Source organism: Onychomys torridus, chromosome 1 (genome assembly GCF_903995425.1).
Source record: "Onychomys torridus chromosome 1, mOncTor1.1, whole genome shotgun sequence".
Classification (NCBI taxonomy): Eukaryota; Metazoa; Chordata; class Mammalia; order Rodentia; family Cricetidae; genus Onychomys; species Onychomys torridus.
In genome coordinates this window covers 104,462,323-104,578,821 of record NC_050443.1, presented here as the reverse complement: position 1 = coordinate 104,578,821, position 116,499 = coordinate 104,462,323, and the positions used below count along the sequence as shown (strand labels likewise).

At 45.5% G+C, this 116,499-nt stretch overlaps 3 protein-coding genes across 4 annotated transcripts; 2 read left to right on the top strand and 1 right to left on the bottom strand.

Annotated features, from left to right (window-relative positions):
* Nucleotides 1-28,856: 28,856 nt before the first annotated feature.
* LOC118570863 (sulfotransferase 1A1) lies at nt 28,857-32,639 on the top strand. Its single transcript, XM_036169549.1, has 9 exons — nt 28,857-29,018; nt 29,737-29,888; nt 30,178-30,303; nt 30,378-30,475; nt 31,162-31,288; nt 31,381-31,475; nt 31,953-32,133; nt 32,263-32,370; nt 32,468-32,639. Coding segments are annotated over exons 2-9 (885 nt in total). The 5' UTR covers nt 28,857-29,018; nt 29,737-29,740; the 3' UTR covers nt 32,470-32,639.
* Sgf29 (SAGA complex associated factor 29) lies at nt 32,587-63,585 on the bottom strand. 2 transcript variants are annotated; one of them, XM_036169559.1, is made up of 10 exons: nt 63,407-63,585; nt 44,972-45,068; nt 42,473-42,548; nt 41,322-41,394; nt 34,826-34,890; nt 33,872-34,001; nt 33,659-33,805; nt 33,440-33,475; nt 33,196-33,358; nt 32,587-32,938 (listed from the first exon to the last, which is right to left on the bottom strand). In XM_036169559.1, exons 2-10 carry the CDS (start codon nt 45,044-45,046, stop codon nt 32,822-32,824), a joined length of 882 nt encoding a protein of 293 aa, XP_036025452.1. In that variant the 5' UTR covers nt 45,047-45,068; nt 63,407-63,585; the 3' UTR covers nt 32,587-32,821. The 2 variants fall into 2 exon arrangements, with proteins under 2 accessions (XP_036025452.1, XP_036025463.1); XM_036169570.1 differs by lacking the exon at nt 32,587-32,938 and adding an exon at nt 32,951-33,085.
* A 28,220-nt stretch (nt 63,586-91,805) lies between these two features.
* Nupr1 (nuclear protein 1, transcriptional regulator) lies at nt 91,806-93,953 on the top strand. The gene is made up of 3 exons (XM_036176797.1): nt 91,806-92,043; nt 92,383-92,529; nt 93,669-93,953. Exons 1-2 carry the CDS (start codon nt 91,929-91,931, stop codon nt 92,514-92,516), a joined length of 249 nt encoding a protein of 82 aa, XP_036032690.1. The 5' UTR covers nt 91,806-91,928; the 3' UTR covers nt 92,517-92,529; nt 93,669-93,953.
* Nucleotides 93,954-116,499: the final 22,546 nt, after the last annotated feature.

Below are 116,499 nucleotides of genomic sequence, written 5' to 3'. Positions count from 1 at the left end.
TAATGCTCTGACCCTTTACTATAGTTTCTCATGCTGCGGTGACTCCCCAACCATGAAATTAATTTTTGTTGCTACTTCATAACTGTAATTTTGTGACTGATTATGAATCATAAGGTAAATATCTGATACACAGAATATTTGATATATGGCCCCCGTGTAAGGTCATTCGACCCCCAGCACAGTCATGACCCACAGGTTGAGAACTGCTGCTTTAGACAAATCTAAAAAATGGAAGGAGAGCCAAGTGGTGGTAGCACACACCTTTTTTTTTTTTTTTTTTTTAAGATAGGGTTTTATTGCGTGGCTTTGGAGCCCATATGCAGACATTTACACTTACACATAATTTAAAATAATGAAAATAATTATTTGCTGGGCAGTGGTGGTACACGCTAAATCCCAGCACTTGGGAGGCAGAGGCAGGTGGATCTCTGTGAGCTTGAGGCCAGCCTGGTCTACAAAGTGAGATCTAGGAAAGGCACAAAGCTACACAGAGAAACACTGTCTCAAAAAAAAAAAAAAAAAAAAAACTCAAAAATTTTAAATAAAAGGACTCTGTAGCTCAGGCTGGCCTTGAACTCACAGAGATCTGCCTGCCTCTGCCTCCGAGTGCTGGGATTACAGGTATGCGCCACCACCGTTCAGTGGTAGCACACTTTAATTCCAGCACTCGGGAGGCAGAGGCAGGTGAATCTCTGAGCTATCCTGGTCTACAGAGTCGGTTCTAGGACTGCTTGGGCTGTTACACAGAGAAGCCCTGTCTCAAAAAGACAAACGAACAAACACAATTTGATTTGTGAAAAATCAAAATGGAGGGAGAGGAATCACCAGATAGTAAACTATAAACCCAAATTGTTGGGAACCAAAAGTTGGATAGCTGTGCCTTGACTTTTCTTGCTTGGATGATCTGGCATAACTGCAACCATTGAATTGCAAAAACAATCATTCCCGGAAAAACCACAAAGTGTACTTTTAGATTAAACTTCCTGGAGTATGTTTGATTGATCAGTTGTTCAAAGCATCGGACCAAAGAGACCTCTCCCTAACCCTTTCCTAATTGATTGATCTGTTGCTTGAGCACTGGACCAAAGAGACCTCGTCCTGAACCCTTTTCTAACAATTTTTTCATCTCCCTCCCTTCCCCTCATATCCACCAGTATATAAGCTTGCTTCCCTTTGCAATAAATGAGACCTTGATATGGCTCAGACTGACTCTGTCTTTCTTTATGCGCCTGCTCTCCTTCTTTCTCGCCCCCATTGGTCTTTCAGGTGGTGCCTCCTCGGGTCCGACCTAATACCTGGCCTGCAGGATGGGTCACCAAATAAATCCCAGGCCCCACAGGCTGGAGAAAAGGTTTAGCAATTAAGAGCACTTGCTGCTCTAGTACAGGACTTGATTTCTGTTCAGTATCCATAATGGGCCACAGTTCAGTATCCTCACAAAGCCTGTGACACTAGGTCCAGGGACAGATGCTTCTGCCCTTCACGGCCACCTGCACTCACAGGCACAAACATCATGAACACACACACATAGTTAAAATTAACAGGGTTGGGGATTTAGTTCAGTGGCAGAGCACTTGACTGGCAAGCACAAGGCCCTGGGTTCGATCCTCAGCTTAAAAAAAAATTAATAAAAATCTTAGTGGGGTTAAGAGCACTAGCTGCTCTTCCAGAGGTCCTGAGTTCAATTTCCAGCAACCACATGGTGGCTCACAACTATCTATAATGAGTTATGATGCCCTCTTCTGTCATGCAGGCATACATGCAAATAGAACACTCAAATATATATGTAAATAAAACTCTTTAAAAATAATAAAATAATAATAAAAAATACAATTCTTTAAAAGAAAGGGCTAGAGAGATGATTCAATGGTTAAGAGCACTTGCTGCTCTTCTATGGGATTTCAGTTCAGGTCCTAGCACTCACATCAGGTAGCTCACAACTGTCTGTGAGTCCAGCTCCAGGGATCAGATGCATGTGGCCTTTACAGCCACCTCTACTCATGTGTAATGCCATATGCAGACATTACACTTACACATGTAGTGGATAGCCATCCCAGCATTGGCCCGGCTAGCTCAGTCGGTAGAGCATGAGACTCTTAATCTCAGGGTCGTGGGTTTGAGCCCCATGTTGGGTGCCAGATATTGGTGAAATTTAAGGCCACTCCACGTAGTTAAAAGGGAGGTTTATTTTGTGGGGTAACTTACAAATGAAGGGGTAGGTTGCAGGGTCTGGCAAAGGTATAGCGCAGTCCGGCGGTGTTCTCTGGAGAACTCTGCTTGGTCTCCCTCCAGCGTCCAGGGTCCCGGAACCAAGAGAGAGACCTCCTCCCATCCTTAGTCTTCCACTTCCTCCTCCGCCCTGCCTTGTGGGCGTGACCATTACCGAAGCCTCAATGGGGGTTGGAACTTCCAGGCCAATACTGGGATGGCTATCCACTACATCCACATAATTTAAAATAATAAAAATAATCACTTAAATAAAAGGAAAAGTAGCTGGTTGGTGGTATTGAATGCCTTTAATTCCAGCACTCGGGAGGCAGAGGCAGGAGCCCAGCCTGGTCTACAGAACAAGTTCCAGGACAGCCAGGGCTACACAGAGAAACCCTGTCTCAAAAACAAAAACAACCAAAGATAAGGAAAAGCCAGGTTGGGATTAACTGGGGAAGGAAGGGAACAGGTTGTGGGGGAGTCACAGGAGGGGAATATGAGAGAGAACCATGGGAGAAAAAAAAGTTTAATGACATCACCAGGACAAGACAAGAAAAAAATGTATGACTGTATACCAGCCCGGAAGGAGGATACACATTCAAAGCCATCCTCAACTACGGAGCAACACTGAATCCAGTCTGGGCTAAACAAAATGTGTCTTGAAATCCCCTTCTGATAGGAAGGACTGAAACTTGTAAGACTCAGAACGTTCATGAAGCTTAACAGGGGGTCAGGACGCTCAAACCCTACATGTTTCCAGCAGCTAGAGACAACTGTCCTGCCTTGTCCCCTAAGCTCCTGTAAGTCACCCCTTTTCCCCCCAAGGTAGCTCCTTAGCTCAGTAAGCTGGAACTTGTGGGAGGCCACAACTGACTCAGTTTCCCAGTTTGAATCTGAAGGTACATTGAGATAGAAAATGGAACTGCCTGCTCCTTGACACAAGGCAGGATAGACAGTGGTTGAGTGTCTGTGCTGTGCATTGTTACCTCCGTCCTTCAAGACTGTGTACAATCTGGCTGTGAAATAAACTCGGGGCTGTCCGGCATTGACCGGCAGACCTCTCGACTCTTCTCTGTCTTCTTCACTGTCTCTTCAATCCGCATGCCTCCACCCGGCTACCCAGCTGACTGATCAGTAAGCTCCAACAGAACCGGTGGACTTGTTTGTTTACTCTGTCCTTGGCACCCTTTTGGGGCTGAACAGTTGTTGGGCAATATCTTCCCTGGAGAAGACACCCAAATGTTCACATCCCCTGTGACTGAGCAGCCCATGGCCTACGAAGGGGCAAGTGAGGTCGCCATCCAAACCTAAGGATATGGAGATCTGAACTCCACTGGGCTGGCTTCCATGGGCCAGCAAACAGCATTCCAGGTGAGGAGCAAGACCGAACACTGCTTCCTGGGAGGCCTCTAGATCCTGCCAGAAGTCTATGTCTTGTCTGAAACTGGGGTATTGGAGAAGGGGGAGAGGCGTGTTACAACTGCTTGGGAACTGAAACCCTGAGCACTATCACCTTGTCAGAGGGCTGGCAGTGGGCCACCCTGCGGTCTAGGGGCTATGTGGGTGGCGGCAGCACGCGCCAAGCACAGACTGAGAAGGCTTGCAAGCTGTCTTTAGCAGGGGACTTTAGGACAGAACATCCTTTCTTTCTTTCCTTTTTTTTTAAGTTGGGACCCAAAAGACCTAGGTGGGGAGAGAAATCCATCCAAGTGTACTAACACCAGTGGCTGGAGGGGAGGCAGGAAAAGCCAAGGTCCCTTAGTTACCTCGGAGCCCCTCCACATGAAAGGGGCTGATACAGCTGGTCCCGATTTACAACTTAATGGCTGTTCAGGCCTGGGTCCCTCACGTCTGCCACTCTCGGGGTCCACTGCTCTGGGGTCAGGTTTTTCTGCTCAAGAGCATATGGATGTGCGGGAGCTCTTCAGCTAAGCATTCATTCACCAGCCTGGGAGAGAGATGGGATTGGGAAATGATCGACCTCAGCTGGGATGGTAGGTTCCGAAGCAAGCGTGACCAGGGAGATTGGAGATGTCTCCAGGAAGTGGGGATTCGGAGGAGAGGACAGAAATCCAACCACAAAGGCAGGGGCACTCTTGGGTTATGGGCCACATCTTGGGGCTTTAGGGAGTGAGTCCCCACCAGGGTGTCCAGAGACAGGAGCTGCAGTCTGGGAAAACTCAGGTTAATGTCTGGTGCCTGTAGAGGCCAGAAGAAAAATCCCCTGGAAACTACAGTCCTAGATAGCTTGTGAGTCCCCAAGAGGCTTCCAGTGCTCTTATCCACTCTCTCCAGCCTCCAAGCTCCCTCTCCCTCCATCACTCCCCCCACCCTTTTAAAGCAAGTTTCACTATGTAGCCCAGGCTGACCTTAACTCAGGTTATCAGTATGCATGGCAAAGTGCCTTTACCCACCTAACCATTCTCACTGACCCCTTATTTTATTAATGAACTTCAACAGATTGATAAGGTGAAAATTGGCTACAGAGAAAACATATTTTTCTAAAGACATCTCAAACAAGGATGTGAGAAACAAAATGGCCCATGTTTACATAGGGCTAGGGTGTTTGTAACCCTGAGGTTTAACCACATCAATACTCCTCATCCTGAGTCTAACCACTATACCTCAGGAAACCACCTTACAACTTTCTAGACAGGGTTTCTTTGTGCAGCCTTGGCTATCCTGGAACTCATTCTTGTAGACCAGGCAGGCCTGAATTCAAGAGATCTGCCTGCCTCTGCTTCCAGAGTTTGGGGATCAAAGGTGTGTGCCACCACTGCCTGGCCACCTTACAACTTTTTACAAAGGGAAATATTTAAGAAGGATAAGTAGATTGAGCAGCAGTAGGCAAGGTGGATCTCTGTGAGTTCGAGGCCAGCCTTGGTCTACAAAGCAAGTTCCGGGACAGCCAGAGCTGTTACACAAAGAAACCTCTTTCATGACAAAACAAAACAAACAAAAACCAAAAAATAAACCACTTATACATTTTTTAAAAAGGCTTTTTCTTTTCTTTTCTTTTTTTTTTTTTTTAATGAGTACTCCATCTGCATGTATGCATGCATGCCAGAAGAGGGCATCAGCTCTTCATTATGGAATGGTTGGTGAGCCATCATGTGGTTGCTGGGGAACTGAACTCCGAAGGAACTCTGGAAGAGGCAAGCTAGTATTATTGACTGCTGAGCCATCTCTCCAGTACCAGGAAGATAATCTTGTTGTTTGTTTTGTTTGTTGTTTTGAGATGAGTTTCTCTGTGTAGCCCTGGCACTTGCTCTGTAGACCAGGCTGGCCTCGAACTCACAGAGATCTCCCTGCCTCTGCCTTCTGAGTGCTGGGATTAAAGGCATGTGCCACCACACCCAGCACAATCTCTATTTTTTTCCCAAGATTAATGTGTATGCTGTTTTGCCTGTAGGTGTGGTTTGTACTTCACCTGGTGCCTATGGGAGGTCAGAATAGGACATGAGGTCCGTTGGAACTGGATCTGATTGTGAGCCCTCATGTGGGTGCTGGGACCTGAAATTGAGTCCTCTGAAGAGCAGCCAGTGCTCTTAACTACTGAGTTCTCATTTCAGCCCATTTGCTTAATCTTTAAATCTTGTTACAATTGCACCTTGTAGGAAAAATGTGAAGTTTGAGTGTGTTAGATTTCACAGGAGGCAGAATGAGACCAGAGTCTGAGCTCAGACAAGACTGTGTTTATTAGCACACACAGAGAGGGGCAGCCTCTTCTTGGGGAAATGGAGGGATGTGCGAGGGAGAAAAGCTAGCTGGGACCCTTTACAGAGCCTTGGGAAAGATGCATCTATGGGGCTGTGTTGGAGCTTGGAGTCTCTCTTCCCTGGAGTTGTTTGTGCAAGACAAGACAGGTTATCTTGGAACACAGGCTCTCTTTGGCAAACATTCCTATCTAGGCTGAGTAAAGTTGAAGCAGGGTCAGTTGCAATCCCCTAAGGAGCCTGTTTTTTACAAAGCAAGAGGCACTCTACCATAGTGAGCGTGTTGTTTACCTGGGCAAAGCTAAATCAAGGAACCATCGGCAAGGGCAATGCCTTCTTCCCCAGGGTGAACTTCAGAGGGATGGGCAAAAGCCTTTCTCCTGCATGCCAATGTTGACAGGTGTTGCAGAAAATGTCCACTCTCCATATGTTTACAGGCCTGCAGACTGATGCCGTACAGAGCCGCTCCTACCATGGTTAGCTAAACCTGCCTCCTTGTTTATCTGATGGAATAACCCCACCTCCTTGTTCAACTGTAATAAACCAAATTTGAGTGCTGCCAGCTAATCCAATCCCAGCTTTTCTGTACCTGTTTCCATGTGTCATTTATTTGTTCATCAAAAATACTCAGGGACTGAGGCTGGGCAGGATGAGGCAGCATCCTTTGAGGAATGTAACTTGGAAAATGAGAGGACCATATAGCCAGTGTAAAGAAATCTAAGCATGACTAACTACTCTCTAAGTAGCTCACACCTAGGTCCTGGGATGTACATTGTCCTTTTCCTTGTGACGTAGTCTCAATACTTAATAAACTCACTAGCTGCTTCTCTCTGACTCTTCTAAAATCAAGGAATCTGATCTTACCTAGTGGCTGTCCCCAGGGTCAAAAGGAGCACCTCAGGAAGCTGGTCCTGTGTTGGGATATCCTCTAGCACTACTGACAATCTTTCATTCAACTTGACACTTCTCTGTTTCTTTTGGCTTGTGTGACAAAGATTTGTCAATCTTGTCTTTTCAGAACCAACCAATGGGCAGTTTCATTGACCCTTTGTGTTTTCCAGCTCCATGTCTTTAATTCCTGTCCTGTTCTTCCCATTTACTTATTGTGGGTGGACTTTCTTCTAAGGCTTGAGATGCATGAATTTACAGCCTCATGAATGCTCGGCAAGAACTCTACCAATTAGTTATATCCCCAGTCCCAATTCTTAGGATTTTTTTGTTTGTTTTTTGAGACAGGGTTTCTCTGTGTAGCTTTGTAAAATGTGTAGCCCAGGCTGACCTTGAACTCATGATCCTTCTGCCTCTGCCTCCTTCAGCAAATCCTACCAGCGTGCGCCACCACAACTGGCTAGGAATTTTTATTTTTATTTTATTTTATTATTATTATTTTTTGGGGGGTGGTGGTGGTTTCAAGACAGGGTTTCTCTGTGTAGCTTTGCGCCTTTCCTAGAACTCGCTTTGTAGACCAGGCTATTCTCATACTCACAGAGATCCTCCTGGCTCGGCCTCCTGAGTGCTGGGATTAAAGGCATGCACCACCACTGCCCGGCCAGGATTTTTTTTTTTTTTAAGATTTATTTATTTATTATGTATAACAGTATTCTGCTGCATGTATCCCTGTCAACCAGAAGAGGGCACCAGATCTTATTTCAGGTGGCTGTCAAGCCACCATGTGGTTGCTGGGAATTGAACTCAGGACCTTTGGAAGAGCAGGCGGTACTCTTAACCGCTGAGCCATCTCTCCAGGATTTTTTAAGTTGCCTTCTTTAGTTTAAATCTCCAGCTCACTCCTGCATGATCTGGAAAGCCCCATTCCTGTCTCTCTCCAAACCCTGCCCCCCTCAGAGAGCCTCTGAAGAAAAGGCGCCAAAAAGCCCCAGTTCCCCACATTCTAGGCAACTACAGCAGCTCCTCCCCTTTAGTTGCAGCTGCCCATATGCCTGCCTAAAGTGCTCAGCTTTTGACCAGACTTGGGCACAACCCAGCTTGTGGTGGACACGTCATCACCTCTTGCCTAGCCTATAAAGTCTGCCTGCTTTCCTTTGTGGGTGTGGCTTCTCCAGCCTCGCTCTCTGGGACTGGAAAACACGCCTGGGAGTTGCTTTGCTCAATAACCTGTTGTTACACTTTTTCAGTTTGTCTTGATCCCAACTATTGTGTCAGCAGAGAAACCCATCAGTCCTCTCTGGTTTCCTCAATGAACTTAGGTTGTTACAAAATCTGTTGTTCATCTCCATGTATCTGTATACTATCTGTACAGTTCCTTTGTTTTGAGATAGGGTCTCCCTAAGGCAGTACTGAAACTTGATATGTAGCTCCGACTGGCCTTGAACTCAGGCCTACCTACATGTGCCTCCCATGTTCTAGGATAAAAGGCATGCACCACCTCACCTGGCCTTTATAGTTTCTGTCATCTCTTGTCATGTATCTTGTTTTATTTCACTTTGGAATCTTATAAAATGCAAAAAACAAAAACCCCACCAAACCAACCAAACCAACCAACAACCAACCATGTCACTGAGATGGCTTAGTGGATGAAGGCACTTGTCCCCAAGCCAGACAACCTGATCTCAACCCCATGACCCACAGGTGGAAGAGAATTGACTCCCGCTAGATGTCCTGACCTCTTGTACTGTGGCGTGTGCTCCTGCGCTGGCCTGCATGTACGTGCACACAATATAGTAAGATTTGAGAGATATGAAAATTTATTCTAATTATTTTGTTGTTTGTTAAGGCTAGCTTTCCAGATTAAGATGTGACCTATTTTAGAGAAGATTCCATGGGTGGCTGAGAACATGTATTCTATAGCTTTGGGCTGGAATTTTGTGTAGATATCATTTAAATGTAACTCTGATTTTTCTTGTTCATTTTTGGTCTGAGATGCCATAGCTACTGGCATGATTGCGGTACTGAGGCATCTACTATTATTGTGTCTGGACCCATCTGTCCTTTTATACCCATTAGCATTTATGAAGCTGGAAGGCCCCAACACTTGGGCACATATATTACAATTGTTTTGTTTTCTTTTATTAACACACACTGGCTTCTTGACTTTCACCCTGTCACATTCAGTCTCTGTATGTGTTTTCTTAGAAAACCAAAGTGAGTTTAATTTCTTTTAAGAGACACAGGCCTCAGTCAAGTATAGGGGCACACAGCTTTAATAACAGCATTTAGGAGGCAGAGGAAGGCAGATCTCTGAGTTTGGGGGCAGCCTGGCCTACATACTGAGTTTCCAAAGCTACTAGACCTTGTCTCCTCCCTGCCCCCAAAGAAGACCAAGAGTCTCACTATGTCACCCTACCTGCTTCTCCGTCCTGAAGTGCTGGGACTAAACACATGCCCCCTGCCTGACTCTAGTTTCGGAGCAACTGCACTGCTATTTTAGAGAAGCTTGTCCTGATATATCTGTAATCTAGAAATAAAGCTTGCCAGAGATCAGAGGACAGAGCCCAGCCCACAGAGTTAGGAAACAGAGCCAGGCAGCAGTGGCACACTCCTTTAACTCCAGCACTTGGGATCACACAGCCTTGGGATCACACTCCTTTAACCTCCAGCACTTGGGATCAACCACCTTAATCCGCTAGCACTAGGAAGGCTGGACTGGAAGTGATATGGCTGGGTAGAGAATGTAGGTGGAAAGTTTCTGTCCCACCAAGAACTCCCAAATACCCAGCAGCCGCTTCCAAGTGACCACTCTTATATGAATTATAACTGCTCAGCCAGTAGCTCAGGCTTATTACTGGTTAGCTCTGACACTTAAATTAGCCCATAGTTCTTATCTATGTTTAGCCACATGGCTTGGTACCTTTTCTCAGTTTGGCATGCTCATTTTGCTTCCTCTGTGGCTGGCCGGTGACTCCTGACTCGGCCCTTCCTCTTCCCAGCATTCTTCTAGTCTGCTTGTCCCACCTATACTTCCTGCCTGGCTACTGGCCAATCATCGTTTTATTAAACCAATTCAAATGACAAATCTTTACAGTGTACAAGAGCATTATCCCACATCACTTCCCCTTTTTTGTTGAATTAACAAGGAAGGTTTAACCTTAAATAGTAAAGCAAAAAATTATTAAGTAAGAATTATAGTAACAATATCCAATACATTTGCATTTGACAAAATTAGAGAAAATACTAATTATCTATCTTATCTTGGTGAGTCTAAAGTTTTGTACCTAATTCACTTTATATCCTAACTTGTGTTACCAACCAAAACTATCTTTTGATGTCTTTCAAACATATACACTTTATGCCTCTTTAGTGAGTTTCTTTTCTGAATTTGTTAACAAGGAAAACTATAACTATCTAGTCTTCAACTCCCTGAGAGACCATTAGTTAGCAATGACAAGGTAACATCAAATTGTAAGATGAAACAAAAAAGTGCTGTGGGATGTCTCCCTGCATGCTGTGAATATGTGTTGCTCTGATTGGTTGATAAATAAAGCTACACTGGCCTATGGCAGGGCAGGATAAGGTTAGGTGGTACATAGAGTCAGGGAAAATGCCAGCCTGCCATGGAAGAGCAACAAGGTGCCAGCAGACCAGTAATGCTATGCCAATGTGGTAACATAGATTAATAGAAATGAGTTAAGTTATAAGAGCTAGCTAGCAAGGAGCCTGACCCATAGGCCATATAATTTGAAATTAATATTAAGACTCTGAGCAATTATTTTATAAGTGACTGCAGGACCTCATAAAACTTTATAAGTGCTGGGCAGGACCAGAGAAACATGAGACTGTGGGGTGGGACTAGAGAAACTTCTGGCTACATTTTGACACTCAATGTGGTAGCAAGAATTTCCACCCCAAACCTGAGAAAGTTTTAAAAAAGCATTCTAAAATAGGGCTAAACATAGCACCCAGTTGTGTCTCTCAGGCAAGCCATAAATCATAGATGCCGCAGTGTGTGGCCTTGAGCTACAGTATGGTAGGTTTGTGGCATGTGGGCATGCCTACAGCATGGCAGATAACTGCTGTGGTACACAGAGGTGTCTCCAAGCTGTGTAGCACACTACATTGTGGATTTAGCTTTTGCTAGTACAGAAAAAAAAAAAAAAAGTTTTGGGCTACATGCTGATGGATGGATGCATAGACCCACTGCTTCCCAGACTCGGTGGTAAGCATGGTGGTAAACATCTCCACCACGTTGGGAAGCTGAGGTGGGCGGAGCCAGCAGTCAGGGCTGCCACTTTGGTCCTAGCCACTCTGCAGTTTAAATCAATGGTCACAAAATGATTACAGATTCACAATAAGGCAGATTCAAATGGAATAAAACCCTAACAGTTTACAGTGTGTGTAAAAATGTACGAAAGCTTGGAAGTGAGAGGAAAAGAAATACAGTTATATAAAGAAATAGTTTTAAAAAATAAAGTCTTGCTGGGCGGTGGTGGCACACACCTTTAATCCCAGCACTTGGCAGGCAGATCTCTGTGAGTTCGAGGACAGCCTGGGCTACAGAGTGAGTTCCAGGACAGGCACCAAAACTACACAGAGAAACCCTGTCTCGAAAAACCCAAAAAAAAAAAAAAAGTCTTTTTTTGTGGCTGTCTTTCTCTTGCTGTGGTAGAAGTTTTGAGATTTCTTTTATTTTTTTATTATTAAGAGCTTTTCTATTCATTTTACATACCACCCACAAATTCCCCTGTCCTCCTCCTCCTCCCCAGCATTTCCCCCACTCAATCTACACCCCCATTCCTACCTCCTCCAAGCAAGGTCTCTCATAGACAGTCAGCAGAGACTGGTACATTCAGTTGAGGCAGGTCCAAGCCCCTCCTCCCTGCACCAAGGTTGTGCAAAGTGTCTCACCATAGGCACTAGGCTCCAAAAAGCCAGCTCATACACTAGGGATGGGTCCCGATCCCACTGCCTGGGGGCCCCCTAAACAGTTCAAGCTAAACAACTGTCTTGCCTATCCAGAGAGCCTAGTAGCACCATGGGGGGTTCCTCAGCTATTGGCCCACAGTTGAGGCATTTCCACTAGTTTGGCTAGTCATCTCTGTACTTTTTCCCATTATGTTCTCATTGTCCCTTGCTCATAGAATCCCTCCTCTCTCTTATCGATTGGACTCCTGGAGCTCAGCCTGGTACCTGGCCATGGATCTCTGCATCTGCTTCCATCAGTCACTGGATGAGGGCTCTATGATGACAGTTAGGGTATTCAGCCATCTGGTCACCAGAGTAGGCCAGTTCAGGCACCCTCTTGACTATTGCCAGTAGTCTATGGTGGAGTCATCCTTGTGGATTCCTGGTAACTTCCCTAGCTCTCTGTTTCTTCCTATTCCCATGGTGTCTTCATTTACCATGGCATCTCTTTCCTTGATCTCCCACTCTGTCCCTGTTCCAGCTCAAACCTCCTATTCCCCTATGTTCTCATCCCCCATCCCTTGCCCTCCCTTGCCCCCTCACCCCCAGTTTGCTCATGTAAATTTCACCTATTCTCCTTCACTGGGCGATCCATGCATCCTTCCTAGGGTCCTCCTTACTAGCTAGCCTCCCTGGAGCTGTGGGTTGCAGTCTGGTTATCCTTTGCTTTACATCTAGTATCCACTTATGAGTGAGTACATATTGTTTGTCCTTCTGAGTCTTGGTTACCTCACTCAGGATGATATTTTCTAGTCCATCCATTTTGCTTGCAAATTTCATGATGTCATTGTTTTTATCTGCTGAGTAGTACTCCATTGTGTATATGTACCACAATTTCTTAATCCATTCTTCAGTTGAGGGGCATATAGGTTGTTTCCAGGTTCTGGTTATTGCAAATAATGCTGCTATGAACATAATTGAGCATATATCCTTGTGGTATGATTGAGCATTCCTTGGGTATATGCCCAAGAGTGGTATATGGTTTGATCAACCAAGACCCCCCCTGGAAGTTCTCTGATGACACCATGGCCCAGATGATCCAACATCCAAAACAGCTTCAAAGCAACTGACTGAGATGATCCAGCCTCACAGACTACTACAGCCTAGATTTAACTATAAGTCTTAATTTTCTCAGGATCCTCATAAGATTGTCACTGCCCCCAACCAGCAGGAAGTAGTATGTGAAGCTATGCCCAAATTCCCAAAATATTGTTTATAAATGTTTATTTTTACTTAAAGGGGGTTGATTATATATGCAATTGCTTTCTAAAGAAAAGGGGATAATATAGATATGATAGGATAAAAGGGTAGATTATTGAATCTACTTTTAAAGAGAAACAACTTGTTTGAAATGCTTTACATTGCTATGGTTTTAGTTTACTGATACAAATTTAAAGTTAAATTTGTTATACTGTATATTTCTACTCTTGTTTAAGGTATTATGTTTATGCAACTCATTTAAAATTGTAATATATAATTAAGAAACAGATTAATAATCAGTCATCTATGATAATCAAACTTATAATCATGTTAATTAAGTTTTCTAGGTATTCATAGATATATTTCAATTAGGTAGATACACTTCAAAGACCTACAGAATATGGCATTTAAAATGTTTTAAAAAACCTAGACTTTTCTGGACAATGAGACACTTTTGCTCCTGCCTGGCAGCAACAATTACTTCAAAGGGGATAATGGGCATCAAAGAAACTCCATATGGAGTTTGCTTTCTTTATTGCAAAAATAGCCATTTGGGCAAGAAACTGCTCTTGCCTGGAATGCTTAATAATATGCTGTATAAACTGGGCATGCAGGACCCATAGGAAAATGACCACCGAATTTTGCCAAAGCAAGGCAAAATGGTCCTTCAGGTTCCTGCTTCATAGACTGCCAGACATTCTATGAGACACAGGGAAAAATGACTGAGAGACTCTAGGCCTATAGATTGAAGATGGATGCTCCAATGTTGCAGAGGAACTTTGAATGACTGTCCAGGTAGCCAGCTGTCTCTGTCATTTCTAGAATTATGAAGTTTCTTGCAATGTACTTCCTGTTTACTCAGGTAATATTATATCCTTCTGGGTTCTTTGATATAGTTGAAGACTAGATAGATATAATTTTCATTGGTTATAATAAAAGATAAATTAGATATGCAACTTTAGACTCACAAATACAGTATAGAAGATAGAATATTTTCTTTAAATTTGCCAAATACAAATAGACTAGATATTGTAACTATCATTCTTGCTTGATAACTGTCTCATTATATATAATTTTACTATGTTAAAAACCTTCCTTTTTGATTGGACAGAAATAGGAAAGTGGGATATCTTTCTGTATGTTATGAATATATGTTGCTATGATTGGCTGATAAATAAGGCTGCATTGGCCTATGACAGGGCAGAATAAGGTTAGGTGCTACACGGAGTGAGGGGAAATGCCAGCCCACCATGGAAGGAGTAACATGGTGCCAGCAGATGGATAATGCCATGTCCATGTGGCAACATACAGATTAATAGAAATGGGTTAAGTGGGCTGGAGAGATGGCTCAGAGGTTAAGAGCACCAACTGCTCTTCTAGAGGACCTGAGTTCAATTCCCAGCACCCACATGGTGGCTCACAACCATCTGTAATGAGATCTGGCACCCCCTTCTGTGTACATAATAAATAAATAAATTAAAAAAAAAAGAAATGGGTTATGTTGTAAGAGCTAGCTAGCAAGCTTGCAATTAATATTAAGGCTCTGAGTGATTATTTTATAAGTGTTTGCAGGACCATGGAGCCAGGCTATATTGGAGAAACATGGGATTGTGGGGCCAGGTAGGACTGGAGAAACTTCTGGCTACAGAGAAAGGAATATAAGGCAGCAAGAGACAGGAATTCATGCTCTTGCAGAGGCTCTGTAGGGCGAGGAGTTGGTGAGGTTAAAGGTGATAGCTGAGGCTTGCTCTGTTTCTTTGACCTTTCAGCTTTCACCCCGATATCTGGCTCTGGGATTTTATTATACTACCACTTAGGATTTGTGCATCACATGGCACCCAACACGGGACATGAATTCATGAAAAAGCCTTTGCCTGTGGCTTTGCAGCCACCGGGTCAGGCCAGAGCTGCACACGGCCAAAGTCTCCACCCCATCTGGGTTAGAGTCCCTACCCTACCAGCTAAGTTTTTGTTGCTGCTCCCTCTGCAGCAAACTCCATAGGTTCTTGGGCTCCAAAAACCACAGGAGTTAGCCAGTTTTGCACATTCCTCTGTGCAGACAGCTGACTCCACAGGCACAGGTCAAAGCACAGGCACAGGCCCAACCCAGACCCAGGCACAAGCACAGGTCCAGGATCAGGCTCCAAACATGCCAAAATTAGCTGCTTTTGCATGTTCCCCTGGACAGACTGTTGGCTCTTTGGCTTCTCCATTCTCCCAGTGGATCATGGCTTTCTCTAGGCTCCCTCCTCAGGCTGCTGCCACAGCATCATCTGAATTGTCATTGTTAGCAGATTTGGTGAGTCAATTGGGATTTCTTAATGGGAGAAATTAATTAAAAGAGTTTTTTTCCCCACATTAAAAAAACAAAAACAAAAACAAAAATGGGAAACAATATTACAATGGAAGGAGTTTGGTCTCTGATAATACACTAGATGGTCTGAAAATGGAACAATTAAATGAGAGGATAATTAACTTTGATGGGATTGATCTAATGTCAATAATAAACATTAATGGTTTGATCATTCTTGTTTTATCTCTAAAAAAGTTGGTTTATATGAGTGCCAAGATACAAGTCTTAGAAAAACTTATTAAAATAGATCATAAAGATATTCAGAACCAGACAGAGGAATTTAAAGGAGAACCTATTTCAGCATTGCATTATAAGGTTATATAGGGCTCTGGCCCCTGTTTAGGTAGCTGTTGCCTTGTTTGCTGACCTTGACCTTGATATCCTCCCTATGCTGATTCCCTGAAGGTTTCTACCCTCCTGAATGCTTAAGGGAAGTTCCTTGTTTGTGTATCCTGCATATTGGGCATTAACAGCTTAGATGCAAGATTATAAACATCAGTAGCAAACTTCTGCCCTCCGGGGTTCTCCCATTGTGCTGTAAGCCTGTATTTAAGGTTTCCTCCCTCTTTCAATAAACAGCATTCCGCATTCTGCTGAGGCAAATGACTGTTGTCTCGTCTCTGTTTTTCAATCCACAGCCTCTCACTCCGACATGGTGAATGGGTGGTGGTAGCACCAGCATTATTGCTACAAGGTTACAGAGAAACAACCTAAGGCTTTCAAACAGCTAACCTTCACTTACCTAGTAACCTTACAGGAACTGCCAAATGATAGATATCCCCAAGACTGTGTAAGAGCTGAATGGACTTCTGTGCAAATGTTAGATTGTAGGAAATTCAAAGAAGCAATAGACTCATATGGCACGCACTAATCATTCATGAAGTAGATGTTAAACTCAAGGTCAACTTGTAGTAGAATTATTATTCCTCAAGACTGTAAAGATTTGGTTATAGCTGTCTTAGAAGCTGGTTCCCAATTACAAATGGGAACAATGAAGTAAGGCTAGAGATATTGAACTCTCCCAAGATCAATTTCTTGGAGAGGACAATTATGCTGATATATAAAGACATTTATGCTTTATACTGCATTGTAGCATTTAATGATTCGGACAGAACTGAGGAGGTAAGAAAGAAAATGAAATCGTTTACAAAAATTATACAGGGTCCCAAAGAAACCTTCACTGATTTCTTACAAAGATTAACTTTAGTAGTAAATAGAATGATGCCAAATTCAGAAGGTAGACAAATAATAATTGAATCTCTGGCTTTTGAAAATGCTAATGTGGGTTGGGGATTTAGCTCAGTGGTAGGCCCTGGGTTCCATCCTCAGCTCAAAAAAATTGCTAATGCACAATGCAAAAGGGTAATTAGGTCATTAAAGGTAAGATCAGCACCCTTAGAGGAATAGATATAATCAATATTGAATCTCATGACCATTATGAGCTTGGGTAGGAGAGCTGATTTCCAGAGATTTGAAGAAAAACAGTAATATCAATTGTTTCAAATGTGGTAAACAAGGTCCACTTAAAAGGGACTGTAAACAGATCATTCCTTACATTTTTTTCAAGGAATAATTCCAACAGAATGCCCCTCCCTTCTGGATTATGCAGAAGGTGTGGCAAAGGTAGACACTGGACTAACAAATGTAGATCAACAAGAGACAGATAAGGTAATCCCTTGCCTCTGCCATCAGGAAACACCTCTAGGGGCCTCTTGCAGGCCCCCATGTCAAATTTGGTTCAGTCCTTTCCTGTCATCATGGAAGAAACTCCTTCCTAGAGCAATTAAAGAACCTAGTGCCTATTGTAAAAAAACTATACTGCTCTGGATGACAGAACAGCTATAGACAATAAAACAAAAAATTCAAGAGAAACTAGAACAAGAGAGACCTCTTAATTAGGAAAGGTGATAGTTCATCAATGAGCATGACCATTCAATTTAAACTAAATTATACTGCTAACAAATACTTTTCATTTGATCTGATATAACTTGCCAAAAGGGAACCTCCCCAAAGTTAGGGTTGGGGAAGGGCTTTGTTTTTGTCTTTCAGGAGAATTATGGCTAAGGAATCTGAAGAACACTGAACAAATGAGACATGTGAAGAAAAAGAACAAATCATCCAGAAAAAAAAATGTCCCAGAGAAAAGAGTAAATTGGTCTATTGGTACATCACATATCTAACAGGATAAAATTTCATAAATCTTTCTAAATGTTTGTTTCTGCTGTTCTCTACAGATACATAATGCAAATGGTCTTTTTGTAGTCTCAGTTCAATTAAAAATTAAAGCTGGCTGGGCAGCGGTGGGTATCGTGATAGGAAGTCACAACATGCCCACATGGTTGAGCTTGTCTGGCAGACCGCCTAATTATTTCCGGTTCAAAATAGCCATTTCCGGGTCAAACATCTTGCGGGACTGGGAGTCCGTGGCTTTACATGGTTGCGTAAAGTGCGCACGGCCATGTAATCTATGCACAGGCGTGGAGTAGCCACATGCAGTCCTGTATGCATGCGCGGCCCACTCTTTAAAAAGCCAGTGCCATTTTGCACAGGTCTCTCTCCTCTCTTCTCTTCTCTCTCTCCTCTCCTCTCTCTTCTTCTCTTCCCTTGTCTCCTCACCCACGTGTGCTTCACATAGGCCTGTCACATTTCTGTCCTCTTTAATAAAAACTCTTCTGTGGTCTTGTCGTGTTCAGGATGTGTTCCTCGCAGGGTAAGAGCACCGCCTAAATAACTAACACAGCGGTGGCGCACATCTTTAATCCCAGGACTCAGGAGGCAGAGCCAGGCAGATCTGTGAGTTCAAGGCCAGCCTGGTCTACACAGCGAGCTCCAACCAAAACTACACAGAGAAACCCTGTCTCAAAAAACAAACAAACAAACAAACAAACAAATTAAAGCTGGCTTTGAAGTTAGGGTGTGGCTCTCTTCTTCTCTAAACCCAAGCATGCTTGTTAAAGGAAAATGAAAAATCATGTCAGAAGAGCTACCTGATATGGGACAGAAGAAAAACCAAAATTGAGGGACTATTCTCTTGCTACTAATCTCATGGTCCTTTGGTTTTGACTCTTTAAAACTTTTTTAAGGTATGAATTTTACATCAAAATTTAGAAGATTTTATATATATATATATATATATATATATATATATATATATATATATACACACACATACACACACATATATAACTTTTGTCATGATATTAATGGTCTTATAGAGTACTAGCTAATTCTAGAAAAGAAGCTTTATCTAGCTTCCTGTTCATGACTTCAAGTTTGAGTCTCTATCTGCAGTGAACAATGACCATGACTAACAGCAACCTTTGAAGTCTCCAAAAGGATGATGGGGCCCTACAATGACGATTCGATCAGGATGATGATAATGTCACTAAGCTTTGGACTACAAACTGCTCAGGACAATTTTGAGATGGCTAGTTGAGATGATCCAGCCTCACAGACTGCTATAGTCAGGACTTGAGACTGACATTATGCAGAGACTGGACAACAAATGATACAGCTACTTCTCTCATGATTTGACAATTAACCCAAAATTTTCTTTTCAAGATCCCTTAAAGGTGCCTTTTGCCCCAAGACAGCAGGAAGTAAATTTAAGAACATGATGCCCACATTCCCAACAGGTGGGGTGGGTAAATTTGGTTGTTCAATGTGTTACGGATCTTTGTCATTAATTTGGGTGGTTGTTATTGGTAATGGTCAGGAAAAAAGCTAAAAAAGATTAGATTCAGGGTTCTTGTTTGAAAAAAAGTAGATATAGCTATAAAAGGTAGATTATTGGATCTACTGTGAACAAAATATAGAAACAATAGCATTAAAGGATAGATTATTGTAGCGGGAATCTTAAAAGGTCTCACCACTTCCTCAGCTGGTCCTGTTTCCTCAGACTGCAAGCTTCTGAGTCCCCATCCACATGGATCTCAGCTGAACTGCTGCTCAAAGCCTAAAAGCTTAACCAGCCAAATGCTGCTAGTTTCTGGTCTCCACACCTTATATATCTTTCTGCTTTGTGCATCACTCCCTGGGATTAAAGGCGTGACTCACCATGCTAGGCTGTATCCTTGAACACACAGAGATCCAGGTAGATCTCTGCCTCTGGAATGCTAGGATTAAAGGCGTGTGCTACCACTGCCTATCCTCTATGTTTAATATGTGGCCGTCCTGTTCTTTGACCCCAGATAAGTTTATTAGCATGCACAATATTTCCGGGAACACAATACTGCCACAGATTATTGAATCTACTCTGAAAAGAAAAAAGGGAGAATATGGATATGATAATATAAAAAGATAGATAACTGAATCTACTTTTAAAAAGCAATTACTTGTTTTAAATATTTTATATTTATATAGATCTTTGTACATTAATACAAAGTTGAGATTAATTTTGTTAGAATGTACTCTACATACATTTTTAATCTTGTTCAAGGCATTGTACCTATATAGCTCATTTAACAATGAAATATAATTTTTCTAGTCCTTTAAATTTATTATTACCAACTAATTAGGATATAAAGAAATTCAGGTTAGTAGTTATTTACCTATTACAATCAAACTTGTAGTCAGGATAGGTATGTTTTCAAAGTCAGAGATATATTTTAGATAAACAAGTGGTCTTCAAATACTTCAGAGATCTATGGAATATGGCATTTAAGATGTTTTAATAACATATTCTTTTTTTTTTATGACAATGAGACCTGTCTGCTCCTGGTAGCACCAATCTACTTCAGGGAAGATGATTGGTATTGAAGAAAACTCATATGGAGTTTACATTCTCTGTGGTAAGTCAGCCATTGGGCAAGAAACTGCCCTTGCCTTGACTGTGACAGTGTGCTGTCCAATGGACAAGCAGGACACAAAAGAAAGGACTGCTGAACTTTGCCAAGACAAAGTAGGACAGCCCTTCAGAAAACCCTGCTTCACAGAAAGGTCTGTCAGATATGCTAAGCCTGTAGGCTAAAGATGGATGTCCCAACATTGCTGAGGAACCTTGGGTGACTGTCCAGGTAGCCAATTATTTCTGTCATTTCTCACAGTTTTGGAAGGTGCTTGCCTGTACTTTCTGTTTACTCAGGTAATGTTATTTCCTTCTCTGGTCTCTGAGGGAGTTGAAGACTAGATAGTTATAGTTTTCCCTGTTAACAAATTTAGAAAAGAAACTCACTAAAGAAGTGTAAAGTATGTAAATTTGAAAGACATCAAAAGATAGTTTTCGGTTGGTTATACAACTTAGGATAGAAAGTGAATTAGGTACAACACTTTGGACCCACCAAAATATGATAAACAATGGAGTATTTTTTTCTGAATTTTTCAAATGTTTATGGACTGGACATTGTTAATGTAATTCTTGAATGTATATATTGTATATAATTATATATAGTTTTTCTTATATTAGATATAACCTTCTTTTATTATTTTAGACAAAAGGGGAAAATGTGGTGATAAATTTGTAATCTAAAAAATTAGCTGGGCGGTGGTGGCACATGTCTTTAATCCCAGTACTTGGGAGGCAGAGCCAGGTAGATCTCTGTGAGTTTGAGGCCAGCCTGGTCTACAGAGCGAGATCCAGAACAGGTACCAAAACTATACAGAGAAATTCTGTCTCTAAAAGCCAAATAAATGAATGAATGAATGAATGAATGAATGAATAAATAAATAAATAAATAAAAGCTTGCCTAAAGATCAGAGGACAGAGCTAGCCATAGCGTTAGCCACAGAGGTCAGGCAGTGGTGACACACACCTTTAATCTTAGCACTCTGGGTGCGGAGGCAGAGATACATCTGGATTTCTGTGAATTAAAGGTCACACTGGGATTAATCCATTCTAAAAGAGAAACAGCCAGGCAGTGGTGGCACACACCTTTAATTCCAGCACTTGGGATCACATACCTTTAATCCCAGTACTAGGAAGGTTGAGACAGGAAGTGAGCTATCTGGGCAGAGAAAGGAATATAAGGTGGGAGGAGACAGGAATTCCAGGTCTTGCAGAGGCTCTGTCAGGCTGAGGACTTGGTGAGGTAAGAGGCTGTGGCTTGCTCTGCTTCTCTGATCTTTCAGCTTCCACTCTGATATCTGGCTCCGGGTTTTATTATAAGACCATTTAGGATTCAGGCAACAGAAGCTGTTGATTCCCTAAACCCACACAGGCCAAATACTCACACACACATAGGAAAGCTAAGCATGAGTCGGAGTGAGCAAGCCAGTAAGCAGAACGCCTTCAAGGTTTGTCCCTGCTACTGCTTGACTTCCTTCCCCAAATTCCCTTAGTGATAGGTTAAGACCCCAAAGTGGAAGCCAAATAAACACCTTCTCCCCAAGTTGCTGTTGGTCATGGTGTTTATTCTAGGAGCAGAAAGTAAACTAGGTCAGTTCTTCTCATGGATGCTCTTACAATGGACACTATCTTTCTCCTCTCGGTTTAGGATTCCTTTTAAATATCTTCTGCAGTGCTAATTTAGTATTTTTAATTAATTGCTTTAATTTGTACATCACTTAAAATGTCCACTTCTCTACTAAATATAAAGACAGCTTTGCTGGACACAGCATCTTCAGTTGGCAGTTTTTATTTTTACGACTTGAAATTTACCATTTTATTCTTTCCTGGCTTTCAGAGTCTTGAATGAGAAGTCTGATGTTATTTTGATGTGTTTGCCTTTGTGAGTTGGCATTTTTCTTTTGTATCTTTTAATAGTGCTGTTTCCTAGTTTGGGTATCTTGACTACTATGTGTCATGAAGAGGTTCTCCTCTGGCCAGTCTATTTGGAGTTTTAAATACTGCTTGTGCCTGGATGTCCACTTCTGTTCTTATATCTGGCAAATTTTCTACTAAAATTTCAGTGACTAGGTTTTCATTTTGTGAAGACTATACTCATGGTGTCCTTTATCCCCTCCACCAGTAAGATAAATTGATTCCAACCACATCTTAGAACAGTAGGGTACATTTATTTCAATTAGTATTCAATTTTCCTTAAGATTTGTTTGGCCTAAGATCACTCTATGTAGTCCAGACTCAAACAATCCTCCTGCCTCAACCTCTTGGGAATTAAAGGGATGCACCAGTACAGCATGAGGTTTGGTTTCTTGACTGTATCCCAAGTTCTTGGAAGCTGTAGTTATGCATATATATTTTTGTTCTTTATAATTATCTAACTACAGAATTCCTCTGGCCTTGCCTTCCACCCTGATAAGTCTTTCTTATCACTGGTCTATTAATTGCTGGTACTTTCTACTGCTTTTATTTGACTTGTCCATCTTTTCACTCCTGACATTTATGTTTTTCATCCAAAACGTGCCTTGCTGAGTTTTGCATCCACGTTGCTAACTTTGTTCATCCTGAATTATTTTCTGACTTCTTGTGTTCTCTTTGAAGCCATTCATTTTACAAGTAAACTTAAGTCTTTTTTAAAACATAGTATGTAGCCACCACTCCCAACTTAACTTTTAAACACACACACACACACACACACACACACACACACACACACACACTTAAAGATTAAAAACAATTATGTGTAGGTATGTGTGTGTCTGCATGTGAACGCAGGTGACCACAGCGAGCAAAAGGCTCACACCCCCTGGAGCTTTGATGTGGGCACTGGCAACTGCACTAAGAACCCCTGAAGAAAGCAAGTGCTCTTAACCACTCAGCCACTGCTCTACTCAACTCTGAATTCTTCCTCCAGTTCTTTACCAGTTCCAGTATCTTGGATCTGGCAGTGGAGGTGTTATGTTCCGTTAGAGGGACCATGCCACCTAGTTTTTCATGTTTGTTATGATCTGTGAATCTGTTGGGACAGATGTGACCCCAGTATTCCTCAGAAAAGAAACATAACAAACAGTTGAACAACCAACTAACAGCAGGAAGTCAAACCAGATGTAGAAATGCATTTTAGCTGGGCAGTGTGACCCATACCTTTAATCCCAGCACCCAGGAGGCAGAAGCTGGCAGACTCTATGAGTTTTTAGCCAGTCTGGTCTACAGAGTGAGTTCCAGGACATTTAGGGCTGCTACACAGAGAAACTCTGTCTTTGGGGAAAAAAGAAAGCACTTTAAATCTACTGAAGTCAACTATGATACCACCAATGACTACAGAAAATAAACTGCCAAAAAAGAGTGTAACTGGGCATGGCGGTATATGCTTTAATCCCAGCACTCAGGAGGTGGAGGGGGCAGATCTCAGTTTGAGACCAACCTGCACTACATATCTAGTTCCAGGACAGCCAGGAACGCAAAATAGAGAGACTGTCTCAAAAGACCATAAAAAGTCAGGGTAAAGGTTGAAACAAGAATTGAGTGAAGTAAAGGAAGGAGGCACAGAAAAAAGAAATAAATTCTATAGTTAAACAAAGAAACAAGACAAGCTTTTTAGGAAGCAGGAGAGGAGACAGCAAACCATAAAATAAAAGCACAATAAAGAAGAGGTATGTGAGCAAAATTAGAATCATAAGGAACAACAACAACAACAAAAACCCTAGGCTTTAAAAAACAAGATCAAACTGGGAGTGGTATCACATGCCTCAAATCACAACACTTGGTAGTGGCAGGAGGATCAGGAACTCAAGACCATCCTCAACCTACTGCTACATAACACCTCTCAAAAATAAAATAAACTTAGCAGGCATATAGAAAAAGGGAAAACACAAGGGCCTTGGGAAAGAAAATGCAGAAAAATGGCCTAGGTTTGGAATGGAGCCCACTAGAGAGGAGAGCAGGCCTTGGAGATTTCCTGTTTTATCCTGTGTAAACTGGTGCCGCGCCCAGAGTATTCAAAGGTCAACTGCTCAGCAGAACTAATGCTCCTTAGAGACCTCTTCTTTGTGTACTAGGAGAGACTGGAGTCTCATTCCATTCCAGACTCCCCAGTTTGTATACTTCAGGGTTGCTGCCGTCTAAGCCAAAGTGTGCTTCCCCAGTGACTGAAACTGTTATCAGAGGACCCATCTCAGTGCTTTCTACTCTAGCTGAGCATGAAACTCTCCTGCAGGAAGGAGGGACTCCATGGAGTGACCTAGAAATCTGCATGGCTGAGGCAGTCCTGGAGTTTACGACACCTGTTGCCCTCTGCCTTGGTGCTTCTGCCCTCAGATGTACCCAGCCCCCTTTCCTACAAAACTGTACATGGAAGAAAAAAAAAAAAAAAGGTGGGTGACGTCCCTGACCTCTGTCTCAGAGCTGCCAGTGTTCAGTTACCTTAATCTTAAGGAGGGTGGGGCCACCAGCTTCTCATGGAATCCGTCCAGCCTTCCCCTAAGCCACAACTCCTTACACAACCACCCTCCTCCAGGAGCTGAGGCTGGGAAAATCCAGGGATAATCCACTGTGATCATTTCCTGTTTTCTGGCCCCCAAAGTATCTTAGTCCCAAGCAATATGCCCCTTCCAAGACAGAACCTGCCAGGAAGGATGTCTCAGTTTTGCCTTGTCACACAGGAGTTCTCTCACACAAAATGCTACAGCTGGTTTAAACTTGTTCTAGGGTTAGGAGAGACTCCCTTCAAATAAAAAAATACATACACAACACACGTATGTTGTGTGTACCTGTGCATGCACATGTGCATTCATGCTGTGTGGGGGTCAGCATACATACAGCCTGTAGGAGTCAGTTCTCTCTTCTCACTGTAAGGGTCCCGGGGATTGAATTCAGATCATTAAGCTTTGGCAGCAAGTGCCTTTTTCCTGAGCCATATTCGTTAGAACTGCTGGTCACTCCCTCAGCTGCACGACCACACGTGCAGTTCAGTAGCCAAGGGGCCTTATGTCTTACGTCATCTGTGTGCTCTGTGGTCAGGCAATCTGTGCATGCATGGTGTAGTTCAGTAAGCCCACATGCGCATGTGCAAGGAAATCATTAAAAAGCGGGTTACAGACTCCCCCCGGCTCCCACATGTCTTTCACAGGCCTGGCCACTCTCTTCTGTCTCCCCGCTCCTAATGAAGCTCTGATACTGAGTTTTGTCATGCCTTGTGACCCTTCCTCACAGAGTAAAAGCGCCACATTTAAAACCCACAATATTGCTGGCCCAAGCTCTCCTCTGGGTCTTTAGTCTTCTCTTTCTTCCCGTGCACTGGCAAAAACACTTTCCAGAGGCAGGCACCTGTAAGCATAATGCTGGGGCTGCTACAGCTCTGAATCGCAGCTAGACACTGTCCCTCCATAGATGCTATGCTCTGTTCATGATCTGTTCCACAGGTGCAGAGCTCTGAAACTGGATCCTCTCTATATAGATGCCAAGTTCTATGAGTGGATCCCCCCTCTATAGGTGCCAGCTTCTGTGAGTGGATTCCCCTCTCCACAGGTGACCAGTTCTGTTAGGGGCCCACTCTCCATACGTTCCTGTTAGTGGACCTCATGCCTCTAAGGCCTGGCATTGGATCCAAATGCCCACCCATAAGAATAAAGTGACATAATAAATGGGGAAATGAATTTATAGTTTTCTTCAAAGCTGAGAAATACTCTATAGCTTGTCTAAAGGCTGGAGGAGCCAGAAGCTAGGACACATAGGATGGTGGTCTCTCCTGGGGACACTCGTCTCTACTGTGTTGTCAGGGCTCCTGCAAGGACCCATCATCATTCCAAGCACAGAACTTTCCTAATGAGACTGGGTGTGGTGGTTCACAGCTGTAATCCTTGCACTTGGGGAGTCTGGAGTCAGAGGATTGTCACAAATCCAAGGCCACCTTGGATTACATTGTGAATTACTGGTCAGCATAGGCTTGCAGTATGATATTTTGTGTTCTGCCAAATAAAGCTTGCCTGGAGATCAGATGGAAGAGCTAGCCATTAGTTAACTATAGAGGCCAGGCCATGGGGGCACACACCTTTAATCCCAGTACTTGAGAGGAGGAAGCAGGAAGATCAGGCAAGGCCACTCTGGGTTTCACAAGACTGAACCAGTCTAGAAGAGAAACAGAGCTGGGCGGTGGTGGCTCACACCTTTGATCCCAGCACTTGGGATCTAATACCTTTGAACTCAGCACATGGGATGCTCATATCTTTAATGCCAGCACAATAGGGAGTTGGTGACAGGATGGCCTCCATTCATTCTGAGGATTCTTAGAGACAGGATCTCCCCCATTCAGTCTGAGACTTTGTAGTGCTAAGAAGTCTCCAGTGGCTGCTGCCCTGCTTCTCTGATCTTTCAGCTTTCACCCTTGATATCTGACTCCAGGTTTTTATTGTTAAGACTAATTAGGATCATGCTTCATAGGCTACAGTGTGAGACCTTGTCTCTGTCAGGTCCAAATTATGTTCCAAACCCAGAATTCCTCAGGAACCTATAAAGCAGGTCCCCTCTACCAAAGGAGCCATTTCCTTATCATTGGCAGAAAGGACAAATGGCCATCTGTGGTGTCTAAAAGCTTACTACAGGAAATGCTGGCCTCCAGGCTTCCTCAGTATCCTAAGTACCTGTTACACATTTCAGAGTCCATGCTGGCATCCCAACCCTACCCTAAACTTACCCAGCTCAGAAGCTTCCCTTCCCTCGCTTCTCATTATCCTCACAACCCTGCTATTTCTGCTGTGCACATGCTCTGTCTTCCTGTGTCCTCTTCTCTCTTCATCTCTTGCTGCCCCACTCCCACCCCACCCCTCATGGCCAAGTCCGTTCTGCTGGCCATAGTCAGTCTTCTCTCTCTGGACTCTACCACATGCCTCTGCCTGTACTATCTATCCCTCATATCTACAATACAAACCTTCCCCTCAATTGTACCTGGGAGCAGACATGTCATCAGTTTGTACAGTCTCAAACAAACAAGCTTTCCCCTAGAGAAACAAATTCTTAAGTCTTTCCTGGAGGGTCCTGTCGCCTGCCATTCCATAGCTCTACTCTGAGATACCAACTCTGTAAGAGTCAGCAGATGCGCACCTATGACACAGAGTCTCTGCAGCTCCAGTGCAGCTTGACGCAGAAGACAAAGTTCTAGAGGGTGGGGTTCTTCTCCTTCCTGGGGCCCTATGACTCTCCCAGCTGCAGCCTTTCCTGTCTTTGTGGAGTTGCTTGCACGTTCAGAGGGTAAAACCCCTTCTAGGGACTGTGTGGCAATGGCTGAGGTAGCCCAGCAGCCATGAAGCAGGGGCACCTTCCAGGGCCTTTAGACTCCAGGTCTCTCCCCGGAACAGCCTTATCTACTCTGCTGCAGCTCCGGTTCGCTGACCTTGCTCCCTCTCATCGCTCTGTATTTTCCCTGAGTTCAGCAAGGGGTTCCGGGCACTGCTGTGGTTGCTCTCATCTAAACCCAGATGTCCTCAAGATTGGCTGGGAGCCAGCAGGAACATGAACAGCCTTGTCCCCATCAGGCCACGCCCCTCCCTTTGCTAGATGGTGTCAACTGTCCATTGAACTACCCTTGTTTTCTACAGGCTAAACCCATAGTTCAGGGAGTGTGTGTGTGTGTGTGTGTGTGTGTGTGTGTGTGTGTGTGTGTGTGTGTGTGTGTGTGTGTAATAACAGAGAGAGTTCTGTTGCAAGAATTCTAATTGCTATTATAAAAAAAAAAAAAAAAAAAAAAAAAGACCAGAGACAAAGGAACAAGCCACTAGAGAAACTTCTCACCACTACTGATTCCTCAAGCTGAATGGAAGGCAAGATTCTATCTCCACGAATCCTCTGACTGAAAGCCTCTGAGTCCTCAGCCGAAAGGGGTCTAGTTCCTGTCTCCTCACATCTTATTGCCTTTCTCCACCCAGCTACTTCACTTCCTTTCGTGTACTGGGGTTAAGTGGCATCTGTGATTCCAAAATTCTGTAGCAAAGGCACGAGATCTCAAGTGCTGGGATTAAAGGTGTATGATTTCCAAGTACTGGGATTAAAGGTATATGCCACCACTGCCTGGCTCTGTTTCTCTCCTAGACTGAAGCAATCTCAAGTACTCCAGGGTGGCTTTGAACTCTGAATTTCTGCCTCTTGAGTGCTAGGACTAAAGGTGTTTGCCACCATTGCCTGGCCTCTATGTTTAATCTAGTGTGGTGGTATTATGTTCCCCAAAATATTGTTCACCCTAATAAACTTATCTGGGGTCAGAGAACAGAACAGCCACTACATACAGAGGCTAGAAAATGGTGGCACTCACACCTTTAATCCTAGCATTCCAGAGACAGAAATCCCTCTGGATCTCTATGAGTTCAAGGCCTTTAATCCCAAGAAGTGAGTCTTTAATCCCAGGGAGTGATGGCAGAAAGCAGAAAGATTTCTAAGGTATGAAGACCAAAAACTAGAAGCTTTTAGCTAGTTAAGCAATCAGGCTTTCGAGAAGCAGTTCAGCTGATTCATTTGAATAAGGACTCAGAGGCTTCCAGTCTGAGGAAACAGGATCAGCTGAGGAACTAGAGAGATGAGGAAGCTCCACCACAATATTTGGCTCCAGGTTTGATTTTATTAATAAGACCATTTAAGATTCCTGCTACAATCTAGCGTCTGGCTCTGTCATCTGCTCCTCAGGCAAGCTTTCTCTGAATCACAATTATCCCCACAGAGTTCCGCCCCATCTCCACCCCCTTCCACTCCCCTTGTTTTGGAGAACAGTCAGTTCCAGTACTGATGCCACTCCCTCCCACTTGGGATCCACAAAATCTCCAGCTCAAAGTCCAATTCTGCATTCCCCACATTGCAACACTCACACAAAGATCCCCACCACAGTGCACTGGCGAGGAGAGGCTCGGAAACTCAGAATCAGGTGAGTGGCAGTGTGTGTGTGTGGGGGGGGGGCACCGCTGCCCTGCCCAGCTACAGATTCCAATGTTCTTCCTACACCTTGATTAGTCCATCTGACCCCTGCCTGGGCCTCTAGCCTCTCTGTTCTTTCCCCACACATACTCCACCTCACAAGAGCTGTCTGAGGCTCCCCCCTCCCCCTCTTTCTTGGCTGGTTGTAGAATCCTTTTAAGTAGAAAATCTCTCCCTGGCCTGCAACAAGCTTAGAACTAAACTGGTTATGCTTGTCTCAAGCAAAACAGGCCATCAGGTCTAGATGGTGTGGGGTATTTCTGAAGGTAACAGAAAGCTCAAGGAGGAAAAGTGAAGAGAGGCACCCATGCTCCAGGGGCTGACCTTCCAGCTGCACCAGGAAGTATAGAGACACAGAGCCGGTGCTCAGTCTCCTGAGTACATGCTGGAGTCCACCCTAACATGCCAAACCCTGTGTTGATTCTACCCCAGAGTGCTTTAATGCCTGGACTATGCTTGGGCACCAGGGACATGGAAAGTTCTGCAGGTGAGCAGTGATGTAGCCACAGGAGTGACCTTTGCTGGAGTTAGACTTGCCTCTGATCCCAGGTCTACCTGCCACCTCAGCGAGCTGTCAGAGCCTCAGGATCCCAACCTTAAAGCAAGAATTCAGCACAGTATTGTGAACTTGTTAGAAAAGTGAGTCTTATATTCTGTTCTCAATGCAGCAACATGGAGTTGATTGAGGATTTCTCCCGTCCACCACTGGTGCCTGTGAAGGGCATCCCACTCATCAAATATTTTGCAGAGGCTATTGGGCCATTGCAGAACATGACAGCCTGGCCTGATGACTTGCTTATCAGCACATACCCAAAGTCTGGTGAGCAGTGGTTCTCCTAATGTCCTATAGACCTAACTTTGGTAAACTGGTCCAGACTCTGGGACCTCCACACCTTCTTTTTGTTGTTTGTTTGGGTTTTTGTTATTGTTGTTGTTTTTGAGATAGGGTTTCTCTGTGTAGCCTGAGCTGTCCTGGAACTCCCTCTGTAGCCCATGTTGGCCACAAACTCAGAGATCTATCTACCTGTCTCTGCCTCCCAAGTGCTGGGATTAAAAGTGTGCACTATCACCTCCTGGATCTTCCTCACATCTTGTTCCCTTCTTTCCAGGTACTACCTGGATGAGTGAGATCCTGGACATGATCTACCAGGACGGCAAACTAGAAAAGTGTCGCCGGGCCCCCATCTATGCCCGGGTGCCCTTCCTTGAGTTCAGGTGCCCAGGAGTTCCCTCAGGTATGAGCACTAGGTTGCTAGACACAAGTGGAGAGAGGTAGAACCTCTTCACAAAGCTCTCTGCTCAACTGTAGGTCTTGAATCTTTGGAAGAGACACCAGCCCCACGGCTCATTAAGACACATCTGCCCCTGTCCTTACTCCCTCGGAGTCTGCTGGATCAGAAGATCAAGGTAAACACACAAAAAACCAAGAGACCCCAGTTATGGTGGTACCTTTCACCATTTGGGAAGTAGAGGCAGAAGGATCACAGTTAAGTTCAAGACCAGTCTGAGCTATATCTGGCCCTGTTTCAGGAAGACAGAGAAAAATAAAGGAAAGGAGGGAGGAAGGGAAAGAGAGGAGACAGGGAGGGAAGGGGGGCTCAGGGGAGAGGATCTAAGGGCTCCTGGGGTCATCCTAGCTTTGGTCTGTTCTGCTGGGAATTGTGGGACTACTCAAGCCCTGTTTCACCTTGTACGGAGGGTCTCTGGCTGTCACTCTGGCAGGACTCAGATATCGAGGAAAATGGACTTCTCCAGTGTAACCTAGAGATGCAGACTCCAGGTGCTCACAGGACATAGATGGGAGGGGCTGGTGGAACTCTGACCTACCATGTGGATGTGCTGACAATAAAGGAGTCAGATAAAATATAGTTCATGGAATAGCCAGGACTTTGGCATCAAAGGTGTAATCTTAGGTCAGTGGTACCCATCCCATGAAATCTCAACAAGTCAACGTCTAGTCCTGTGTTCTCTTGTCATCCCCAAAAGAAGTGCTGAGAGTCCCCAGTGCTAGAAAGTATGGCACCTCACTGGGTCCTGTGAAGGGTAACAGGACAGCAGAAGGAACCAGAACTAGGGATCATCTGCCCCTGCAGGTGATCTACATTGCTCGAAATCCAAAGGATGTGGTTGTCTCCTATTATAATTTCTACAACATGGCCAAGGTACACCCTGATCCAGGCACCTGGGAGAGCTTCCTGGAGAACTTCATGGAAGGGAAAGGTGAATCTGAGTCTGTAGCAAGGAGGGGGCTGGCCCTGAGGGGCAGAGCGGGAGCTAACAGGGCCTGTGTCCGTGCCCTGTCTTGCCCCCAGTGTCCTATGGGTCGTGGTTCCAGCACGTGAAGGAGTGGTGGGAACTGTCCCACACTCACCCTGTTCTCTATCTCTTCTATGAAGACATGAAGGAGGTGAGGCTGCCTGCTGCCACTTCCTCTGGGTCCCACAGGCAGGAACCTCAGGAACCTGGCCCTGTCCTGGCTCTGAGCCCCATCCCTATCCCAGCCCCACCCCAGACAGCACCTCCCATCCCACCTCCTGGCTCAGGACCTCAGCACAGCTCAGCAGAGAGCATGCTCAGCCCTCAACTTGGAGGAGGTGTCAGTCATGTGCAAGTATTGACCTGGTAGCTTGCTGCTCTTGCTTCTCCCTGCTCCAGCGGTGCCAACTCTGGGCACCAGAGATCAAAGTCTGTCCCTGTCCTCTCCAGAATGAACCCAGAGATCATGCCAAGATGGCATGGTAGGAAGCTATGTATTTAGCATCAGTTAAGAGGCTCAGAGTCAAGCATTCAGTTCTGAGAAATCCTTGGTAGAAGTGGCCAACTCCTGTGAGTGACACCCCAAACTTATCCTAGTGAGCATCCAGATATCCTCTCTATACTCCAGAACCCCAAACGGGAGATCAAGAAGGTCTTAGAGTTTTTGGGGCGCTCTCTGCCTGAGGAGACTGTGGATCTCATTGTTCATCACACATCCTTCAAGAAAATGAAGGAGAACCCCATGGCTAACTACACCACTCTCCCCTCTGAAATCATGGACCATGGTGTTTCTCCCTTCATGAGGAAAGGTAGGTAGTGGCCTGGATGGTCATTTGGAGTATTTGGGGAAGGGAGGTTGGATGCACCAACAAAATCTGCAGTCATATGGGTCCTGTGGCTGTGACTAACAGTCTCTCTCTTTGTCTCTCCTTCTTCAGGTACCATTGGGGACTGGAAAAACACCTTCACTGTAGCCCAGAATGAGCGCTTTGATGCCCATTACGCTAAGATGATGAAAGGCTGTAACCTCAAGTTCCGTTGCATCTGTAAGTGGATGTCGTTATATCGGGAATAAAGGCAAGCTGACATAATCCATTATGATCTCAAGACTAAAATATGACACATCCTGCTGTATTCCTACAGGAAATCTGAGCTAGGAGAATGAATGGGACTGAGGACATATCTGAACGAAGATGATTTTATCAACATGTGTCAGGAAAGCAATGGATCCGAGCACGGAAGAGGAACCCAAACACGCAAAAAAACAGAAGACAAACTGTATTTTACCTGAAAAAATAAATGCCCTGGTAGCTGACTGGGCCTTCTCCCTTCTGCGGCCATCAATCCCATGTGTCTGATGGAGGAGGGCAAGAGGGTCTGAAGGATTGAGGCCCAGGAGACAGGGTGAGAGGGAAGAGTGTTTATTTGATTGCAGGAACTCCTTTGTTGCCTTCTCCCATGAGGTCGGCAGTGGCAGAATCTAGCCTGCCCCCAGCTTCACTTTTTCTTGGGCTCCTTACAAGCCACCACGTACCTCTGGGCCACATTGAGAGGAGGGGAGTAGCCATCTGCATAGGAGGTGTCTTCAAACAGGACTGAGTAGTCATCCTGAGGCTGCAGGACACACACAGGAAGAAGGGCTGGTCAAGACGTTTCTCGGCCAGGGCAGCCTCTCCTTGTCCAGAGCCCCAGCTGCACCTCCCTGTCTCTCCTGCTCCCCTCTCTACTCTGCAGTCAGGGATCTGGTGCTACCAGGAAAGCCTATGTTTAGGAGATAAAGGACAAGAAGACAGCAAGAAGGAATCCTGAAGAATGATGGGGACCAATCCTTAAGGTTCTAGTGTCAAAGGCTTTCTGTGGTGGCTCCTTACCCGCTGTGGGGGGGTGTGGATCAGAGCACGGTAGAAGCAGGTGGTCTGGGGGTATAGGGCCAGCACTAGCTGCTCCTTCTGAAACAAGGCCTCAGGGTCTGTCTCAGGGTTAGCTTTCCACTGGGGCAGTGGGATGATGCGCCGCCGGCTCAGGGTGTGTCTCCTGGGGGAACAATACAGGCCATGACCAGGGGAGGCTTCTCCCAGAATCTGGTGACTCCACTGCCCCCACCTGGACACTCACTCTTTGCCTTCTTCATCAATGTCGTCTACCTCGTACCTGTGGGCCAACAAAAGGGAACCAGTGCTGGGACAAAGCTGGCATCCAGGAGTAAGGAGGAGAGAGGATGAAGAGAGGCTTGCAGCAGCTTGAGGGAGCACCACCCAGCAGCCTTCGGGGGAAGCTCTCCCCCAGGCGGCAGAAGCCGGAGCAGTGAGAAGGCAAAGTCAGGCGCACACTCACTTGTTGGTAGCATGGCTGTAACTGACTACTTCGGCTAGGATCCACTGCTCATCCCCATCCACAGCCTTCACTCTAGCAGCCACCTTGTCTCCAGGTTTGGCCACATAGTCCCCTGAGGCTGGAATGGCTCCACAGAGCGGTGGGGGCCTAGGAGAGAAAGCCTGTTAGTCTGGCCCCCGGCACCAGCCCTCTCTGGCTAGTTCCCGCCCTCACTTGTCACCAGGCTTCCCGATCCAGAGGGGCAGGGTCATGGCTGACTGCTGCAGCAGCGTCATCAGCACCCCCCTGCGCATGGTCTTCCGTGGGGGCTCCGAGTCGTTGTAGAGACCTGCGATCTTGGCCGCTGTGGGAAGCAAGTGAACCCCTGAGGCCATGTGGATGGCACCTGACCCAGTCACACCCCAGCAACTGCTCTGAGCGGGAGCACTTTATACCATGATCCCCAAACCATCCACACCCCTTCTTAACAGACATCTAAGGTTGGGAAGAGACAGGCCTGCGAGATTCGTGGAGAAGAACTAAAAAGGAGGGTTTCCAGGAAGCAGGTTACATTCTGTTTGCTGCTGGGGTGCTGGATATGTGAATGTGCTGGGTCAATGAAAATTCCTGGAAGGAGATACTTATGTTTATCTCCTTTCTACTAGTGTATGTAATTTCAGTGGAAGTTGCACAAATTATCTAGTGTGTATCACTGCCCTCATCAGCCATGGCTCATCACACTGTTCAACTGAAAACAAACAAAAACGGTACCGTGATCACGCTAAAGGGTAAAGAGTTGCATCTGGGGCAAGACAGAAGTCAGGAAGCCAAGGCAGTGGCACCTGAGGAGACCTAAAGGCAGGGAGCTAAGCCAGCTTCACATGTATGGCTGGCTTTGGGGTACAAAGAGTGGCAGATTGTCACCAAAGCATGCCACAGAGGGAGCAGTGGTAGAAAGGAGAGAGATGACCATCCCTGGATAGAATAAGCAAGGGCAGTGGGAAGGGTGGGGCAAAATGACCTGGGTCTGGGCAGAGAACTAGGCACACTCTCGGCCTCGGAGTCTGTCTCCGACAACTGTTGGGTGACTCCACCAGATCATGTCCCATGCTCCCTGCTGGGCCGTGACTGCTTCCCCCCCAGCCCCCACCATGCCTGGTCAAGAAATTCTTCATTTCTCCTACTCACCAATCCGCCTCTCTTCCAGCAGAGACTTGATCTCAGCTATCTTATCCAGCGCTTTGCGGAGGATGCTAGACAAGGAAGGGAGAAAAGAGTGTTCTGTGAAGCACTCAGCAGAGGCTTCTTGGCCACTGGGCTCCCCAGACCAAGTCTATGCTGCTCTTGTTGGATGTGCTGGCTGACACCTGCAATCTTGCCACTTAGGAGGCTGTAGCATTCCTGTAGTGAGTCTGATGCCATCTTAGCTACACAATGAGCTCCAGGTCTGCCTAGGCTAGAGTGAGACCTCGCTTCAAACAAAAAAGGAGAAGCTACAGAGACAGCCCAGTGAATTAAGTACCTGTTGCACAAGCTTGAGGATCTGAGTTAGATTACCAACACCCATCTGAGAGTCAGACATGACGGCATGTGCCTGCAGTCCCAGCACTGGGTTAAGGTGGAGACAGCTGGATCCTTGGAGCTCATTGGCCAAACAGTCTAGCCAAGTCAATCAGTTCCAGGTTCAGTGAGAGACCCTGTCTTAAAAACTAAGGTGGACAAATCAAGGAAACAACCAATATCAACCACTAGCCTACATATTCACTCTCTCCCATGTACATGTACACTCACATGCCTGGGAACCTACACAAACATATATACATACTGCATAAACATATATACCACATATATACACAAATTATTAATAAAAACAAAAAAATATGAGATCATAGACCCTAAACAGAAATAGTTATTACCTCAGATATCTCAGTCAACAAGTCTGTATATGTCACAATCCTGTGACAGTGGCCCCACAGGATTATAATGGACTTGAACAAATTTTACTGCCTCATGGCACCACTCATGGCACATAATGTCATAGTGCACATAATATATTCTCTGGACTGACAGTCACATGCAAGCATGGCCCATACAATCATATACACTAATCACACTTGATTATAGTAATGACAATGCCACTGATTTAGAAATTTACTGAGGCTGGAGAGATGGCTCAGCAGTTAACAGCACTGACTGATCTTCCAGAAGTCCCAAGTTCAATTCCCAGCACCCACATGGTGGCTCACAACCACCTATAATGGGATTCGATGCCCTCTTCTAGCATGCAGGTGTATATGCAGATAGAGCACTCACATACATAAAACAAACAAACAAATATTTAGCTGGGTAGTGATGGCGCAGGCCTTTAATCCCAGCATTTGGAAGGTAGAGGCAGGCAGATCTCTTGAGTTCTAGGCCAGCCTGGACCACAGAGAGAGTTCTAGGACAGTCAAGGTTACACAGAGAAACCCTGTCTGGAAAAACCAAAGCAAACAAAAACGAAACAAAACAAACATTTACTAAATTATACTTTTGAGAAAACACATGAGACACTGGTAGCTACATTACACATTTCATGTTCAGAGAATGTCTTTATTATGTAAGAGACCACAGCGAGTGTCAACACATCCAAGTTTGTGTCAATGCTCTGTGATGTTCACAGGAGGATTCATCAATGACAGGCCTCAGAATGTTAACTAACCAATGATTATAATTTTTTTTTTTTCAGCGCTCGGGATGGAACCAAGTACCACATGAAAGCTAGGCAACTGCTCCAACCCTGTTTTTCAACTGTAAAAGTATAAGGGCAATGCAGCAGAAAGTGGCAGGACAAGCCCTTGAGAAAGCAGGTGCATGAGGTCACTGATACTGCTTTGCCCAATTCTGTAGAGATCCTGCCAAAGCTCTGACTCTGTCCTGAGATGACAGGGAAGGAAGTTCAGATCTGAGTATGCCACGTCCCTAATAGGCTCATGTGTTTGAGCAGGTGGTCCTTAGTTGGTGGAGCCTTTTGCAGGGTTGTGGATCATTTAGGAGGTGGGGCCTTGCTAAAGGAAATGGGCTGGTGAGGAGCAGACCTAATTGAGTGTCTAGCCTGAGCTCTCTGCTTCCTCAGTATAAGGCAATGCAACCAACAGCCTTGAGCTCCTTGTGCTGTGCCTTCCCTTCCATGACAGACAACCTTCTCACCATGAAGCCAAAGGAAACCCTCTTCCCTTAAGCTGCTTTCTTGGAGGAGTTTCATTACAGTAAGGAGCACTGACAGTGAGGCTCCAGGGGCTGTGCCAGGTAGCAGAAGGAGAAGCAGAACGGGGGTGGGGGGGAGCCTAGAAAGGCCAGGCTAGCTCAGGGCAGCCCCAGGTTACAGGGACTCATTCCTCTAAGACTGAAGCCATTTGCACTCCTGGGTAGTCCCGAAGCCTGAGCCTCCAGAGGTCAGTTTACAGGGGTTCCAGGCTGGCAGGCAGGCAGGCCAGCAGTGGATGTCACTACACAGGACCTCCCAGAAGCCTCTTATCTCAGATCTTGTGACATCTTCCAGAGAAGGCTTCAACCTCAATCAGCAGCAACAACTCAATTTGGGTCATTTTTTCCTGTTTCCACAGCGAACCCTTAGCAAAGCTGTAGCGTAGAGTGCTGGGACTCAGTGAGGAACCCAGACAATGATAGTCAGGAGGCCAGAGACACTGGGAAAGGCTGATATTGCTGCTGGGCCTGTTGGAGAACAGCTTTCTGTCCTACATTCAAAGTTACAGTTGTCTACATGACATCAAAGGAACAGCAACAACAAAACCCACCAAGCTTTGGGCCAGCCCAAAGCTTCGGGACAGAATAAAGGGTCCTAATCGGTGATGTGAAATGGGGTATTCAGTCACAAGGCCTTGCTGATGACACAGTGGTAAACACACCTGGGAGATCCCCCATCAAGTAAGGAGACATAGTGTCTTGGGCCTTCTAATAGAAGGCTGCTACTGTGTTACCAAGGCCTGAGGCGTCAATCCTGAGTTCAGAAGCCAGGAAGTACTAAACACTCCCATGGGAGGGACGTGCCACAGAATAATTAACCTATAACCTTAAAAAGGTCAAGTCATAAACGGCTAAGAGAGATTGAAAAGTGATCCAGATCAAAGACTGGAGACTAGAAATTTGAGCAATGGAGATCTGCACTAGAACAGGCCTCTTTCATGATGAAATAGGAATAAGCTCTCTGGGTCACAGTTCTATATATATCAGCACTGATATCCTAATTTATATGCTATATAAGAAATGCGATGGTGTTTATTACTAATCACCCAGATGAATTCGGTAACACCAGTGGCATGGGTTTGTCTGACCTAGATGGAGGGTGACTTCATCTCTCTTGCTTGCTTTCTCTCTCTCAGCTACTGAGTTGGGAAGGTCTGGTTGGGTATTTGAAGGGTGATGAAAATCTGAATTAGCAAAAGGATTTCAGTGCAAGCCATGTTTACCAAACGGCTCCTAAGTGGTGAGTGCTGGGTAAGTTGTGCCAGAGTCATTCCATACCAAACTTGTCTGAGTCTTCACTCTGCCAGCAGTTAGGACAGAAAGGGCAGTTGACTTCTTACTCCCAAATGAAGACTTGGGGTGTAACTCAGTGGTACAGGAGTCTGCCTACTATACACAAGGTGCTGAGTCCCATCCCCAGCACTACAAAACGAAAAAACCAGAAAACCAGAAAACCAGAAAAACAAACATGCAGCCCTCTGCCTTACACAAGCTACCCCAGTCCAGATGAGTGGGAAGAGCACTCAGAAGAGCCCATTTTGTTTCTAATGCAGGAGCAGAGCCCACCCCTCTTTCTGTTCTGTGCCCCAACCTCACATGGGGAGCCACACCAGACGCTTCTATCCAAACTAGAAACTTTGCCATCTTGAACCTCCCTTCTGACAACTACTTCCCTAAACAGATCTCAAAAACTGCTCTATTGAACTGGTTTGTGCTCTCTACCCTTCTACCACGTTCCACTGACCTCCACTGCCACCATGGGCTTGGTCTCTAACTGGCTTTGAATTCTTCCCCAGCTCTTCTTTTTTTTATTACAACTTCAAGTCTTATTGGTTCCTCGAGGCCTCTAGAGTGAGGCCTGTGGCACTCAGGGCCCTTATGAACCACCTCCCCTGCTTCTGAGCCATGTAGGCTGCTCTGGTCCTTATCCCACAGCTGGCATGCTGAGGGGCCCTCAACACGCAGCTATTATTAAAAACAGCAGACTAGGACTTATTAGGAAAGCTTAAGATTACCTGCCTACAACTCGCATTAAAAAGTGAAAAGGCCGGGCGGTGGTGGCGCACGCCTTTAATCCCAGCACCCGGGAGCCAGAGCCAGGTGGATCTCTGTGAGTTCTGGGCCAGCCTGGCCTACAGACCAAGATCCAGGACAGGCACCAAAACTACACAGAGAAACCCTGTCTTGGAAAACCAAAAAGAAGGAAAAGAAAAAACACACAAACAAAAAAGTGCAGAGAATTGGCTACACATAACAACACATTAACTGCAACTTCTGTCAGAATCCTGTGAGATATGTTCATTTAAAATGCGTTGAGCTGTAGAAAGACCCTGTTCAGCAACCTAGCAGAGAACTAACTGTGGACTTCTGCCCTAGACACCAGACTTCCCCATTTACTGACTCTATGAGTTTTGGCAGATTTTATCATCCCTCTAGGGTTCAGCCTCCTTAACAGTCAATTGGTACAATACTGAAAATGACAACAAGGAATGCTTTGAGGATCAAGTGGAGCAGAGAAACATAGAAGCATTTGGGCCAGGTATGGTGGAGCACGCCCTTAACCCTAGTACAGGGAGGCAAAGGCAGGCCAATCTCTTGAGAGTTGGAGGCCAGCATGATCTACATAGTGAGTTGCAGCCAACAAGAGCTATTGTGTGACTGTGTTTGTTTCTTTTTTTTTTTTTTTAAAGCTTGATCATCTTTTTTTTCACTTTTTTTTATTAAGAAATTTTCTACATACTACATACCACCCAGAGATCCCACCTCCTCCCTCCTCCCACCCCCCACCCTACCCTCCTTCTCAAGCCACCCCACATCCCCACATCTCCCAAATCAAGGTCTCCCATGGGAAGTCAGCAGAGCCCAGCACACTGAGCCTAGGCAGGTCCAAGCCCCTCGCCAGTGCACCAAGGCTGTGTAAGGCGTCATACCACAGGCACTGGGCTCCTAAAAGCCTGCCCATGCACCAGAGACGGATCCCGATCCCCCTGCCTGGGTGCCCCCGAAACAATTCGAGCCAAACAACTGTCTTCCATATCCTCAAGACCCAGCTATACCACTCTTGGGCATATACCCAAGGAATGCTCAATCATACCACAAGGACACATACTCAACGAGGTTCATATCAGCATTATTCATAATAGCAAGAACCTGGAAACAACCTAGATGCCCCTCAACTGAAGAATGGATAAAGAAAATATGGTACATATACACAATGGAGTACTACTCAGCAGTAAAGAACAATGATATCATGAAATTTGCAGGCAAATGGATGGAACTAGAAAATATCATCTTGAGTGAGGTAACCCAGACTCAGAAGGACAAACATTGTATGTACTCACTCATAAGTGGATACTAGATGGGAGGGAAGGGATGGTCAAACTGCAACCCACAGCTCCAGAGAGGCTAGCTAACAGGGAAAGACCCTAGAAGGGGCACATGGATGATCCTTTGAAGGAGAAGTGGATGAGATCTACATGAGTGGACTGGGTGGGGGGTGGCAGAGGGCGAGGAGTGGGAAGAAGAACATAGGGAAGTGGGAGGGTCAAGCTGGAACAGGGACAGAGTGGAAGGACAGGGAGGGAGATACCATGATGAGGTATCATGGAAATAGGAAGAAGCAGGGTGTCGAGGAGGCTCTCAGGAATCCACAAGGAAGACCCCACCTTGGAGTGCTGGCAGTGGTTACTCTAGTGACTGTGTTTAAAAAAATAGAAATATTTAAAAAGTACTCGGAATGGTACCATACACTGTATGGCAGCGCCGTACAGTGGTTGTTACCATTACAGGCACAGCAGCGCCGTACAGTGGTCCTGGTTACCATTACAGGCACAAAAGCACCATACAGTGGTCCTGGTTACCATACAGGCACAGCAGTGCCATACAGTGGTCCTGGTTACCATACAGGCACAGCAGCACCATACAGTGGTCCTGGTTACCATACAGGCACAGCAGTGCCGTACAGTGGTCCTGGTTACCATTACAGGCACAAAAGCACCATACAGTGGTTGTTACCATTACAGGCACAGCAGCGCCATACAGTGGTCCTGGTTACCATACAGGCTGCAATGGTCAGCATATTCCCATGGGGGAAGAACAGTTAATAGAATCCAGCATTCTCTCCACATTACCCCACTGTCTGTTCACAATCCAGTAGGAGTTATTACCCTGATTTTAATGGCAAGGCAACAGTTTCAACTGAATTGACCGCAGGGTCACATGACTAGGAAATGGTACCCAGGGACATGACACTGCTTACTGCATCTATGGAGCAGTGAGCAAAAGGGGGAGAATGGGTAATGGAGGTAGGGCTTGGAAGAGGCAGAGCAGGAGGACCCTCTCTACAGACAGGAGGCAAGCTGGGGCATGGCCTCCAGTCACACGTGGCCCAGAACTAGAGGTCAGGGAATGGAGCAGCAGCCCCGTGGGCGGTACTCACTTGCACTCAGCCTCCGCATCGGCCTTGGCGGTCGTGTAGAGACCACGCAGCTTTGTCCGGTAATAAGGAGAGACTGTAAACACAGGATGAGGAAGCATGAGCAAGAGGAGGCGGCAGCATGTGACCCTGATCCAGGACATCAGAATCAGCTTGAAGAGGCTCAGAGGCCAGGGCCTGGATTCCACGCTTTAGTTCAAACATGCTCCCAGGAGCTCAGTAAGATGACTCAGTATGGAAAGTACTTGCCTTGGAAGTACCAGGAACCAAGCTCTATCACCAGAACCCAAGTAAAGAAAAGCCAGGCACCTCAGATGTGGTAGCAATTGCTTTAATCTCAGCACTCGCAGAGGCAGGTGGATATCAGTAAGATGAAGGCCAGCCTAGCCTACACAGTGAGTTCTAGGACAGCCAGGGATATATAGTGGACCATTTCCAAAACAACAAAAAAGTGAATGGTGCCTGAGAAATGAAACATGAGTTGGCTTCTGCACAAATACACATGTGCATACATGTGCATATACACCCCCTCACAACACACATTAAAAACGTGTTCCCTGTTCACCAGGGTCACATTTCCATATGGTAAAGACACCACCATTCTTTTTTTTTTTCCTTTTTAATAATAATTTATTCATGTTTTAGGTGCATTGTCTGTGTGAGTGTGTCAGGTCCCCAGGAATTGGAGTTGCAGAGTTGTGAGCTACCATGTGGCATATGGGTGTTGGGAATTGAACCCGGGTCCTGGAAGAGCATCCAGTGCTCTTAACCAGTGAGAGCCACCTCTCCAGCCCCCACCATTCGTAGAAAGCACTTCTGACCTGCCACCTGTCCATACCATGACAGGTACAGAGAACAGGAGAAGCTAGTACTGTCCAAAGTTATTCTGAGTTAGAAAGCACCAAGCACGGGGTGTGTGTGTGTGTGTGTGTGTGTGTGTGTGTGTGTGTGTGTGTGTGCGCGCGTGCATGCTCTGAGCGCCTCTGAGGTCCTCAGTCCCTGTCACTGTAGGTCATTCAGCCAAAGTAACGACAACCCTAACGAGCAACTTTGGACTCTGTAAGTACAAGCAAAAGTCCCCTTGGAAGACTGTAAGGCCGTGCTCCTGGTCTCAGCCCTTCCCACCTCCTTTCTCTCCCACCTCAGGTACTCACTCTTGTTCTCGGTCTGCATTCGCTCGTGCGTTTTCTGGATGTTCACCAAGTTGTGCTCGCTCCTCGAACGCTCTTCCTGTAAGGTTGAGGTCAAGAGGCCATGAGGTTGACCCTTTACCCTAACGACAGCCCACTGTTTACATGACGCCTCCCTCTGTGTTGTGCTGCCCTGTGGGTTGGACGGCCTCTTCAGTTGTATCATTACAGCATCATACACGAGAGTCCTGCCTCCCTAAACACCCTCCATGGCCCCCTAGCCTTTTATCCCACCCCAGTTCTCCCAAGGCTCTGCCATTCACATCTTTTTACTTTCTCTAGTGTGTCTTTTCTGGAATTTGTCACACAGATGGAATGAAGCATATAGTATGCAACCTACTGGGATCTTTCACTTAGCAAATACGCACCAGTATTTATGATTCTTATTTTTCAGGGTACACCAACTAAGGGTAGGTTCTGGAGAGGAATTTCTGGGAATTGCTCCCTACTGGCTCACTGGACCATGTGGTCCAGTAGAACAACTAGTGTGTGGCTATAAACATCAATAAGCCGGATATGGTGGCACATGACTTTAATACCAGTACTCGGGAGGCAGAGGCAGATAGGTCTCTGAGTTCTAGGCCTGCCTGGTTTAGAGAGCAAGTTCCACGCCAGCCAGGGATACATAGAGAGACCTTGTCTAAGAAAAAAAACAAAAACAAAAAACCACCACACACACACACACACACACACACACACACACACACACACACACAAACTTCAGTGAGCAAATGCTTGGAAAGGTAATAATGGACAAATAGAGCAATGGTATGCTCAACATGCTACAAGTATGTTACAGGCAGAAACACATACTACTCTTCATTTGTGAATGACAGAAAAGCTATTTGAATATATAGGAGGAAATGGGATGTCGAGCACTATGGGGCTGAAGAGCTGGCTCAGCAGTTAGTGCTGCTCTTCCAGAGGACCAGGTTCTAGTACTAGCGCCCATGTGGCAGCTCAACTGTCTATAACTACAGTTCCAGGGGATCTGATGACCTCTTCTGGCCTCAGGGGCACCAAAGATACATGTAGTAAACAAACACACATGCAGATACTCAGCCATAATCATAAAGTAAAAATAAGTCTGAAAACAAAAAGATTAGAGTACTAGATATCACCTGGCAGATGCAATTCATTGGTACTACACTCAGGACAAATAAATGTGCGTGTGACTGTCACCTTTTTAGTCCTAGAACGGGTACTGTACATTTTCTGGTATGAACCATGTACCCTTACTACACCTAGGTCATTAGTATACATCTGCAACATGAGTGGCAGAGTAAACACTGACCCACAGACAGAAAAGGGCTTTGGAAGAGGCAGGTGACAGCCCATGCCTTGTGGAACAAGACAAATACATGATGAATGAGGAGCTGCATTCAGAGGAAAAGTATTTGTTAATTAGGATAAGATGATCAATGTGAGTTCTCTTCTAGGAAAAAAGCCAAGAATGGAAGTCAATTTAGAAATGGAGAGGGACTCTAGAGAGTCAGGCAGGACCAGCACAGATGCCAGGCAACTCTAAGACCATCTATCGTGGGGAAAGAAGGGTTAAACACTAAACCAACAGAGCAGCTTAGGTATTTTGAACAGACAGAGGGCAGAGAAGCCATGAGACAAAGGCCTTCCACCCTCACTGCTGCAGCCTATAGGCCTCCAGTCCATGGACATCTCCAGGGTTCTTGTAACACAGTGATATACCATGACTACACAGTAACAGAGCAACCTAAGTTATGTCCTGAAGCACTACTGATACCAGTAAGAACTGTTCTACATAACCCCCGTGTCTATCTTAAAAGGAGGAGGTGGACTCTAACACACAATGCCATGGTAATCCGTCTGGACTGAGGCAAGATGACTGGCGTTGTTTTCAACTGAGCTGCAGCCCAGAAATATGTGGTCATGGGCCAGGAGTGATCTGGGCAGCAGAAGGCGAGCAGGGCTAACTCAGCAGACCTGGCTTGTCTAACCCACATTCTAAAGTGCTTTGGCCTTTGACCAGATCCTGGAAGTTAACTCTAAATCCTTCGACTCTCTTACCTGTAAGAACATCTGGGTTTACTTGGAGTTTGGGGTGAGGAAGGAGTTTGGGGTGAGGAAGGATTTTGGGGTGAGGAAGGAGTTTGGGGTGAGGAAGGATTTTGGGGTGAGGAAGAGGAGTAATGGCTAATGGTTATGGCTCTAAAACTGATCTTGGTGACAGTTATACACCTAATTTCTAAAAATCACTGAATTGTACACTTTCAATAGGAGCCGTGTGTGGTATGCCATCTGTCTTTCAAAGAGCTGTTAAACGAAAGTGAAATCTGTACTGGACAGAAAAACCAACAGGAATGGCAGTCACACACGAGTGTCCCTCCTTCCACCTCTTTTACGATATCTTAGCTCATGGAGGTCTCTCTGAACATAAGCCCCTCCTTACAGCATAAGGCCACAGTCCATGCTTCATTTCGCTCTTACCTGGGTTTGCTTGATCAGCTGATGGAGCTCTGTGAGAAGCTCTGCAATTCGGGAATCAGCAGAAACGAGGGCCATGGGACGAGCCTGTGACGGGCATCTGGTCAGGGGAACAAAGGAGAGAAAGCTGTCATTGTCTGCTGCAGGTGGAACTGTATTTCTGACTCACTAAGTCCTAATCCTTGGTGCATGTAGATGATGTATTTGAAACAGGGTCTTTGCAGATGTAAGTCAAAAGTAAGACAAGACTGTCACCTGGAGCAACTGTGTCCTTATAAGAAGAAATATTCATACACAAAGGAAAGATAATGGGGGGGGGGGCCTGGAGAGATGGTTCAGAGGTTAAGCGTACTGACTGGTCTTCCAGAGGTCCTGAGTTCAGATCCCAGCAACCACATGGTGGCTCACAACCATCTTTAACGAGATCTAGTGCCCTCTTCTGGCCTGCAGGCATATATGCAGGTAGAACACTGTACATAATAAATATATAAATCTTTTAAAAAAAAAAGATAATCAGAGGAGCAGAGACTGGAATGATGTAGCAAGCAAGCGACTGTTGGCCTTACACTTGAAAGCTTTCGCCTTTGCCTGCAGAATGGCCAGAATGATAGCCAAGCACTACCACTCTACTTCAAATAAGACTTTACATAAAGATGATTTCCAAGTCAGAGATATTATTTTCTCACTAGAGAAGAAAGAAAAATCACTAAAAACAAAACAAAACACAAAAAAACTTTTTCAAGGTAAAGTAAATGTATTATAATAAAAATAAAAATTTTTTTGCGTAACAAAAATTAGAAAAAATGACAATAAAAGGTAAAAAGAGAAATTTATGACTAGTTGAAGACAGATACATCTATAATAAAAATTTACTTGGGTTGAGGAAAATTCCTTTTGGAGGGGTGCTGGAATTTTGTATAATAGCCGCCTCTTAGAAGGGTTGTTCTGGTGCCAGGGATGATGGTAGATACCTGCAATTCCACCTACTCAGGAAGCACAGGGGAAAATTCCACATTCCAGGCCAGACTAAGTTGCATGAACACTTATTTCAAAAAAGGAAACAGGGCTGGGGATTTAGCTCAGGGGTAGAGCGCTCGCCAAGCAAGCGCAAGGCCCTGGGTTCGATCCTCAGCTCAAAAAAAAAAAAAAAAAAGAAACAAAACAAACACTGGGTGTGTAGCTCAGTGGTAGAATGTTTGCCGTGTGCATAGGCCCCAGGTTCAATGCCTAGCACTGGGACAAGGAAAAACAGGGAGAAAAGGGCTTTCATGTGACAGGATCCTGAAGGTGCACAACAGGGATCCTAAGGAGACAAGGGACACGGCTTCATGCCCACTGTTTGTATCACCTCACCTAGAGGAATATAAGCAGAACCTCAGCATTTTCTAAGAAGGGCTCAGAGAGGTAGAAGACCATGTGGGATAAAGACAAGAGACAAGGTTTACCATGAGAAATGATCTGGTACCAGAGGAGTGTGTGTGAAATGCACACAGAAGAACATCTTCCTAGGCACTGGTGGTGTAACAAAGAAACAGAGAGAGCTGGGGAACAACCCGATGCAGGTGACAAGCAGCCTCTTGAAAAACAAGATGTTGAGCTCAAAGAATAACAGAGGCATATTACTGCCTACTGGGCTCTATATAGGAAAACTTTATGCAAAAGGGGTGTGTGTGAGTGAGTGCATGCTTGCCTGCGTGTAGGGTTAAAAAAATTGAACAAAAATGTCTTGTGGGGCTGGACAGATGGCTTAGGGGTTAAGAGCATTGACTGCTCTTCTAGAGGTTCTGGGTTCAATTCCCAGCAACCAAATGGTGGCTCATAGGCCCTCTTCTGGTGTGTAGGCCAACACTCAGACATAATGCTGTATACATAATACACCTTTTATATATTATATTTTGTTATTTTTATTAGGTTGTATGTGGGAAATTTTAAACGCCCTCTCCGCGGAATCATTTCCTTGTCCAAAGACAACTGCTGCTTTGATTTGTATATTGTTTGAAATTTATGCAGGAAATAATCCTGTTGGAGCTTGAAAAGTCTCCCCAAGGGACTGACCTTTTTGGCGTTCTCATTGAAATGCCTGAATGTCTATATTTGCTCAAATCTATGGCGACTCATTGTCTGTGGAAATATAGGGGTACATATCAAAGGATCCGTTGACTAATAGTCTCCCAAGCTATGTTTTCTTGTTTGGCCCATCAGAATAATTAAGTCAAGGAATTTCTTGATGTCCTTCTGTGTAACTGGAGACCACTTTAGTGTTCTAGATGGTGTTTTGAATTTCACTACAGTTTGATCATGATAGTTGGGACAGCTCTTTGTACAACATCTCAAACAATTCAACACCAAATGAGACATTAAATTCATCACCAAAAAAGAGACTGGTCACAGAGGGTACAGAGTCGCACTGAGAAGGAAATGTAGTGACCCTGGTATGACCTTCAAATGTTTGTAAGTGTGGTGGTGTGCCAACTAAGACCAACAATGATCAGTAGCTTTGCCAGTGTAGGAATCTCTTGAAAGCACCGCTGCCTTGGGTTTCCTTCCACGTCTAATAATTTTACTGTCAGGAATCAGTAGAATTATCTCCAGAATTGTCAAAAGCAGTCATCCACATCTTCAACCCCACTAGGAATATCTGATAATTATTGTTGAATACTTCCAGAAGTAAATCAGTTTCACTGGTTTCATTGGTTTTCCTCCTTTTTCCAAGAGAGGACATTTCTAAAAGCACCAGTAACTTGAAGACAAAGACTATTCAAATGACCAAAATACAATGTAACTGCAATGCTTTATGGGTTCATGCAAGTATATAGTTTTTGTAGATTAACCTGCATGGTTTCCACCAATGAAATTGCTTCATTCAAAGTGGACAAGACAGTGTGTTGACATCTAAGGTCTATAACAGACATATGTGAAAAACGAGAAAACTCATGAGCAGTCCTTAAAAGATGGTGCACGAGACACAGAAAACCTCATGAGCCATATGAAATGTGTTAACAGATTATGGTCCTCAAACTCTTCAGAGATCTGCTGAATATGGCATTTAAAGTGTTTAATAAAAAAGCTTCCTGTAATAGATAGAAATGCCAGCTCCTAGCAACGACCCTGAGGTCTCCAATGGAGATGATGGGGCACAGATGACTCCTCACAGATTGTAGTAATGCTAATCACTGGAAAAAGGCCTGCCCATGCCTCACCCACTGCTAGGGCTTGCCCAAACTGTGAACACTGCTGGGCTGACTGTTCTACTCTGCCTTGCTGAAGTAGGTCAGTTTTTCCAAGTTCCTCCTCCACAGCAAAAACTGAGACCTTCTGGGTCTGACAGCTGAAGATTTAACACAGTCCTGTGTGACGGCTGGAACACCAACTTCTGCTCTGAGATCACCGCAGGAGCATAGACTAATCATCCAGGTAGCTGATAAATCTGTCATTTCAATTGATATTGAGGCCATTTGGATTATACTTCCTGCTCTAACTTACTTTCTCAGATGTGATGATGCTGATGACTAACTGTGGCTTTATCAGTTTAACAGATGCAAGCAAACCAGTTCCTCCTCCCAAGGCTGCAGTTTCCTGGTCAGTCCATGTGGTGGTTTGAAAGAAAATGACCCCCAAAGGGAGTAGCACTATTAGGAGGTGTGGCCTTGTTGGATTAAGTGTGGTTTTTTTGGAGGAAGGGTGTCACTGTGGAGGAGGGCTTTGAGGACTCTTGACTCATATATGCTCAAGTCATGCCCCATGAGACAGTTCACTTCCTGTTGCCTTTGGACCAAGAGATAGAATTCTCCAGCACCATGTCTGCCTGCGCGCCATCATACTCCCTGCCATGATGATAATGGACTAAACCTCTGAAACCGTAAGCCGTCACCCCAATTACATTTTTCCTTTATAAGGGTTGCCAATGCCATGGTCATGGTGTCTCTTCACAGCAACAGAAACCCTAACGAAGACAGTTCAGTTCATATGTAAAAGCCAGGCCTCCTTTTCTAGAGCTGCTAGGTCTCCTGCTAAGAAAGGCAGACAGTTTACCTTGCTGACAGGCTTCACACTAAAACAGAGAAACTCACAAAACAGGTTTCAGTGTACATTTTTATTAGTCCTTTATTTAAAGGAACTTGTTTTTACAATGCTCTCAATAATCAACCACCAGTGTTTCATGGTATTTGATTGGATGAAAAGAAAAGGTTTGAAATTTATGTAATTTGTAAGAATCTAAGAGAGTAAATGAAAGCTGTAAAGGTCTAAGGATGTTAAAATTTAAGTAAGTTCTGAGGGTATAAGAAAGTGACTTAAGCCGGGCGGTGGTGGAGCACGCCTTTAATCCCAGGACTTTCTGTGAGTTTGAGGCCAGCCTGGGCTACCAAGTGAGTTCCAGGAAAGGCACAAAGCTACACAGAGAAACCCTGTCTCGAAAACCAAAAAAAAAAAAAAAAAGTGACTTAAAGCATGTAAACGCAAGCTTATAAAGGTCTGAGGAACTGATTTAAGGTATGTGAAAATGAGAAAATGAGAAAGGTCTCAGATTTCTTTTCCTCCTTACTATTGTTATACTAAAATTTCTAAAGTTCAGAGTTTTAATGTTAATCAATGGAGTTCTGACAGGCTATTTATCTAGCCCTGGTAAAGCAATGACTGTTATCAAGTCACAAGATCAAAATTGTAAATTTCCTTGGCTGTCTTCTAAGTATAGACATAAAGTGCTTCTCATTATGCTGAAAACATCTCTGTCCAGTCTATACATGTATCCCTCTGGAGAGAGGAAAGTGTTCGCGCTTTAAACACAAAACCACAGCTTTTGCTATGACTCAGTTCTTTACAAACACTTACAATGAGGATTTCAGTACAGATTACTAACAGTAGTAATGATAATACATCAAAACCTTGTACCTCTTTTTGTAAACACTAAAAAAAGTTCATGTAAACTTCAGTGAGATATGACTTGTACCTACCTGTCATAGGTCAAACTGACTCCAGGTAAGTACTCTGTCAACCAACGGCCTAAGTCTCCCTGCCTACTGCCTATTCCTAAGGATGGCATATGTATCTCTTCCCCCTCCCCACACCCACACACCTAATGCCTGCCTTGGGACTACTTCCACATCCCCAACTACCAGGACTATGGGCCTGAAAGTTTCAAAAGTACACCCGAGATGAAAAAGTTTCCCCTAAACTTACCTTCCGCCTTACTCTGTATCTGTCCCACAGTTTTCTATCAGCTGGAGAGTACAAACTGTTCCCAGACTGCCTGCAATGCACCAGCTGTCCAAGTGTTCCTGCAGAACCTGCAGCCCAGACTGCTCCAAGGGCCTGCACTGCACTAGCCCCAGGTGGTCCCCTAGAACCTGGGCAGTGATTGAAACACATGTCCCCCAGCATGCACTTCTCTCTCCTTTCTGGGTCTTGCTCAGCACTCCAACCTCCCTGGGCCCTGACTACAACACCCCAATGCAATTCCCATCAAAATCCCAACACAATTCTTCACAGACTTGGAAAGAAAAATACTCAACTTCATATAGAAAAACAAAAGATCCAGGATAGCTAAAAGAATCCTGTATAATAAAGCAACCTCTGGAGGCATCACCATCCCTGACTTCAATGGATCAATGGAATCAAATTGAAGACCCTGACATTAATCCACGCACATATGAACACCTGATTTTTGACAAAGAAGCCAAAACTATACAGTGGAAAAAAGAAATCTTCAACGAATGGTGCTGGCATAACTGGATGTCAACATGTAAAAGATTACACATAAATCCAGATCTGTCACCAGAAACTCAGGACAAATGACCAACTGTGTTGCCTATTAGCATACTAAAGTGTCTGCTTGGACTCCAGGCTCACTCAGCACCTGTGGCTTCTCTCAGCACTTCTCACCTTGCCCCTACCTTAAACCTCTCTAGCCCAGGGACTTCTCTTCGCTTCCCCAGCTTCTCCTAGTTATATAACCACGCCATTTTGGTCACGTGCTCTCTTGGTTCTCTCTTAGTCCTCTTGGCTTCTCCCCCTACCCCTCACCCATCTCCTCTCATGGCCCAGTTCAGTGTGGATGCTTGTGGATGCCTCTGGCATAGTCTCTCTCAGATCTACAATAAAATCCTCCTCCGCAGCCCTACGTTGGAGTGCCATGTCCTTATTTCATTCACAGCTGTCTCTAGTCCTGTCATTCACAGAACACACAGCTTGTTGCAAAGGCTCAGACCAGCTCCATTCCATAGTTGCTGCTGTCCTTGGCAATCATCCTATGATCATGGCACCTCCAAATATACTACAACTGTACTGCACTTCACCAATAGCCTCTCCTGGGCTCTCTTCAGGGCCCCTGCCACACGGTGCAAGCCTCAGCCGCCCTCCAAGACCCCTTCCATCCCAGAGTTCTACTGCAACTGAGGCTGCACTTAACCAATGGCTTCTCACAATGTCAGGCCCCGGCTGCTCTCCAGGATCCCTTCAAATCCTGAAGACGCAGCCTTGGCTCTCCTGGATCACAGTTTCTGATGCTGGTCTCTTATTAGTCACTGCTTATTTCTCAACTCCAGCTAACCAGCACTGATTGTCCCAGTAAAGCTAAAGTTTCACTTTAGTGGGTTGGTCACTGATTCTTCAGCTCCAGCTGACCAGACACCATAGATTCTTACTTAATTCAAATATATTACACAAACTGTTCTGAAAGTCTTTGAAGGACTCTCAAATATTACAAGCCTGTCATAGGTCAAACTGACTCCAGATAAGTACTGATTTTTGACAAAGAAGCCAAAACACATAAAATAAATAAAAGTAAAATAATCTTCACATCTGTGGCTGATCTTCAACAAAGATGCAATGATAATTCAATAAGGAAACATGTTTTGTCAATAAGTGATGCTAGGGCCCACTGAAAATCGGAATATAGAAGAATGGATTTAGACTGCTATCTGAGTAAGATTTACCCAAAACAAAACCAAAAAAAACCCCCAAATACTGAAAAAAAAAAATCCAGAAAAGCAAATTTAAAATATCAAAAGGAGAGCCCAGTCTGTTTGTAATCCTTAGGAGCCTGAGGCAGGAATGATGTGGAATTTGAGGATAGTCTGTACACAGAGAGACCCTGTCTCAAAATAAAAAGTTTAAAAAAAGGCCATAAATGTAATTCAGTGCAAGGGATCCTTCCTAGAAAGAACTCCAGGGATCAATCTCTAGTACTGCAAAAACAAAAAGAAACTGCAATATCCCTTCCCTCATCAGGTGCACCAGAATGTATAATCTCTGAAGGAAACATCTGGTATGCTAATAGGCATCACAGACAACAATTATGCCTCCTGCCTTCTGGATCTGACAACAACCACCTTTAACTCCAGGTCTGGGGGATCTAATATCCTTTACTGGCTCTGCAGGCGCGCACACACACACACACACACACACACACACACACACACACACAGCCTCATATAGACACACATGCCATGCACATAAATAAAAAGGTTTTCTTTAAATCTTAAAGAAAAAAAAAGAGGGCTAGAGAGATGGTCCAGCAGTTAAGAGTCTAGAGCTGTTACAGAAGACATGAGTTTAAGTCCCAGGACCCACACTAGAGAAATCTGACACCTCTGGTCTCTGCAAGCACCAACACTCACATGCACATACCTCTACACAGACTCACACATAATTTAAGATAAAATAAATGTTGAAGTAATTAAATAAACCTGGGCACAACTGCCCACACCTGAAACTCTAAGACTTTGGTAATTGGAGGCAAGATCAGGAACTCAAGGAAAGCTTTAGTTACATAGTAAGTGCCAGGCCAGCCTGGCCTACATAGTGAATTCCAGGCCAACCAGAGCTACAAAATAAGGGGAAAAAAAGCAGTCACAATAGATTTATTTTATTTTTGTATTATTTTTTTGAGACATAGTCTTATCACATAGCCCAGACTAGCTTCAATCTCATGATCCTTCTGCCTTAAACTCTTTAGTGCTAAGATTACAGGCATGTATACCATGTCTGTCTATTTGTTTCCATTTATAAGAAATATCCAGAATATGCAAATCTGAGTAGGAAATGCATAGTGAGAAGAGAAAGAGACTATTAAAAGGGCACATGGCTTTTCCTGTCAGGTGAGAAATTGTGCTAAAAAGATGCATAACCTGCCAGGCGGTGGTGGTACATGCCTTTAATCCCAGCACTCGGGAGGCAGAGGCAGGCGGATCTCTGTAAGTTCTAGGCCAGCCGGGGCTATAGAGTGAGTTCCAGAAAAGGTGCCAAAGCTACACAGAGAAACTCTGTCTTGAAAAACAAACAAACAAACAAGCAAACAAAATTATAACCCTGAATATACTAACAACACTGACCTGGGTGTATAATGCCAATCACCCTAGTCCTGAGCAAACACTCATCTACTCTGTTTTCTTTTGTTTTTAAGACTTGCCTACATTACACTTAATTTCTTTGTACTGCTGAATAATATTCCATTATTTTGATATACAACATTCTATCAATTTGTCAACTGATGGATATTTGATTTGTGCTAACTTTTTGGCTACTGTAAATAATGTATGGAAATTCATGACAAAAATTACAGCTTTGCTATTGACATGGTAAAAACAGACCTTAGTGTTAAAAGGAATGTTAGGGTTAAAAGTGAGGCTAAAAGCACTGAGGAAGCCAAATTAAAAGGTTTACTACAGGGTAGGAAATAGCAAACAGACCAGCTAAGAGCAAGGGTAGAGTTGATCTACACCCAACTCTAATTCAAGCTGCCTCACACCTGGACCACAGGAAGCTGGGCTGCTTCTGTCCTGCTTCTGGTAGCAACAAAGACTGGGACAGGGCTTAACTGCATTTTCTGCTTAGGGTCAAAAGGGCCTGGATTCTCTAACACTCTAACATATAAAACTTCTTTAAATCTCCAGCACAAACCCTTTAGTCTGCTCCCTGTCTTGGAGCCCACTCCAATCTCTTTGGGGAGCTGTTTAGTTTACTAAGTTCTTCTGCTTTGCTAAATAAACTTCTGCTTAAACTGCCTTTTGATCAAATGTTCCAGGCCTCACTCAAAGTGAGCAGCTTTCTAATGGGACAAAGTATCACACCCAAGTGAGGAATATGCTGTCTCCAGACAGGCACTAAACATTGTGCTGCTTTCCTGGTGATAGGTGGTGGGACCAGATGCAATAACTTAGCCTTTACCTTAGAAGGAATATCTCTGCATGCCCCACACCACTAGACTCCTAAGAATTTCACTGAGGAAGAAGGTCCTTGAATTTTGGTTGGATTTATTTCCCATCCTCTGATGTGCATATGGGTTACCAAAGAGTTCAAAGTGGTTGCTATCTCCTGTTCCAATCAGCATAATGGCATTAATATAGTGTCATCAACGTAATAATTTGTAGAAGAGACAGATGATCAAGATCCCCTCTAAGTTATGACACAGGGCTGGAGAGTTAATGTCCTTGAGGTAAAACTGTAAAGGTACACTGCTGGCCTTGCCAACTGAAAGCACATTGCTTCTGGTGGTCCTTATGGACAGGGCTTAGAAAAAGGCATTTGCTAGATCAACAGCTGCATACCATGTGCCAAGAGATGTGTTAATTTGCTCAAGTAAGGACAGCAGACTGAATTCATTCCTTCAGGAGACAAGACTGTTGTTTTTGCTTTCTGGGGGGCCCGCCACCCAGCTCCCAGATAAATCACATACGGAGGCTTATTCTTACTTATGAATGCCTGGCCTTAGTTAGCTTGGCTTAGTTTCTAGCCAGCTTTCCTTATCTTAAATTATCCCATCTACCTTTTGCCTCAGGGCTTTTCCTGTTCTCTAACTTCTGTAAATCTTACTCTTACTCCATGGCTGCTGTGTATCTGGGTGGCTGGACCCTGGAGTCCTCCTCCTTCTCTGGTTCCTAGCTTTCCAATCCCTCTTCCCAATATATTCTCTCTGCCTGCCAGCCCTGCCTATCCTTTCTCCTGCCTAGCTATTGGCCAGTTCTTTATCAGACTGTCAGGTGGCTTAGACAGGCACAGTAACACAGCTTCACAAAGTTAAACAAATGCAACATAAACAAAAGTAACACACCTCAGAATAATATTCTACTACACAGGACCTAAGGGACCCCAAAACATCTGCTGCACTATGAAGCCAGAGTGGACTTAAACTCGCAGTTCTGCCTCAGCCTCCCAAATGCTGGGATTATAAATGTGTGACACTGCACCCAGCCTGTTTGCTAAGACAAGGTCTTCACTATATTTGTGGGCCCTTTACCCTTCTGGGCTGAAGTCATCCACCTAGCTCAGCACCCAAGGAGCCAGTATTATAGCCTGCAACACAGGACACAGCTTACACAAGCTTTTGTATTGACATGCATTTTCATTTTGCAGGTTTATTCACAGCAGTGGAATTATCGGATCCTTTGTGTCTAGCCTTTGGAAGAACGGCCAGATTATTTTTACAGTGGGTGTGCCATTTTACTACCAGCAACGAGATTCTGACTGTCTGCATCTGTGCCTACAATATTGTCCTTCTGCTGTAGTCGTCCTAGTGAGTGTGATGTGGTGTAGTGCAGAGGCTCTGGTGATGACCCAGGGCCTTGCACACACTAGGCAAGTGTCCTATCGCCTTACTGTTCCTCTGTCCCTGGAGGCTTTGAGTTGCATATCCCTGATGGCTAACCATAAGGGACGTCTATCCGTGTGATTAGTGATATTCTCTTCTTTTGGCAAACTGCCCTTTTTCCATTCTAAGTTCAGTTATTTCTTTTTTTATTACTGAACTGTGCTCTTGGAAGCACATGTTGTAAATGTTTAGGAAGTGTCCTTTCTTTTTCCTCTAAACTTGAGTTTTGAAGACATGACTTCAACAAGGTCTGCAGGATAATGTTTCCTTCCACATTTATGACACTATTTTTTGTTAGTTTGTTTTTCAAGATAGGGTTTCTCTGTGTAGCCCTGGCTATCCTAGAACATGCTCTGTAGTAGACCAGGCTAGCCTCTAACTCAGAGACCCACTTGCCTCTGCCTACTGAGTGCTGGGATTAAAGGTGTGTGCCACAATGCCCAGCACATTATTTAATATCTATTAATTTAATTTTATGTGTGTCTGAGTATGTATATCACATGTATGAAGAAGCCTAAAGAGGTCAGAAGAGATGTCAGATTCCCTAGAACTGGAATTAAAGACAGTTGTTAGCTGCCATGTGAGTGCTTGGAACAGAACTCCAGTCCTCTATAAGAACAAGTGTTTTTAACTGCTGAGCCACCTCTCCAGCCTCTAAACACTTTTTTTTTTTTTTTTTTTTTTTTTTTGGTTTTTCGAGACAGGGTTTCTCTGTGTGGCTTTGCGCCTTTCCTGGAACTCACTTTGTAGACCAGGCTAGCCTCGAACTCACAGAGATCCGCCTGGCTCTGCCTCCTGAGTGCTGGGATGAAAGGCGTGCTCTACCACCGCCCGGTTCTAAACACTACTTTTAGCACCACAGGATTATTTATTTTCATATAAAGAAGAATTATGTGCCAGAAAAAAAAAAAGCTGGGTGTAGGGGCAAATACGTCTAATCCCAGGATGTGGGAGGCAGAGGCAGGCAGATTTCTGTGAGTTCTCATACTGGTCTACATACTGTGTTACAGGACAGCCAGAGCTACATAGTGGGACCCTGTATCAAAAAAAAAAAAAAAAAAATGTATAAAGAGTCATGATGGCATGCCTATAATCCCTGGATACAGGGGCAGGAGTAACTTGAATTCAAGGTTATCTGGGGCTATTAAATAGTGAGACTCTGTCCAAATCTGATTATCCTCAAAATTGAAATGTCGAAAGTATAAAAGGTCTACTTATGGGGCTGCAGAGATGCACAGCAGTTAGGAGCATTTGCAGCTTTTGCAGAGGACCTGGGTTCAGTTCTAGTACCCACAAGATGGCTCACAACTGTAACACCAGTGCCAAGACATCAGATATCCTCTTATGGCCTCTAAGGGCACCAGACATGCACATGATGCACATACATACATGAAGGTAAAATACTTATACACATAAATAAATCTTGAGAGAGATAAAAGTCTAGTGATGCGAGGCATGGTAGCATGTTCCTTTAACTCCAGCACTCTGGAGGAAGAGGAAAGCAGGTTTCTATGTGTTTGAGGCCAGCCTGGTCTACAAAGCAAGTTCTAGGTCACTCACGAGATTGTAGGTTATGAAAATGGTTGATAAGACTCTAGTTCAAAAAAAAAATCTTGCAGTATTTAGAATAATAGGATGTAGTGAGCTTAGATTCTCAGGAGCTTAGATTAGAGATGACTGGGATAAATGTAGGAACAACCAACCTCTAGGCTGTTGCTAAAGCCTCAGGAACTAGTGGGAAAGAGGAGGCTACCTGCTGAGTGAGAAAACCAGAGAGAGGAAAAGGCCCCACTGAGCTACCAGAAAGAAGGTTCATGTGGAAGACCCAGGGAAAGCATGGTTCTCTGCTGCTGAAAGTGAGAAGTTAGGGCGATAACTCTCTCTGATTTACAGGAACACCAGTAAATCAAATTCTAGCTCTTCCTCTAAAGTCACGTTTTGTTGCAAACTTAGCATTTTCCATAGGAAAGGAAATCATGGAAGAAACATTTTGTCTCCTGTAAACTGCTGCTTGACCAGCCTGTCACTATGGTTACACAGAAGCCATCACCAGCATGCCCATGGTCAATATAGCAATTGAAAAGAACACAGGGCTGCCAGGTGGTGGCAGCAGGTGCCTTTAAACCCAGCATTTGGGAGTCAGAGGCAGGCTCTCTGTGAGCTTGAGGTCAGCCTGGTCTACAAAGTTACAGGACAGCCAGGGCTACACAGAGAACCCCTGGACACAGGGGTTCTGCTGGACAGTGAACACAGCTTAGCCTACCCAAGGCCTGGTGTTTGAGTCCCAGATAAAATATAATGGCTAATTTTATGTGTTAAGCTGACTGTCCTACAGTTACTAAGACATTGTTTCCGAGAGTTTGTGAAGATGTTTCCAGAAATGCTTACCATCCAAATTGCCGTTCTCAGGCTTTTGTGTTTAGACTGGACCTACTTTGGCTTTCTTGGGCCTGCAGCTTGTAGATGGTAGCCCATCAGATTTCGTAGCTCCATAACCCTGTGACCCAACCCATGCTAACACACTCGCTCATGTACCTCTATGCTGCATCCTACTGGTTCTGGTTCTCCAGAAAACCTAACGGAAAGAACAGCTGTTCCTTACTAAGCACTACCACATACCAACTGCTTTTGTGCAGGTCATTTTCTAATAACCCCACAAGTTCATTTAGTACTTGTGGGAAACTGATTCTACAGAAATAAATTACCAAGGCCCACAAGTAGTAAGTGGGAAAGATGAGGTTCAAATTCAGATTTTTGTGACTACAACCTAAGTTTGAACGTTCAAGCAACCCTTAGGATCATTCACATCACTCATAATGGTAAACATTCACCAAACTACCTTCTGTTTGGTTGGGACCTCCAGCTCCCTCCTGCATGATCCAGAAAGACCCATTCCTGTTTCTCCAAGCCCTGCCCACTAGAATCTCTGAACAAAGGGAAGGCACCAAAAAGCCTAGTTCTACATTCTTGGAGGCTACAGCAGCTCCTCCCCTAAAGTTGCCAGCTGCCAAGCCCCCACCTAAAGTGCTCAGTTTTTTATCACACTTGGGCACAAACCCAGCTTATGATGGACACATCATCACCCCTCTCCTACAGGTTATATAACTTTCCTGCTTCTTCTGCCTGGATCTCTGGGACTGGAGAACTCACCCTGGAGTTGCTCTGCTCAAATAAACCTGTTCTCTTTTTTTCCAATTTGGCTTGATCTGGTTTACCAAGTTAGTGTAGAAATCTATTATCCGGCTACAAAAAAAAAAAAAAAAAAACCCTATTACCTTCTACTTGATAGACTGTGGCCACAAATTTTATTGATACCAATTTGGTATTTTTCTTTTTCTTTCTTCCTTTCTTTCTTTCTTTTTTTTTTTTTTTAGCACAGATGATCCAATTTTAAAACCTTTGTAAGAATCTTACAAAGAATCTCTGTCCCCACTTCTAGCTTCAGAAAGTTGGGTACTAAAACTATAGATCCATTTGACCCCTCCTACTGACCCCACACCATCCTAGAACAACCATAGAGAATCTAGGCCCTCTGCACCAAACACACACTTCCCTCTATTCTCTCTGTCTGCCTGAAGTATCCTTCTTTCCCTCCTTTTTAGGTCACTCTAATTTATTCAACTTTAATTACAGTTGTCAAAATGAACTTTTAGTAGGGCAGTGCTGCTGAATGCCTTTAATCCTAGTGCTCAGAAGGCAGAGGCAGGTGGATCTCTGAGTTCAAGGCTGGCCTGGTCTACAGAGTAAGTTCCAAGACAACCAGGGCTACACAGAGAAATCCTGTCTTGAAAAACCAAAAACAAACAACAACCAAAAAGAACTTCTCAAAGTAGAGCTTATCAATTACTTTCACACCAAGAACATGTTTATATAAGAAAGTAGGGGAAGAACAAAACTGCTCACAGACAGTCACTGGCTCCTCCACTTACCACAACGGCATGGCCAATCAAAACTGGAAAGTTCCTAAGGCCTGCATATAAACTTTATTCTTGTTATGTTTTTATTGTTGTTGTTTTGAGACTGGGGTCTTAGTATGCAACTCTGATTGTCCAGAAACTTGCTATGTAGAGCTGGCTAGATTGGAACTCCCAGAGATTCACCTGCCTCTGCCTCCCCAGAGCTGGGATTGAAGGTGTGTGCCATCATGCCCTGTGGAGGCCCAAATTACTCAGGGTCCAAGAATCTGAGCTTGCTTTACCCAGCAGGGCTGCATAAGGAGATGATTTGGTCACCGGCGTGGTTAGGTGTTTGGGCGGTGTGCTTTGATCTAGCAAGGGGGAGGTCTTTTGCCCTGATCTTTGGCATTGTTATAAAAAGCCTTTTTGAATACATGGAAAAGGCCATTGGGTTTTGATCCAGGTCCTCCCGAAGCTATCCTGTGTTTCTGTCTTTCTCCTCTTTGCTATCTTTCTATCTAATATTTTCTTATCCCGCTCTCCTCCTCATAGGAACCCTGGGAAAGGTGGGAGCTGGCCTCCCACAATGCCCAGCTTATTTTCTTGCTTTTGAGGTAGGGTCTCACTGTAGGTTGGCACTGAACTCACATTTCTCCAGCCTCAGCCTTCAGAGTAAACTTCTGTTATTGTACTTGTCATTCATGGATACCGATGAGCTGTCTCATTGACAGCTCTCCTACCAGATCCCAAAGTCTGAATACAGGTGCTGCTCTAGTCATCTTTCTGATCTGCACAGGCCTTGGCACATAGTGCTTTCAACTCAGATTGCTGAGTCCTGAACACCCCTTAGAGCAGTCTTTCAGCTTAGAACAAAGTTCTCCAGAAAAAGCTGGTGAACACCAACATCCTCCAAGAGAGACTATCTACTTCCCACATATGCAGAAGAGGTGTTGCCCCTTCATAGTTCCACTCAGTAGTATTTGCTAATTATCTAAGACACGAAGGATATGCAGTAGTGAAAGAAAAGCAATGCAGAACGGACACTAAAGAAATATAGTCACATGCCAAACAATGCCACCACCCAACAACAGACCAGACACATGACAGTGGCCTCATAAGACTATAGTCCAGATTTTCATATTCTACTCTAGCATTATATGTCCTCTTGAATGTCTAATATTATTAATATAAATCTTACTATAATATTATAATAGTTATTATAATGGCCAGGCATGGTGGCGCACGCCTTTAATCTCAGCACTCAGGAGGCAGAGACACAGGTGGATCTCTGTGAGTTCAAGGCCAGCCTGGTCTACATGGTGAGTTCCAGGACAGCCAAGGCTGTTACACACAGAAACTCTGTTTCAAAAAAAACAAAACAAAGATTGTAATGCTCAAAAGATATTATAAGCTCAAAACTTCCATCACCTCATTAAATATTTATTTATTGCATGTAGGAGCACGTTCCACAGGTTTACTGGTTTTCTTCCTACCATGTGGGTCACACTCAGGCTGTCAGACTTAGTGACAAGTGTCTTTACTCTCTGAGCCATTTCCCTGGCCCTCACCTAGTTTGTTTTGTTTTGTTTTTGAGCTGAGGATCGAGTGGTAGGCAAGCGCTCTACCATTGAGCAGAATCCCCAACCCTGACCTAGTATTTTTATTGAACCTTTTCTGTGTAGACACACAAATATTTTTCATTTTATAAAGACTACCTATAGTATTTGTTCTAGTAATATGCTGCATATGGGTATAGCCCAAGAGTAACAGGTATATAGTAGGCTACACAATCTAGGATGTATAAGAACATTCATATGACAAAATCACCTAACAGAGCATTTCTTAGATTGCATTCCCATCATTATGTGATGCATATGTTCCATATATTTATTGTTAGGGTGAAATAAGCACTAAAGAAGATAAAGACATGTGATGATTAGTTTTAACTTGACATCTAAATCGCTTGGGAGAAGATTCTCAATGTCTAGATCAAGGACCCAGGTTCAATTCCTCACACCCACATGGTGGCTAATAACCATTTGTTCCAGTTTCAGGAAATCTGACAACCTCTATGGTCTCTGCAATGTGGTGTATAAACATCAGGCAAAATATTCATATTCACAAAATAAAAGTAAATAATCTTTAAAAAACAAAATGTTGCTGGGCATAGCAGCCCATGCCTTCAATCCCAGCACTGAGGAGACAAAGGCAGGCAGATCCCTGAGTAACAAGACAGCCCGGTCTACAGAGTGACTTCAAGGACAGGTAGAGCTACATGGGGAGACCAGTCTCAAAAAAAGAAAACTTGCTTATCGCCGTGGGACTGGTATGAAGTGGTCTTTTTATTACTATACAATGAGAAAGAGAAACAATTGAGGGTTGGAAATTTTCTTGCCCAGCTATGGATTACATAGATAATTATAATATCCTCCTTTAGAGACCCTTCCTTTAGCCCCTTTGGCAGCCATGCTGTTTGGTTCTAAGGTTGCTGTCATAAGAATAAACTCGGGGCTGGAGAGATGGCTCAGAGGTTAAGAGCACTGACTGCTCTTCCAGAGGTCCTGAGTTCAATTCCCAGCAACCACATGGTGGATCACACCCATCTGTAATGAGATCTGGTGTCCTCTTCTGGCCTGCAGAGATATGTGCAGACAGAACACTGTATACATAATAGATAAATAAATCTTAAAAAAAAAAATAAATAAACTCATTTAATCTAAATTTGAATTGAGCGTAAGTCCCAGTGGATTCAAATGCCACAACAGAGTACTGAGCTAAAAATATAAATGTGAGGGGCCAGTGAGAAAGCCCAGCAGATGTAAGTGCCTACACCAAGCCTGAAGACCTGAGTTCAATCCTAGAAGCCAACATAGCGGAAGGAGAAAACCAACTCCTGAAGCTGTCCTTTAACCTCTACACAAGTGCCATGGCATGAACATGATTGCCTTCACACACACTAACTACTTTTAAAAGGTAGGTAGAAACGAGAAAGCCAGGCAGTGGTGGCACAGGCCTGTAATTCCAGCACTCGGGAGGCAGAAGCAGGCGGATCTCTTTGAGTTCAAGGCCAGCCTGGTCTACAGAGTGAGATCCAGGCCAGCCAGGGCTGTTATGTAAAGAAACCCTATATCGAAAAACAAAAGCAAACAAAAACAAACCAAAAACAACAAAAAAGATAGAAATGAGTTAGCACCAATATAAATGTTATTTATACTCAAAGTGTTCCAGGAAGTGAACAGAAAGAAAGGCAAGATGTTTATGTATTTCAATGGTACAACCATTAAAGACATGGAGCAAGAGTGTCAGGTAATGAAAGAGGATGTTGCCAAGCCTTCATCACTTAACTTGGCAACTCAGAACTCAAGGAGGCTTTGGTAGAGCTGTTTCTCCGGAATGACTGGAGCAGGGCTTCCCTGGAGAGAGCTGACTGGAGAATGGTGGGGGAAGATGCTCATGAGTAGAAGCCGACGCCCTAGGCTGCAGGTGTGAACTGACAGGTGAGTGAGCTGGAGGGTGGATGAAGTTAGACTGCTGTGTACATGGACACCTCTCGGGAATGCGTCGCTCAAGTCCGTAGGCTCGGCACTTGGGGCTGGGGCAGGACTACAGGGAGCTCAAGGCCAGGCTGAGCCAGACCGTCTCAAAAACCAATCAGCTTTTGCACAAGCAGGAAGAAGTGCAGGTGTCTGGGGCCCAATCGCAAGCCGCGCACCTCACCAGGTGCCCGCCCCGAGGGAAGCCAGCTCCTGCGGCTTCCCACCTCGCCAGGGTCGGAGGGCGCACGCGCAGACCCAGGGAGCCGGGGCGCAGGCACCCACAGCCCCGCCCCCTTCCCCGTCCAGCGCGCTTGCGCGTCTCCTCCGTAGCCGCCTTAGCGAGCGGGGCGCCGGGCAGGAACGCTGGCCCTCCGTTCCCGCGCTGCTTGGAAGTAGCTTGCCATGGTCCCGTCCCACCTACCGAGTCTGGGGCGAAACAGCACGTCGCGCTGGTAACTGAGGTGGTGGGAACAGGAGAGACGCTGGAACGCTTCCTCACAGGGTAGTACAGCACTGGTGTTCGAAGGTTCGCGGCACGTCAAGAACCACACACGCTGTTTTCTCTTATGAGCGCGGTCGAGCGCGGAGGACTCCTTTGCGCATGCCCGATACTTCTCTGTGACGTGCTGCATTGCACCCTGGGAAACGTAGTTTTTACTTTGACACCTGTACCCTAATCTACTTTTAACCATGACTTAATACATCAGAGTGCTTGTTTGTTTTCTGTGTCTTTGCATACTCCCCCGAAAACTTCCATGTAAATCAAGCGAACCGAAAGGCATGCATGGAGCCTTGCCTAGCTTGTGGGAGGTAATAGGACCGCATCCTCGGCACCAGAAAAAAACAAGAGAACATCGGATTGTTGAGAGGCCTCCAGGAGGCATATGAGAACTCTGAACTTTAAGCTAAATTTTGTTGGGAATCTAACATTTATCCAAAAATATTTGTAAATTATCAATAAGCAGTTTTGAGCTCAGAAGTCACCTTTTTACAGAATCTTCCCAGGAAATAAAAGATGTAGACATGCAAACCTATAAACGTATTCCTTGGAAACCTACCTTGTGGCCTTAGCCTGGTCCTTGTTTCAATCCTCAGGACTTCACCCACTCCGAGTATCTGTACTAGTATTTCATACATAACCCCTAAAAGGAGGTCAAGATGTTTTGGTGGTTGGGGGCACTTGCTGCTCAATCATGCGGACCAGGAATAGAATTCCAGCACCCACTTCAGGTGGCTCACAACTGCCTGTAACTCCATTTCCAAGAATCTGATGTCCTCTTCTGGCCTCCAAGAACACACACACACACACACACACACACAGAGAGAGAGAGAGAGAGAGAGAGAGAGAGAGAGAGAGAGAGAGGAAATAAATCTGGTTTGTTGTTGTTGTTGTTTGGGGGGGGACAATGTTTCTCTTTATAGCCCTGGCTGTCCTGGAACTCACTCTGTAGACCAGGCTGCCCTCAAACTGCCCTCAAGAGATCCGCCTGCCTCTGCCTCTTAAGTGCTGGGATTAAGGGTGTGCGCCACCAGCAGCCAGTGAAAATAAGTCTTGTTTGTTTTGTTGCTTGACAAAGTTCCAGCGTTTCGACATTGCCAATCATACCTTTTCAGCACCTTCTTGCTTTCTATGACTTTTTTTTATGTTCATTGTTGTTTTGCCTGCATGTATGTCTGTGTGAGGGTGTCAGACCCCCCTGGAACTGGAGTTACAGACAGTTGTGAGCTGCCATTTGGGTGCTGGGAATCAAATCTAGATTCTCTGGAAGAGCAGCCAGTGCTGAGCGGCCAGTGCTCTTAACCACTGAGCCATCTCTCCAGCCCATTTACTTTCATGTTTAATTATTCTCACTATGTGTTAAGGGAGTCTCCCTATGCCTGTTCCTTTGGGAAATTTTGTGTGAGCTTTGGTGAAGGATAAGAATATATACAGTGTGAGGCCAGCCTGGACTACAGAGTGAGTTCTAGGAAAGGCACCAAAGCTACACAGAGAAACTTGTCTTGAAAAACCAATATATAGGGGTTGGGGATTTAGCTCAGTGGTAGAGCACTTGCCTAGCAAGCGCAAGGCCCTGGGTTGGGTCCTCAACTCTGGGGGAAAAAACAAAAACAAAACAAAACAAAACAAAAATACCAATATATATATTCTCTTTAAACAGACAAAAAAAAATCCCAGCCATATGGGACTATATAGAATGATAACTCTGCCTACTTCCCACACAAGACTCCCCATTATGCACACCCCCAATTACACCAAGAATAGAGAAGTTAAAAATTTATTAACTGAGCATATCTGGTCCCAGAGATGAAAAACACACAATCGAGAGAAACAGTGAGTGCAGATTCAGAGTCTGGGGCCATTTAGGGAAAGGGTTCAGTTAATTAGAGAATAGTGTCCGCTATTAGTGGCTCACTGCATGTATGGCAAGATCTGGTCTGCCCCACGGCAAGCAGATTCTGTTAAGGAGTTAGACGTTAGACTGGCTCAGTCCCCTCGGCCATACACAGGAGCACACCTGAATCAGAATGGTGTGGTATAATGGGAAAAGAGAAAGATGTCAGGACCTTCTCTTTGGGGGCTTACAAGGAGAACAGTTCTGTATCATAAGACAGGCACAAAGGAATACAATCAGGGAACAGTCCAGTGCTGTGCTACACTGTACAAATGCTGCATCATGCCCTTGAGGAGTGGACTGGCTCTTACCGGTTAGTTTCTCAGGACTCAGTGTCTGACCCCTCCTGACCGCAGAGACTGAGACGGTGCAGGACGAAGTGTAAGAGGGTGCCTGGCGGGGTTACTGGACCTTAGACAACAGGCATTTACATTCTTGGTTTTGCTTCTAGAAAAATCCTGGTAGGGTTACTGAACCTTAGAGGACAATAGGTGTTTAGATTCTTGCTAAACTTGTTGCTTTTTGCATCAAGAAAGTGCTGTAATGGCACTGACGACCTCTTTTACCCCAGAATCGTTGTCTGCTTTCAATGTTGACTGTGCTCAGACTATAGTGCAATTAGAGTTTATAAGGTGCAGCCTTTTTTCAGCAAATGCTCAGCCACGCTGATTGGCCCTTAGGTCCTGCCAGTCCCCTCCCTCACCAACTCAACGTCTCCTCTTTGGGACCTGAACCCCACTGGAGCTGGACTCTGGCAGTTTTGTTTTTCGAGACAGGGTTTCTCTGTGTAACAGCCCTGGCTGTCCTGGAACTAGTTCTCTAAACCAGACTGGCCTCAAACTCACAGAGAGCCTCCTGCCTCTGCCTCCCGAGTGCTGGGATTACAGGTGTGCACCACCACCACCCAGCTGAAAATAAGTCTTTTAAAAATCTATAATTACAGCCTGGCGGTGGTGGCGCACGCCTGTAATCCCAGCACTCGGGAGGCAGAGGCAGGAGGCTCTCTGTGAGTTCCAGGCCAGCCTGGGCTACAGAGCAAGATCCAGGACAGCCACCAAAACTCCACAGAGAAACCCTGTCTCAAAAAAAAAAAAAAAAAAAATCCCAGAGCCTGATATTGGGGTACCTCTTACCTCTAAGACTCCTCAGCCTGAAAAGGCTTTAGTTCCTGTCTCCTCACGTCTTATACATTTCTCTGCCCAGCCATATCACTTCCTTCTTGGTACTAGGATTAATGACCTGTGTGCTTCCCAAACAAAGGCATGAGATTTCAAGTGCTGGGATTAAAGGTGTGTGCCACCACTGCCTGGCCTCTGTTTAATCTAGTGGCTTGTTCTGTTCTCTGATCTTAGGGCAAATTTTATTAGGGTACACAATATATCATCACATATCTTTCTACCTAATATTTCTTCATTCCTCTCTCCTCCATCCAAGAACCCTTCAAAAGGTGGGAGCAGGTCGGGGCTGGACACCCACAGAGCCCCTACAGCTGGAGAGATGTCCAGCAATTAAGAACACATACTGCTTTTGCAAAGAGCCCAAGTTCAACTCCCAGTGTCCACATTGGTGACTCACAATGGCCCGTAATTCCAGCCCCAAGGGTATCTGATGCTTCTGTCCTTCTCTGGCACCTGCAGTCATGTGCACATACCCACACAGAGACATATTCTTTTTTTTTCGAGACAGGGTTTCTCTGTGTAACAGTTCTGACTGTCCTGGAACTCACTTTGTAGACCAGGCTGGCCTCCAACTCACAGAGATTCACCTGCCTCTGCCTCCCAAGTGCTGGGATTAAAGGCGTGTGCCACTACCCCCCAACCCTTTTCATTTTTTAAAGGTTTGTTATTTTATATATATGATTGCTTTGTCGGCATATATGTATGTACACTATGTGTATGCCTAGTATTTTAGGAGGCCAGAAGAAGGTATCAGATCCTCTAAAACTAGACCTACAGACAGTTGTCAGCCACCTTGTGGGTGCTGGGAACTGAACTGGGGTCCTCTGCAAGAGCAACAAGTATTCCTGACTGCTGAGCCATCTCTCCAGCTCCAACCTTGCATTTCTTAGCGTCACTCAATGAACGTCACTACCACCCATCCGGTCCCAGTTACATAGCCTTAATTTTGGAAAAATTGTATCATGAAGAATTTCACAGCCAGGTATGGTAGTGTACCCCCTAGTATTTGGGAGGTAGAAGCAGGAGAATCTCTGAGTTTGGGGCTCCTCCTATACAGAGAACTCCAGGACACACATAGGAAAACAGATATGTCTCAAATAAACAAAAGAATTCTACAATTTTTACTGCTTAGTTGTTGTTGTTGTCTTAGACAGTATTTCACTGTGTAGCCTTGATTGGCCTGGAACTTGATCTGTAGACCAGGCTGGCCTCAAGCTCAGAGATCGGCCTCCTCTGCCTCCTCCCTGTTTATTTTCAGAGGCATGTGGGGCCTGCACTCCTGACCTCACAGCAGCTGCCTCTAGGTGCTGGGATTACAGATTTACCCACCAGGCTAAATGCTACAAATTTTCCATTTTTAAAGGTCATAGAAACTATCTATCTCTTCGGAAAGTCAAATATGGACATAGTTGCTCATTATAAGACGTTTAGGTTTCACAATTGTGATCTTCATTACTTTTCCTCTTGCTATGAGTAAAAAGACCCTTAAAAAGGCAATGTAAGGAAGAGAGATAGATGTAGACAGATTTTTTTTCTTTGGACTGCCAACTCACAAAAAAATGACATGGAGACATTATTAATTATGAAAGCTTGGTCTTAACTTGGGCTTGTTTCTAAATAGTTCTTACAACTCAAATGAACCCATTTTTATTAATCTACACGCTGCCACATGGCTCGTGGCTTTCACCTCTCCTCCTGCATGTCCTGCTTCCTCCCTGTCTCCTCTGCATCTCTCCCGACTAGATTCATCTCTTCATTTCTTTCTGCCTGGAAGTCGCACCTAACCTCTTCCTGTCTAGCTCTTGGCCATTCAGCTCTTTATGAAAACCTATCAGAAGGCACCTTGGCAAAGACACATCTTCACAGTGTACAAAAAGATTTTTCCACAACAGAAAGGTTTATTTGGGTTTAGTGTTTGGTCAGGACTGATCAAGGTGATGTGAAAATAAAGAAAGAGACCTACCTCAACAGAAGGTTGTCTTTAATGAGAACAATGAAGGGCAGCTGCCTGTCTTAGAAGTGGAGACTTTTTTTTTTTTTTTTGGTTTTTCGAGACAGGGTTTCTCTGTGTAGCTTTGTGCCTTTCCTGGAACTCACTTGGTAGCCCAGGCTGGCCACAAACTCACAGAGATCCGCCTGGCTCTGCCAAGTGCTGGGATTAAAGGTGTGTGCCACCACCGCCCAGCATGAAGTGGAGACTTTTGTAGTAGAAAATTTCATATGTAGACCCCCACCCCCACGACCGCCTGCAAATTCTCAAAGTCAAACAACCTTCTCAGGAGTTTACTGGCTCCAAACTGCTTGCAGATGTTATTAGCCTGACAACTTTCCAGTCAGGGATTTCTCAACTTCCCTGAGGTTTTTAAGTCATTAATCCGTACTTACAACTCAAGATACAGTCCATCAAGTCACAGAAACAGAGTCACAGAAACCTACAGTTAAGAAGCAGAGATGCCCAAGCTGGCCTCAAACTAGTGATCCTCCTGCCTCTGCCTCCTTCAGCAAATCCCACCAGCATGCACCACCACCACCACCACCAGGACTGGAGAGATGGCTCAGCAATTAAAAGCACTAATTGCTCTCCCAGAGGACCCAAGTTCAAATTCCAGCACCCAGATGGCAGCTCAGGCAAAACACATGCCCATAAAAGAAGAAAAAGAAGGAGAAGGAGAAGGAGAAGGAGGGGGAGGAGGAGAAGAAGAAGGAGAAGAAAGAGAAGAAGGACGTAGAGATGCAGCCGGGCATTGTTGCACACACCTTTAATGCCAGCTCCTCAGGAGGCAGAGGCAGGTGGATCTCTGGTTTCCAAGCCAGCCTGGTTCACACTACATAGTGAGTTCCAGCACAGTCAGGGCTACACAGTGAAACCATGTCTAGAAAAACAAAAACAATGGAGTACTGATGCTTGCTAGTGCTCAGTCTGGGATCCCTGCCCAGGACTCACTATGGAGTCCAGGATCCTGCCCACAGTTCTGCCCAAGATCGAGGTGGGTCTTCCCATAGATGTGCCCAGAGGTCCGCCCCTTAAGTGATTCTAGACCCTATCAGGTCGACAATTAGCATTAACTATTACAGTTGTTTTTAAAATTTGCCTTCAATTCCTGATTTTCTATAAATGTTAGGTTTTTTGTTTTGCATAAGTCTTACTGTGCTGAAGGGAACAAAAGCCCCTTGGCCTGAGCACCGCCATTTTGACTTCAGACTCCATTTTACCTGCAGGGTGAAACAAAGTTCAGGTTGCCAAGCCTTAGGGGAGCTGAGAACTTTCCAATGGCTGACCAATCTCTTTCTTAAACAATAGAAATAGTCTGTTATGCCCCTTAGTTCTCTGAAACATTATGGCTGTTCCTGACAACAGAAAGAACAAATAAATCCGATTGGTTGGACTGAAAAGCTTACATTCTGTGTCGGTTGACAATGATGGAATACATAAGGAAAGTCCCTAACTTTTAACTTCTGATTAGCAGAAATTTAACTGTAACTTGGCAACAAGTGTGATTTTTGTGGGTATAAACCCCACTTCTGCCCCTGTTCAGGAATGCCAGGAAAGGCTCCCAAGTCCTTGTTTTGCAGCCCTGATTATGTGATGATTTATTAAAGACTTTGGAACCCATGAATGTTGTCTCTCTCCTTCCTCATGGCGCACAGCGGGCAAGGTATAACTGCATATGGAACTGCATATCTGCAGTCCCTGCTACTATGGAGAAGGAGGCAGGAGGATCATTTGAGCTCAGGAATTAAAGGCCAGCCTAGTAGGAGAGTCCAAAGAAGAGGGAGGAAGCAGGGTGTGTGTGTGTGTATGTGTGTGTGTGTGTGTGTGTGTGTGTGTGTGAGTGTGTGTGAAAATTCTGTCTTCCTTGTCACATCCTTGTCACAAAACAAACAAACACAAAACCAAACCTATTAGCTAGGCATGGTGGCACACACCTTTAGTCCCAGCATCTGGGAGGCAGAAGCACAAGGATCTCTGTGAGTTTGAGGCCACCCTGTCTATATAGTTAGCTCCAACACAGCCAGGACTATAGAGAGAGATCCTGTTTCAAAGCAGTTTTTGTTTCACCTGCCTCTTGATGTACTCCTCAGAACCAGAGGCTGAAGGGTGTCCTTAAGACCCCCATTTCCTTCCAGTCTTCCAAGTCAATCCGCCACTAAGTGCCTGCAAAATAAAGACACATTTGTCGGGCACCCAGCCCTGCTGGAAATGTTCTGCATGTATATTCATTTATAGACTACAATTCATGTACTTTCCCTTACCATGTCCACTCTAGTCCGAGGGCCTCCTCTGCTGAGTTATTCTATTGTTTTTAGCCTGGTGTGGTGGGTCAAGCCTCTAATTCCAACACTCGGGTTGGGGATTTAGCTCAGTGGTAGAGCGCTTGCCTAGCAAGCGCAAGGCTCTGGGTTCGATCCTCAGCACCCCCCCCCCCCGCCCCACCCCCCCACCCCCTGCCCCCCCACCCCCCAAAAAAAATTCCAACACTCAGGAGTCTGAGCCAAGTTCAAGGCCAGCCTGGTGTACAGAGCGAGTTCCAGGACAGCCAGGGCTACACAGAGAAACCTTGTCTTGAAAATAGCAACAACAAATCCCCAGCTTGAGGCTAGCCTTGATGCATAGTGAATCCCAGAGTCTTGCATCAGGTTGCAGAATACTTGCACAGCAGGAGCAAAAGCTTCCGGTTTGATTCTCAACTGCATAAACTGGGTGTGATGCTTAGGTGGGAGATGTATGAAGACCAGAAGCTTACGGTCATCTTCAGCAACAGGGAATTCCAGGACAGTCTGGGCTCCAAGAGACCCAGCCTAAAAATAAAAAAGCTTCCTATTGTTCTAATCCCAGTTACTGTTTTTTTTTTTCCTTATGCATTTTTAAGCCACGCTGTATTTTATTAGGGCCCTGTGTGGGCATGCATCAGCCACAGCCAGGCAGCTGTGCTGAGTTCACAGTACAACCTGTGGGAGCAGAACCCCACGACAATGTGGCTACCAGCGTTGAATTTAGGTCAGCAAAAAGTGCCTCTACCTTCGGCTCCATCTCACTATTCCCTTATGTGTTTTTTATTCAGTAAGGCTGGCCTTGAATTCCAGGGCTAGAGCCATCCTCCTGCTTCAGGTTCCTGAATAGCATTAGCCTGTTTGCTTGTTTGTTTGAGACATGTCTCTCTCTATGTAGTCCGGGCTATCCTGGAGTTAGATCTGTAGCCCAGGCTAGCCTCCAGTTCACAGCGTTCCACCTTCCTCTGCCTCCTGAGTGCTGGGATTAGTTTGCCACCACTTGGCCTCCCTATTTGTCTTTTCTTTTGGTTTCTTTCTAAGACCTGTGTCCTTTTGTTTACATTTCCTCATTTTTATATGTATGGCTATTTTGCCGCCTTCTTCTTCTTCTTCTTCTTCTTCTTCTTCTTCTTTTTTTTTTTTTTTTTTTTGGTTTTTCGAGACAGGGCTTCTCTGTAGCTTTGGAGGCTGTCCTGGAACTCGCTTTGTAGACCAGGCTGGCCTCAAACTCACAGAGATCCACCTGCCTCTGCCTCCTGACTGCTGGTATTACAGGCGTGCGCCACCACTGCCCGGTGTATTTTGCCTTCTTGTATGTCATGCCTGGTGCCTACAGAGGCCAGAAGAAGGGGTCATATCCTCTGGAATTGGAGTTACATATAGTAGCATGAATCTTAAAGAGTCTTATTAATAAAAAACAAACCTGGACCAGGTATTGGGATGATATGCTGGAAGATCAGAGAGACAGAACAAGCCACAGCTTCCTCACCTTGCCAATTCCTCAGCTGACCCTGTTTCCTCAGTCTGGATGGCTCTCAGCTGAACTGTGCTGCTCAAAAGCCTAAAAGCTTAACCAGCCTAGTTCTTGGTCCTCATGCCTTATATACCTTTCTGCTTTCTGCCATCACTTCGTGGGATTAAAGTCACCATGCCTGCCTGTTTCCAGTGTGGCTTTAAACTCACAGAGATCCAGATGGATCTCTGCCTCTGGAATGCTAGGATTAAGGTGTGTGTGCCACCATAGGTCTCTATGTCTGTCTAGTGGCTGTTCTGTTCTCTGACCCCAGAAAATTTTATTTATTTATTTATTTATTTATTTATTTATTTATGTAGGTTTTTCGAGGCAGGGTTTCTCTGTAGCTTTGGAGGCTGTCCTGGACTAGCTCTGTAGACCAGGCTGGCCTTGAACTCACAGAGATCCACCTGCCTCTGCCTCCCGACTGCTGGTATTACAGGCATGTGCCACCACCACCCGGCTCCCCCACATAAATTTATTAGGGTGCACAATATTTTGGGGAACACAATATCACCACAACATATGGCTGTGAGCCACCATCTGGGTACTGCACCAAAGATACCTGAAGAGCAGCCAGCACCCTTAACCACTAAGCCATCTCTTCAGCCCCCATGTCTGCTCTGTGACTTAGAACAAGTGTGCCATCAATTTTTTCTTATGTTTGAGACAGGCTGGCTTTGAATTTGCTTATTTTCTGCCTCAGCCTCCTGAATCCTGTGCCACTGAGCTTAGTTTAGACATCCAACATTTTGAAGTTGTTTAGACCCCTGATGATGGATCTCAAAAGTGCATCCAACCATTGGCAGTCACATACACTGTCATGGTGTACCACCTCATGCCTGCCCCCTTGTGGCCAGTGTGAAAATTTCTCTAGAATGTATTTTCACTAGTTAGAGAGAACAATACCTTCTTATATAGTCTCTTGAGAGTCTGTTCTAACCAGACTGGCCTCTCTAAAATGCAAATGTGTTCATGCCCTGGTACACCTATGTCCTGCTTGGGTCTTCTCCATCGCTCTCCTCCCTCAGAGCTTCTGTGACTGCCCAGGGAGCTTTCCTCTTCTTCCCCCTCCTCCTCCCCTCCTTCTAAGATTTATTTTTTTTTTGAAATTTTTATGTGCATGAGTGTTTGTATGCACACATGAACATATGTGTGCAGCGTCCACAAGGCCAGAAGAGGGCTTTGGATCTTCTGGAACTAGAATCACAGATGGCCATGAGTCACCGTGTGAGTGCTGGGAACCCAACCCAGGTCCTCTGGAAAAGCAGCCAGTGCTCTTAACTGCTGAGGATCTCTCCAGCCCTTCTCTTGTTTCTTTACCTCCATGGCTCTACTCACTGTGAATCTTTCTGACTGTGGCATCCTCTTTGCCATCTCTCTCAATATTGTGTAGATCTTGTGACAGTAACCCAAAAAGCCACAATTTTAGGTGATGGGGGAAGTAGTGGTCGTGATGGTGGTGGTGGTGGTGGTGATGGTGGTGGTGGTGGTGGTGGTGGTGGTGTGCTTGTATTTCTGGGAATCAAACTCAGGGCCATGGGCATGCTGGGCAAGTTCACTACCACTAAGCTACATCCTCAGCCCAACAGGTGTGGCATTTGATTCAGGTGTGGCCTGTCTTTTATTCCTTGGATAGTAAAGTCCACGAAGGCTAGCCTTTTTTCTGTGTTCTCAGCTTGGCATTTGATATAAGTATTTGTTAAGTAAGCTAGGCAGTGGTGCACCCAGGAGGCAGAGGCAGGCCAGTCTGTGAGTTGGAGGCCAACTTGGTCTATAGCTTGAGATGCTGTCTCAAAAATTTTTTTCCTTAAATAAAAGAGCAAATGAAGGTGCCATTTCTTGCTTGGGAAGGCTGTGGCAGGCAGCGTTTTGGTGGGGTGACTGTTACAGTCTTTGGTCCACAGCTTTGCCTGACCAGGAATTGCATTCTATCACCAATTTCTCAGGATAGCTTCCCAATGATGCGGCCCAAGAGACTGAGTCATTTGGAGAGAACAGTGGGGCTGACCAGAATGTTCTCCTTTCCTGGAGAAGTCTCAGCAGGTGAGGAAATCAGGGTCTCCATGCTCTCACCTTTCATCTTCTCCAAAGAATCTTGAAACACCTCAGAGAAGGCAGGCATGGCAGCCCACATCTGTGGTCTCAGCACCTGGGAGCCAAAATCAGGAGGACTGTGAGTTTGATACCAAATTGGTTTACACAGAAAATTCCAGGCCAGCCTGAGCTACATAGCAACACTCTGACTCAAAGAGGGTTGGGGTTGTAGCTCTGTGGTGGAATGCAAAGACTTGCGTTCTGTCCTTAGCACTGGGCGGGGAGGGGGGGAGGGCATACAGAGATCTTCACTGAAGGACAGACAAGTTCCAGAGCATAGCTTCCCAAGACACACTTTACACAGCTCTTCCCATTGCAAAAGGGTAGCTCAAAGTGTCCCTCTGCTTTCTTCTCTTTGGGAAAGGTCTTTTTGCCTGGAAGCTGCAGGTGTCTCTCTCAATTTCTCCCTGATCATGCCCACTCAACATGTCTGATGGAAATAAAAGGCTTTCTCTCCAAATACGGCCTGCCTTGGCAGGCAGGTAGAGGAGACTGATTTTAATTGAGTGAGTTTTGATCCTGGTGTTCACGCAAAAGCCACATTATAACCAGAAGGTGGCATCGCACGCATGGAGTCCAAGGAACACAGGAACTCAAGGCAATTGCTTTACCTCTACTTAGACTTAGACTATGACAAAATCTGAAGTCCACACTATAGCACAGAGGAAATGAGCTTCTCCGTGACCCCAGTCTAAGCTACATCCACTGTGCAGAGCTCGGTGTATGTTTTACTGTCTCCCCTTTACATCCTCAGTAAATAACAAATTCTCCCACCAAACACTACAGAGCCAGGTGTGGTGACACATGCCGATAATCAGTCCCAGCACACCGTAAGCTGAGGATCAGAGTTGGAGGGCTACAAATCAAGACTGTAAAAAACAGACAGACAGACAGGCCATGGAAACCTGCTGGATGTGCTGGGTGATGCTGGGCTAGGATCACCCTCTGAGGGCAGTGTGGCTGGACTCCCGGGTGTGAGGGCAGTGTCTGGGACAGGTTCCCCAGTGCTGCCCTGGGGGATCCCTAACCTCCAGACATGCAGCCTGGCAATGTTGCTGGCTCACCTTGCTAATGTGGGAGTTAGTAATTAAACCTAGATTGTTATCTTCTCCAAGAAGCCTTCACCAAAAATTACAGTACCATGCTACCCACATACCTCTTGTCCCGGCACTAAGCATTTAAGCTCCCTCCAAGATGAGGCATGGTGGCACAAGGCTGTAATTTCAGCATGCAGGAGGCCAAGGGGGAGGATAGCTGTTTAGAAGGTAGCTTCAGTTTGAGCATGGTGGCACATGCATTTAAACCTAGCACTCTGCAGACAAAGGCAGGTATAGCTAGCTCTGTGAGTTTGAGGTCAGCCTGGTCTACATAGTGAGTTTCAGGACAGTCGGGGCTACATAATGGAGAGATCCTTTCTCAGAGAGAGAGAGAGAGACAGACAGAGAGAGAGAGACAGAGAGACAGACAGAGAGAGAGAGAGAGAAAGCGGTGGAATCATCCTTTTGTACACTGTGAAGATGTGTTGCTCTCATTGGTTTAATAAAGAGCTAACTGGCCGATCGCTAGGCAGGGAGAGGTTAGGCAGTAGAGCCAGACTGAGAGAATGCTGGGAGGAAGAAAGACAGAGTCTAGAGGAGACTCCGAGAGAAGCAAGATGAGCATGCCATGTTAAAGAAGGTACTGAGTGGGGCTGGAGAGATGGCTCAGAGGTTAAGAGCACCGACTGTTCTCCCAAAGGTCCTGAGTTCAATTCCCAGCACCCACATGGTGGCTCACAACCATCTGTAATGAGCATCCTCTTCTGTGTACATAATAAATAAATAAATATTAAAAAAAAAAAAGAAGGTTCTGAGTGCCAGGTAGTGGTGACGCACACCTTTAATCCCAGCACTCAGGAGGCAGAGCCAGGCGGATCTCCGTGAGTTCGAGGACAGCCTGATTTACCCAGTGAGATCCAGGAAAGGCGCAAAACTACATAAAGAAATTCTGTCTCGGAAAAAAAAAAAAAAAAAAGAAGAAGAAGAAGGTACTGAGCCATGTGGTAGAATGTAGGTAAGAAATATGGGTTAATTTAAGTTGTAAGAGCTACTTAGTAACAAGCCTAAGCTATTGGTTGAGCATTCATAATTAATAAGTCTTTGTGTTGTTTACTGGGGAGCTGGTAGACCTAATGAAAAACTCCACCTACATAAGAGCTGTGTTTCTCAGCCCAGAAAGTGTAATCTAAAATCTAAACATAACCCCAAACTGTGGCTTCTGGCTCTATAAAAACCCACCTAATTGCTCAGAAAATGTAACTTGGGGTAGGATCCCCAAAAATGCACCTGCAGATGAATGCCTATGTGAGATTATGATGTTATAACTCAAACCTATATAAGCCATGGGAGATTTCTGTTCATGGCTCAAATCCCATAGTCATTAGCCAAGCCGCAGACTCATGCTTTTGTTAAGGAATTCTCCTTATCAATCTCGGTGGTGCTTGGAGTGATTCCTCACTTTTAAGGCTTAATTCTGCCCTTACGAGGATGGCAGGAATGTGCTTGGTTAACCCGGGATCAAAGCAGCAAGCACAATAGATGTTAGATGCCACTGGCTACACTGGAAGTAGATATGAAACTGGAACCAGATAGCATTTTAGGAAAAGAAACATTATTTGTTCTTTCTTTCTTTTCCAGGTGGGTGTTGGGCATTGTGGCATATACCTTTAATCCCTGCAGAGGCAGGTGAATCTCTGTGAGCTCAAGGCTAGCATGATTTACATAGTGAGTTCCAGGCCAGCCAGGGCTGCATAGTAAAACCTGTCTCACACAAAAGTGGCGGGGAGGGAGCCAGAGAGAAGGCTCAGCAGTTAGGCCACTTACTGCTCTTGCAGAGGACCCAGGTTCAGTTCCCAGGACCCACATGAGGACTCACAACCACTGTAACTCCAGTTCCAATGAATCCAGTGCCTCCTTCTGACCTTCTCAGGCACCAGGCACACACAGGGTGCACATGCACACATACAGAAAATCTTCTTTTTAAAACATAATTTCTGTATCGATTATTTGGGAATGTCACATCATATAGCCTAATTCTGCTCACCTCCCAGTTACCCCCTATCCTCCCCTCACCCCTGCAGTGCCCCCCAAAATAAAAATAAAAACATCAAAACAAAGCGAGCAAGCAAGAAAGCAAACAAAAACAAGAACAAAATAAGTCTTCAATTATCCATCTTTCCTGCCTCTCCAACACCTCTCCATTCATTCTGGTGGCATTGGGAGCAGTGTGTCACATAGCATATACCCTTTTGTCCAATCAGCTTTACTAGCAAATGTTCATTGCAATGAGTCATTGATCTGGTGCAAGGCCTCTGGTTTCTGGTACACCATCATCACTAGATCTTCACCAAAACTGTTCTGGGTATCTTTCCACAGGCCTACCCTGAGTCTTGGAGATCCTGTGGGTACTGGGTATTGTTTGGCAGGATCAGTCCCTTCACGAGCTCCAGCAGGTCCTAGATGGGATAGATGTTAGGGTGAGCCAACCCAAGGCCCAGCTGTGGGCCTGGGTAGTAGCTGAGCTGGTCAGTCCAGGCCACTGAGGCTGCCCTCCTCGGGCCAGGGGGTGGAGTCAGCTCCCATACGGTCATGCCATTAGCAACAGGGGCAGTTCTCCCTGGCCTGTAATGAGGGATGGAGCCATCTCTCCCAAGTGCTCGAGGGGTAGGGGGGAAATAGGAGAGGGAGACAGTTCTCCCGTGAGGGTTGGGGCCAGCTCTCTTGCTGCCCTGTCCAGCGAGAGGCAGGGCCAGCTTTCCCAGGGCCAGTGAAGGGCGGGGCTGATTCAGCGTGGCCCACAGATTTCATCATGTATGGTTTCTATGGCCCCTGAGGTGACACGGGCCACAGGCCCAGCTAGTTCAGGCCAGGACAACATCCTGGCTCTGGGTGGAAGCACTGGCCGCTCAGATCAGGATGGCTCTGTCGGAGGCATGACCCCCAGCCACCAGCAAGGCCACAGCCCCAACCCTGGATTTCCGTGTAACCTTTGGTGGCAGCACAGGCTTTGGACTTCAACAGACTCCAGTTGGACCATGGACCCAGATGTGGTCCCCAGCAACAGCCAGGCTGGATGTCACCATTGCCCCAGGTCACAGTGCAGGCCACTCAGATAGGCCAGAAAATCTTTTTTAAAAGGTGTGTGTGTGTGTGTGTGTGTGTGTGTGTGTGTGTGTGTGTGTGTGTACAACCAAATGAGTGCAGACGCTGGAGGAGCGAAAATGTCATAGTTCATATAGCTGGAGTTACAGGCTATTGTGAACTGCCCAGCATGGGTTCTGAGAACCAAACCTGGGTTCTCTGCAAAAGCAGTCTGTACTCTGGACTTCTGGGCCATCTCTTTAACTGCCTTTTGAGACAAGATCTCACTATGTAGTACTGGCTTCAAACTCTCCATCCTCCTGCCTCCACCCCTAATGAATGTTGGGATTGCATAGGAACACAACCACACTCGCTGTTAGGATTTTGGTTTTTGGTTTGTTTGTTTAAATAATAAATGTTTGAAATTTTTATTTATCTATTTATTTGTTTGTTTGTCTTTTCAAGAAATGGTTTCTCTGTGTAACAGTCCTGGCTGTCCTGAAACTGGCTCTGTAGACCAGGCTGGCCTCACACTCAGATATCCACCTGCCTCTGCCTCCCAAGTCCTGAAAGTAAAGACCTGTGCCACCACCCCCTGGCAGTTTTTTGTTTGTTTGTTTGTTTGTTTTTCCTAAAGTGAGTGCTGGGAACTGAACTCTTCCTTGGAAGATCTGCACTCTTAATTATGAGCCGTTGCTCTAATCCTGGGGATCTGTTTTTATGACTATGTAGATATGTACAAAATGCAATCGTACAGTAAGGCCTGTGGGAACAGTTTGCCCTGGTGGAGAGCATGTTTCACAGCGACACTGTTGAGAATTGATGGTGGATGCAGATTGATTTACATCAGACTTAGGAAGCCCTTGTCAGGTGTGTGGTGACGCAGGCCTGCCACACCAGTTCCTTGGAGGCTGAGCCAAGAAAGTCATGAGATTCAAGGCCAACCTGGGCAACCTAGAAATACCCTGTTTCAAAATCAAACAAGGTTAAGTTCTCTGTAAACAGCAACCTCTTTATTGACTGCAGTAGGGTGGCTGACTGTTTCCACCTCCTAACCACTGTTCCCACTGCCTAGCCACGGTGTTCCCTTCCAGAGCTAACAAACCTAATGAATACAAAAATTTTTAGCTCAAGTAAAAGTCTATACTAGGGTTGGTTATTTAGCTCAGTGGTAGAGTGCTTGCCTAGCAAGCACGAGGCCCTGGGTTCGATCCTCAGCTCCAGAAAAGTAGAGCGCTTGCCTAGCAAGCACAAGGCCCTGGGTTCAATCCTCAGCTCCAGAAAAAAAAAAAAAAAAAGTCTATACTATAATAGAACTACTCTTTAAATACGCGCGCGCGCGCACACACACACACACACACACACACACACATTTGAAATTAGAGGGTCTGAAAAATCTTCATATCTACCCTGAGCACAAACCACACAGCACTGATGGATGTGCTGATCACCATACCCTTGTCTGCAGGCAGAGAGAGACAGTATTGTAGTGGTGATCGGTTTATTTATTTTGTGAGTGTCTGTGGAATGGGGGAACTCTCATGTCACAGCACACATATGTGGAGGACAGAGGACAACTTGCAGAAGCTAGTCCTTACCCTCCACCTAATATGTGCTTGGTAGCCAGCACTTACCCACTGAGCCAACTTGCTGGCCTGGTTTTTTGTTTATGTGTTTTAACTTATTTTTTCAAAGTAACCCTGGCTGACCTCAGACTCACAGAGACCCACCTGACCTCCTGAGTTAAAGGATTAAAGGTGTGTGTCACTATGCTCAGCCTCTTTTTGGTTTTGTTTTATTTAATTGGTTGGTTTTTTGTTTGTTTGTTTGTTTTGAGTCAAGATCTTGTTAAGTTGCCCAGGCTGAACTTGAATTCATGAGCAGCTTCCTGAGTGCTGGAATTACAGGTGAGTATCACTGTGGTAGATTTGACAGGCTGAGGTGTTTTTTGTTTGTTTTTTTGTTTGTTGGTTTTGTTTTTTTTTGTTTGTTTGTTTGGTTGGTTTTGGTTTTGTGTTTTGGGGGGGTTGTTTTGGTTTGGTTTGGTTTTTCGAGACAGGGTTTCTCTGTGTAGCTTTGTGCCTTTCCTGGAATTCACTCTGTAGCCCAGGCTGGCCTCAAACTCACAGAGATCTGCCTGCCTCTGCCTCCAAAGAGTGCTGGGATTAAAGGTGTGTGCCACCACTGCCCGGCTTGACAGGCTTAGTTTTTAGAGCATTCCTGAACTGGGGTTGGGTTATTGCCTCTAAATCCAGGACTAGAATTCCCTATACCAAGACTCCTTTCCTTGACTAAATTCACCTCTTTTACTTCCTAGGGTACTTCTGGGAATGCTTGCCTCTCTTTTTGTTTTCTTCTGCTATCATCTTGTCTTGCAGGTCTAGGCATTGACCCCTGGTCTTCTCAGAGGCTAAGGACATGTTCTAGCCCTGAACTCTACCCTCAGCCCTGGTCCTTTCTTCTTCTGTTATATGGGATTCGATTTCTTTATCTGTTAATGAGGCCTTGAGGGCTGGAGAGATGGCTCAGCGGTTAAGACCTCTTATCCTTACAGAGGATCCAGGTTTGACTCCAGTACCCACTTGGTGGCTCACAACTGCCCACAATTTCAGGATGCACATAATGCAGACATACATTCAAACAAAATATTCATACACATAAAATACAATAAATAAATCTTTTTTAAACAAGATTAAAAGGGGGTTGTGATTGCTAGTCTCTGGAGTTAAATCCAGGAGTTGAAATTTTTACTCTACATTCTTCTATTCTGTTTTTTTTTTTTTTTTTTTTTTTTTTTAAGGTTTAGTTATTTTATACAGTGTTCTGCCTGCATGTATGTCTGAAGGCCAGAAGAGGGCACCAGATCTCATTATAGATGGTTGTGAGCCACCACGTGGTTGCTGGGAATTGAACTCAGGACCTCTGGAAGAGCAGTCAGTTCTCTTAACCTCTGAGCCATCTCTCCAGCCCCTACTCTTGTTTTATTTGTCTATTATCTCTTTTAGTTACCAGGAAAAATGTATGACACCTTTATTAAGCTAAAAACATGTATAATTCATAGCCATCATTACAACAAATTTCATGCAAATGTTATTACCTGTTTTGTTTTGTTTATTTGTTTGAGACAGGTTTGTTTGTCCTGTAGCCCAGGCTGGCCTGGAACTTGCTATGTTGTGAGTGACTGTCCTCCCAGCCAGGCAAGTGTGCCATCTTGGGGAGTTCCACTGCACCCCGTTGCAAAAGACTTATCCTATCTGGGCTTCTTGACTCTTTACCTCTCCTCATAGAGGGGTGAGGAGGTCCTGAGACCCTCACCTGTGCATTCAGATGATGCAACCCTGCCACCTGCTGTATGCCTTAATTGCACATGGCCTGGGAAGAGGCTACAGTGTACAGGCTGGGGGCTCATAACGGAGCACTCGACCCTGCTGGGGTTGTAGGGCAAGGAGCACCTACCCAGGCAGCTAACCCTCCTTACCTCTTCTCCGGAAGGAAGCCCACAAAGCTCGCTGATCCCCTGGGGTGAACCTTGGCAGAGTCATGCCTTCATTTGTTGTTGGGAACGTAGAAGTAAGCTTTGTGTTTCTGTCTCCTAGGAGGGAATTTTAGCAAAAGTAGCTGCGGTAAGTTTGATATGGGGTTACAGGTGGGCACCACCACACCCAGTTTATGAAGTGCCGGGTGGGTGGGTTGGGGTGGGGAATAGATCCCAAAGTTCCAGGAATGCTGGGCAAGCACTCTGCCAAGTAAACTACATCCCCAGCCCCGCCCCCACCTCTTTATTAACTTCTTTACTTGCTGTAGGAGGAATTCCTGCAAGTAATACCAGAGTATCAGGGAGGTATGCATATTTCAGGATCTTACCAATATTCCCTAAGCACTTGTTAAAGCCAGAATCTGTGCTCAAAATGAAATCACAGAACCTAGAGAAATTCCCAATGCAGCCCTAGGGTTGAGGGTCCTGTGGGCCAAGCACAAGCTGTAATTACTGGGCTGTACTAGGTTTTCTTGGCAACCTCCTGGAAAGTGATAAAGGTATAATCAAATGATAAAGAACAATTCCCCCAAACAAAACAAAACCCCAGAATTCCTTGTGGTTCACTATAGACATACTTGGAGGCCACAGGATGTGAAAACTTACCTTTTGATTTTCCAAAGAGTCCCTTTCTTGGGTTCTCGGTCTCTCTTCACTCAGCTTTCTCCACAGTGTTTAAGTTTCTTTTCATTCCTGAACAATCCCAGCCAGGTACATTTACCCTTACTCCATCACAGAGGATCTTTGTGGTCATCTGTGAAGCCAGGCTGGAGCAGCTTTTATTTTATGCTTCAGAGCAGAGCATTCAGAAGCCAGACACAACAATATTGACCGAACTTGTCAAAGTCTGTGTATTTGAGTTGTCATTTGCTGAGCTGCGTGTTCAAAGAATGGAGGACCGGCAAGATGCCTGCCCTAGAGAATAACAATACTATCTTCGAGGCACTGTGCCTTGAAGGGCCTCCCTATCTTTTCTTCTAAGATGGAGTCTTAGCTGAGTGCAGTGGCACACACCTGTAATGGGGGTGGGAGGGGGGAGAATCATGAGTTCTAGGTTAGTCTGTGTTTTAAAAAGAAGAGCTAATTGGGTGTGGTGGTACATGGCTTCGATCCCAGCACCCAGCATTATGGAGGCAGAGACAGAGCTCTGTGAGCTCAAGGCCAGCCTGATCTATGTAGTGAGTTCCAGGGCTACAGAGAGAGGAGAGAACCTGCCTCACCCTCCACCCCCATAAAAGCAAAGTCAGGCATCGTGGTGAACACCTTTAATGCCGGTACCCAGTGTTAGCTCAGGATTGATGAGATGATGTGAAAATTAAAAGGAAGGGGGAGCCGGACCTCAGAGAGGCAGACTGTCCTTTATCAGGACCATGAAGGATGGCAGCTTCTCCAAGGAAAAAGAGACCTGGAGGTTCAGGAGGCTGGAGGGATTACAGGGCAGCAAAGAGAAGCTGTGAGGTGAAAAGTCCCCACGGTGGCCCTCTGTTTCCTGCAATCTCAAGGTTGTAAATGCCTGCTGTTGACTTTCTTGTCAGGCAGCTGCCTTACAAAAATGTCTCTTCCTGGATACCTGATGGCTCCCCTTCCACGTTGAAGCCTTGCACTGACCTTTATTGCATCCTTTCTAATAGCCAATTATCCCGGCTCTTTGCTATCACACTTATCTACCCCACACGCAGCCTTGAGCCATGAACTCCCACCCTCTTTTATCCAGGTACTAACAGCCAATTATCTCACCTGGTTTCTATCAACCCTAACCCTTCCCCATAAAAGGAACCCCAAAAGTCAGTGAGGGGCTGCTCTCTGAAACCCCAACAGGGTGAGGCAGCCATCTGGCCAGTCCCATGTGCACCTCTGAATAAAGCTTGCTTTAATCAGATAGTCATGAAGATGTTTTTTGCCTCAGGTCTGATACCAGCTTGGTCTACACAGTGAATTCCAGGCCAGCCAGGGCTGCAAAATGAAACCCCATCTCAAAACAAAAGAGAAAGAAAGGATAATTTGTAAAGGAGGAGACAACATCTTGCTGTCTTTTAGGCTAGCCTCAAACTTGTGACCTACCTTCCTCAGCTTCCCAAACAGATTACAGGCTTGCACTGTAACATGAATCTTAAAATGGTCTTTTAATAATAAAAACAACAACAACAACAAAACCCAACTCGGAGCTTGATATTGGGGTGAAAGATCAAAGAAGCAGAGCAATCCACGGCCACCACCTCTTACCTCACCAATTCCTCGGCCTGAAAGATTACAACGCACCACAGCACCAGGCTAAGAATTCTGGCCCCTTGGAAAGGATAGATAGATAGATAGATAGATAGATAGATAGATAGATAGATAGACAGATAGATGGACAGATGATAGAAACTAGTGTGTGTATTGTGAGAGAGAGAGACACATGGAGAGGGAAAGAGAGACAGAGACAGAGAGAGAAAGAGAGGTTCGCAAGTACTCCACAGAACTTATATATAGGTCAGAGGACACTCTATGGGAGTTGGGTTTTCCTCCCACCATGTGGGTCTTGGGAATTCAAGCCCTCAGGCCTGACAGCAAATGCTTTTACCTAGTGAGCCATCTCATGAGCCCCAAGAATTGCCCTTTTAATGCTCACAAAGACCCCACTAGGGTCTACACATGAGAAAACAGAGACACACAGAGGTTGAATAACTTGTCTGATGATACATAGTCGACAAGGGATGGAACTAAATTTTGTTTTTGATTTTTCGAGACTGGGCTTCTCTGTGTAACTGATCTGGCTGTCCTGGAACTCACTCTGTAGACCGGGATGGCCTTGAATTCACAGAGACCCACCTGCCTCTGCCTCTGCCTCTGCCTCTGCCTCTGCCTCTGCCTCTGCCTCTGCCTCTGCCTCTGCCTCTGCCTCTGCCTCTGAGAGCTGGATTAAAGACTTATGCCACTACTATCTGGCCTAAATGTTGGATCCAAGCAGCTGGGTTCCAGAGCCTTTTGCTTTAACTACTGATTAAATAACCAATCATTTCATTCTGGTAGAGATAAATGATGAAAAAATAAACAAGTGAGAAAGATACTTTATCTTGTTTTTCTCTGTGTAGCCCTGGCTCTCCCGGAACTGGCTTTTTAGACCAGGCTAGCCTTGGACTCAAAGATCACCCTACCCAGTGCTGGAATCAAAGGCCTTCGCCACCATGCCCGGCAAGATTCTTTGGTTACTGGTAAGAGGATTCTGGGAAGATAGTAAAATGGAGCAGGGTGACAGCATGAATGACAGCTGCTGATGTGCTTGGTGTGCTCTGGTATTTGTTATTCATTTTTGACAGAGCCTCGCTATGTGACTCAAGCTGGTCTTGAACTTGAGATCCTCCCACTTCAGCCCCCGTGTGGCTGGTTACAGGCCTGTCATCATGGCTGGCGTATGTCTGGTGCTTAGGACAAGGATATGTACCGATAGGCTGAAGAGCCATCTCCCCACAGCACAGAGCTTTCAAAAGGCATGTGAGGTTTCCACATGTTCGGTACAAGGCCTGGTCCAGAGAGGGCACAAGTGCCTGGGAAGGAAGAGAGTGCAGGGGGAGGCACCTGGTGATGACCACACATACCCCATGCCAACCCTTGCCACTGCATGCCCAGCTAGGGTCTATGCAGATCATGGGTCCTTTATCACTCATAGCGCTGTGGCCTTGAAACAGACTCCAGAGCCTCTGTTTTCCTTCTTTGAGGAATAAGGAAATAACAGGATGTCACATTGTTGGCCCTGGGCTAAGCCCTGTCATACACACGCAGGTGTTCTCACCGTCCTGGATTTGCACAGGAACAAACCGAAACTAGGAAGCTGAAGGCTATCTTGGAGTGCCGTGAGGAGGCAGGGAGAACTTCGAGTGTCTGTGGGAAACTCTGCGCTGTAGGGAGATGACTCGTCAGCGTAGCAGTACACATCCCTTGTCCAGCTGCCCAGGAGCCTAAGGACCTCTGGCAAGTCACCAAGGAGGCTGGTGGCAAAAGTCAAGGACGTAACATCTACGTCTCAGCACGGCTAGGACTGCCCCTCAGGGGGCTTCCTAGAGGGGTTGGTGTGGCTTGTCATAAGGAGGGGAAGGACACAAGAGAAAAGTAAAGGGCTAGGGGTGTGTCTCAGCGGCAGAACTCTGTGCAAGGCTTGGGGTTCAGTAAAAGGAAAAGAAAGGTAGGACAGTTGTGTGTGTGACTGTGTGTCCCACATCCTGGCTGTACTGCTATCTTGCTGGACATACGGGACAAAAGCTTATTTACAATCCCTTTCCCTACAACCTGACTCCAACCCATGTCACAGGAGAGGGATTATTTTGCTGTCGAAGTGATAAAGCCCTGCAGGTCCAAAGAACCATTTCCGGCACCTTTGTCTTGATGCATTAGCTCCAGTTTTTGTTTCTTTGCTTATTGTAGGCTTTGTTTTAATGGTGATTTTGGGGAGACAGTATCACCGTGTAACACAGGCTGGCCTTGTTGGAAAAGAATAATCTCAGTGTCACACAAAGAAATACACAAACAAAGCAACCATGAACTAGCAAGGCACTTTCTTTTTGTAGAAAGAGTGTGTCGTGACCCGACCAGGCTAGTAAGTACAGTGGGACACAAAGTTCACTTAAGTTTTATTCTAACACAGTGGTGACTTAGTCTCATCCCCCTGGTAGGAGTGTGACCTCATAATCTGACACTATTGGCTAATTTAGGATCAAGCACAAAAGGAAATGAAAGAATGGAGGAAGGCTCTGTGTCATGTTCTGAGATTCAGCGGGGCCTTTGCATAAAGAGAGTTACATCAGCTAGGGGAGATTAAAGATTTTCACAAACATTTACAGTGTTGGGGAATCTATAGAATATTGGCCCTTGGCAGGCTAACTGCCTTAAATAGAAAACAAAACAAAAAACCCAAAAGTTTCTCCGAGCCTTGGCTTTGAAATCCTGCTGCTCCAGTGTCCAAATGCTGGGATTTCCAGCCTGCACCACCACACAGGGGGGGAGGAGGGTGCGGGGGGGGGGGGGGGGGGGTCAGACCCAGAGCCTCAAACATGCTAACTAAGCAAACTCATCTACTCTGAGTTCAATTCCTAGTCGTCTTTTAACTTTTTATTTTGAGAGTCTCACCAAGTTTCCCAGGCTAGACTCGAACTCACCCTGTAGCCCAGACAGGCCTTGAATTTGCCATCCTCCTGCCTCAGTCTCCCGAGTAACTGAAATCTCTCATCAGCTACCAGGGCCAGACTCCATACGGCATTCTCTCGTCCCTGTCATCACAAGGTCTGTAACTAGACCAGAGCTGCCTCAAGCAACCATCTTACTTTTTGTGTTTGGTTTTTCGAGACAGGGTCTCCCTGTGTAGCAGTCCTGGCTGTCCCGGAACTCACTCTGTAGACCAGGCTAGACTCAAACTCAGAGATCCACCTGCCTCTGCCTCCAAGTGCTGGGATTAAAGGTGTGCGCCACCACCCAGCCTGTTCTTACTTTTATATCCTAGGTTTACATTTTCTTTTACTCTATCTATCCTCTATCTCTTCATCTATCCATCCATCTGTATGATTATGTATGTTTATGTATGACTGTGATGTAAACACACGTGCCCCCCTCCCTCCTTCTCCCTCCTCTCTCCCTCTCTCCCTCCTCTCTCCCTCCCTCCCTCCCCCTCTCTCTATCTATCTGTGTGTGTGTGTGTGTGTGTGTGTGTGATGCACATGCATGTGCAGAGAACGCCTTATCCTCTTGAAACGGCGTCTATCACTGAGCGTGGAGCTAGACTGGCAAGCAGGAAGCCCCAGCAGTCTTTCTGTCTCTATCATGCTTGTCCACATTGATGCACTCACGGGTGTCTACACAGCCAAGCCTGGCTTTTCACCAGGGTGCTGGGATCCCAATTCAGTCTTCTTGTGCCGCAAGGGCTCTCACCCAGGAGCCATCTCTCTAGCTTCTCTCTAGCCGCATCCTGGGCTTTAAGGAGTGCATGTGTCACTGGAATCTGGAAAGCAGAGTCTTGGTTTTGTTGTTCAGGGGAGGGAGCAGCAAGCAGAAACATGGCCTCTTCTTATGCAGAGTAACCCTGGTCCTGTAGCAGGCTTGGGGGAGGATCAAATTCAGGTAATATTGAGAAGGAAGCGTAACTAGGAGGCTCTCAGCCTGTGGAGTCCGGCAGAGGAACAACATCTGGCTGGGTTTGAGAAGTTTGGTTTCACTGGAATCCAGTTTTGTTTTGTCTGTCTAACTCCCTGCCTAGAGACAAGGAACACAGAATTGATGTGGGCACCCTTTCTGGGCTAACATGACTCACAGGGTGCAGATCCTACGATCAAGAGTAGAAAAATCCCCTCCCCTCAGGGCTCCGGGAACTATGCGGAAGAGGAGGTGGAAAGATCTGTAAGGGCCAGAGGGGATGGAGGACACCAAGGAAACAGTGTCTTCCACACACAAAAGGACTGATGCACACATGAACTCAGAGGCTGGCAGCATGCCCAGGGCCTGCCCAGGTTCAAACCAGATGGGGTCCCAGCGCTGAGAGAAGAAAGTGAACAAGGGCCCCCACCCCCAACCAAACTGACATCTGCCTACAAAGGAAAAATTGGTTTTCTCCAATCTCGTCTCACCGGTTATATCAACCACAGTTATGGGCAGGCCCGGTGTGCAGCAGCTGACAGCCAACACAGGGTACTTCGTAGACTTTTTGTCTCATGTTGTTTTGTTTGGACATTGTTTTGTCTCACTGGTCTTTTGCTTGCAGATTTTATAGTTTCTGAGTTTGTGTTTTTATGGATTTGTGTGTGTGTATTTTGTTGGGTCTCAGCACCCCCTCCGCCCACCACACACACACACACACACACACACAAATGGCTAAGGTACCTATTAACATATCAAAGCAGTATGGCCAGTACCTGGCTGCCATACCCCCTGCCCTGCCCTAAACTCTGCAGCTCCGTCTGGGCTTCCCCGCCTCCCGCCGCCCCTCTGGCTTCTCAGATTCCTGGCTTCATCAGTCAGTCCCTTTGCCTTTTACCTCTTGATCTCCAGATTCCCAGGTACTCTCCTTGCCTCTGGGCCACATGGTCAAGCCATCCTCTCCTGTCTTCCTCACTTCCTCCCTCAGTCTCTCCCTCCCCCCCAAGGCCCCATAGAGGCTGCTGTTTACTCTGGACACTTCCAGATGCCTCTGGCTGTGTTTCCCTCATATCTACAATAAATCTTCTCTACCATAGGAGCTGTCATGTCCTCCTTTTAAATCTTTTTCATTCATATTTCTTATTATTATTATTATTATTACAATTATTATTATTTACCTGTTTGTTTCCTAAATAGAGAACGAGTGAGGAATTGGGTGAGTAGGGAGGACCTGGGAGCAGTTGGGGAAGAGAAACCTTGATGAGAATACATTGTATGAAAACCTTTTTTGTTTTTGTTTTTTTGGTTTTTCGAGACAGGGTTTCTCTGTGTAGCTTTGCACCTTTCCTGGAACTCACTTTGTAGACCAGGCTGGCCTTGAACTCACAAAGATCCCACCTGGCTCTGCCTCCCAAGCGCTGGGATTACAGGAGTGCGTCACTACCGCCTGCATATGAAAACCTTTTTAAAAAACTTTTATATGCATTGGTGTTTTGCCTGCATGTTATGTCTGTATGAGGGTGTCCGAGCCACTGGAACTGTAGTCACAGACAGTTGTGAAGAGCCATGTAGGAGCTGGGGATTGAAAACAGGTCCTCTGGAAGAGCAGCCAATGTTCTTAACCGCTGAGTCATCTCTCCAGCCCAAAAACCTTTTTTTTTTTTTCAATTAAAAAAAAAGAGTATAAAACTCGATTTCACATGTTTTTTCTTTTCTTTCTTTTTTTAAGCTTTATTTATTTATTATGTTTACAGTGTTCTGCCTGCATGTATGCCTGCAGGCCAGAAGAGGGCACCAGATCTCATTACAGGTGGTTGTGAGCCACCATGTGGGTGCTGGGAATTGAACTCAGGACCTCTGGAAGAGCAGTCAGTGCTCTTAACCTCTGAGCCATCTCGCCAGCCCTTTTTTGGTTTTTTGAGACAAGCTTTTTCTGTGTATCTCTGGCTGTCCTGGAACTAGCTCTGTAGACCAGGCTAGTCTTGAACTCAGAGGTCTGCCTGCCTCCTTTTCCTTGAGTGCTGGTATTAAAGGTGTGCCCCGCCACTGCCTGGCTTCACATATTTCTTATTTGAACTTAAAATTTATGCTAATTCCTATCAAGTTCACACTTAAGGCCTGGCATGACTACATATGTACACTAGTAGCCACTGAGCTCAGGAGTCTGAGGCAAGAGGGTTATTCCAACCCAGAACATTGACTTCTACTTGGGCAGCCTAATGAGATCTAGTCTTTTAAAAAAAAGTCTGTCTATAATCCTAACACAGGGAGGCCAGTGTGGACTGAAAAATTTTAATGTTTAACTCATGTTTAAATTCCTACTGGCTGGGTGTGGTAATGCGGGCCTTTGATCTCAGTACTCAGGAGGTAGAGGTGGGTTGGTCTCCACGCTCAACACTAGCCTGGTCTACAGAGCGAGTTCTAAGCCAGCCACAGCTACAAAATGAGAATGATTAAAATAAGGGGAGAGGGGGCACACATACCTGTTTATTTCATTATGCCTTCCACACCAATATGTTATTTTATTTAAAATTCAAAAGTCACATTTATATATTGTGTATATGTGTGTCCGGGCATGTGAAGGTCAGAGGACCATTTGTGGGAGTTCTCTCCTGACACTGTCTGCGTCCTGGGGGACCCCTGAACTCAGGTTGTCAGTCTTGGCAGTAAGTGCCTTACCCACTGAGCCGTCTTGCCAGCCCACAATATATTATTTTATTCTAAATTCCTCTTTTTCCTCTCCTCTTTTTTGCCACAGTGAGGGCACTGTCTGGGACATCACGGGAAACTGTGACTAACCCTTATGCGGCTGGCATCTGTTGCCAGGGCCTTTCCAGGCATTATGTTACCAGAGCCTCTCACCAACTAAGGTTGCTAGGTTATACTCTGTTAAAGGGGAAACCGGAGCAATCAGAGAGGGAAAGTGACATGTCCAAGGTCACACAGCAGACATGGGATCTCAGCTGACTTGTTGAGTTTGTAATCCCAGCGTTTAGGGTGCTGAGGCAGGAGAATTGCAAGTTCAAGGGCCAGTTCTGCCAAAAAGAAGGTCAGAGAAAGGTGGGTCAGGGGTCAGAGTGTTGAATCCAGGGTATTTGCCTTCTCTACCAGCCAGCTAGCCTCCAGCTTGGAGGATGAGGGGGAAGCCCCTAGGGACTCTATTGAAGTTCAGTAAGGGGACTTTCCATAAAAATAGAAGCCTTGGGTGCGGCAGGATTGTCACTGCTGACCTGGCATGTAGTGAGCCAGTGTCCCCTCCTCCCCCCTTTCAGTGTGTATGCTGCCATCAAGTCATGAACCAGTCTAGACTGGCAGTGTGTGGGGGCAATGTGTGGCCATGACCGAGACCCAGGCTTGTGGCAGAGGTTGAAATGATAGGAAGGAGTGGCCCATCTGAGGCCCTCTGCTCTCCCTGGCCAACATCCCAAACATGGTTTGTGCCCAGATCCTATCTGCTCTCTCCTCCCCCAGAGGCGGGAATCTTCCACGTGGAAAAACACAGCTGGACCTGGGTGAGCCTGTGAGGGAGGAGGAAGGGGAGGGTGCGCCTCTCTGCCCAGGGCTGGTGTCTCTGGGCCCAGTTCCGGGAAAAGGCCTGATTGCATCAGACAGGACTCGGAGGGCGGGAGCCAGCCTGTGTCTGAGGAGGAGACAGCTGTATAAGTAGGGGTGAGAGAGCTGGGAGAGGGCAGACAGTTGGAAAACACGACACAGGCAAGACCAGAAAGTAGAGCAGGCATGACGACCTCCTTGCCACCAGCAACCAGTCCCTCTCAGCAAACACTAAACCCAGAGGATGAAGATGGCATCCTGGATGAGTGCGACCAGTACAGCCTGGCCCATCCTTACGTCGGTAATGGCAGCCCTTTGACTTCTGGCTCTCCTCCTTGGATTTAGATTTTCTCTCCCAGATTGCCTTCTCTAACTAATCTGTTCCTACCCCCAAAGTAACTCCATTCTAGCCTTATCTACCGGAAGAATTCTGTCTCCCTCAGCCCTGAGAACTCACATCTGAGCGTCTTTCATTCTATACATAAGTAAACAGTTAGCAGGGCTAGAGTGCCCCAAACTTACATGGTGACCACCGCCCTCCGCCGGTCTGCCCTTTCCACCCCTATGCTCCTGGTCATTTGTCTGACCTCTGAACCTCACACCTCTCCTCTGCCCATGTCCCACCTACCTCCTGCTCCAGCGGTCGGGGGAGGTCGGAAAGGTCGTACCAAGAGAGAAGCTGCTGCCAATACCAACCGCCCTAACCCTGGTGGACACGAGAGGAAGCTGCTGAGCAAGTTCCAGAACTCTGAAAGGAAAAAGGCCAGGCGCTGAGGCAGAGCTGCAGGTAAGGAGTCAAGAGCCAGAGAGCCAATAAAGGAGGCTCTGCTTAAAGTGACAGGCCTAAGTGTGCCACTGAGTAGGAAGTGGGGAATCAAAAGTGGGTCCCTGGCTGGTGAGAGCCCTCAGCAGGTAAAGGCACCTGCTGCCAAGCCTGGCCACCTGTGCTTGCTATCTGGGACCCACATGATGGAAGGGGGGACTCAATTGCAAGTTGTCCTCTTAGGGAGACCCTGCAGGTGTCACACAGGCAAGCGAACCTGAGAACAGACGAGAATGAAAACCCGCTGCAGACTGACTTCATCAACCTGGGTCAGACTTGGGGACATCTAATGCCAGGCGGTTCATTGTCAGCATATTTAAAAACATTGTATACTGTAGGGAAAGGTTTCCAGGCAACAGTTAGTCCAATTCCAGTGCACAATAAAGCTTAAGGTGTGGCTACATAGAAACTCATTTACAAAGTTCATGTGACCATGAGGGTGGGTTCCATAGTTAAAAGACCTGGAATCTAGTGTGCTGTCTGACCAATAGCACAGAATTCAGCAGACCATACAGCACATGTGACATCTCCCCTAAGGACGACGGGTAATGGTCTAGGGAGGGAAGAGTCTGGGATAATCATTCTGGGGAATAAGGGTGAGGTCTGCCTCCACAGCAAAAGGATCACCAGGTCGTTAACAAAATCCTCTCTCAGCTTCCCGGATGGAATGCAGGTATTTTATCTTCTCCATCCAGGAGACACCCCTGCATGATTGACATTTTTGATTCTCTTAGTGCTTCTCTGTGAGGACAAGGACCATGCCCTCAATGTCCTCTGATCTCCCCATGCTCACAGTGGCCCAAGCACATGAGAATACACATGCACGCACACTCACATACCAATAAATGCAAAAAAAGTATTGTGTCATCTAGAGCGAGAATAAAATGAAACCCATATTTGACTCTGGGTTCCCTGGTGACCAGAGTTGGGGAAAGTTTCCCATACAGCCCTTCCCATTGGGAGGAAATTTGGCTTACAGAACGGGAAACTGAACCTAGACAGAGTCAAGAACTTCTCTGAGGTTACAGAAACAACGAGGAGGAGAGCCAGAATTCCAACCAGGTGCCTGCCCTGGGTTCACCACCTGCTTTCCTTCCCCACAGATGAGGCCAGACCACAGACATCACACCCAGCAATGGATACAGGACAACCACACCCAGCAATGGATACAGGACCTTGGAGAAATTGGGAGATACAGGCAGGACCAAGGCCTGCTTGACTCCTTCCCGCCCTAGTGAGGTTCTGGAGATGGGGTACCAAAAAAGCCCTTCCAGACCCAGCAAAAGGGCAAGATAGGAGCAAAGAGCAGGGGAAGGATGGGGGAGCTAGCACCCCCAAAAAGACATGTGAGCGAAACCAGATGCCTCTAGGGGGCAGTGACAATAAACAGTAGGGCAGCAACAGCTTTCTGGTGTGTTTTGTGCTGTCTTTGTGTGTCATTGCATCTGGCTGTGTCAGTGGTGTGTCTGTCTTGGGAGCATGTATTGGAATGGCAGTTTCCTTGTTATGTAGGATTGGAGCCTGCGAGCAGATTCCCGGTATTGCTGCCTTTTTGTAATGTCTGCAGATACTTGGGGGGGGGGCTGTTTCTGTGGCCTCTCCTGGGGAGACTGCTTTGTTTCTCTGCAATGCTTCCCCGGAGACAACCTGCAACCAGCCCTGCACATTCTTGAACAGGATGAGGTCATGTTTATATAAAACTGCTTTTTGAAGAGACTGTTACTATTAATACTATTTGCAAAATGAAAAAATAAACAACTGAAAATTTAAAACATGGGAAGACTGGCTGGGCAGTGGTGGCACACGCCTTTAATCCCAGCACTCCGGAGGCAGAGGCAGGTGGGTCTCTGTGAGTTCGAGGCCTGCCTGGTCTTATAGAGCGAGATCCAGGGAAGGTGCAAAGCTACACAGAGAAACCCTGTCTCAAAAAAAAAAAAAAAAAAAAAAAAAAAAACAAACAAAAAAAGACAGAGGATCTCTGTTTCTCAGACTGTTCTCAAACTCCTGGACTCAAACGCTCCTCCAGCCTCAACTTCCCGAGTGCTGGGATTCCAGGCAAATGCTACAACTCCCACTTTACCTCCTCATTTTTTAAAAAATTATTTATTTTTTTATTTCATGTTCATTGGTGTTTTGCCTAAATGTAGATATATGTGAGTCAGATCCTGTGGAACCAGAGTTGTAGGCAGTTGTGAGTTGCCATGTGGGTACTGGGAATTGAACCCAGGTCCTCTGGATGAGCAACCAGTGCTCTTAACTTCTGAGCCATCTCTCCAGCCCCTTACCTCCTCTTTTCTGTACTGTCCTGGAACTTACTCTGTAGCCGAGGCTAGCCTCGAACTCACAGAGATCTGCCTCCCAAGTACTGGGATTGAAGGTGTGTGCCACCACTGCCTGGCTACCTCCTCACTTTCAAGGGCACCATTTGAAAGTAGAGCATACAATGCTTGCTCACTGTTTAGTCACATGCTGCACCCAACTTGAAGAGAGGCTGGGAAAGCCATGCTGAGTTGCTCAGCCGTGTGCTAACCAAAGCTTGGGCGAAGGTGGAGTTTTAGTAGAGGAAGGGGAGGGAGAACACAGACAGAAATGAACAAGAAGCCTCACTTATACTCAGGCCAGCCAAAGAGGGAGGAAAGAGGCCCAGCCCCAGCCCTGGGCTGAGCCTTTGGCTCCTTCTCCACATAAACCCTGTGTGCAGAGCTTGGAGCCCACTGCACTTTGGTAGCGCCAGGGGCTAGGGGACCAGCTGACTCAACCACCTCACAGCAGGCTGTGACCAGCTGGAATTCTCAGGGACCATATTCAGCCACCTCTGAGTCCAGACCAACAGTAGAGTCTCTTCTGGACTCTGCAAATGGGAGCATTAAAACAAAAAACAAAACAAAACCTGCTGGCCTGGCGGGGCATGCTGGCACACATCTTTAGTCCCAGCACTCAGAAGACAGAGGCAGGCAGAGCTTTGTGAGTTTGAGGCCAGCCTGATCTACATAGTGAGTTCCAGGCCAGTCAGGGCTCCATAGTGACAACGTGGCTTTTTTCGAGACAGGGTTTCTCTGTGTAGTTTTGGTGACTGTCCTGGACTAGCTCTGTAGACCAGGCTGGCCTCGAACTCACAGAGATCCACCTGGCTCTGCCTCCCGAGTGCTGGGATTACAGGCGTGCACCACCACCACCACCAGGCTTTTTTTTTTTTTTTTTAATAGTCTTGGCTGTGTAGACCAGTCAAGCCTTGAATTCATAGAGATCTACCCGCCTCTGCTTCTCTCAAGCTTAGCTCATATCATTCACTGTTTTAACATTTGCTAGTTGCCTGATATTTTACCAGGGCAGGCCTGAAGCCCAGACTTTGCAAAGAGTGACAGACACGTGGTGCTACCATCAGCTCGAGACCCCAGAGCACAGCGCACAGTTGGTAGCAGCACCTCTGGGCAGTGTGCTTGCAGCAGCACATATCTGTCTGGGTATGGGCTTCAGAAACCAAACAGAAATCCAAGGCTCAGAGAATTTAAACTTAGCCTTATAAGTACATACTATGTTATATTTAGTAAGTTGAACTCCATAGTTCACTTAAGAGTCACGCAGCTTCAACCAGTGGGGCATCAGAGTATGAGCTCAGGTCTATCCGATTTTTTTGTTTGTTTGTTTTTGTTTTTTGTTTTTCAAGACAGGGTTTCTCTGTGTAGCTTTGCACCTTTCCAGGCTGGCCTCGAACTCACAGAGATCCGCCTGCCTCTGCTTCCCAAGTGCTGGGATTAAAGGCGTGCGCCACCACCACCCGCTATCCGATTTCTAACCCCTGGCCTTTTTCCTTTTTATGGTATGCTTAAGAAACACAGAGTCCTGGCAACAGGAGACCCTAGATTGTAGATCTAAGGATAGGTTTTCTCACCCATCAAAACGTGAGAGCAACATTTCTTCTATCAAAGAGAAAATGAAGGTCAGGAATGCCCTGTCCCAGCTTTTGTAACCAATCCTAGCTGCTGGGCCCTTAGCACTTGCTTCTTAGGAGACACAAACACACACACACACACACACACACACACACACACACACACACACACACACACCTTACTCTTGGCTCCTGATTGGCAGTCCTCTGCCTCACCTGTCCCCGGGACAGCCTCTGCCTGGGAGGCCTTTCCGGCAGTTCTAGGAACTGTTAGAGCAAGTCTTGGAACCTCAGTTATCTCAGATCAGGAAGGACCCTGAGAGAATGTCCCTCTTCTTCACCCCTCTTTTTACCCCCTTCTTCTTCTGGGTGCAAATAATGTCTATTCCCGCACTTTCGGGGATTCCTCACTAGAACTAGAGAAATCACTGACCTCTTTCCCTTCAGGGCCTTCCAGAAACTTCTCTGAGATTTCCACAACTGAAAGGATTCTCAGCCCCTTGCAGAGAATTGAAAAACTCACTATTTTTCCCTTCTAATTTTTCTATAAAACCAACCCTTTCTCAAAAACCGACTCATAATACATATGCATGTGCATACATTCATATATACACATACATTTAAATTTCAGGATGACTCAAAGTAAATTCTCAGCGAGCACTCCTTAAAGAGAATGCTGGTAATAGTCATAGCTGTAGCTGCTATGTTGGGTGCCCCAGGGCTTCCCCAGGGTCATCTCTCACACGTTTCTTCTAGTTCCGCCCCTGGGGCGCTAGTGCTAAATTGTATTTACTTAACATTGGAAAATCACCCCTTTACCCTTTTTACTCAAAGGCGTTTAAAAAGGAAACTGTGTGACCATCCTAACTTGGAGGCGGTAGTGAAGCATTGCGAGAAGACATTAAGTCTGGCTTAGTATGGTGTTTTACAATCCCAGCATTCAGGAGAAAGAAGCAGGCAGATCTGTGTGAGTTGATTTCAAGGCCAGCCTGATCTAGAGAGTGAGATCCAGGCTAGCCAGGGCTACACATCGAGGCCCTGTCTTAAAAAAAAAAAAAAAAAAAAAAAAAGTTATGCCTGGCCTCAATTTATTTCTCACCCACTTCACAGTGGTGCTAAAGTCACACACACTCAACAGAAAGTGTACTTTGTTTTGAGACAGTTTCTCGTAGCCCAGGCTGTGAGCTTGATATGTCGTTGAGAATGACCCTGAACTGCTTTGTTATTAGTGTCAGGGGAGGCCTGGGTGCCACCCCGGGTGTGAGGTCCGAGGGCAACTTTGCTGAGTCATTCTCCCTTCCGAGGGTTCTGGGGACCAACTAGAGTTGCCAAGACTATTTATTCACTTATTTAGTATGTGGAGAGGTTATACATACTACATATACACGAGCAAATCAGAGGGCAACTATGGGAGTTAGAAGTCATTCAGTTCAGCTCCTCAGACTTGGCAACAAGTGTTTACTTGGAGCTAGTTCGCTGGGTTTATTTTATTATATATTTTTAAATATTTGTTTTTATTTTTGTGTGTATGGATGTTCTGCCTAACATGTATGTCTGGGCACTACATGTATGCAGTGTCCACTGAGGCCCGAAGAAGGCACTGGATGCCCTGGAACTGCAGTTACAGATGGTTGTGAGCTGCCATGTGGGTGCTGAAAGAGCCATCTCTCCAGACCTTTTACAAATAGTAATGAATTCATTACTTGGGTTTTTAGAAGGGAAGTCCTAGTTTTCTTCTGCTGTTGTTAGGAACACTATGACCAGGAACATCATCGGGAGGGTGTTTTAATCTTCTCTTCCCGGTCACAGTCCACCCCTGAAGGGAAGTCAGTCAGCTCCAGAAGCCCAGCAGGAGCAAGCAGGAAGCATGCAGGAGCGTTGTTTACCTCTTTCTCCCTCTGGCTCGTGCCTAGCCAGCTTGCTTCCTTCTTCATATAAAATTATGTTTTACATTTGGATATATGACTATGGCACTGTGTGCACATGAGCGCAGGTGGTGGAGCTGGATCCCCCTGTAGCTGGAGTTTAAGGGGGTCATGAGCTGCCTGATGTGGGTGCTGGATGTGGAGTCACCTGCAATCGTGGTGTGAGCTCTCAGCCATTGAGCACAGTCCTTCAGTCCCTCAGCCACCTTATACAGCCTGGACCCAGCTGCCTCGGATGTACTCAGGGTAAGCTGGCCCTGCCGCACCAATTAGCAGTCAAGAAAATGACCCGCAGACATGTCCATAGGCCAGTCTGACCTAGGCAGTTCCTCAGTGGAGGCCACTCTTCCCAGGTGACTCTAGTTTGTGTCAAGTTGACAATAAACTAACCAGTGTACAAGGTTTTACAGTGTTGCCCAGGCTGGCCAGGAATTCGAGATCCCCCGCTTAAAGCTCCCAAGTGCTAATGTTGCAGGTGAGTGATTCCACTCCCAACGTAAACATTTGCATTTCCTATTTACATTTCCAACTTGCAGTGGACCCATCAAGGCATGAAGCCATCATAAATTGTGGAGCACCTGCACCCATTAAGTGAAGTGTTGGGTGCCCCTGCTGCCACTCAGGTTTTCTTTATTTTGTCAGTAATGTATTGCCTCGTTGTGTGTCTGGGAGTATAGCCTTGGATTGGAGTAGGACACCAATTGATTCTGTACTTCTCTGTGGACACTTACAGTGGGTCCTGTGACTTAACCTGATGTTGTCATTACATGAATTTAGTGCAGAAGCCACAGAATAGGGCCCAGGTCTACAACACTGCTATCACCATAGAAGCCAAGCTAAAGCCTTGGCCTTCTGCACTTCTGACCCATGGAGACAGGTCAGGGATGACCACAAGAGGGCACAAAGGCAAGTCAGCTCAGGGCCCTGAGCAATGGAAGCAGGATGTGTGATCTGCCCTTCCTCCTTATACTCTCCAGCAGCCTTGTCATAAGATATTAGATTGGGCCATCAGGGCAGAATTCTTTCAGAGTAGAGAAGCCCCTTGTGATATGTCCAAGCTAAAATTAGGGTTAGAAATAGTTATATAAATGACAAAGACAGAGGGGAATTGTTATTGAGGAAAAACTTTGTCCCGTAAAATGCCCTTGGTAAACCCCCAAAATCAACTCAGATTTTGAAGGATTTGTCAGAGCAAAACCCATAAAACCTTTGTGTGCGTGCGTGCGTGCGTGCGTGCGTGCGTGCGTGTGTGTGTGTGTGTGTGTGTGTGTGTGTGTATGTGTCTCTGGTACTGGGAATTGAACCCAGATCTTTGGTACACGCTATGGCTCACACCACTGAGCTATATTCCCAGTCCTTGTTTCCTCTTAGTTGACCTTAAAATCACTAATTTTGGAGGCCACACAACTAGGCAATATATTCCCGACTCCCATTAGCTTTGACATCTTTGACCTGAAGGCAATGATGACGGTAGCTTAGGTTTCCTTTGGAAACTTGAAGGCTGCTTTTGCTTGTAGCATCGGGATCACTTGAACCTATAGATGGACCATAAAAATGAGATAAAAAGTGTGGCGATTCTCTTCTTACATTGCTTCTGTCCCTTTGCTACCTCACACTTTAAATTCTAATCTGCTCTACAGATAGACATGTAGCTTACGGGAGAAGCGTCTAGTCCAAGACCAACTATAACCATAGGTAAGCCTGGCCTATTTCCATCACATCATTTCTTCTTCCCCACTCTTGGGCTTTCTCAGCAGCTCTGCAGCTGAAGAATGTTCAGTCCCTCAGCCTTACCTTTAGGCCCAAACCAAACCCTGAGAACAAAACATTTATGGTGTGGTGGCCTGTGATCTCAGCCCCGGGGAAGCAGAGACCTGAGGACCAAGAACTCAAAGCCAGTCCAAGGCCAGCCTGAGCAGCATGAAACCAATGCTGGCCATGGTGGGACATGCCTGTATCCCAGTACTCAGGAGACAGTGGCAGAAAGATTGCCGTAAGTTTAAGACAAGCCAGGACTACACAGGGAAACTCTATCAGAAAATCAAGGAAGGGAGCTGGGGTGTAGCTCGGTTGGTAGAGTGTTTACCACTATGCTCGAGGGCCTGCACTCTATTCTCAACATCTCATAAACCAGAGTTAGAGACCAGAGAGTCACAAGTTCAGGGTCATCTAGCTACATAGTGAGTTCAAGGCCAGCCTGGACTACATGAAGCCCTGTCTCCAAATAATTAATAATAATAAAAGATGACATCAACAACAGAAGGAGATTAACAGTTCTGGGGTTAAGCTACTGCCACTAGCCTGCCCCCAAGGTCAGAATAATTGTGCAGAGGAAGGAAAAATACCTTTCCTTTCAAAACTGTGCCCCTGACCAGTGGACGGCTGCTTTAGTTCAGTCAGGAAAATTGAAGTCTGTTCTTGCCTTTACAAATGAGCAGCTTGTTCACCCCTTTGGTCTACACCAGTTCCCTTCTACTCCAGAGCTGAAGTGCCTTCAGGGGGCCTTGTCACCTGTGTAGAATACACCCATGCCCTCACTTTTAGTCCCCATGTCATCAGAGCAGCAATAGCAGCTATAAAAATTCAGGCTTCCCAGAACCTTCTCCTTGGGCTCAGCCATTTGCCAAAAGGGTCCACAAAACTCAGGGACACATCTGCCTCTGTGGAGTGGTGTAGACGAAGGTTACCACCATTCAGAAACAGCCCGAACACAGGGGAGCTGATGAGGACGTAAAGATACTCCTGAGTCACCTTCCTGGGCCCTCCCCCCACATGTCACCTTCCTGCCCCCCGCCCCCACCCCCACCCCCAACTGTGTACTCTCCAAATCTTCTTTTAGGTTTTTGATGTCAGATCTACCTCACAGATTAGCTTATTTGCCTTTGAAGCACCACTCAACTTCTGGCCCCTTCCCCTCTCAGGGGCTGTGGGGAGGGGAGAGCCAAACCCTCTAGTATGGGGATGGTTGGCTGCCAGCCCATTCTCCATAAGCCGTCTCAGGAGCACAAATGCAGCTAATGACTGAAAAGGACGGGACAAGAACGCTAGCCCGTGTTCTTCTCAGTAACTCGGAGCCCAGAACTTAGGGAAGAAGACTTGCTTACTTCCTTCTTTTTCTTCTCTCTCTATCTCTTCTCCACCATCCCCTCTCTCCAGGGTATTACTAGGTAGCCCAGGTTAGTCCCTAGCTCTCCATTCTTCTGCTGGGATTATAGGTTTGTGCCACCAAGCCAGGCTTACAAATCGTCCTTTCTTTCTTTCTTTCTTTCTTTCTTTCTTTCTTTCTTTCTTTCTTTCTTTCTTTCTTGTTTTGTTTCTGTTTTGTTTTGTTTGAGACAAGACTTCAGGTAGCCCAGGCTGGCCTTCAACTCCCATTGTTACTGGAAATTTTGGGGAGTCCCATCAGTGTTGTCACTTATTACCAGGGAAATTGGGGTTTCCCACTTGGAGTTCTTCGTCTCATTAATAAAAGAGTTTAAGATCAGACTCAAAAGGAAGTTCTAGGACAATCTGATTATAGTTTCAGAGAAAAACCCCAGGGCAGACTGCGTAAATCTCTCGGACAACTGTTTGAGGGAGGGGGATGGAGAAGGGAGAGAGAACCATAGTCTTTGAGTTAGCATGGAGGTGAGGCGTGGTAGACAAGCAACTGCATGTTGGGGATGAGAGCTTTGGAGCAGAAGTGAAGACCACAGTTTTAGGGAAAGCATGCTTAGGGCAGAGACAGAAAGACTGAGAACAGGGCTCGGCATAAGGGTGCTTACTGTTCTTGTGGAGATTTGACACCATCTTCTGGCCTTCGAGGCCTCGTGTGTACAAGCCAATACACACACACACACACACACACACACACACACACACACACACCAATTTTAAAAAATCTTAACTGAAAAGAGATAGAAGGAAGAAAAGGAAAAGTTATGTTTTTCTGAGAAATTAAAAAACAACAGCAGACTCCTGAAGTTGCTTAGCTTTGTAGGAATTCTGGAAAGGAAAAGTACATTGTATCATTAGAGGGCTAATTATTCCTCCTACCTCATTGGAATGGCTTATGGTGGATCCACTTTCCTGACCTGCCCAACTGGCAGCTTCGAATGTTAGATTTGCACACAGGCGGAAGAAACAGCTTTTCCTAATGGGCCTTCTGTGAAGTCCAAGCTCTGACTCCAGGAAAGGAGGAGGGTTATAGGAGTTGGGGAGATTGAAGAGATTTTCAGGAACTGCAGGCAAGTAAGACAGGTTTTATTCACTCTGGATAAAGGTTGATAGACAGGCAGCCGCTAGTCAGCCTCCAGCAAGCACCCAGGCACATGGATGAGCTGCACACAGGCAGACAGTTGAAATTAGAGAAGATGGACTTCCATCTCAAGGCCATATTTATGCAGAATCTCTTAAAAGTAACACCCTGCCAAAATAAAGTTAAGCGACACGCCCATCACCACTAAACGCCTATGCTCTTTTTTACCATGATGTATTCCCAGCACACAGGAGGTTGAAGCAGGAGATTCAGGAATTCAAGGGCAGCCTGAGCTACACAGACCTTGTTTAAAGTAGAGAAGCTGGGTGTGGTGGCGCACACCTTTGACCCCAGCAGATGTCACAGGGTCACATTTGACCCCAGCAGAGATCACATTCACAGAGGCAGGTGAATCTCTATGAGTTCGAGGCCAGTCTGGTCTACAGAGTTCCAGAACAGACAGGTCTGTTACACAGAGAAACTTTGTCTTGAAAAAATAAAAATTAAGGTAGAAAAGGTTGGGTGAGGTGACACATGCCTTTGATTCCAAAATTGAGGAGGCAGAAATAGGTGGATCTCTGTGAGTTACAGGCCAGTCAGGGCTAACCATATCTCAAAATCACAGGAATAGTATTATTAAAGTGGAGAACAACTGAGGAAGATACCAGACATCAACCTCTGACCTCCACGCAAACACACACACATAGACACTCAGGACAACAGCACAACTCCAAAGCTTGGGATGCAGCTCAGTGGTCATCCCCAGTATGTGTGTTAGCTGAGTTTTCTCCATGGGGGTGGGGACAGAGAATATAATGCTCCTCTTCTAATGTCCCGATAACAAACAGCATTCAATCCACCAACCAAAGCTCCTTCTGGGCAATCAGTGAGTTTATTAGTTTTATGTAGAGTACCGTGAGAAGGGCTATGGGCAGGAGTGTCTGGAAGGTCTGCAGTCAGCATGGACGATGGTGTCTCCAGAATCACATAGTCTTTCCCAGCCTATAGACTCCAGCTCCTCCCCAAGACCCCAGGGATGTGTACAACTAGGAAAGAACTCCATACAGCTGGTCGGGAGGAGGGGCTGGTGAGGGTCCCACGAACATCCCCACCCTCCAGCAATGAGAGAACTGCAAAAGTCAAGACAAAGCCTGGCTGTGACGTCTTTGCCAAGCAGACCTGGCAGTCTGAGGGAGAGGGCAGCTGGGCTGTTCAGAGGACTGCGCTGTGCCACACTGTACAAGTCCCCAAGTTTGCTTCCCAGCACTGTAGAGAAGAAAATAAGAGAAGGAAACTTTACACTCCAGAGTCCTTGAAACTTAGCTGTTATGATACAAAAAAAAAAAAAACAGTTCAAAATGGCACACCCAGAGACAACATGGGAAGGCCACAGTCTAGCTGAAGTCCCAGCTGAAAGCTACTCAACCATTGTCACCCACCAGACTTGTGACTGAACAGAGACTGAAGGGAGTTTAGTCCCAGCTGGGCAGTCACTGCCAACAACTAATCTTCAGAGAAGGCCCAAGATGTCTCAGGCCTAGTTCTTGACACAAAGATCCATGAGCGTAATAAAATGTTTACATGCTGTGTTACACTGCAGTGTTTGAATTCCCCTGTAGATCTGTGGTCGTTTGAATAAGAATGGCCTATAGACTCACATTTGAATGCTTAGGGAGTGGCATTAAGAGGTGTGGCCTTGTTGGAGGATGTGTATCATTGGGGGGTAGACTCTGGGGTTTCAAATGTTCAAGCCAGGCCCAGTGTCTCTCTTCCTGCTGCCTGCAAATCCAGATATAGAACTCTCAACTCCTTCTCTAGCACCATGTCTGATGCCATGTTTTCCGAAATGACAATAATGGACTAAACCCCTGAACCTGAAAACCAGCCCCAGTGAAATGTTTTCCTTATAAGAGCTGTTTTGGTCATGATATCTCTTCACAGCAATAAAAACCCTAACAAAAACACCACCCATACCCAGATCCTATCTGCAAACTTGACCTAGATGTGTAAGAAATATTAAATACAACCAGACACAGGGGCACGCATCTTTAATCTCAGCACTTGGGAGGTAGAGGCATTCAGATCTCTGTGAGTTTAAGGCTAGCCTGATTTACATAGTGAGTTCCAGGCCAGCCAGGGCTACATAGTGAGACTCTGTCTCAAAAAAAAAAAAACAAAACAAAACAGAAAGAAATATTGAATATTAGTCTTTTCTATCAAACACTGTAAAACTTTGGTTTACAACAAAGAATTCAAAGTAAAACCTTTATTTCAATGTTTTAAACCCCCACTCATAAACTTGTGTTTACACAAAGGCCCTGCTGCATGCATCCTTATGACTTTCATGGCTGACCCCTCCCCACTTAATGTTTTCTTTTGTGCTAATTCTTCTCAAACTAGCCAAATTTGAAAGACTACGAGATCAGACCCCATTCAGTAGGGGAGAAAACACCTGTGTTAGAATAAAAATCAAGCTGGGTGGTGGAAGTGCATGCCTTTAATCCCAGGACTTGAGAGACAGAGGCAAGTGCATCTCTGAGTTCAAGGCCAGCCTGGTCTGCAGAGCGAGTTCCAGGACAGCCAAGGCTGTTACATGGAGAAACCCTGTCTCTAGAAGAAGAAGGAGAAGGAGAAGGAGAAGAGGAGAGGGGGAAGGAGGAGGAGGAGGAAAATCAAGGGCTGGAGAGGTGGAAAGCACGTGTGCCTCTTGCACAGGACCCTGGTTAAATTCCCAGCATCCGTGTGGTGGCTAATAGCCATCACAATGTAACCCCAGTTCTGGGGAACCTGGTGTCCTTTGCTGACTTCCAAAGGACAGGAGTCTGGCAAGTGCTGAGAGTGCTGCCTCCTTGTCCAGCTCTCTGCAATCAAGTCTTTCTGTTCAACTCTATCAAACACATGCTGAGCTTTAGAGGTCATGCAGCTTCTCCATCAGAGGCGGGACGTCCCCCCAAACCCAGCTTCTCTGTGTCCACTGTGTTGGTCCTTTCTGCATGCCCCTGCTGCCTCAGTCAGGTGTGTCCCCGTGTCATGCAAGGACTCAGCGCCTGACAATGTAGCCCAGGCTAGCCTCAAACTCAAAATCCTATCTCAGCTGGGTTTATAGGTGTAATCACGACCAGCCGGGTGGGTGTTCCCTTCAAATGACCTCTTGGCTTGACGTAGAGAGGGCTTACTGTCCACCACATCTTTGACCTGCCTACCTCACTCTTAGATTTTTATGGTTCTTGTGCCTTGAATTCCTTAAAGCTGCTGACTTAAACTGAGGCTGTAGTGATATCCTGCTATGGCCTGTCCCCTCCGAAACTCACATTGAATTTAATTGCCATTGAAACCATGTTGCAGGAAGATGTGGGGGTACAGGCTTGCTTTTTGCTGTTTTATTTGAAACAGTGTTGCAGGAGGATGTGGGGGGGGGGACAGGCTTGTTTTTGCTGTTTTATTTGAAACAGTGTTGCAGGAGGGTGCTGTGGGGTGTTCTGTATGCTGTGAATATGTTGCTCTGGTTGGTTGATAAATAAAATGCTGAATGGCCAGTAGCCAGGCAGGAAGTATAGGTGGGATAAACAGACAAGGAGAATTCTGGGAAGTGGAAGGCTGAGTCAGGAGAGGTCAGTCCACCGTCCATGGAGAAATGGGCTGAGTTTAAATATAAGAGCTAGTCAGTGGTAGGCCTGAATTAATGGCCAAACAGTTTTAATTAATATAAGCTTCTAAGTGATTATTTTATAAGTGGCTGTGGGTTCTGTGGGGCTGGGCAGGACCAGCAAAAGCTTTCAGCTACAGGACGGTGCAGTGGTTCAGGCTTGTTTTTGCTGTTTTGTTTGGTTTTAATTTACTTATCTAGAGACAGTCTCACTATGTAGCCTTGGCTGACCTAGAACTCCCCATATAGACTAGACTGGCCTCTAACTCACAGAGAATGAGTGTTGAGATTAGCAGTGTGTACTACCATGACCTGCTACAGTCTTGAATTCCAGCATGTGGAAATTAGAGGTAGGAGAATCAGAGGTTCAGGCCACCTGGGACGACGCAAGACTGTCTCAAAAAAGGCTGGGAGTGAGGCTGGAGAGAGGCGTGGGTTAAGAGCACCTGTTTTTGCAGAGGACTTGTTCTATTGCAGGCACCCCCAGGGTGGCTCATAACTGTTCATAATTCCAGTTCCAGGAGATCCAGTGCCCTGCAGCGAGATGGCTCAGGAGTTAAAGGTGGGTACTGGTCTTGAACAGGACCCAAGTATAGCCGGAGCCTTTTCTCTGACCCGCTTGGTCCTGCGGCAGCTTATAAAATAATAACTCAGAGGCTTAATATTAATTATAAACCCTTTGGCCAGTGGCTCAGGCTTACTACTAACTAGCTCTTACAACTTAAATTAACCCATTTTTATTAATCTAAGTGTTGGTTGTGACTGTGGCATTACCAGTCTGCTGTCATGTTGCTCCTTGGGCAGCTGGATGGCATCTGCCCCTGACTTTGCCCTTTTTCTCCTGTATCTCTGCTTGGAATTCCTGCCTGGCTTCAGCCTGCCTTGCCATAGGCCAAAGCAGCTTTACTTATTAACCAATGGGAATAACACATATTCATAGCGTACAGAAAGACATCCCACATCACCCTCGTTTAGTTCCCATATCACGTGACTCACAACAATCTGTAATTTCAGATCCAGGAGATCTGACAACCTCTTCTGGGCTGTTCAGGTATCTGCACTCCTATAGACACAGTTAGGAAAACAGCTTAGAGGTAGGGCACTTGCTTAGCGAGCATGAAGCCCTGGGCTCAATCCCCAGTAATTTAAAAGAAAAAAGCTTGCCGGGTGTGGGTACTACAAGGCCTGACCCACAGGAAACAGCAAGAAATACCAGATTTTGCTAATCTGAGTTGAGAGTCAGACCAGGCACTCAGCTCCTCGCTTGCTGGGAAACCCTTGAAAGTCACCTTCTGGTCTTTGTTTCTTCCCTTGGAGAATGGGGCTCAGCAAGCAGCGGTTTCCTTCCAGAGGAACAGAAAATGCTGCATAAGGAGACATCCTGGGAAAGGACCCAAGCACAAACACATTTCTTTCTTTCATATGTGCCGTATATATACAGCTAGAGCTGGGTGGTGGTGGCGCACACCTTTAATCGCAACACTCAGGAGGCAGAGGATGTCTGTGAGTTTGAGGCCAGCCTAGTCTACAGAGTGAATTCCAGGACAGACAGGCTACACACAGAAACCCTGTCTCAAACAAACACCCTCCCCACCAAAGTTCATTATCAATTACCCACCTAGGTGAAGTGGCTTGTGCCTGTCATCCAGGACTTGGGAGGTTGAAGCAGGAGGACTGGGAGTTCAAGGTCAGCCTTGGCTATAAGATTGTTTAAAAAGCCAAGAAGGGAGGAGGGGCTCCTGAGACCCTTAGTTAGCTGCTGATGTGGGAAGGACATTTTCTTCAGTAGTGTAGCCACTGGCATAAGGCGTCCATGTTCCTGTCAGCAACACACAGAAAAAAGACATGAAAACAAAGGCACACTATTTGGGAAACTGAAGGAGATCAGTGTGTGGGAAAGGGACAAGAGATGATAATGAGCGTGTTAAAGAAGGGGAAGGGACCCTAGAGGGCAAAACAAAACAGGAAACAACTTCATAGTCTGATGTTGGTGTATGAGAATGTTCAGACCACATCTCTCCTGAAGCCTCCTATCTTCCCCTCCCTGTTCATTCTGGACATTACTAATGAGTAGGGACTTATGCGGAGGCAAAGGTTATCTAGGAGAGTAATTTCAGATCCACCACTGACTTAAACCGGGAATGCCCTACTGTCGTCGTCTATAAAAGTGTGCCATTACTAACCCACCACTCTTCAGGAGAGAGGAGAAGACCTCTGGATATAGAAGACACAAACCCTCAGAAATAATTGTCCATCATCAGGGCTACTCTACATCAGAACTCCAAAAGCTAAAACAAGACCTTTCCCAGAAAGGAATTACAGGTGGAGTTTCTCTGTGTCTCAGCAGCTGCTCCCAAATAATCACAAAGAGGTTTAATATTAGTCATAAACGCTGGGCCAATAGTTCAGGCTTGTTACTAGCTAACTCTCAGGTTTCAAATAAACTCATATGTTATCTATGTTCTACCATGTGGCTCACCACGGTATTTCAGTATGAAATGTTCATGTACTGCTTCCTTTATGTTTCCTGGCATCTCTTCAGAATCTGCCCTTCTTCCTAGCATTCTCCTATTCTGGCTCTCCCACCCAATCTCTTCCTGCTCAGCTATAGGCAAGTCAACTCTTTATAAGCCAATGAGAGTAATGCATATTTACAGTGTACAAAGATTGTTCCACAGCAAGGAATGACTGAAGTAGACTGGTTACTTAAATTTAGCAAGAAGGACAAACTATAACAGAATGAAACTATAGCAGAATGAAATCCTATACTAGGGGGTGTAGTGGGTAGCCATTCCAGCCTTGGCCTGGAAGTTCCAACCCCCATTGAGGCTTTGGTAATGGTCACACCTACAAGGCAGGACTGAGAGAGGACGCTGAAGACCCAGGATCAAGAGGAGAGGGAGCTCTTGGTCCCAGGACCCTGGACGCTGGAGGTAGACTGAGCAGAGTTCTCCAGAGAACACCGCTGGACTGCACCATACCTTTCCCAGACCCTGCAACCTATCCCTTCATTTGTAAGCTACCCTACAAAATAAACCTCCCTTTTAACTACGTGGAGTGGCCTTAATAATTTCACCAATGGGGGGGGGGGGTCCTTGCAAACATCACAGCTGACATCACTTGTCTCCCAGTGAGACAAGAACTCAGTTCAGCCCGACTTCATTGGTATTGGGTCAAACATCTGGAGAGTCTGATGCCAGGCAGTTTATAGTAAACATATCCAAACACAGTACAATTTGTAAAGAAGTTTCCTGGTGTAAGACAATCCCTTGTGAACAAGGAGTCAGAATTACATTGAAACTCTTTTATATGTGGCCATGAAGATGGGTTCTATAGCTTAAGGATCTGGTGTGGTCTCTGACCAAGATATCATAGAAATCAGCAGGCTAAAGACAGGTGGTGGTGGTGTACACCTTTGATCCCAGCACTCAGGAGGCAGAGCAGGCGGATCTCTGTGAGTTCCAGGCCAGCCTGGGCCACAGAATGAGTTCCAAGAAAGGATCCAAAGCTAAATAGAGAATCCTGTCTCAAAAAAAGAAAAAGAGAAAAGAAAGAAAAGAAATCAACAGGCTATAAAGTACATGTGACATCTCCCCTAAGGATGGGTTCTATTGACTGAGAAACAAAGCTAATGATAAGTGTCTAGGGAGGGAGAGTCTGGGATGACTGTTCTGGGGAATTTGGGTGAGGTCTGGCTCTACAGATAGCAAAGGACACCAGGTCATTTACAACATCCACCCTCAGCTTTCTGGGTAGAAAACAGGTATTTATTTTCTTCATTGAGAAGACAACTGTCTTAGTTTGGGTCTTTACTGCTGTAAAAAGACACCATAACCACAGCAACTCCTATAAAGAAAACATTTAATTAGGGGTGCTCGCTTACAGTTTCAGAGGTTCAGTCCATTATCATTATGACAGAAAGCATGGTGGTGTGCAGGCAGACGTGGTTCTGGAGCTGAGAGTGCTACATCTTGCAGGCAACAGGAAGTTGACTGACTGTCACACTTAGGGAAGCTTGAGCAAAAGAGACCTCAACGCCTGCCCCACAGTGACACACTTCCTCTAATAAAGCCACACCTCCTAATAGTGCCAGTCCCTTTGGGGGCCATTTTCTTTCAAACCACCACAACAACCTGTGTGATTAACATTCCTGATTTCTACAATGTTTATCTGTGAACTCTTACGCCTACCACACAGTCCTTCCTAGATAATATAATTATTTATAGTAATGATGAACAAACCTTAGAAGAAGACAAGGAAAGCCTATTTAGAGAAATTAGATCTAGGGCATGGACTATTAATGAATCTAAAACTAAGAGTCCACCCAGAGACAAAATTCTTAGGGATAGTATAGTCCTCAGAAGATAGACTGTCAAACACCATCCTAAACAATTTGCAGACATTAAAACCTCCAGAGAATAAAGCAGAGGCCCAGGACTTACAGGTTTATTTGAATATTGAAGGCAGCTTATACCTTATCTGCAACTAATATGCCAACCTATCTGTAAGGTCACCAGAATGACACAAGACTGTTAATGGGGCACCACACAGCAAAAGGGATTTGACACTATTTTAGGAAACAAAACAGACTATACAACTCAAACATAACCTTGCCTTGCTCCATAGACATAATTTATATTAAGGAATATGATAATTGGATGTTATGGCAAAAATAGAGTAAAATATGAAACCTATTGAATTTTGGTGTAAAACGATCCTATCACAATCTTGTCTAAAAAATGGGAAAAAAAAATTACAATCAATGGAAAAGACCTTTGGTCTAAAGAGGACAGACTTATTTGTTTGTTTTCTGGTTTTCTTTGTTTTTTGAAATAGGGTTTCCCTGTGTAGCCTTGGCTGTCCTAGAACTTGCTCTGTAGATCAGGCTGGCCTAGAACCTGTATCTCTGATACAAATTTAGTTGAAACCTTCTTAGTCCACCCACATAGCAAATAGCTCCTAAATACTGGTCCATGTGAATGGCTTGTTTATGAACAACTCTGATGTCCTTATAATAAAACTATGTCACATAAAGACAAAGACCGAACACAGTCACATTTTAACCAAGAATATACCCACTTAATTGAGCCTTGGGAGTATGTATTAATAGTTTTTTTGTTGGTGGTGGGTTTGTTTGTTTGTTTGTTTTGTTTTTGTTTTTTGTTTGTTTGGTTTGGTTTGGTTTTTCGAGACAGGGTTTCTCTGTGTAGCTTTGAGCCTTTCCTGGAACTCACTCTATAGCCCAGGCTGGCCTCGAACTCACAGAGATCCACCTGGCTCTGCCTCCTGAGTGCTGGGATTAAAGGCGTGTGCTACCACCACCCAGCTAATAGTTTTTATCAAATGTCTTCTTTTCATTTAATACTTAACAGTACTTCTGAAACTTTAAGAGGATAGACGTTCCCAAACCACTCAAAGGAGTTCTATAACAAATTTCAAATTTCCTAGAAGATGACTAAAGAGCAATTCATAAAGCAGCTCAAAAACATAATGATAACCTAAATTCTTATAACAGAACAAGCACACAACTTCACTACTATGGTACATGTCCTCAATATAAGGGTAATAGGCTTAACAAGATGTTTAAGGCGTTAATGAACCCTGACAACTACATGGTTTCTAAGATTCTCTGGACTTGCATCTTGTGAAGGCTCAGCCTTTGAATGTCTTACCCAAGGCTGGTCCTGGCTTTGGAACAGAGTGACTGATGGTGTTGTAAAACTTCTGTTCTGAATTTTGCTGTTATTGTTTGCTTTTATTTATATGCAATGGTATTAAGAGGTGTTATTCCAAAACCTCTAACTATTTATGTATAAGATATTCTGGGAACCCGGGACATCGCAGAAAAATATTGGGTACCTCAGATTGTAAGGTGTACTAAATGGATGAGAAAAAAAAAGAAATAACAAAGAAAGGAAAGGGACTGGAGAGATGGCTCCGGGGCTAAGAGCACTGCTGCTCTTCCAGAGGTCCTGAGTTCAGTTCCCAGCAACCACATGGTAGCTTACAACTGTCTGAAATAAGATCTGATGCCCTCTTCTGGCATGCAGGTATACATGCAGCACATTCATACATTAAATAAATAAAATTAAAAAATAGAAGGAAAGGAAAGGACATGACTGCTCCTAGGTATGGTGAAAAGAAAGTTTATTATAGATAAAAGGGAGAGTATAGCCAGAGGCAGAGACATTTGGGAGAGTCCAGAGTGGACATGTCCCTGAGCCATGTGAGGAGAGGGGGGAGGGGAAGGGGATGGGGGAAATAGGGAACTAGGTGGCAGCAGCTGGAGGCCATAGCTACAAAAAGGTCTGGTAACCAAAATGGATTATACAGGAAAGAGCCTCTGGGGGAAGGGCAGCCCAGCTCCTGGGCTGGAGAGTTCAGGGTAGAGGGCAGGGTATGCCAACCATACCCTGTAACAGGTAGGGACTGAGGGATGCTGGGAGAACCTGGCAGCCAGGTCTGCTTTGGTGTGTTAAATAGGCACCTCACCTGTTTGTCCTGGGTTTGAAACTTAACACCAAATGCTCTCTTTTTTTTTTTTTTTTTGCTTGGTTGGTTTGTTTTTTGAGACAGGGTTTTCCTGTGTAGCTTTGGCTGTCCTGGAACTCACTCTGAAGACCTCTAACTCACAGAGATCCACCTGCCTCTGCCCCCAAGTGCTGGGATTAAAGGCATGCGCCACCACATTCTGCACGTCCAAATGCTCTGATATTTGCCTTGACCAAGACCACATAGCACAGGTATATCAAAAGGGGATGGAATGTAAGGAATAGAACTTAAAAATCATTTTGTGAGAATCAAAAACCATTTTGTGTGACATGGAGTAATATAAAGCACGTGAGATAGAAGCTTGCCATCAGGCAACCCTGACAAGCGCTAAACCTCAGAAGCAAGCCCCTGAAAGGCCACCAAGCAGCTCAAATACCAACCTAGAGCAGGGCAGACCGTGATATGCTAATGAACTAACCCCAAGGTGGCACTGATATGCTAGTGAACCAGCCCCAAGCTGTGCTATGAGCCCAGGTAGTACAGTACTACTGCCCAGTGGGGGGAGGGGGGGAATTGCAATTTTGGGAATGGTCTCTAGGATTGCACAGCTGTGCTCCCTTGATATGGTTTCTCTAGCCTCTGTGTTGATACCCATCTCCTCGACAACTCGAGGACTCTGTGAGTGGCCCAGGACTCAGTGACCATTGAACTTCCGGCGCTGCCACTGGGCTGTCAGTGCTAGCCATTGACCTATGCTCTCAAGAACCTTCTGAACCTCCATGAGGGCCATCCTCCCAGCTTGCCACAGCTGAAGGACTTGATGAATGTGGGTTGAGCCTGCAAGCTTTTGAAGCATCCTCACCAGAGAAAATTCCCCAGGATATTATAAAGAATGTTTGTGTGAATAAACTGAGTATATTTGAGAGACAAATCTTGTGTGGACATCCTAATTGCCAAACGCCTTACAGCCCATAGGCTGTGCCCTCTGCATCCAGGCTGACCTTGAACTTCTAATCTTACTCTGCCTGCTAAGTGCTGGAGCTAAAGGCTTGTGCCACTGCACCTGATGGTTGCTGGCTAATTTTGTTGTTGTTGTTTTTCTGCAATTCAACACTCAATATGTAGCCTTGGTTGCACTAGAACTTGATACGTAGACCAAAGCTAGGCTCATAGTGATCCACCTGCCTCTGCCTTCTCAATCCTGGGATTAAAGGCATGCACTATTGTATTCCAGGGGTCATAGCAAAGAGAGGTGCTCCAGGAATGCCCCATCCCCCCACCCACTGCTCTGATAGCTGGTGCTTAATTGAGGAGGGTCACTCTCCAGGGCAGGGCCAGCAGCCAGGTTTGTCTTCTGGAAATACTCCTTTTCCTTTTCTGACCCTTAAAGCACTCCGGTTACAGAATCACAAGGGAATCTCCAGGCTTTGATCTGTCCTCTGTCCCCTCAAATTCACCCTCCTCCCAGCTCTTGCAAAACACACTTCAATCATAAAATTAACCCTCTATAACCCGTCATGGAGTGTTCTGTACAGCCTTATCCTAGCCTCTCTTTTCTAAAAAGCCATTTTGGTGGATTTTGTTTGTTTGATTTTAGCTGTTTGGGGAAAATGAGCATTCATTATTTAACAAATCTTTCCTGAATCCCTATGGTATCATAGGGAATGTTCTCGAAGCTACAGACACAGCAGTAACTAGAGTGACATTTTTTCTGGAGCTTTCATGAACAACAGGGCACAATTACAAAAGAACAACAGATAAGAATCTCACCACACTGTGTGTTTTAAAGTACCTTGGCTAAGAGAAGCGTCGTCCAGAGGCGTTGAAACAAGGCTGGAAGGAAGTCTTGTGCTGCGATTCCTGGTGATTCCTTAAGAGGACAGTGACATGCATTGACCTCATTATAATGCAATAGATTCATTGAGTGGCTGTTTCTGCCCACTACCATCTCTTTGCTGCCTGAGTATAGGAAGTGCCTAATAAATATTTGCTAATAATGAATAATATTAACAATAAAATCAAGCTGGTTATGGTGGTACACGCCTTTAATCCCAGCACTCAGGAGTTCCAGGCCAGTCTGGTCTACATAGAAAGTTCTCATTGTCAAAAAGATAAAAAATAAGTAAATAAATAAATTAAAAAATGATTTTGATGGATGAAAGAAGAGATCAGGAAGTATTTCTTTGGAGAAACAAAGGCAAGAGGATCGTGTGTTCTGGGTCAGCCTGGACAATACAGTGAGATCCCCATTTAAGAATAATGAAAACAAATAAAGGCAGAAAAATTTTTTATTTTCCTAGTGCTGGGAATTAAACCACATATATTTATGGGTTAGGGGTCTGGGTTAGATGTGTGGCTCGAGTTCCCAGCTCCTCCCAATCTTACCACCTGTCGGGGGTAGGAGAGTGGGGGAAGGGAGGGGGGTAGGAGAGGGAGAATGGGGGGGCGCCCCCCCAGTCAGCTTAAGGCCCAGGCCTGGGGCAAGAGCTGCTTCCTCACTCACTGTGAGCAGCAGGCCTTCTGTCCCCATTGACTGTGATTGGGCGTCTTGGTTTTGGTTTTGGTTTTTGAAGTTTATTTTTATTTTCTGTGTTTGAGTGGTTTGCCTTCATGTACACATGTGTACCATGTGTGTGCCCTGCTGCCCTCAGAGGCCAGAAGATGGCATATAATCCCCTGGAACTAGAGTTACAGACAGTTGTGAGCTGTCTGTCATGTGGGTCCTGGGACTCGAACCCAGGTCCTCCCCCAGAGGACACATGCTCTTAACTGCTGAGCCATCTCTCCAGCCCCTTCTTAGTTCATTCTGTGTTGCTATTTAAAAAAAAAAAAAGCCAGGAGATGGTGGCACATGCCTTTAATCCCAGCCCTCCTGAGGTATAGGCAGGCGGATCTCTGAGTTTGAGGCCAGGCTAGTCTACAGAGTGAGTTCCAAGACAGGTTCCAGAACTATACAGAGAAACCCTGTCTTGAAAACAAAACAAAACAACAAAATCAGAGACTGAATATTTTAATTTTAAAAAGAGCTCAGTCAGAAGATAGTAAAAAAAAAAAAAAAAAATCAAGATTTCAGCACTCAGGAAGCTGAGGCAGGAAGATATAGTTCAAGGTCTGGACCACACACAAAGCGACTTCATTTAAAAAAAAAATTACCCAAGTGTGCTGGATATGCCTTTATTTGTAGCAATAGGGAGACAGAGACAGACAGATCTCTGAGTTTAAGGCCAGCCTAGTCTACATAGTGAGTGAGTTCTAGGACAGCCAGGGTTACACAGAGAAACCCTGCCTCAAAAACAAAACAAAACCAAATGTGAAACAAACAAAAAACCCTTTTTGTTTTTCAAGTAAAAGCAAAGGGGATTCTGTAACCCGTGATTACTAATGGCTGGGATATCCAACAGTCCAGGATCAATCTCTGGTGGGTATTGTCACATGTGTCACAACATGAAGGCGGGCATCACGTGGGGCAGGCAGAGCCCTCACACAGTCAGAGAGGAATCAAGGGATGAGGTGTAGGCTCCTTCTTCCTCCTTCTTTAAGGACAAGATCTCACTATGCAGCCCAGGCTACCCTTGACCTCCTAAGTCACATGCCTACCTTGCCCTCCTCCATACCCGCCAGGCTTGTTATTATGTAGCAATCACCCTCGCAAGAGTCTCCCTTTCCTAAAGAACCGCCCTTTGCCTTATTCTGTTTCTTAGAAGTAAGTCACTAAGTCTAATCTGCTCCTCTCACTGTCTGC

What these genes read in the sequence shown, in the direction of transcription:
- LOC118570863 (XM_036169549.1), top strand. Translation starts at nt 29,741, where the DNA reads ATGGAGTTGATTGAGGATTTCTCCCGTCCACCACTGGTGCCTGTGAAG. An exon ending in GTGCCCAGGAGTTCCCTCAG is followed by an intron (nt 30,304 to 30,377) that starts GTATGAGCACTA and finishes GCTCAACTGTAG; the next exon opens with GTCTTGAATCTTTGGAAGAG. An exon ending in TTCTCCCTTCATGAGGAAAG is followed by an intron (nt 32,134 to 32,262) that starts GTAGGTAGTGGC and finishes CTCCTTCTTCAG; the next exon opens with GTACCATTGGGGACTGGAAA.
- Sgf29 (XM_036169559.1), bottom strand. Translation starts at nt 45,046, where the DNA reads ATGGCCCTCGTTTCTGCTGATTCCCGAATTGCAGAGCTTCTCACAGAG. An exon ending in GCTGGAAGAGAGGCGGATTG is followed by an intron (nt 34,002 to 34,825) that starts GTGAGTAGGAGA and finishes TGCTTCCCACAG; the next exon opens with CGGCCAAGATCGCAGGTCTC. An exon ending in TCCACACCCCCCCACAGCGG is followed by an intron (nt 32,939 to 33,195) that starts GTAAGGAGCCAC and finishes TGTGTCCTGCAG; the next exon opens with CCTCAGGATGACTACTCAGT.
- Nupr1 (XM_036176797.1), top strand. Translation starts at nt 91,929, where the DNA reads ATGACGACCTCCTTGCCACCAGCAACCAGTCCCTCTCAGCAAACACTA. An exon ending in CCTGGCCCATCCTTACGTCG is followed by an intron (nt 92,044 to 92,382) that starts GTAATGGCAGCC and finishes CTCCTGCTCCAG; the next exon opens with CGGTCGGGGGAGGTCGGAAA.